The sequence below is a fragment of the Pagrus pagrus genome (genome assembly GCF_965226575.1).
Source record: "Pagrus pagrus genome assembly, chromosome: 20".
Classification (NCBI taxonomy): Eukaryota; Metazoa; Chordata; class Actinopteri; order Spariformes; family Sparidae; genus Pagrus; species Pagrus pagrus.
Window position 1 is genome coordinate 7,175,381 of NC_140207.1, and position 121,896 is coordinate 7,297,276.

The 121,896-nt window shown below is 42.2% G+C and overlaps 4 protein-coding genes across 8 annotated transcripts; 2 read left to right on the forward strand and 2 right to left on the reverse strand.

The window, feature by feature from the left end:
* Positions 1–68,219: 68,219 nt before the first annotated feature.
* cdk13 (cyclin dependent kinase 13) lies at positions 68,220–77,281 on the reverse strand. The gene is made up of 14 exons (XM_084340226.1): positions 75,150–77,281; positions 74,207–74,773; positions 73,937–74,095; positions 73,705–73,844; positions 73,412–73,582; positions 73,147–73,336; positions 73,003–73,059; positions 72,786–72,887; positions 72,619–72,696; positions 71,965–72,081; positions 71,643–71,774; positions 71,354–71,550; positions 69,960–70,463; positions 68,220–69,758 (listed from the first exon to the last, which is right to left on the reverse strand). The coding sequence occupies exons 1-14, from the start codon at positions 76,283–76,285 to the stop codon at positions 69,058–69,060; spliced, it is 4,251 nt and encodes a 1,416-aa protein (XP_084196352.1). The 5' UTR covers positions 76,286–77,281; the 3' UTR covers positions 68,220–69,057.
* A 1,806-nt stretch (positions 77,282–79,087) lies between these two features.
* ralaa (v-ral simian leukemia viral oncogene homolog Aa (ras related)) lies at positions 79,088–85,785 on the reverse strand. Of its 4 annotated transcripts, XM_084341179.1 has the most exons (6): positions 85,688–85,785; positions 83,443–83,687; positions 83,150–83,358; positions 82,855–83,029; positions 82,634–82,758; positions 79,088–82,528 (listed from the first exon to the last, which is right to left on the reverse strand). In XM_084341179.1, exons 2-5 carry the CDS (start codon positions 83,554–83,556, stop codon positions 82,636–82,638), a joined length of 621 nt encoding a protein of 206 aa, XP_084197305.1. In that variant the 5' UTR covers positions 83,557–83,687; positions 85,688–85,785; the 3' UTR covers positions 79,088–82,528; positions 82,634–82,635. The 4 variants fall into 4 exon arrangements, with proteins under 4 accessions (XP_084197305.1, XP_084197302.1, XP_084197303.1 ...); XM_084341176.1 differs by having other exon boundaries at positions 79,088–82,758; XM_084341177.1 differs by lacking the exon at positions 85,688–85,785 and adding an exon at positions 85,361–85,382 and having other exon boundaries at positions 79,088–82,758.
* A 52-nt stretch (positions 85,786–85,837) lies between these two features.
* On the forward strand, positions 85,838–91,408 carry med1l (mediator complex subunit 1-like). Of its 2 annotated transcripts, XM_084341174.1 has the most exons (18): positions 85,842–85,922; positions 86,082–86,143; positions 86,310–86,401; positions 87,342–87,417; positions 87,690–87,744; positions 87,882–88,008; positions 88,087–88,115; positions 88,258–88,329; positions 88,409–88,483; positions 88,889–88,965; positions 89,045–89,107; positions 89,240–89,345; positions 89,532–89,656; positions 89,751–89,869; positions 89,967–90,165; positions 90,258–90,356; positions 90,525–90,627; positions 90,722–91,408. In XM_084341174.1, the coding sequence occupies exons 3-18, from the start codon at positions 86,312–86,314 to the stop codon at positions 91,077–91,079; spliced, it is 1,773 nt and encodes a 590-aa protein (XP_084197300.1). In that variant the 5' UTR covers positions 85,842–85,922; positions 86,082–86,143; positions 86,310–86,311; the 3' UTR covers positions 91,080–91,408. The 2 variants fall into 2 exon arrangements, with proteins under 2 accessions (XP_084197301.1, XP_084197300.1); XM_084341175.1 differs by lacking the exon at positions 86,082–86,143 and having other exon boundaries at positions 85,838–85,922.
* A 1,054-nt stretch (positions 91,409–92,462) lies between these two features.
* LOC311249652 (F-box/LRR-repeat protein 7) lies at positions 92,463–121,450 on the forward strand. The gene is made up of 4 exons (XM_084340861.1): positions 92,463–93,423; positions 98,622–98,711; positions 117,817–118,434; positions 120,067–121,450. The coding sequence occupies exons 1-4, from the start codon at positions 93,387–93,389 to the stop codon at positions 120,801–120,803; spliced, it is 1,482 nt and encodes a 493-aa protein (XP_084196987.1). The 5' UTR covers positions 92,463–93,386; the 3' UTR covers positions 120,804–121,450.
* Positions 121,451–121,896: the final 446 nt, after the last annotated feature.

Here is a 121,896-nt window from a genome sequence, read left to right on the forward strand (position 1 = left end):
AAAACCCTCTGGTCAACTGAAGTACCCCTCTACTGTGACCTGAGGCAAAATTAACAGTTACATAACCCTTCACATTACAGTTGCCAACTTTTTTTTTTTTTCATTTAAGGCACAATGTGGCACACTATTCTCTCACTAAATTGTATAGAGCATCAGTGTTTATTTGAACCTATTTCATACGCACCAAGACATCAATGCAATGCAAGCAGCCCAGTCGCCAGTTTCTGCAAACTACTGACATTTTCATGTTTGTACCTGTACACCACATGTCAAGAAATTGACACATTTTCACCAAACAAGATACTAAATAGTAAAAGCTATCAAATCCAGCTCTCCTGGTGACAGCTTATACTACTAAACAGGCCAACGAAGGAAAACCCTTGTAGAAAAGAAAGAGATCTGCCTTTAATTAAAGAAAAGAGTTTTGAAAGTGTGGTGACGTAGAGAAGAGGGAGGGGATTGCGAACTGCAAAACAGACAGGAAGCTAGCTAAAATCACACTTACAGCAGCTTTAATATGCCAATTAATTGACTGTATAATGTTCTTTATAGTTTTTTTTAGATCAGTACATTTTTTGAAAATTTGAGGTGTGCGCTTCCAGCCTGTTCTCACTCCCACTGTGTCAAACGCAGCAGCGTACAGTCAGTGGCCCGACACATCAAGAGTACATCAACAAGTTTTCTGCTCTGTTACACCTCCAGCATCACTTCTTGATTCCCCTCCAGTGCAGTAGTTGTGAGTTGGGGGTGACTGGATGGGTCATAAATGGACTTTACCTCTGTAGACCAGGGTTCATGTCCATATTGTGACCAAGAGTCAAGAGTTTTTTTTAGTAAGTCGACATACTGAAACGACTTAACTTATGTGATGTGAGTCATGTCTCTTCTATCCATTATATTATGTAAGTTAGGTGATCTAATGATTATTTTAACCCAAAGTATGATCTTTTCCTGAACTTACCAAGTAGTTTTGGAGCCTAAGCGTAACCAAACAGTGATAGTTTGACACAGTTAATGACAGTCCAACAGTTATAATATGTCATAATATGTGAATTGTTTGTCAGCGAGCTTTATTTTGAAAGTCTAGTTGGGAGTTAGGAGTGAGACATGTTGGAACTTGGTGTTGTATTTCAGTCTAAAGCACACAGGAGCATTTTTGGTATAAAGTTTTTGTATGTGCAGGCCAAACAGCTGTTTTGGGACATAAGTTGTTGCCTGGGGACGGACCACTCATCTAAACCAGGAGACCACGAGCCAATGGGGAAATATTTGTCAGAATAACAACCCCAGGTTCCTGTCATGATAGACTTTTATTGAAAATCAATACAATAAACGGCACAGATATCTTCATCTCTTTCTGCCGGTACTGCTGAAAAACGGGCACACTTGGACCTGAGACGTCTCCGGCGTTATCAGGCCAGCTGGCAGCCGGTCCACACCGCTCACTCACCGCGTTGAAAGGTGTATGGCATTTTGATAAGAGTTTTGAGTTTACCTGCATTACCATGTTTCTTGCTGGGTGTTATGACGGCCTGTATTACTCTTTGGGGTGTTGTGTCTGCCCTGCAGGCGGTTTCGCTGTTATCTGGGCTCAGCCAGGCTTCGCGCAGGAGAGCTATAAATGAGCACTGAGAAATGTGATAGCTCATGTGTGGCCATACCCTACCTTTACTCTCATGAATAAAACATGAGGAGGTTTATGCACGAAATATGTGTGGGTCTATCCAATTACATGCGTTTTCTATGTGTGTCTGTGGTTATCACTGGCCCTGTTCCTGTTTCTCCTCCACACATGAAATTTCAAATTATTTTGCCATCGTTTTTGTAATATAATGGCACTCTCCGGCTCTCCAATCCTATCTTAATGAGAGGTTGGATTGTGGAGGAAAAAACCTCTTTTTATTTCTTCCATTCTCTCCGTGAGGCGTTCCTCCTCTGCCCCACGCTCTCCTTTCAAGAGATAAACAGCTTACCTTTGGCATGACCCATTCCACTTTAATAAGCACTAAGTACTCCACTGTCCCACTTTTCGAAGCCGTTAATTTGATAAGTGAGGGGATCTCTCACTTAGCAATCATATTCTGGACAATTAAACCCATATCTGAAGAACAGGGTCTGTCTGGAGGGCTTTTTAGTGCCAATTATGTGGATCCATTTGTCTCAATGTCTAATACTCTCTTGAATTGAGCCATTGTTGTCGGAGAGTCATTGACGATACATTGACATGGTATTTAATCTTCGGTTCATTTTTAATTCAAGCATTGACGACAGGCTGCCACTGATGTGAGTTTTTTCACATTATCTTAAAGGGAAATTGTTCCACAAGCTTTAGCAGTTCTTGCTTTTATTTCTATAAGTTATTTTCATGCTCTGCGCCAAACCTGCTGACTTATTTCATCCATTCATTTTCACCTTTTATTACGATCCCAGACCGCAATCGATACGCGGGGAAAGAGCAACAACACAAAGGACAATACAAAAGTTAAAGAGACATGATCAAGACCAGCAACCGGCAGTGCAAAGGGAAATACAAGGTTAAAATACAGTCAAACACATATCGCAGGAGGTCAAGTGCATTTTGTTCTCCATGATACAAACTCATTCAGTCACTATAAATAAGACGAAGAACTACCCTAACATAAGCACCAAATAAATCTGATGTTGTTAATTTTAACTGAGAGAAAGAAATCAAATAAATAAGAATTTTAAATGTATTAAAATCATCGTAATCATAATCATAACAAAAGGGAAATAAATAATACTATTAAAGGCAATATGACAAAAAGGGACCGTACGGTACGTTATCAAAATAGTTCCACTAACTCAGCTTAACAATAACACATATTTCCCAAAGGATCAGACGACAAAAACAGCAGAAATGAAAAGCAAAACAACTGCAAGCACAGAATCAATACATGAGCCTTACTTGAAATTTTATTTTAGTTCATGTTTGTGGTGTTCAGTCCATTTTGTCCATCTTTTATCGGCTGTGTCTATGATTTCTGATCAAATACATCATCTTTCTACTTCTATAAGGTATGATAAATGTTTACTTACCATGGGATCTCTGAATGTATTGTAATTGGTACAAACGACTCAACAGGGCAAAAAAAGAAATGGTCTATTTCTGTGTTGGTAACCAAAAAGCACACCAGCACACTTCTTCACCATTAGTTTGGGCTGTCACACACAAAAGATGACAATCGTAAAAAAGAAACATCGTAAAATCTGTGGTTGTCAGTCAAAAACAGAAGTCCAACAGTCAATATCTCAGTGTAACTGCTGCTACAAGCCCTGTTGATACAACCTTGATATTAAAAAATGAAATAGTGATATATTTTATTGATATTGACTTATTTTGTAAGCTTTTTACAGTTACGGTCACAGACCTTTTTCCACCTTCTTATATTTGTATTTTGCGTATGACTTATTTGCCAAAACGAGACAAAACAGACACAGTTAATGATTAATTTGCCCGATAAAAATTTTTTGTGAAGTGAATATGATGCTGTGACCAACAATAATACAACATGAAATGCTAGCATCACAATTGTGTAACCCTGCAACACTAACACATCCACTTAAATTACACAGCTTGAATATACACAGTACTTTGACATGTACTGTACGTAGCATCTATAATTGTCAATTATAAATCCTGAACGCTGTACACACATGCTGTACAGCAATATTTAGCTGTCTGTTTAAACCACAGATGTAATATAAGATCTAGATACCAGACCCAAAGATGACACCTTTTCAGTCCAGTGAGAATTGCTCGGCTGGCACATATGCCAAAAAAAGTTTCGAGCCTCAAGGTTTACTTCATGATTATGCGGCCCATTGAATATGAACATTCGAGTTTCTCCCACTGGCCCGGCCCGCTCGGCCCGTAGACTTTTCACCGTTATGATGTCACTTTTCTTAGCTCGAGGAAAGTTTTCCAAATATCAGACCCCGGTGGATAAGTGTATAATTTACTCAAGGCTGAGCAGCAGCGCCTCATCCAGCTCGTTATGCAGCCATGGTCTGAATTATCTTTCTGAAAGTTGTTTTTGAAACTAACATTGAGAACCACTTCAAACCAAAGTTTGGTCTTGGCAAATAATTATGATTTTAAGGTTTGCAAATGCATGAAATAACCAGCCAAATATTGTTGCTGAGGTGCATAAATTCATATTTTTTTTAAAAAAGGTAGAAAATTGGTAAAAGAACCGAGGACAGTCGGACACGATCAGAATAAAGCTGAAGATAATCAAAGCTGATTCAAACCCAAACGGACCCTGATATAAAGAGACCTCCAGCACTGGTCACAGAATCATTGGACATTCATTACTGTGACAAAACATTCACAGTTGGAAACAGTGGCTGTAAATGTTCCTGCGCTTCACACTTCACACCTTCCATCTCACCTCAAAAAACACATCTTTCTGCCGCGATGATTATAACTCAACACATGACCAGAGCTGATAGCCCGCTTGGATCCCCTCGGGCAGACCTGAAACCTGCAGCAATGCCACATTCTGTAACCCAATCCGACCCGATTAGACTGAAAGTACTGACCCTCGATTTCCTCTAGACCTCTATTCCCTGCCCTGTCGGACTCAAACACAGCAAGATGACAACGTTATCATGACACAATGGGATGACGGGCAGAAATACGTTACCACACAGCTTGTAAAACCAGAAAACAACAAAAGAATTCTCCGTGAACTTTCCTGGATTTGGTCAGGCGGCAGGTAGGCTCGCGGGTGCATCGACCTGACTGACCTGAGGTCAAACCCACCACCGACATCCCCCGTCCTCCCCCACGTCCCAACATGACAAATGAAGAACAATGGGGCTCTGGAACCGCTGGATAAACACAAGCAGCAGAGCCAACAGTGGGCAGAGATCAGTCAAACGTCATCGCCTCCTGACAGCCGGGTCAGCCGGGTCTCATGTAATAGTGATGAATGTTTCCCCTGCGTTGATGCGAAGCTTCAAGTCCACGAACAATCGAAACCCTGCAAAATGTTGTTTATCGCCATATGTGGACTCTCGGATATGCTCCAAATGGCTCTCAGTGGTTTCATTTCTTTCACATTTGAGGAGTGTTTTTAATGGCGGCGAGTGAGTCATTTGTGTGATCACAGCTCAGTTGGGGAAAATACTCTCCGGGCATGTCACTGACCGATTTGATTACACATTCATGATGCAAGCTTTAGTCACTGGGTGAATCAGATTGCTATTCAAAAACTGAACAGCACGTTGTGATTACAACCAGCTCCGAGAAGAGGGACATTTTATTAATGACTTTTATTTGAAGGTTTGTGTCTCATAAATGTGGAGCAAAGAAATACTATTCATCACCAGCCCAGTCGACAGAGTGAGATGTTGGCATTGTACTTCTGCAAACCACAGATGTGTTATATGTCTACGATACGTGGAATGTAACTAAGTACATTTTCTCAAGTACTGTACATATTTACAATTTTGAGATACTACTAGTATCACATATATCCAAAACGTTCTCACTCTTAACTCATCAAACATGGCAGCTTGGTTAGTGGCCTTCAGGTTCAAACTATGAAGCTCTACTTACCCCTATAGTGGCTGGTTCACACGTTTTGGTTAGATTTTCAAAATAAAGCTTACTCACAAATAGTGTACTTATGAATACATGCGATGACGAATGTGAAAAAAGTCACGTTGCATTACGTTACGTTACGTTGTTGGTTAGTTTAAGGCTCCAAAAGGACTTTGTGATGTTTAAAGGGGTACTGTGTAGTTTTGGAGAAGAAATTCAAACTCAGAATTTTAATATTTACAATATTTTTGAGGTAATTCAGTAACCCGATTATCTTCAGGTTTATTCTGATCATGTCTGACTGTCCCAGGTTATGTAAGAGACGTGAGACATCAGTTAACTTCACACAAATCAATCCTCACTCTTGGTCACTCTAGGGACATTAGGATATTAAGTAGCCGTCTTTCTGGTGATAAAACCATGTCTGGGCCCAGTCACACCAAACCGACATCAAAGAAATAGCAGTGACGAAGGCTGACTGTTGTGTTGTCTGAGGTCGGCTGTGTCTCGACCAAAAAGCTGCACTTGAACTGTTGACATGCTCAAGCAGCGTTTTTTGACACCACTCTCGCTAATATAGCCACTTCTGAACAAAAACTGTGTCTGGGGAAAAGTTGCAGTTGGTAGTGGAGAAGAGGTGGAGAAAAGAAATTAAGAGAAACTTCACTAAATGTGTGGTATCGTGGATATTACAGGTACAGGCTCAAAGGTCTTTCTCTTTCTTTTTCCATCAAAGGTTTCTACACGCTCAGTCAGCCAAACATCCCATCAGCTAGGGCCACAGAAGCTCTCCGACACCCCCGACACTGACCGACAGACAACTGTGCTGCGTACGTGACGATCAAAGCAGGTATTTTAGTCCAAAACATGATCTTTTCCTGACCCAAACTTTTTCGTGCCCAAACCTAACCGGACTTTAACCACAGCGTCTTCACAGCTTTAAATGAAAATACAGAGATTCAGTATATCTGTGCTCTGTAGAGACAGCCATTTATTCTGACTGGGTAGAGGCATATTCACACATTACATATCCGAAGACAGAAAAAGAAAAGCCAGACAGGCTCGGGTAATTTAAAAACATTACATGTAACTCCTTACAAACTGGTTTCCTGTGATACCTTAAAAAAGTGCTTCGTAATAGCAGCAGAAATGGGTTGCCACACTTTATGGTTTGTTCCTGTCTTGATGTTTTATCCGTGAGACAAGCCACCTTGTTTTGGTAGACGAGATTAGATCATGATTCACTTCATGGAATCAATTTCACAGTGTATTACAGCAGCATCCCCCTGCAAGATCAGTCTGAATGTCATTTTGGGGGGATGATTTGTCTCGCTCTCCGAGTGCACAAGCATTTCCTCCCGTACTGTACCTACACTCCTCAGTTTATCACATTTGCCCTCGGAAAATCTTTATTAGCGTGAAAGGCTTGCACTGGGTCTCATGGGAGAGCAGGCTGGCATTCATGCAGATGACAGCAGCAGTCTCTTTCACACTCGGTGGTGTTGACAGACGTGGAAATAGTAAGGATCTGTCAGGAAGCACTGCAGAACTCACTGCTCGAGCTGCACCGGCTATAAATATTTCAGGAAATAACAATCACGGCTGTTTATTCCTTCCGCAAGTTACCCGTAAGTATGAGTGACTTGTTTTGAAGAGGGTTGTTGTTTTGACAGATCTCAGAGCTGACAGTGACTGCTCCCTGTCTGCGAGCCGCTCGCACGTGGACGTTGCGTCTGCCAACAAAGCCGAGATGAAGACAACAGGCTGCAACCGCGCACGGCAGGAGCAATAGTGACGTTATGATACGTGTCTTTGCTTGGCTTTCTCTGAAATGTGAACACTTTTGACGCCCTTGTTTTTATCAGAGATGGATAAATATAGTCGACAAATGCTTTAATTGCATGTTGTTATTTTGTTAGTTGAAATTGCGAATATATAGAGACGCTGCGACCAGCGACGACACGGACTTCTTGTTGTCCTTGGTATTGTTCGGTGAGTTTGGCAGCCTTGGAAAGTCGGCCTTCAACTTTGGTCCAGACTGAAATATCTCAGCTAGAAGATGAAATTTGAACAGATGTTCCCTCGAGGATGAAGTCTACTGAGTCTGATGATCCCCTGACTTTTCCTCCAGTACCACCCTCAGGATGAAGTTTCCCTTTTCAAATGATTACGCTACACTCGTTAAACCTCTAGTGATCCCCTGACGGCTCATCTCGCATCATCATTAGCTCCAATTTTAAATACACACTTAATACAGTAGGCCGCTAAGGGCAGTAATAGTGTTATTATTATTATACGTAGCCCTATTCACATGGGACTAATATTACCAGGGGATCTCAGGTAATTTAGAAATTACCTCCCCATATCTGTGTGCTGCTTTCAAACAGAATAAGCAGTCTGTACTTGATTCAATTAACTGACATTATCCAACAGCTATGTCAAGGCTCGGTTCAACATTAGCAAGCATTTCAGGACTGTCTATTCTTCAGGAGCCACATGGAGTTCAGAGCCGTTTTGTGCAGGCACTACGTGGATAAATAGCCTAAATGTTTAAAACAGTTAGGCGAGGCCTATTAGATAAACTGTTGAAATAGTTAGCTTATCTGAAAGTAGCCTATTAGATCGACAGACCCTCTTAAGTCAGACCTTTACAGAAAATCTAATTAAATTCAAACACTGGACAACTTTTATTGACAAACTCACAATGATTTTCAACAAAACAACCTCAGCATGACAACCATTTAAAACATTTTTGAAAGAGCTGATCACTTCCTGCACTGAATGTTCAGCAGCTTTTGTATGGAGCAATTATTCTCACAAACAGATCAGTTGTTGTGAGTTAAAATTAGCGTCAAACCACTGATTATTCCACTGTCGTGACCAGCGACGCTGAATTAGCAACAGCCTTTAACTTCACTGCTGGTGTTCTGCCTCAGAAGATGTTTTTTTAAATGGGTGATAAAAATATACTTTGGCAGAACATTTGATTGATGAAACGACTCTGCAAGAATAGTTTTTATTAAACTGAACAGATATTCTCATGATCTATCCTCTAATAGTCTATACATTAAACTGTCTTCTTGATGTGGGCTGAAATATCTGAAGAACATTTCACTATATTTCTTTCCTGACATGCAATGAAGACATTTTCTTTCCAAGGTACGGTCTGTAAAATTAATATTCAGGAAAATCTCCGGGGCCGTTATTTATAGCCGCTTTCTTGCGGATAAGCCAATAAGCTGTCTTGAAAAAGTGCTGTCATTACTAATTTTTGTCGTCATTATTGACGCAAATGCCCGTTTTATGTGTTTTTGCTGCTTGAACAGCAAGCAGTTTTGTATTCATTCTAACAATACTCTTTAATGAATAACAAAATCTGCAATGACACTGATGAATCACCTCAACGATGTCAAGACAAAAAGATCTTGTGCAAAAAAAAAGGAATGTTTTTGTAATCCAGGAAATGGCTTCTGCCATGTAGGACAAATCAAAAGAAAAATGCCTAAAAATAAACCAACGAAATTGATCCATGATACTCGAGAGCACATCTGACGCGGCTAAATGTAATGTTTAGCAAATCAGGGTGGGAAGGAAAACAAACAATGTGAAAATGAGGCAGAGGAGAGGTGTGAGGCCTTCCTGAGCAGGTGGCAGAGACGTCCAGATGCTGCAGAGAAGCAGCGAAGCGGATAATGTCCTGCCTCGATTACCTCCGGGGCCTGATTACAGTGGACCGTCCTCATCTCGGTCAGCTCAGAGCTGGTTCTGTAGGGATCAGCTGTTCCCGCTGTCGTCCTGATGGTTTGAGGTCTCATCTGACCCCCAAAACAGAGGTTGGGAAATATATTTGTGTGTGGTAAAATTAAATGTTAATGTCCATTTAGAGTAATGGTTATACCTGCGATATAAAGTACCCACCCTGTTGCATCATTGATATCTCAATGGGTAACATGGGTCACAACATTACATGACCAAACCTTCTAAAAACCGAGGATGGAGTAAGTGTTACTGGCTGGTGATTGGGTGGAAACATCATATTCTGACTCATGCAGCGAGGCCTCTGTCTTTTCATCAGCTGCCACTGTCTAACGCCGTTAACTTAATATACATGACTGCCTGCACACTGTGGGACAGATGGTTATTTCTTTTGGTGGTCATTTTGCAAATTGATCTAACTTCCGAAATTATAAAGCCCAGAGGCTTAAAGGCCTGATAATGAACAATAACCAATATAGATTAGATACTCAATCTTCAGACTCATCTTCATAAGTGCATAAGTGTTTTTTTTTCCTTAAATACAACAGTGGCATCACACCAACATCAGCAGCCAGGGCTTGTATTGATTTATTTGTTTTAACGTGTTGTATTACATTCATCGGCATTGGAGAAGAAAGTGCAGGTTTTCAATTAAGAGTAGTAGACTTTGAAGCGACCACTGCCCACGGCATCTTTTGAACATCCAACCTGACTGACCAGCCCGCCGCCGAGAGGGGAGAGATCCAAGATGGCAGCCATGTTAATTCAGCTTGGTATTTAAGGCTGCGACTGGATAATATCTGGTTGGATGCAGTAAAAATTACATGGAATAAGTGGGACTCAACCAGGAACCAGAGACTGTTGTGCCCACATCTTTAGAGAGACCTGTATCCATCACAACATGATGGATCAAACTACAGCAGGACGAGTAGAGTTGGACTCTGTGTTTACTTCAGTGATGCTTGGTGCTCACACACAGTTAATGTGGATAGAAAGTGTTTAACTTGTGTAGCATGAAATAGTTTACAAACTGTCACTCTGTTTTGCAGCCTTGTGTTGTATAATGACTAATAAATCACCCTGAACCTTAACAGTTGGAGTACTTAACAACTGTACTTAAAAACTTAATGTGGGCTTCATGAGGCTTTTGTTACGAAAGAGAAATATTATCCTCCGAGCACATTTTATTTCACATTAGGTCATGCAGTACTTTTACTTGCCTGCAGCTCACCTGCATTGTCATCCCAGTAAATCCCAGTCTGATATCTGCTGCCATACTTCATGATGTCTACATGTTTATAAATGTCTGGCATTTACTGAAGGACAGAATTGGTTTTATGGCGTTTCATCCGTCTGTTTGTGAATGCAGGACCTTTCCTTTCATCTGGTTTTTCATTCCGACTGATTCTCCTCTGCTGACATCTTGCAGCGAACCACAGTCCACATGTTGACACGTAAATACTATTTCATTTTCTTTATCGTTTTATATTCTACGTTTGAACGCTGGAAAGGTGTGTGCGGGCAAGGAGTGTGACTTGGGAGACAAAGAATCAGCTGAGAGACACTTGGCACCGCCATCGTCAGAGAGTGCAAACATAATTAACTAATCATGCTGGCTGACACGTTACAAATACAGATGTAATTGACTGCCAGTGTGAGTTTGAAATATTCATACAGCCGAGTCGCAACAGTTAGACAGTGATACTGTAACAAACACAATCCCAAAACTAATTGGGTCAGCCACAGCTCAAAGAGGCAATTTGGAAAGCAATTACAGCCTCTAGTTTGCTTGTGAGCTACTGATAACCGCGTAGAAATGTCTGAATCCTCTGATGAATCTTTTGAAACATGACTTCACAACACCAAATCAATTCCAGCATCATAGGTAAGCGATGAATCCACAGATATTATAGCTCCCGATCCTTGAATGAACTGCATTCTGCAGGAATGTGACCAATCCCATGATCCAATCCTATTATCACCAAAGTAACGGCCCCTGGCTGCATATGATCAAACACTGGATTTGTGCCTCTGAAGTTCCTCCGACTGAAACCAAATCCAAAGGAGTTGAAAATGAAGCGATTGATGTTGAAGGTGAATGAAATTGCTCACACATTCACTCCTTTATAAAAGGGGTGGCATATAGCGAGGCAATCAATACAGAGTGGCCGGGTGATACAACATGTCATCCCTCAATTACTCAGTAATGAGTAAAATAATTGATGTCAAGTTAATGCTGAGTTCAAAATTAAAAGGTCAACACGAGTTGTTTATGACTTTTTGTTGACTTCTATATTGGGGTGATCTTAAGGGGTCAGTTCACCGTTGTTATAAAATTTTAAGTTTTCTTCACACTTACATAACACCTATCTGGTAATACCCATAGTTTGTTTTTAGTTATGGGTTTCAGATTTCTGCCTCTGAGAGTGTGTAAATTTTTCATGCAATGCTCAACTCAATGCTCAAAAGCACTGACTCCAGAAACAATGTCCAGCAGAAAAGATCTTAGTGCTTTCTATAATTTAAAAGTTTTTTTTTGTGAGAAATGTTTTTGAATTTCCACCCCATCAAAATTCAGTTAAAGTGTGCTCAGTGGAAAAAAAGGGCAAATAACTTTGAAATTACTTTTCTGAGAGTCTACAGCTCTGCTAGCAGTTCTGTGAGTCATTTGAAAAGAAACCATCAGATCTAAATATCAATTTATTCAATACCCCAAAGTCTGGGGATCACTGATAGTGACTAAAGTCCGTGAATGTCTGCACTACATTGTGTGGTAATAAAATGTTGAGATATTTTTGTTAAGTAAGCACATGTGAACTGCTGGTAGTGCCAGAGGAAATGTGAGAGGATCTGCAAAGTGATTGCGAATCATCCTCTGGGAACCGTGAATGTGCAATGAGCCCAATTTCATTGCATCCACTGAGCTGTTAAAAACATTTAATTAAAAATCGAAAATGTCATCCTCATGGTGATGCTAGAGGGAAAGTGAATATATTATCAAAATGAATCAGGTTTATCCTCTGGGGACCCTGACTAAATGTAACAAAATGAATGGCAATCCATTGAAAAGTCTAGATAGAAGCAGCAGAGATTAAAAAAGGTATATGATAAACATATTTAAATAGATAGAGGAGGAGGCAAAAGGACAGGTAGCCAGACAGAACACTGGCAGGGTCTTTTTACGCGTTGCATGCTTGCATCTTCAGGGTCATGCTTGCATCTTCCTCTGGTTTGGGTTGCGAGGCACCACGACGCACATCCTGCTTAGAAATCGGGAGATTAATGGGAGAAATGACCTATCGGGAGTACAGCAGGAGAAGGAGTTGAAAATAGAGGGACTACTGTAAAAATTGGGAGTGTTTGAAGGTATGCATTGGTATTCACAACTAATTTCATGGAAATCTGGCCATTAAAAGTTCAATTTATAAGAAAGTTCATTGTTGAGTCCCATGTCCAAGTCCAGACAATGACCAGGATTCATCCTCTGAGGATCGTGAAAGCTGTTACTAAACTCCTCAGCTTGTTAAGGAGCCTTAATAAAACCACACATCCCAAAATACTGATGCTTTGCTATGTATAAGTCTAAGTGAAAATGAAATATTAAACATTACATTTAATGTCTACAACGATCATGGATAAATTTAGAACCTTGCATTGCCGTAGCGGTACACTGACGTCTCTGACAACACTGCTGCTTCGCTTTGCGAGCAAATAATGACTCACAGCTCTTTCAATTAGCTCTGAAGTCCTAATATAGTAACCAGGGAACAGCACATTGCCTCAGTCATAAATCAAATGGAATTACAAACGAGAAGACATGCCAAGACTAAACATGGAAATGCATCCCACTTCTAAATAAGCATCTACATTTTCCATCCATTCATTCATATACCACCACTTCCACATCCATCAGTGCATAGCTTGATAAAAATTAGTCACAATGAGTGCCTTGAGTCAGCTAATGCTCGGCTAAATCATTAATTTGCTCCAATTAAAAGAGGCGAAAACCTATTTCAGGCTCGCACACTCAGTCTTTGAAACAGCTGCGTTATTAGTTGTTGATTAAGTTTGTTTGTGAGCCTCTGTTCATTTGCATTTTTGAAGCGCCTTACAATTTTCTGCCTCCAAAATGCATCCAAAGGCAGTCGGCAGATGGCTGCTATTCAGTGTTTATCAGGCAACACTAACTTTTTATGTCGTTCACTTTGGTCTCCAGAGGCTCATTATCAATGCTAGTTAGACGCTTTAGTAAGAGGCAGTTCAGAGGTTGAACACCTGGCAGGAGAGATGAGTTATATTACAAATCCCACTACACTTCCAGATGAATTAAGGAAAATAAGAAATGTAGAAAATAGAGGATGAAAGAGACCACACTGTAGGTTTAATCTTAATATGGGGAACCCCCATGATCCTGTGCAAATAGACCATCCTCAAATTGTATTTGTACATCCATCAGTTAAGCTTATTTTCTTTCATAGCCAGGCTTTATCAGTGAGGGGTGTCAGGGCCCGAGGCGCAAACCTACTGAAAACCATCAGAATAATTCAATCAGATTGCCCAGAGATCTCATTACAGGTCTGGAGCGGGACGCTAAGCATTAGACTTTCAGTGTTGCCAGCCGAGGCTCTCTGAAGGCGGTGGGCCGGCTGATTGACAGACCGAAGGTTCTTTCAGGGTGAGTTCATAGTTAAATTGCATTCTGCTTCCCATTCTCTCTATCGGCGCTCTGTCTCTCAACTCTCACATTTTGTGATACCCACTTTGAAGTCCTTCATGTCAAAAAGGTATAGCAGACCGCCGCCAGCGCACATAGAGTGTATTTGAATTCATTAATTTAGTTTTCTTGGTTTTAGATCGGCTGTGAGATACTTAAAACCATCTCTGGTATCATCAGTGTGCTTCAATTATTAAACTCACGGATGGACTGGCGGCACGATCAAGGGGTGGCAATTCTGGTCTTCAATCGGTCACTATAGGTCCAACACTTTGGTCCTGACTGAAATATCTCAGCAGTTATTGGATGGATTGCTATGAATGTTGGTACAGACATTTATGGTCCCCAAAGGATGAATCCCAATGACTTTGGGAAACCCCCTCACTCTTCCTCCAGTGTGGTTGCTTTAAAAACGCCTTGGAAAAGCCTGTTTTGGACAAAGCAGCGTGGTGTGCCTGTAGAGGAGGAGAGGAGCGCCTGTACCATAAAAAAAGCATGATTTTGCTGGCGATGGGCCTCTAAGGTTAACATTTGTGGTTTTGAGTGAACTGTGTCACCAACAACTAGATGGATCGCGTTCACGCCAAAGGTTAGGGTGTCCAGGTTCCTGTTGGGATGGGAGCATAGGGGGGAGTTTTAGGGCTACATGACCCTCCAAACAGAGGTTTTTTAGAGGCAGGGAAATTGGATTGGGCCTTACTCCTGTTTAATGCAATACACGTGTAATCATACTGGCTTTATAGCAAAAGAAAGACAGCAAGAAACGATATGCTTTCTAGGAAAGTTTGTGTCCTTAAAATTTCCTCAGGAACATCTCCAACAAATATTCATGTTATCTGCTCGACTCATGGGACCACAAACATCTTCCCTGTTACCATAAAGCGCCGTGTATAATCCTACCTGGAACCATGTTTACTCTAAAGAAAGAAAATATCTTGACATCATTGGATCTGTTTTCTCTCGTGCAGCGTTCCTGTGGCGCCGGAGTAGAAGTGATTTTTCAAATAGTCTCAAGGGCAAGGTGTGAATTGTACATTGTCGGATAAAAAAGCCGCTCAGCTGCTACACGCAGCATCTAACTAATGAAATACAAATCACAGTTTGAAGCTGTGCTATGAAATTCGGCGTGGAGATTTCCTTTATGTGAGCCTGAACTAAAGCATCTGGAGAGAAGGCCCTGTGCACATTTTCTCAAGCTATAATCTCTGCTGGGATCTGCAAGGTTTAATGACTGCTGGTTGTTTTGCAAAAAGCTTTTACTTTGTCCTCTTCTGTATGATACAGGGTAAATCAGTAATATAGCAACGAAACAACCTACATTTCATCAATCTGGCTTGTAAATATTTCACATTCTACTTGTAGCCCTTCACTTTTTTGTCATTTAAAGACTGAACATTCAATTTATTCATCATCATGCAACTCGAGACTATATAGCAGAAAGATAAGTGCACTCCCTTAAGGCCTACTTATTATTTCTGTCACTTCACCTGTTTCATGAAGGCTGTCTCTCCAACAGCAGCTTTACTTGACTTCACTAACCTGTCTCTCCCCCCTTTTTTCCATCTCCCACAGACTTGCTCCACTTATTCTCCAATTATATTCCATTACTGGGCCAATACTGGAGGCTGGACCATTTAGCTTTCTGACCCCTCTTTCTCTCTGTGTGTCTTTCTCTCTTAGTCGAGAGTGTCGACGAGTCGATGTGACTCAGATTTAGACACTGAAGAAATCAGCAAATCCACCGAATGAGAGAGAAAAGAAGTAGAATAACTCAGCTCTGAACAATGAATACCTTCCTCTGAAATGTTATGTGTGAATTTCAAAGATTATCCAACCTCACGTCTTCTTTATTTTTTATAATCGTCTCTTCTTTCCAACCGATTTGCTGCAAAAATGAAGACTATCACATGGTATTCCCCCAATAAACAGTCCTCTAAAGCCTTTCCGAAAGCTGTGATTGTCCAATCATAGCTTAAGATTTCTCCACATGTAGCAGGGAGGGCAATTTCAGTCTTTCTAACACCAAATACAAAAGAAAAGGAAAAGAAAAGAAAGGGAATTAATTTAAAAGTGTGTCGCTTGTCTGCTCAGACGTAGACTAAAGGAAGCACATCCAGAAAACTAGCTCACTGGCGACGCTTCAAGTGGCACATCATTATCTAGCTACATTAGATTGTTACAGATGACATTTAAAACAAAGCCCCATTCATGACGAGCACATCCGTTGTGTCACTATCATGGATTCGACTACATCAGAGTTTTAGTTTTGCCTTGCTCTTTATTCGATTTGGGAAAGTTTAAACTCATTATTACTTTTGCCAGACCCATCAGTTAGTCGTCATCTTTAAAGCCTTTAAATGTCACACGTGAAACATACTTTTTGAAAATTTGAAGACGTGAGCAGTCTACGAGAGTATGTTTGGACGCTGTTTTATCATTTTTCCTTATTGTGCTTAAGACACTAGGATTAATACTCTACACTGCAATAGACTGAATCAGGTAGATGACTAGAGGAGGATTTTTCATTAATTTTTCATTTGTTGTGGCAAATGTGTTCATTTCTCTCCTTATTTTTAGCCGTAAACACTGTGGTTGGACCGATCTGACCATTCTCCTGTACTTATTTTATGTGGTGCTTCAATAGCACCACAATAGCATTTAGCATTAGCTGTCATTTCTTTGAGCCAAAAGGAAAATTAGGTCTCCATGCTAACATTAGCGAAAGAGTTGTTATTTCTAGTTACCTTACATGAGAGCCAATTGCAGGGTCCTTTTCATACGAGTCAAGTGGACCAGTAAAAAGACAGCGTTTTCAGCCAACTCCTGGAGCTATCATTAGCTTAATTTGCTATCTAGCTACAGCTAAAATCTGCTAGCGACAATGAAGCCAGACAAAATCATGCTAACCTAGCTGGCTAAAAATAAGAAGTCTGCTTTTGTCCACCTCTGTCTAAACTCAAGGACCTGTTGTTTAGAAAATTGATTTAGCACAGCTGCTCTGTTATTGTTGGCGGTGTTGGGTCAGACATGTGTGAACTGACCAATCAGAGGAGACTGGGTAATTTTGGAGGGGGGGGCCTTAAAGAGACAGGAGCTTAAACAGAGCGTGTCAGACAGAGGGGGAATACAGTGCTGCAGCACCAGACAGTCTGAGAAATCTGATGTGATTTTTGAGCATGTAAACCTATTCTAGAAGTGACCCAAATGAAATTATGAACATAATAATCAGCATTTTGTCTCCTTAAACATCACGGTTTGGTTGCGAGAAAGGGCAGAAACTGATTAGCTTGACAGGCATAGAAAACATTACTAACGGGTGTGATACTTGTTATTTTTGCCAAGTTTTTCTGAAGCAAATTAGAAGAGCAATTTGTAAGAAAGTTGATTTTTGAGTCTCATTCCCAACTTGAATGGCAGCCGACCAGATCTGCAATCCCAAAGAGTCAGTATTTTGTTGGAAATGAGACTCAAAAATCAGCTTTCTTACAAATTGGACCTTTTAAGGACAAACTTCAAGGCGAATGCAACCTGCAGATGAAGAACACGTGCTATCACTGAACGTGCCAGTTGTTTTCTCAACATCAAAAATATGAGGAATGTGAAGAAGTAAACCTGGGTAGGTACAGGAATGTGGATGATAGCAACGAAGCAAAGATTTTCAGCACAATTTACACATTTTTGTCGTGATATTCTTCTTCTGGTTGGATTTTAGTTACATGTCAAGGTCTTTTTTGACAAATCCAATATAATACATGTGCAGTTTCCAGTTTTGTTTTCAAGTATTATTAAAGAATTAAGTTTACACTGCAGTATATTCTCCCTGGGCAGCTTTCCTTCAGCTAATCCTGAATTCTCCTCATATGACAGATGAATGTTTGTAATGGGGCCACATCTTGCATATATTACATTAAAATAGCAGTGGAGACGAAGAAAAGCAAAGTGTGAATTCCTGCCGTGTCTCTTTTGCCCTCTGGCTGCGCTTGTTAGACTTTAATGAGCATTTGATCATATGTGATGTCTTTTTGGTCAGCTAAGGATAACGTGGTGAGGAGTGGGAGGAGGTGTACAGAGCTTTTCCTAATAATAACTTCGCTTTCAGTACTTTTGTTGAAAGAAAAAAATGCTGCAGATTAAGGACGACTGTAGCCTCAAGAGATGTGGGCTTGTGAATGTAAGGTCAAGAGGTCAAATCCTACCGGTCTGCTGACCATTTTGGAGTATCTGGTCGGCAAGGTTGAGTTAGTTACAGCCAAAATGCCCCTCAGGCAAGACACCTGGCCTTGAGCTGCTCTGGTGGGCAGTAAGCAGAAGACGGCGGTTGTACTGGACGGCTCCCAAGTGTTGATATGTGTAACCTTATCAGGGAGAAACCATAGCCATGCTGTGAACAAGCTTGTGTGCTCAGCAAAGCTTTCTCTGCGCAATTAACACTTAGACAAATGAACTTCGGTGAATTTAGGGTGAGGTCAGCCATGCTGTTACCATCTGTGCAGCAGGAGAAGGACTATCTGTAGTATTTTGCACTGAAAAATTGTGAATTAAATCCACAGCACCATATCCCGAGGACCCTCTGAAGTATTCAGAGGCACAGCTGATCTCTAAATTCACACGCATAAAATGTGTTTTCAAATATTTATATGGTTTGGCGCTCTGTTTTGAGGTAAATATGTAAGTATGATGCAGCCCCTGGACACATCTGCCAGGGTGTATGTATAGTATAGATAATGCTCAATCCTTTTATTGCAGAGCTCCCTTCATGAATCTGTTATTATCCTTTAAGGATGCACACAAAAGGCACTTATTTATCTTGGACTTTAAAATTGGCTTTAAAACAAATAAAAAATGTATTGCAGCTTTGCAATACCTCAGCCCTTGTATATGAATTGTGCAAATAGTGCCATATCCTGTGTATACTACAATATATTCTTATGCATATTGTATTTATACCCAAAGCTATGTACACATACTTGTATTATGTATTATTCCTTGTTATCAACTTTTATTCTTTATCTTTTATCACTTTAACTGTTCATTTTATTGCAGTGAGTGTGCATTAGTCTCTAAACCTGTTTTTGCTATATAAATAAAGTTTGATTCATTCATTCATTATGTAAAGTAAATGGCTTTATACATAGTATGTACAGTTTGTGTGATATTCAAGTGCTTCATAACGATAATCAAAAGCCATATTAGCAGCTCTGTGAGGCTGTGTTTAGGCACAGCGGTGCTTTGAGCTAAATGCTGATATCAACATTCAAACAGGTTTAATGTTTACCATATTCACAACCTTAGTTTTGCATGCTAACATTTACTAATTAGTACTTAACGCAGCATCGCTGATGGTAATGTCATAAGTGTTGCAGGTATTTGGTTATAAGTCAAAGTATCGGTCAAATAAAGACTGTTTTCTATTAAAATAGAAAAATCTAACAATAATGAGTTAAAGCAGGAACAGACTATATAAACCTTTCAACCTTCCCCCTCCTAGCATTTCCCTGTGGTATTACTGTTTGCGCTGCTGTCTTAAATACAGCGTTAGCAACATGGCTAGCAGCATGGTAAGAATCCCAAATTGACCTAAAATCCTCGATCTCACTGCTATAAAAAGACTAAAACACCTGGTTGTATTAAAAACTAGTTGTGTTTTACTGATCCATTAGAAAGAATGGCGGCTTTGAACCATCTCAACTCGACACATATTTTTGGGGGAACAAACTTTGACACAACACCGGCGCTCTCGATTGAGTGAATGCTGCTCCGTTCACTCTTGTTCTTCACCTTCTTTGCCTTTTGTTGTCGCCGCGGTAATTTTTCTTTTGCAGTGTACAGTTTCCACAGTGAATCCAGTTGTTCCACTGTCACCTTGGGATAGTGACCGGGGAAAACAAATCCTCTTCCTGTTTTGGTCGCGCTTCAGATTTCAGATAAAATCAAACCCTATATAAAGGGAACCATCTCTATTTGTATGGTGTCCTTTTTCTACAGCCATTACACCATGCAGGTTACTTCAGAGTGTAAGTGTAAGGAAAAAAGTCTATTGCCAATTTAATTTGTGGTATTTTATAGTGATAAAAGTAATATAATGGGCGGTCAAGTGGTATTTGTGACATTTGTGAGAAAAGTTGAGTGTTAAAACACTGCAGGGCTTGTTCTATCATTTAGTTTTTCCTTCTGGATTCTTTTTAAGGTTGATGCTTAGCAAGACATTGATGTGAAGGAGTGAAAGCAAACCCATCTACAAAGGCAGCAAATGGTGTATGAATGTAAATTAACCACACTGTAAGCCACTCTGCTGTGATACAGTACATAAAAGCATCTGGTCCTGAATGCGTCATTGTGTTTGCGTCTTTCCCCATTCACATGGACCGTAACTAAATGAAACAATTTTGTTCAGTCAGCAGCCAGGCTTAGCCACTGTCTGCTGCTTCGCTGGCTCCACCGCTCACTCACTTCAATCTGTGCCAGCAGCTTTGTCCATCCAGATTCATATTCACTGCCGTGTACTGAGCCCATCAAGAGAAGCGCTTTACTGTAAACAGAGAAAGCCGAAGTCCATGATGAGATTTTGAGTGTAGTGGGACATAGCGGGAAAAATCAACGGGCTTCACCCCGGATAACATGATGTGGCCTGCAGCCAAATGGAAGAGACGGGTGAAGCATTTACATTTTAAATTTCCTCCACAAAGTGTCCTTGAGCAAGGCTCTTAAAACGACTCCTTCATTTTAAGGTGCACGCTATTAGGCCATCAGTAAAAGTAGTAAAATCCTAATCTAATTATTGGTTTATGGGGGAGCCTTTAGATCATTTTAATGTGAATGGAGTCATCATAAATTATTGTCCAGATTCAAGTAATTGCTATTTAATAATGCGACTACCCTCAAACTAGTCATACATTTTATTCATGACCTGTAATTCATTTATTATGGTTACTGTGAGTAGAGTCTGTCCACATCTGCGCCTCAGTTTCTGGCCTGTTAGCTTAGTCAGCATTTATCACTGAACTCCCATCTGTTGAGGTTTGTGAGAGTGGAGGATTTCTGTTAGGCACTTATTTTAAAGGAGCACTGCGTAGTTTTAGAGAAGAATTGTAATATTTACAATATTAAAGAGGTAATAATACAAACAAACAAAAAAACAAGCTGCTCTCAGAGGAAAATAAGGTCCCCAGAACACTGTTTGAAGGTAGAAAGGTGGCAGGGTCCGCCACATATAAACAAAAGTAAAACAGTATGAAATTGTATTGTCATTCAAGGTCAGTTTGTTTATTCACTCATGAAAACAAAGAGTTTGTTTAGGCATAAATAGTACACAACCTCTGAGCCTGTTGTTCAGACGCTAGCTAACTCAGTAGCACAAAGCACACAGCCCCTGAGCCAAGGAACGAGTGAGCGGCAGTAAAAGCCTTATTAAGTGGCTAACGTTAGCACAAAACACACAGCCACTGAGCCAAGCTAACCCAGCTAGCACAAAGCACACACCTACAGCAATTAGGAGTAACTGTAGCGCCAGGTAACCTTTTCAGACTGAGGTGGGTTTGTGACGGCTATTTTGCTTGTATTTATATGATTATAGCGTTTAACAGAGTTGTTTATTTATGTATTTATTAGTATAAAAAAGCTACAAGAGCGTGTTACACATAGCAAATTAGTCGCTAACACATCGCCCCGCCAGCCAGCGAGAGCTACAGGGCAGTCGGTGTTGGTGCAGTCAGGCAGTGCACATTCAAGTGTTTCGGAGGAGTTGCTCTGGAGGATGGGAGTGGGATTTTTTGCGGTTGGATACTTTTAAAATTTAACTTTCTTTCTTAAAAACTTCATGTTTTTGTGTAATCCTGCTGACAAACCAACCAACCAACGCACACGGCCAAAAACATTACCCCCTCCGCAGGGGTAATTTCAACCACATACTTTACTTAAATAGACCGAAAACATTTGATGGACTCGGCGGCAAGAGCGGCACAAAGAAATGAGAGATGTTTTAAAATAAATCAAAACAGATAGAAAAAGATTGTGAACCTTGTGTTCCAATTTTCATTTTTGTTCAGTGATTTCACAAATAAATTCAGTTTCCTTGACAAGTCAACGCAGGGCAGATAAAAATAAAATAAAAGTTGTATTGTAGCTTTAATTGCTGAAATAAAACTTTCAACACCTCACTTACATTTATGCACAAAGTAACTGTCTTACACTCCCTCGCTCTCCGGCATCATCTCCCATCTACACATTTGTAATCAAACAACTCTACAGTAATTATTACATTGCATTTGCTGTGTAATTAATGACATAATCCTTTTGTTCGGCAGTTTACAGTGTTAATCTCATTGTACAATAATCCTGATGTTATTTAAATCTAACAAACAAATGAGTCGTAACATTTGTCTGCTGTTTAGCAGTGCTGATTAGTCCAACGCTGCCAGACTTCACTTCTACACACCAGCCGTTGTAACATACATACTCGTTCTTGAAGGCATTCGTCGTTAAGTTCAGTTGCAGGCTATTTTTTAATAGTTCTTCTCCTCATCCAAATTAACAAGAAAAGGAAATGAAGCCTTCAGCCAGATTGCCTGTACAAACCTATTAGATATCTGACCTATCGAAAACGTAATCTCTGGTAACTGGGAAATGAAAATATACGTGATTTTCTATGCATATTAATCAGGAAAACAGATATATTGCTATTACTCTGAGATTAGTTGCCTGTGGCGTTTTCTTGAGGAAGCATTCGGAGAGAAAATTGATGTGAAAATCGCATCTTAATTGAGTTTCCAGCTCAAGGAAGGATCCATAATGGAAACGGAACCAAAATATTAGTTGCTTTATGCTTCAAATGTTAAAGGGAATCACACAACTCGAGGGAACTTTATTAGAAACATTTAAGGAATATTAAGTACGTGTTCTGTTTTTATTCGGTTTATTAAAACAAGTCCCAATTATCATTCCTCCCACTGTGTCACTAATTAATGAAATATTTCTATGAACTCTGGTTAATAAAGTAAAAATCTTGTATGAAAACTAATCCAATAATGCTTGTGTTAGACATTTTGAAGGAAAATTAATAAAGATGTTGTGTTTCCAGAGATTTTTAAGGCAGGAAATTAGGAAGAAGGTACTTTGTTAATCATTTCGTGGCCCCTGGCTGTTCACAAAACAACAAAATCCTTCCTAAATACTTTTAAAAATCACTCTCCGAACCAAGAGGTTTTTCCCCTGTCGCTGCAAAGAGTCAACATGTGTTTCTGCAGTCAGAAAATCCCTTCCCCAGGAGCCCACTAACACCTTCTATCACACACCATCAGCAGGATGTTTATTTTCCAACACCCTGCTGCTGATTGTGCCGTGGGTGATTTAATAAGCAGAGAGAAATTGACTTTGCAGGGTTTGATGCTTCGCCCCGGTGAGGTTAGCAACACGCATTATTGGAGCAGGAGTGAGCGTTCGCTTTTCACTGGGCCGGCTGATGCATAGACCAAAATGGTTACCTGCCTGGTGGCTCAGCTGCAGCGAGTCTCCTCAAGATGTTTGATTGCTGCAATCTCCCGTGTGTGCTGGTAATCACACATCAAGCTGTGTGCTCGCTCCAATTTGTGTACGACTGAGCGCACAGCGGGACGTATAGGACAGCTCTGGAGAGAATTGTGAGAATTAGAGTATCAAACATCGAGTGGAAAAAATAAAGTAAAAGACATTGTTGGAGACAATTATAAATGACGATAAACCTTTAAACCCCCCACGGATCCGACTCGTAAACGTGGAGATGAATGAGATGAAAACAACGCGGACTGCAGCACTTATCACCAGGTGGAGTTTATTTTCCTACAAACATAAAGATGCATGCCATCAGAATGATTTCAAATGTTATAACGACATAAAGAGACTTTAAAAGACACAAAAAGTGTTCACTTTACTTTTTTGGAAAACAGGCTAATGTACGACTTGACTCATTACAGTACCATTTGGTGAAAAGAGATACGACACATACAGAACCAGGACTTGTTAAAGAAGTTTTTAACACTCCGGTCTGTATTCTGCTTTTGCGTTTTAAACCCTGACGAACTTAAAGGAAAAGAAAAACAGGACAAAGTCATTTGAGGTCAGTAGGAAGCTCTTAAATATTTTCCATCAGAGATTTGTGGCTTGTTTTATGCTGCTGTATATTTATTTGGACAGTGGAGGGTTCTTGACAACGTTCGGAGCGGGAGTTTTATTTAAAAAAGGTTGGTTTTATAACGGGTTTGGCTGCCAATTCATTAGAAAACATTTGGATGAGAGTTCTAACTACTTTAAATTCAAGGTCACTTCCTGTTTGTTTTGTTTACAAGGCTAAGAAGTGTGAAGCATGACTGGTTATAGATGCAGATGCTCCAACAAATGTAGAAGGTCAAATAGAGGCTGAGGCCTGAGGCTTCAGGCAGGCTCGGTAACAATTAATTATTAAATGATACATTTGTATTTAATTAAACTTTGATTAATAGTTGTATCCCTGTTAACCAACAAGGTTTATAAACATTATAATGACTGTCCAAATAATGTTTATAGATAAACTACACCGTATTTATTAACACAATAATTTATTTATTACATTATTATTACAATTTACAATTTACTGCAGAGTCCTGACCTACACTAATGTTCCCTTGGATTGTGCTTTGTTTGTGTGTAAGCAGCTGTAGTGGCCGTCATTCATTTGAATCAGCAGGGGCGCAGGACTGTAGGGGAAAGGGGACTTTCAAAATAAAAGCATCAAAACGACTTGGTTAGGTTTGGGGAAAAGATCATGGTTTCGCTTAAAATAAGTACTTCCTGAAAACATATCCTGCATATCCACAAGGCTGGTTTAAGAAAGGAGGGAACCACATCAAGCAGCAGAGGTGGAGATGTCAGGATCCCACATTTCCCATAATGCAACCATACTGTACGTATGCATTATGCACAGGTGTTTCTATTATCTCGTCCGCCTTATTTATATCAAAGAGGAAGTAGGCTAAATAATAGAAAGACTTCTCTTTTTAATGCAAAACAGTTGAACAGCACCAGAAACCAGGTCCTCCACAATGATTCAATCAATTCATCCACAGCTGAACATCATAACCTTCGTCTTTTTTACTTTAGATAGGACAATAATATACAAAATGAACATCACGCTGTGTCGAATTAGACTGACACCATAAGCTCATCAGGAAACTGTTTACTGAGGAAATAAATCAAGTGAGAAGTAGGGTCATTTTCTCATAAGCTTCCATACAATCAGACTTCTTTTTGAAACCAGTGGAGTCGCCCCCTTTGCTGGGCATTAGGAAGATTGCAGGATTAAAGCACCTCCACACAGGCTTCGCTTGTCAGACCTGGAGGCTCCATTCATATTTTATACAGTCAATACTCAGCAGTAGCTTTAGCCGAGTACGCCTTATAATATTACCCCCGACCAGCCTTGGCAGCGGTATGTGCTCGAAGAATGCACTCTAGTGTTTCTTAAAATTTAAATTCAGAAAACTATGAGCCAAGTTCTGTATGGATTTTACAACTCTTACGGGAACTCCTGAAATCCTTGAAAGAAATACAGATCACACCGCTGCTGGACCATCGACGCCTGAGCCCATGCAGGGTTTTTTTAGCTTAATTAATATTCACCTATGGGTAACTTACAGCATCGGTAATATGAGGCTGGTACATAAATGCATAGAGCAGCGCGCGTGTACTCTCATGTTTAACAAGCAGACTGATTACTGGCCTGTCCTTCACATACTCAGCAATGTATCCAGTTAAGGCCACGGCTCAATAAGTATTGATAAATCAGGCTTATTCACTCACAGCACCATATCTTCTGAATCAGCAGATCGTCAGAGCAGCCAGTGAGCATAAGTGTGTGTCTGTGTGTTTGTTACTGCAATATTCTGAAGCCATATAATTAACATTTCCACCGGGATGTTTAGTGACCGTCTAATAGAGACGAAATGAATCCCGACCAGCTCTGCAAGTCCTCAGAGAACCATCATTTCAACTTCATTAGAATGCTTTCACCTTAAATTAAAGAGGAGAAAAGGTTTATGTTGCCGTCAGGAATCATAAGCAGCTACTAATGTGGGCTTCTGAGTTATTTAAATGCAGCAAGACGGATTTTTTCGAGATGAAATGACGTTCACGGAGTCACGCAGGGACTCGGGCCTTGAAGAAAACTTTGCTTTCATCGCACCACTCTATTCATTAATGCAGGTTTGGACATGCTACCTTTTAAGGGAAGGACACGGCCATTTCAAGGTTGCGTCTTATTTTATTGAGAAAGCCTGGGAATCGCTTCTGCAAATGGTGTGTTGTACTTCTCCCAGCACTTGTTACTCAAAGGGAGGTCACTGGTTTGCATAAAAGAGAACGTTTTTTTCTCCAAAAACTAAAGTACGTCGGCATGCATGCTAATATAAAAGCTGACGTTTCAGATCTACTGATCAGAAGATAGCTTATGTCAGAAAAGGAATTAGGTTGCATCATATCTTATTGAGAAAGATTGGGAATCATGTCTGCATACGGTGTGTTGTACTCCCAAAAGTTAGCTGTGTCGACATGCAAGCTAATGTAAAAGCGTGAAATTTGTTTAGGCGCCCCGGTAGCGCGGCTGGTGGCGTGTGTGCCCCGTGTCCAGAGGCTGTGTCCCAGGGTTCGAGTCCAACCTGAGGCCCTCTGCTGCACGTCATTACCCCTCTCTTTCACATCCAGAAAAAAACGTGAAAGGGCACAAAACAAAAAGTTAGCTGCTGTCGAAAGATGAAGCCTAAGGAAAGCAATGTATTTCATGAGTTATTTTATTGAGAAAGACTGGGAATCACTTCTGCATACTGCATTCTGACATTTGATATTGACTGATCAGAAGTTAGCTTACTCGTGCAGTGGCCGTCCTCGCTGCAGCAGCCCAGGGTTGACCTGAGTCTGACCTGATGCCCTTTCCTGTAAGTCATTCCTTATCTCTCTCACACATCCTGTTTCCGGTCACTCAAAGCTAACATGAAAGCTGACTTTTAAGATCGACTGATCAAAAGTTGGCACGCCGAGGGTTCAACCTGTGGCTCCTTTGCTGCGTGTTCGTCCCCCATCTCCTTCACATCCTGTCTCCTGTCACTGGGAATCACTTCTGAATATGGCGTGTTACACTCCTTCTGGCCCGTGTTACTCAAAAGGAGGTCACTGGTTAACATAAAAGTGGAAGTTTTTACCCCTAAAAGTTAGTTGCGTCAGCACGCCTGCTAAAATAAAAGCTGACATTTGAGATCGAATGATCAAAAGTTAACTTCCATCAAAAGAAATAGCCCTCGGGAAAGTAATGCAGTTCATAAATTATTGAAATTAGGCAATCCAGCATTTACAGCTGAATTGAAAATAGCTTTGATGCACATAGGAGGAAGTGTAAAGACGCAATCCATTTGTTTGGACTTCACAAAACTTTTTAATTAAGCCCGAATCACTATAAAGGCGAACATCTTCAATCTCATGCCCCTTCATCTTCTGCCTAATACGCACAAGTATCCGTTCATAAATAAGCTTAGGCGTGGGTCATTAATAACAGGAGAAAGTCATTACATTTCTTCCGCATGCTGAATAATTGAGCTGCTGGTTGCCTTGTGCGCTCACTGTAAATATGCTCATAAGCTCAATTTTGGCTGGCCGTGCGTGGACCGAGGACACATCAGTCTAATCAGGCTCCCGCTCCTCCTCCCGCTGCGGCAGAGCGACGGCACAACCTGTTTTTGGCTCGGGCGCATCACGACCTGAACAAACACGCTTAATTGGATTAGTCTTGCCTGATGCTGTGTTCTCACAATGTCCTCGCAGAGACAGGAGTCGCGCACCTTTGATCTCTGAAGAGCCGAACGCAGCCTGTTAACACGGCCGAACAAATCGGAGGGCAGACGGCTACAAGAACAGGCGACCTTTGCCATTTTTTCCGCCGCCACGTCTGCACCTTGACAAACCTCTTTCTTCGTTTTTCTCAACGTGAGGTTCTTCGAGGTCGTGTCAAGAGCCTCTTTAAAAGATGTCTAATTGCCATTCATAAGGGAAAACGCTGCGCAGACAAAGGCACATAGTTTTTTCTCATGACATCAAATGCATTTAAAGTTGCCGGAGAGCTGCGTGTAATGTACTTGCCCTGTTTGTTAATGCGATCTCAATATATCAGATCAATGGGCTGTAGAGCAGTGCATCAAAATGTGACACAATTAAAAACATTCTGCATTCGCTCAGTCGTTGAATTAAACGCCTTTTCGTGCCCGGGGAATAAAACGCTGCTGTAAAAACATTCACCGCTGTCCGTACTGTAATGTATCACAGCTGGCTGAAGGACACAACTGTCTATAAGCGTCTGAGAGCGCTAAGAGCATGCAGGCTGAGAGGGAAAATAAAACTCAGTAATGACTGAGTGTTCAGAGACGGAAGAGCAGTGACGGTAGATAGATGTCCTCGTGGTCTGTTTCGTTCTCCATTATCATGCAGCATGTGTACACAAATGCAGAATAAACAACCGTAAAGATGGCGAGTTAAATTAGACACCAATCAGCTCTGCAGTCTTGTGTTTTATAAGTTAATTTATGTATGAAATTCAAAGGTTTTTTCTCCAGTTAGCATTGACTTCATGCTCCGCCATCTGCGCTAATGTACAAACAAAATTACTTTCTGGGGTCTTGTTGCCGTGATCTTTTTGCAGTTCTGAGTCTCAGATTTCTTCTGCCACCGCAGTAAAATTATGGTGAATTAAACTGTGGCGTTCACAGCATCGAAAAATGGCATCTCAAGAATTCAACAGCGGCATCTCCCAGGAAAAATGCCGAAGTAGTCCACAGACTGTAAACTCCCTCACCAGAAACGCAGCAGAATTTGTAGCTTAGAAACCCCAACAGTCAAAAACTGTCCCATTGCTCCAGTGTGAGGTTGTGTGAGGTACTTAACCCTAATCCGTGTGTTACCTGCAGTTGATGATCGTCAGCTCTCCCTGTGTGTGGAGAAGCAGCACGTATCACCGACAGGGAAGCAGAGCAATGTACTGCTAAACGGCACCAACAGCAAGACGGCAGATAGCCCTTTCCTTTGGCACAACAGTCCCTCAACCGACTTGTGTTATGCGGCTGTCTGGAACACGCAAACATTAGTAAGTCACATTAGCTATCTCTCTTATTGATGTAACAGTAAGTTTATGTAACCGTTTTGCGTCTTTCTAACGTTTTATCTATTTGCTTTTAACAAGGTATGTAATATTGTTGTATAACTGTACTCGTATCTGCAGAATATAACTTGCCTCCTGTAACTGCTGCACATATTGTTATTAACAGGACCCTTATTGTTTGTTCTGTATATTAGCATGTACCTCACTGCACTTTTTTGCTTTTTGCACCTTTGGTTTGATGCTAAACTGCATTTTGCTGCATCAGTAGCTACTTGTACTAATTCAAATCTAATTAGTTATATGACAGAAAGCAAATCCAACTGGTAAATAGTTTCTAAAGGTTTTTTGTTGCAATTTAGCTGGCTTTTTATTGAACTTTTGAATTGACTGCTAGCTGCTGCTAGCTGCTGCTAACTGTAGCTGCCGTTAGCTAATCTGCCCTGGTAACAGTTGCAGCTGGCGGTCGTATTAGCTGACTTTGGCCAAACCGGGAGCTGGTGTTGTTTACTATCAGACTATCAACTCTTGAGGTACAAACTGGCTAAGGGGCTAGCTGGTTCGCATGCTAACTTCAAGTGACATCTCAAGTAGATGTCCTTGACATAACGACTGTCAAAACTGTCATTTTGTCACATTCTGCTGATAATTTAAGTTAATTTATGAATGTTTTAAACCACAATTCTTACATATTGCACCTTTTAGAGCCCAAAGGATACTAAAACACAACACCCATCCCAGCCACAGTCTGTTCACCATGCTGCCATCTGGCAACAGATACAGAAGTATCTGCTGCCGTACCACCAGACTACAGATCAGCTTCACTCCCCTCAAGTCATCATCAAGCCTCCATTGTCTAAAATAGATGTAGCAGGACACCAAAGGACCCAAAAAAATGACATTAAACGTACCTATTAATCAATGCTCGGAGTATCTCTGCCGTATCATGACGAAGGCAGACATTTCAGACGTGTATTATATTTTAAATCCTGTATCAATTAAACCAGAACCATCTGCAGCGCAAGATATCACAAGAATATGTTGTTTGTAATTTGGGAGAGCCTAAAACAGCAAACACAAGGGGGGGAATACAGATGCAGACAGCATGTGACAGTAGTCCCAGGCTAGATTCAAGCCACACACATCGCACCTAACATTGTACAGTATGTGGCTCATGCAGCTGGGACACACACACACAGTCTTTCAGCTATCATTAAAGAATATGTGTTTTTCCTCGGGCTTTACTCGCACACTTTACTGAAGCCCTTTGCTCCGTGTTGCACATCAAATCCATGCTTTCCTCCTCATGCTAACAAGTTTACTGCTTTATTTTCTCAAGTTCAAGCAAAAAAAAACAAAAAAATATTGTCAGGAGGGATAACTTAAAAGAAGAGGAAAGAATGAGGGCACTGTTTATACTTAATCCCTGTCAAAACTGTCCAGGGAGCCACATTTCCTGATTTTATTATTTTTTTGTTTTTGTTTTAGGCACTGACAAGCATGATTATGGGTGCTTAGGTGTGATTGTTAACATTGACAGCAACCACAGTGTAGGAAGGAGTGTGAGCAAGAGGGGAGAGCACACGTGTTGAAATAATGCCTTTGTTGTCCGGCTGCTCTTAACAAACACAATTACTCGAGTGGAAACAGCGTAGTGATTACAGTGTCGGGCATTTTTGTCTCAATATTTAAAAAAAATAATAAAAATCCACCCACTGAAGCAAACTCGTGTGTGATTGTATCATCGGTGTTTCTTGTGGGTAGCAGAGTTAATTAAACTGTCATTGTTTCAGAGGTAATCTTGATGCGATCTCCGTCCCACAGAGCGCTTTTAAAGACTTTAATGTTAAATCAAAAAACGCCGATGAAAGAATTCCTAAAAGTAATGTTTCATTCCTATGCACATTATGAAAATAGTGAAGGACAAAATAAGGATGACACCTTTAGGTAAAAGTTTGCGAGCTGTGGTACCTGATTCCCTTTTGATTTAGCATCTTTCTGGATAATGTCTTGTGAATATATAAGCGTAAAATAGCAACTTACTCCCCGCACAGTGAAATGTTTGCGTCAGTTAGTGCAGAGCTGAGGAGTGTTTGTCGACATTGCATCATTCCAGTTTGTTGTAAAAATTCAGAATACATGTCTGTCATCGGATGTTGTTGTTATATAATCAGCGAGGATCCATTTTGAGGCACAACCTCTTTATGTTGATGCCAAAACTGCAAGGAAAACTTAATTTAAGAAAGAGTGGTGATTTTTTAATGTCATATTTTTTCAATCAACCTGGGCGTTAAAGGATAAGTTCTCCCAGAAAATGAAAATTCAGTCGTTATCCACTCTGATGCCTGATGCTGATGGACAGTCAGGTGAAGTTTCGTCATACACAAAACATTTCCGGAGCTTCACGGCAAAACAGCTTCGCAGCGTTATTGTAAACAGCTGAAGTAGATGGGGACTAAAAAAAACAACATAAAATGGCTTCATGCAGCTCCTCCGGCATAATCCAAGTCTACGGAAGCCCTGAGATCCAAACTGATTTCATAAAAACATTATTTGAACACTCAACACGCCGTCAAGTTCATGCAAACACTTCAGACGGGGTGTGCGCTAATGCTTTTAGCTTAGCATCTACAGGGAAGATTCCAGCTGTAAAAGAGGTTGTAAATAACGTCTTTTCACATCTATGTGGGATCTTGGATCTTCCAGAGACTTGGATTATACCTGATGATACCTTGTGTTTTAAAGTCCCCATCTACTTCAGATGTTAAGGAGAATGCTGCGATGTTGTCTTCCAGTGAAGCTCCAGAAACATTTTGTCTTTCCATCGTCATGGCGGTGAGTAGATAATGACTGAAATTTCATTTTTTGGATGAACTCACCCTTTAAGTCATTTTCATTGTTGTGTTTCCTCTCAAAGGATTAAACCGTCTTTTATGGGTTTAGAAATGTCGCTGTTCTCCAACACACAAAGTCGGGACAGGTGGCCGGATGCAGAGGCTGTAAACAACCTAACGTGCTCCCACAAATTACAAAAGATTGCAGTCTTTTCTGTAATCTCTTTTTTTTTCTCTGGGCATAGAAAAAATTTGCCGGTTACATCTATTTCCTGCTGTTATCACTTGCCTCTGATTCACCTCTTCTATACCTTCCTATCGCCATGGCAGCGGAAATAGAAAGGAGCTTGATAACTCTGTTTCTTTATCAGAAAGGAAAAAAAAAGAAAAACTAGCTGCCATTTGGACTTAGTCGGCTGATACAGCAATGTAGCTGACATTCATTTCACCTCTTTCAACCCACATCTTCATCTCCTGTATGTATTTTCATGCAGTAGATGAGCAATCAGAGTGAGGACTGAATCAACTACTGTACATTTTGATGCCACCACCAGTTAAATAACATGTAAGGGTCACTTGGAAAGGACAGTTGAGTGTCTTCCTAGTGCTGTTAAAAAATAAAAATATAAAGGCCAAAATTGTAGCCAGTTAATCCAAGCCCTGCTCGTTCTTTGGTTAAATAGACCTTTCCACGGTAGACATTTTTGACTAGTCGTGGCAGGAAAAGCACAGCTGGAACTGATTATCTTAGCAATGGCTGAGCCCTTGAACTGGCTCATGTAAGTGGAACCAGCCATCGTTAATTTTATCAAATTCACCTGCGCTTCTTTCTATGAGGCAAAAATACCTGCCAAGGACAGCTCTGTCCAAAATCTCATTACAGGGATGCTGCTGTTGTAGTGAACAGTCGTACCTACCTACCTTGTTCTGGGGGAATATTCGCAGGTAGGGAGGAGAATCCTGGCATTAACCCAGGTAAATCCCTGCAAAACAAAAGGTACAGGTAACAGCTGCTAGCTTGTCACATTCGTACGATTTGGTTTAGGGTAACTTGCTACTTTTAGCTTGTAGGTATCGTGTGAGAACATAGTTGATGCAACATTCACATGAAGATCTGTGTTTCTTCCCTGCTGGGCTGTAAACAGAAACGGTGTCTACCTGTGGCCACATCATCTGTTTTAATCTGTATAAGAGGAACACACACACAACTTTGTCTGTCTCTTTGCAAACAAACTCATTCGAGCTTACAAGCTGCGGTCTATGACATATTCTCCGTAACATATTTATTGGCGTCACAAACAGGATGTGTCTTGGGCTCTGGGCATCACAAAGGTGAGAGACTTCTTACCATTATTATTCACATGCAGTCAGTGCAGTGAGCAACGTCTAATAATTCAAAATTACAATGGTAAATTGATAAGAGACAGAGGCAGCTTGTGGGTTTGGATAAAAGAGAAGTAAAGAGTGTAAAGAAAGTCTAATGAACCACATCATCTGTTTTATTCTGTTTAAGAGCAACGCACACACGACTTTGTCTCATTTTCTTTGCAAATAAACTCACTTGAAATAACAAGCTGCAGAAGAGGTTGTTGTTTCCCATAGAGACGGCGATTTTGGAAAACAATTAAGCAGAGACAGTCGAAGGGGAATTACATGAAACATGTTATTGTGGCAGCTAGGTTAGAACTGTGAGAGTTGAAAAAATAATATTTCAGACAGGCCTTCAGGAAGGTCTCTCGTAGCCAAAGAGGGGTCAGATTTTTCACTTTGTGAATGCAAGAACAGGCAGGTCATTGATCTGTGTGTTTTTTTGTAACTTTATGTAAGGGGCTGCTGCCTCGAGGGTTTGGCCGAGATTCAACGTTTCTGCATCAGAAAAGATCAAAACTGACCAAGTTTCTCAGCTCATAATATAAAAAACATTTCTTTTCATGGTAGAAAATCTCACTTTATTTGGTGGCCGACTCAAAAGTTACTACATCTATTAAACAAAGGTCAAAGAGATGGCACCTGCTGTCTGGATCGGATTTTGTTTCCCTGGTTTGCCTATAGGGTTAGTGCCACAGCGGATGATGAGGTGGTAATTGAAACTTCAGAGCTGAGCCATTGTTAATATTATTAGTGCCACCTGTGCTTTTACTGCAATGACAGCTCAAAATGTCTGCTTGAAAAAAAAAAAAGTATCAAGAACCAGAAATCAACCTAAATGCAAGAAAAAAATCCAACCATGTATCCGTTATCTCCTTTCTTAAAAAACATTGGGGACCTTATCTTTAGCTTTTGAATGTAATAGATGGAGTTTGACGCCTGAGGAGGACCACACTAATTTATGTTCAATTAAATTAGTCATGTTGAACGTGATAATTACTCATGTTAAGCGAAGTCATCATCCGACACTAGACGCTGATACAATGTGCCATGACTGTAGCTTGTGGGCATTTGATTTTCTTAACAGTGGGGATGGACCGACTCTAATTTAAAAGCTCTGCAGACTTGCAGCCGGAGAATATTCCATCTTAGACTGTGTGTGGGTGCCTGTCTGTGTTTGGGCGGTAGAGTGAGATGTACATGTATTGCTCTCATGCTTCTGTATTATTACTAATGACAGTGAAAACCAATGATACCTTTGAAAATATGAGTTTAATGCTTGATGCGTGATTAAAAAAAATCAGAAAAGCCTTGATAAAAAATGCTGTAGAGGGATAAAATGTGTTTGGTTGTGTCAGGGTAGAGGCTCTGGGTCCTGCCCCTGCGATAGGAGTGGTAGTTCTGGTAATTGAGGCTCATCATTGATGATTTGGTGCACCTGCTGTTTGGCCTATTTAAACATCTCTCAGCCCTCCTTCACCATTCGCCTCCCAGAAGGCACGACCTCCATGCAGAGCCCCTGTTGGGCTGTTGGGTACATTATCTACACTGTGTCCCACTTCCGAGCACCATACTTATTCTCAAAAAGGACAAAAATTAAGTGTAGTCACAGATTGCATGCAGAATTTGCTTGGTTGATGAGTGAGCTGTTGACGGGCACCGTCTCTCCCACAATGTTATGGTCAAAGGAACTGCAACGGCTCACAGCTGCAAAGAAAAAGAAAAGAAAGTGAAATGAATTTTACACGGCAGTGAGATGAACTGAGGAAGGTCATTAAAATGAAAGAAATGAAATGATATTTTAATGCGAGCCAAATTGGCAATATCTTTCTAAAGTTTTGGTTTTATTTCTTATGAATGTTTTATGTTAGGGAACAGGCTAGATGTCCTTGGGTATAAGTCAGTGGGGACAGAGTACTGGAAATCTGGTTACATTTCTGAAATATTACTCAGTTACAAGTAAGATTACTGGTATTAAAACAATACTCGAGTATTCTTCTCAAACCCGGGCCTGCTGCAGAGTATTGTGGGTTTCCATTGGTCTGTTTGTGATCAGATAACCTTATTGACTACAAAAAAAAAGCAGGCTTAGTGGCTTGCTACTGGTCAATGGCGCAAATTTGCAAGTCACAGTTACCGTGAGAAAGAGTCGGTCTGACCAGGCTTTTAGTGCGTACAGTGGAGTCACAACTTCAGTTTAAACCCTCAGTTTCTGTTAGCGAGTTTTAACCCAGTGGTCGTGCCAAGTGGCTTTATGTTACATTCAATGACTGCGTTAAATTGAGGTTCAATAAAACCTCCAGTTAAGCGTCTTCTTGATGGACCATTTCTGTGCCTCTGTATGTGTCTGCAGCTGGATCCTAGCCTCTGGTCCTGCTATCGAGAAGGCCATTTTGCACAAATGGATTTTGAGAGGTGATTTAAAGGATGGTCAACATTTAGCCAGCTGGAGCTCCAAAAAAGCCGAGTCATGTATTTTTGTCTTTGGCCTTGATACAACTCCAGAAGTTTAATTATATATATATATATTTAAGGGGATTTAGTCGGCTTTATTAGATAGCTGAGAGGGAGAGAGAGAGAGAGAGAGGATATCTGTCCCATCTTGTAGTATGCACAGTGTTTGAATCCATATTTTTTTATAGCAAGAAGATGTCCTTAACCTTCACCAAGTACTTTAGTTGCCTCGAACTGTTCATGGTTTATTTTTGAGAAGCACAAACAAGTGACGTATCCTGTTGCTCACGAGTGATTACTCGTCTCTATAATCAGCCACATTTCCAAGAACTTGTGCCACCGAAGCCCAATGTGTCAGCCCCTGAGCCAGCAGTGTTTTGAGCCGTGGAGAGCCCACCAGCTAGATGAACCCTCTCCCCTCACTGGTGTCCCCCGCTGGAGCGCCAGCCTCAAATTGTTTGCTGTGGCAGCAGCTTGGCTGCTGAATCTGTTGACGCTCATGCCAGCAGTCCACACTGTGCTGCTGCTCCGGGGTGAAGGTCAGATTTTACAGTATCTGCATGTAGAAGGCCTTCTGCTACCACTCCTTTTTTATCTTTTTGCCATGGCCCATTACTGTTATCCATGGTAATCGCTGGCTCAGTAGTTAGAAATTAAAACTCTTGGCAGTCTATTCAGAGAGGCAAGAAAGCCCCTGTTGGTTTACCTATTACCACACAGAAAAAACTCCCAGCTGCCCTCGTCTCACGTCTTACAAAACCTCAGCCAGGCATCTTGAATTCCCATTTGTGAGTGTTAATGTCGGTGAAGTTCAGCTGAACATGGAGGCATTTTATCTGAAAGTAATCTCCCGATAATGTGTACAAAACTCAACTTTTAACAGCCTAAACTAAATTCCCAATCGCCGAGCTGTTTCCGTAGCAGAGTTCATTCTGACTTGTATCCTTCAACATCTTTTCAGCATCTGTGAAATTTGTTGACATCTGTTCACATCTTCAGCATTGTTTCTGACCTTGCAGTTGTTTGCAAAGTCTTTTTTGCTGCCCGATCCCAATTACCCATGCATTATACGATCTGCAGTAGCGACTGTGGTCACTAGGCTCAGGGCCCGTGTCCACGCAGCGTCCTTTCTCGGGCAGAAAAGCGCTGGCTGTGCGCTCAGGAAACATGAGGAGACAAAACATTTTCGACATTTTAAACCGACTGATGTCTTTGCCTGATGTCATAGATTTGTATTGTACTACAGCTCACCTTACACAGGCGATGCATCAGTGGAAATCCTGGAATAATATGCTCGACAAAGCACCAGCGACTGTTCAGGGAGCTCAAGAGAGCCATATTATGCCTTCACTGAGCTGTGCCTCGCTGCATACAAAACCTCATAAACATTTTTATGCTGTTAGTCCTGTAAGGCCGCCGCGCTGATCACAGCTCTGAGGATTTGGTGTGCGGTCGCTAAATAAACAGCTAATCCTGGATGCTTCATTATAAATAAGGGGGGAATTTGGTTTAAAGGCACTAAAAAATGGACGGTGCACGAAAAACTTTGCATGACAGGGTCGCTTATTATCCCAGCCTTTGTTAGCCATCTGTTAGAATCATCGTCATACTAGCGTTCAACTCTTTATGAATTATTTAGCGCCCTGCTGATGTGGACAGTATACTTTCTGCTGCAAGATTCATACATTCGGAGACAGCTATCAAATATTGAAAGCCATTGTGTATACAGTATCCTCTGTGCTGAGACCATACGGCAAAGAATATGTCACACATATGGGATGCTTCTGTTTTGAAAAACCATGTTTTCTTTGGAGGTTTGGTTTGTTGTGCGTTAATTGTTTGGCGCGAATGTGTTTTTCTTTTTTGTCCTGCACAACAATCGCAGAGCAGCGGGGGTACAAATGGAGTGATTGCAGGGAGGCAGCAGGGACACACTGATCTCAGCAGCGATATTCACAAGGATGCTCGTGTGAATCAAATGTGCAAAGATTCCCTTTAATGCCAGGTTCCAACCTGTGATTGCACATTAGCTTGAGAGACTGGTGCTCTCCAGCACTGTAATTACCAACAGTAAGTGTCTTCAGCCAAGAGAATGGCAGCTCGCACAGGCAGGGGGTGGACTTTGTCTCAATTAGTCTACCCCGTTTCATCTCTTTTTTCTCTCCGGAGACATGAGGAGCGTGGAGATTGCCGTTTGTCCTGCGTACAGCTGGTGGGGCCCGTCCCTCTCCTTGACAAGACGGAGAAATGTCACCGAATGCAACAGGAAGCGCTTCGAAAGCTTTCTTTTGAAGTGAAAGTGTTCGTTTGGCTCTACAGTCGAATTCGGCTCGGCAAAACAAATTGCATCCTTTCAGATGAAGGGACTCGGCAGTAACATCTGCTGCCTTCTGCGGGAGCAGCCTGTGATAGAGGTTTGATAGCTGACAGCTTTTGATAAGTCACTTATGACAATTGCTTTTTCCCCCGTTAATGCTCGGTCTGCGGTAGGTCGCACATCTACACCTAGCTCTGTTGTCTTCATCGTAATAGGACAAATAAAACTTTCTCGACCCAAAAAATGGAAGTTAAGCCACTAAAAAGCCGTTATTATAGTCTAGTACTTGAGAATCATACACTTTAAAAAGTGCTATCATGAAGTCAAAGCTTTGCCTGACCTCTCCAGAGCGCTTCATACTCATGCACAAGTGTTAAATCAGAGTCTGAACCACCGGCAGCTCTTTGTTCTTTGTGCGTCCATTTCATCATGTTCTAACCCAACGTGAGTTATATATACGGTTACAAAAGCACCGAAAGGGCAAAAAGCATTTCTGTCATCGTGACAGGGCATCGAGGTGCCAAAGGAGGGGGGGGCTGCACCACAGGCAAGGTCTGCCAGTGCTATATGAGGACTTAGGCGACGGTCAGAACAGGACAAGGCTACAAATGTCTCACCAGCCCTTAATGCAAAAAACGCCAGAGAGCAGAGAGGCAATGTGCGGCAGGCAATCTGCATTGCTACATATTACATTCATTCTCTTTTGTCACCCACGGTGGTGCGCCTTCTGTTCTCAGGTCACGTAGCGTTGAGGTGTTTTTACATGCTGCAGGGAAAAAAGGCAAAGGTTCATTGTTCAGAAACTTTCTAGATGGCAAACTCTTTCCTGATGTCCCCCTGTTTGGAGTGTTTCTATAAAAAACCTAGAATGTAATTCAGTAGAGCGCATACCTCCGCCAAGACCCAACTGTTCCCTTCATCCGTGTCAAATTGCACTAAAAAATACTAAATACGGCTGATTTTTTCCGAGATCCATGCATTATTTCATGAGAAATTAACAAAAATCTTGAAAAATGCCCGATCTCAGTGTTTAAAGGTGCAATATGTAGTTTTATTTTTTGTTTAAAACATTCAAAACTGAACTAAATGCATCAACAGAATATGAAGAAATAGGAGCGTTGCCATTATGTCAGAGACGTCTTTGTACTGTGTTGCAGAGATATCTGTTGACGTAGCACGCTAGCCAGCTATCCACTTTGTACATCAAGAGGTGACTGTCGAAATCCAAAACCCCAAGCTACTACTGCTGCTGCCACTAGCTAACAGCAGGTACCGTTAGCAGCAGTTAGTGATTTCTTTGGCGATATGCTGCCCCCCTATTTGTTTGGAGCATGAATTCAACAGGTGGCCACTTCTTGTGAGATTGAATTTCTGGATCCGTCCCTTTATCCGGAGCCACAGCAAAATGTAACGGGGTCTATTCTGACCCGAGAACCAAACTCTATACAGGTTTTGTGGAAATTCACTCAGTAGTTTTTGTGTAATCCTGCTGACAAACCAACCAACCAACAGACGGACACGGGTGAAAACATAACTTCCTTGGTGGAAGTAAAAAGCAATCTGATATTTTCTAAAAATACTGATGCAATCTAGCGAGTCCATTTCTCTTTTTATGTGAAATTCACAAATGTTTTTCAAAACTCTGATGCAAAGCCCTGTCAGTTTTTTAATTATTAAGTTTTGTAAGCATATTGTCTGTCAATATAAAAATGCCAAGGCTACATTTTGGTTCATTTGGCAATTTTGGCAGTGATAATTATGGATTTGAAAACTAAATGACTTCACAGTAAGGTTGAGTTTTCCCAGCATTTATATCTGCAAGATGTTGGACTGAAATCAGCTCAGTCTCAGTTGAATCACTGCAATTAGTGTATCAGTCCAAAATAAAGGGAGCTGTCTTACTATGAAATAGGCAGCTACAGCAGTGTAATATAGCCTGTCGGCAGCCATATAAAAAATTTATTTCGGTAAGATATGACTCCCTCAAATTAAATTACCGGCAACCTGATGTAGTTTATTACCTTACTCACCCAAATGATGTGGTCACAACTCTCACAGGTGAAGATTTATGCTGTAATAAACACAAATACACACTCTGCGCCTTGAATGACCAAGAATAGTTGTTTTTCATTGAGCCTCCAAACTGTAAAGTGGTCGTCATCCCCGTCTTTTTTACCCATTTTAAAGTCATCTCAGCAGGTACTGTCTGACTTCACCGCCCACGCTGTTTTCGGGCATTGTGAGCGCTGACACCATCTGGCATTAAGTGAAGCACTCTGCTGCATTGATGTCTGACCGCCCAGGGCAAGTCGGGCAAGCGCTCCGTAGTAGAAGATATGTTTACAGTGTCTAATAGATCAGCGCGGGGCCAGGAATCTGACCGTCCACCTGAGGCCATGGACGAGGGTCGAGCAAGTCAACAGAGTGAAATGTTGAGGTTTAATCAGCAGGTGGTGAAGTGTTGAAGGCTGGACAGAAAATTGAAGCTATGATGGGGAAAGTATTCAGAGCCACGTTTGTGATTTTATCCTTTTTTACTACACTTCCCTGTCTAACACAACCGCCAAGGCGTTTCTTTGTTGATGGTTCACTTTAATGTCAAAACTCCTCGTCTGCAGGCTTGAAAAATTTGCATGCCAGGTATCATCTATTCCCCCAAGTCACAATCCCCATAAAACTCATTGCTTTCCCTCCCCTTGCCCCCTGTGCAGGTGACAAGCTAAAATGAGAGATAGCTCCATTTGCTTCCTATAGCTAATTGGATTAGCGCTTAAGGCACTACAATAACGGCTGAATTTAGAGAGGCAGGCGGAGAGAATGGGGGAGTGGGGAGCTGAGTGGTAGAGCCAATTTTCCAGTGAAATGAGCTTTGCTCCAGGTGAAGAGAAAACTCCTGCAGAGAAATAGAGAAGCTCTGTGTTGGGAGATTTTACGCTACCAGATGCAGTAATGTGTCACAGTGTTTACAGTCATCGCGTTCCAAGAGGAGGCACACAGTTGTAAGTGACATGTTTATACCAGCGTCGCAATGCTGCAAATTAATTACATGTCACGATGGGAGACGATTGTGTCCCTTTTTTATATAACGGCCATGGAGAGGAGTTGATTAGCTGGAGGGTGTGCGTCAGTTTTAGATAACAGTGCAGCTCTGATGTCGAATCCTTATCATCGTCAGAAATTAATATTCAAAGGTGTTTTTTAGGGTACCATGAGGGATTTCTGTAAACAAACCAATTTTGTTGAGAAACTTTCACTGTTTTCTTACTTTAGATTATTTTTCCCTGCCTTTTGCTTGTGCATTGCTACAGTATGTCTCTTGGTGTGTTCCTACTGCCAAACATCGATCAGTACAATATCCTGAAAACTGCCAGCAGGAAACTGTTGCATTGTGCATGTGCATCCTTGTGTGTCTGCACAAGATGAAGACAAATCATGGATCTGCTTGGAAAAACACTGCTCTACAGTATGGTATTTCTAGTTTGCTAGTCTGCTGTTGTGCATAAACTGCACAGCTTAATTGTGTAACAGTTATAATATTGAAGTGATTTGATCATGTTAAAGGTCCCATATTATGTTCATTTTCATGTTCATACTCGCCTCTATTTGCCCTCTGTCCAACACATCCTCATGCACACTGAATAGACTGATTGCCTGTGACACCAAAAACAACACACCACCTTTCCCAAAACAACATGACCACTGCAGTGTACCAGCAAAACGTGTCCCGGAACCAGTACGATCGCAGTATGGTTGGGTTTAGGCAAGAAAACTACTTGGTTTCAGTTTAGGAAAACATCTGGGTTCAAATAACTACATTACTTATGTAACTTTAGTTACAAACTTACCCACATTGGTTAAACATGGGACACAAACAGCGGTCTCCTTGGTGAAAGTCCTGTGCTTGTTTGACCCAACCATCCATCCCCACCCTCCTCTCTAAGCGGACTTTATTGCTCTTTACACTGCTATGCCTCACTTCCTCTTTTTCTGCCATAATTGATAACTACGGCCACTAGAGGTCGCCCCTTAACAGAAGTTATCAATTTGGGTCACGTACCAGCAACAGGTGTACTGGACCTTTATCACCCTATAACTAGACACTGTACCATTCAAGTTATTTTGAAGCTGTTATTTTGAGGTAAAACAGTTACATAATCTTGCTCAACATATTTATTAGGCCTCGAGGAGACACTGAATACGTCAAACCCTTTGCCTTCCTTGTCCCTGTTATGTGAAGCATCACCGGTTAATTAGCAAACCCGGGTAAATGCAGTGTGAGCTTCCAGCAGGTTACATGATTTCTGTATATTCACATTTTGTAAACATCTTACCTCCTGCTACCATCTGGAGCTGCCAGTGTTCAAAGCTGCTCCATACAGAATTAATAGTTAGTCATGTGCGATGAACAGTGAACTGTCAACAAAATTATCTGAAAAGGTGGCTGCAGGTGAACTGAACAAAGTGATTTTTTTTTTTTTATGATTGGGGAGATTTCATGCCAAGATTTGTTTTTAAAAATTCATACTTTTATTTAGGGGTCCTAGTAGAAAAGGTTTACATACTTTAATTTTCGCACATTATTTTTCTCATATGGTGCATGCTGCAGCACCCCTCTACACACTGTATCTTGAACGCTCCGTTTAAGCTACAGAGTGAGACATCTCACCTCTGTTCAATCTTTGATGAGAGTTGCACATGCGCATTACTTAACGGGCAGGATGCAGCCAATCAGAGGCAGAGTACGGTGGGTCATGCTGGGTAAGGTAGTGTGATCTAAAATAACACCGTTACAGCTGGTAACCACGGCTGCGGTACACATCCACAGCCATGTTTGTTTTAAGCCGGATATGATCTTTTCCTAACTCTAACCAAGTGTTTTTGTGCCTAAACTTAACCAGACAACAAGCACATTGTTATCACAACTTAAAATTGCACCTAAATCGAAGAATAAATAAATATAGTAGTCACTGACAGGAAGCAGGGGGAAGGAAATCAGTTCGAGGCACAGTATTAAAACATGACGTGATGTAGAAGTGCTGAGATGCATGGAGAAGACATGGACTTGTGGCCATTCTACAGCGCTGATTTATCTGACGAAAGAGGCAATTTAACACTTCTGCGCTGATTTGTGGATGTTCTTCATGCCCCGTCCACCCGGATCAATATGGGTGTCAGTGCTATGGCCTTAAATTACTGTTAGATGCTCATTACGAAGCAAAGCTCGATAGAATTGGTGGTGTTGGTATGGTTTGTGTAGGTGTGTGTGTGTGTTTGTGTGTAGTGCACCTACGAGTGCATCTTTCTGAAGTGCCTGCCAATAAACACCAAGGCCACGAGGTGGTTTGAGTTGCGGAGGTTTAATCAACCAGAGGCATGATCTCTCCCTCTCTCGCACACACACACAGGAAAAGTACAAACCAGAGGGGAAAAGACCAAACTCTCCTTGAAGTTACCTTCTGAAACTGCAGGTCTCTTGGTACACAATATAATATATAGCAAATAATGTTGCAGTGCAGATAAAACATGAAATAGTATGTCCACAATGGGATGATCAAAGGGCAGAAAAAGCAATAAAAGAAGTGTGTCTATCCATCAACGGGCTGCTGAACACCAAGAATGATCTCAGTCTCAGGTGGACTGGATGCCTGACAGACTCTCCTCTTTAAATCACATGGCTGCTCTCTTATTTCCTGGATGACTGGACAGTTTCTCCCCTCAGCCATGTACAAAACAAGCAACTTCAGAGAGGGAAACTTCTCCAGTCAGTCAACGGTGAGTCACATTTATGTATTATTGATTTTCTTTTTTTTTTTTTTTTTTGGTTCCTGCTCACTGCCACATCAGTGCATCTTAGGAGGCTTTCAGAATTAATAGAAGTTTGCACACACTTTGTAAACAGAAAAACATTTCTTTGCTGTCTCACTTTCTGCTTTGAAATGGACCGTTTTTATGGGTTTACCAGATCGTTTCCTTAATGTAGTTTTTCCATGAACATCGAGTGACCACACGTGCATGTTGTTGTCATAGCAGCCCATTCAGAAGTACTCAGATCCTTTGCGTAAGTAATAGTACCAACGCAACAATGGAAAGAAAATGCATTGTAAAAATACATCATAAATACACTGTTTAAAGGATTCCTTGAGTTTCTGCAGCTTCGTTTTTGGTTCTGTAAAGGCTAATGAACAAAAGAAGGCCACCCTAGAAACGCTTCAAATTCATATTTCAGCCTCTTCACAGACCAGTGGCTGATATCCGAGACGCTACACCCTTACTGACGGTCCACAAAGCAAACATGAAAAACCAACACGGGAGAGCACAACACGTCTTGTAGCCAATGCTCGGCTTACTGTTGGATAACGTGTCCGACACCAGCCTTCCGTTCTTGGAGAAAAATGCCTCGACAGTATCAGAAGGTATCAGGTTACCTTGCTCCCAGGCCTGCCAATGGCTGATGTGCTTGGCTGCCTGGCTGTCTGGGGGACACGAGTGAGACCATCCTAATGAGAGATAAGGAAAGAGAGGACGAGGCATGTCTGTGCGCTGCAGCATGTGTTGGTGTTGAGAACACCTGGAAACAGAGAGCCCACACTGAGAGGTATAGAGCGGCCAGATAATACTTATTATGTATTCACAATAGGTGCTCTGAAGTTGCATTATGCTTAAACCACTTAATCAGTGTATGTAAACAGGGTTTGTTTATATTCAGAGTTACTCAGTGAAACAAAGAGTGTGCATCCAGCCTGCTTTTCTTACCTTATAAAACATTTCCAAAGGCTCTCCTTCCTGTTTATGTACATGTGCAGAGTGCCTCCTTTAAATCAGCTTGCAGTCTTCCTCGCCTCTTTATATTAGCACAAACAGCACACCACCGGCCTGGTTGTTCTGCAGAAATGTGTATAATGTTACATCCCGACCTGCACATCAGATATTGCTCTATGCTAGTGCTTAAAACTCCACAGGGTGTACTTTGTGTATAGGAAGTTACTTTGTAAATAAATGAGCGAGTGAATAAAGGCGGGTCAAGTGCAGTTAAGATATAATATGCAAGAATTATGTATTAAAATGTGTAAAACTGACTTAACATTTGATACAAGTTTTGTTGAGTCGTGTACTCCAACAATGTTCAAACCCAGAAATATCTATATTTTTAGTAATGGTGCATTTCATTTGGTCGCTTGTTGCAACTTCCAGAATAGTGAAGTTGGCGAACAAGATAAAAATATTGTGAATAAAACTTTTAAATATTACCTCTACCTCCTTTTGTGAAGTAAAGTTGCTCCAGTTGGAAGTCAACATTACAGTATATAAACACCCGATCACCTTCGCGGATAGCTGCTGCAGTCAGGTTGATAAATAGGAATGAAGAATCATTGCAGAACCAGATGCGACTCTGGGCGTTTATTCCTCCACAAGGTCTGGCTCTGCACCTGACCCAGTGGCCCTCCCCACACAACACTCTGCAAAAATGACATATTGTGCATTTCAGTTAAGTTAATATAAGTTATTTTAACGTAGAGTACAATAAGCTTATTATGACTATTATTATTACTAATGTCACTATATATTGCACTATACTATGCTCGTACTTATATCTTATTCTTAAATACATTGCTACACTGTTTATAATGTTATATGATATCACTTACATTGTACTTCTATGTTATACAGCATAGAAACTTGTGTTAAGTTAACATGTATGTCTTTATAACATATGATACTCTGGTGTGCAGCCAGTAGCTTTTTTTTTTTTACACATTTAATAATTTATGCTCTCTAAGTTTCTCTTTTTATCTGGACTTAGTTTGTCCTTGTGCTGCTGTAACACCCAGATTTCCTCTCTGGGGGATCTGTAAAGGATTATGTCGTCTGAAAGCATTACTACAAAGTCCAAAAATAAAGAAACGAAACGATTAAGAAAACATTAACAATTAGTTTTTCAGACCTTGTGTCCACATACTGTGTAATCCTGATAAATACTATTTGAACTATCTCAAAAGCCTGGAAAAAGGAGTCAAGATGGACAAATACTTAAACACATGAATATTAAACACCCATTTCATTGTGTAAACCAGGATATTTTAGGGTCTTACCCTGTTTATACTTGTAGAATTGGATGTGCGCTTGTGCCCCTATACATTAACTGTGTTACTATTACAGTCCTACACATTTTCACTCCCTGTATTAAATATTTAAGCTGGTGAAGCTTCAAACAGTTGAACAGTTCACTGGGCAATTAAAGGCCTGAATTTGCAATACCCACATCCTCCCTGACTGTGTGGCACTTCCAGGATCCAAAGACAAACCTCTGTCAAACATTTCCATGTGGGTTTTACGGTTTATACATTAGCATGCTGTATTTATTTAACTATGAGCATAGCAAACGGAAACTCAAATTTAAAAAAATAGGCCGAAGTTTGTGCAAAGTTTGTAAGCTGGGCCATTTTCAAACTTTTTAATGAAAAGCTAAAAAGTTTCATGTTAAAAGAACGGATCGGCTAAGATTCGTATCTCTTTTCACAACACTTCACTGGGCCCAGTTGGTCATGTAGGAACATTTCGGACACACCACGTTGGTAGGAGAGCACAGTGCATTCGGCGTAATTAGGATTTTGTTTGGCAGTGTCTCCGAAGCTTGTTGCCTCTGTAGATAATCCTAAAAGGCTACACAATGTGTTTGTCTGAGCTGTGGGAGAACTGTGAACTCAAGCCTGAGCCTGTAAGCTGCCACAGAAGAAAATGAATGAACACCCACATTCACAACAAAGCAGACTGTAAGAGAAAGAGAGAGGCAGGGAGAGAAAAACTGAGGCAGGAAGGTGGTTGTTCAAGTGATGACACATAGCGTTGCTCCAATTCTCCAGCTGAGAAATTACCTTGGAGACTGTTTGTGTGAAAAACGTATGTGTGTCTAGTCAGGCCTGTATTCGACCAACTGTTGTACTTTTAGAAAAGTTCTATCATTTTTGTGCTTTTGTCATATCTGCAGATCATTTTCAAATAAATTGCATCTATTATCCCTCCAGCTCCCCCTGTTCCTGCTATGCTAAATTAAGCTAATGGTCTCCTGGCTCTAGCTTAATCCCCCTGTTCCCACTTTGCCAAATTAAGATAACAGAGTCCTGGCTAGCTTTGTTTTTTTTTTTTGTTTTTTTTTGCTTTTTTCTACTATGCTAAATTATGCTAACAGTCTCCTGGCTAACTTTATTCCCCTGTTCCTACTATGCTAAATTAAGCTAACAGTCTCCTGGCTTACTTCGTCCCCCGTTCCTACTGTGCTAAATTAAGCTAATGGTTGCCTGGCTAGCTTCATTCCCCCTGTTCCTACTATGCAAAGTTAAGCTAACGGTGTCCTGGCTGGCTTTGTTCCCCTTTTCCTATTATGGCATGGTTAGCAAACAGTCTTGTGGCCAGCTTTGTATTTAACGGCCACATATGACAGTGGTTTTGATCTTCTCATCAGCCACTCATCAAGAAAGTGGATAATCATTTGGAGGAAAAAAGACATAAAATTGTTTTTAACAGTTTGAGTTCATATATTGAGCTTTTCACTTGGTCGCCTGTCGCTATAGCTTCCTGTAAGGCTAACCACCAGATGCTACATCGGAGAGTGAGGAAAGAAGTCTGGAAACATGACTAAATATAACACAAAACTTGAACCTTCGTCACATCAGACACATTTTTATCAGCAATGGTGGTTGTTTATGAATGAAAACAACAACTCCCATGATCCCATGCTGCATCATTATTATTAAACTAGTCTTTTTTTTCATTGTTTTGATTGAGAGAACCCTAGTGGCAAAAAAAATTCATACTGCGTATTTTAAATATCACTCATAAAACATCTCACCCATGAAATGTGTTAGTATTCATTCTCCATGTAGCAACTTTAAGCCGGCAACACTGTAGTAGGTGACTAGACTTTAATATAAACCCATTGATTTTCATGTAATTGTTGATGACTGTGTGAGTCCGCGCCTCATTAAAAACAACAGCGCAATGCAGATGCACAGCTTAACGCAGTCGAACTCGCATCCGTGACCTCCGAGGACCACAGCATTTAACTGTGAACTGCCTCTCATTACTTATCCTTTATCTGCTGTCTCATTATACCCTTGTTCTGTTTTCTGATTTTTTTCTATTACAGTCTTTGCAATGCAAATCTTCTGCTTAAATCAGCAGCTCTGTGTATACAAAGGCAAGGGAGAGAAAAACGACTCATCCTATTAGTGTTGAGAAATCTGGGTTCTCGGGGAAGAAGTCAGGGTTTTAAAAAGGGAAAAAGGCTCAGAAGAATTTTCCCGTCATCCTAAACGCTGCTTTTTTCCCCCAATAAAGTATGATTCATACGAGAGAGAAAGACTTCCTATAATCTTCGCGGCGCAGCATCAGGTCTGCAGTAAACTAATGTGTATGTGCCGATATGCGTTCCTGGATGGTGGATGATAGCTCATGTGTCATGACTGCAGGCCTATCACTCGCTGCGTTCCCCCCGCAGTGTGAGCCAATATGTTCAGTAGACATAGATGTGGGCATTGCCTAATGGAATCCAGTCAGCATGGCTGATACCATCACCAAGTCACACTGCCAAGCCTCGATAACACCAGGCTCTCTCCTTCTTTGGAGCTATGGCAAGTGTCCTGGAGAGCCCTGCAGGATGTTACATATTAATACTTCTCGACATTTGCTGGCTGATAAGCAGCCTGGGTATAAATATTTCTCTTTATGAAACCACTATGGCACAGCTTCCACATGGAAGACAATCTGCGGCTGTCGTCTCCTTCGTGGAAGCGTATCTAAAAAACAAATGCTCTGTCCTCGGTAACCTATACTTCTTAAAGACGCAACGCAACACCGAGCGGTACAGTAATGCCACATCATACATTATTTATCACTAGGCGTGATGTGGCATTAAAGGAATTTAAGATTTTGGGATATTTATCAAAAGTTCAATGGGAAGATTGATACCAGTCTCATGTGTGCAGGGTAAATATGAAGATACAGCCAAGAGACAGTCAGTTTAGCTTAGCATAAAGACTGGGAACAGGGAGAACATCGTGTAGAGCTCATTAATCAACTGGTTATAATCTGTAGAAAAAGAAGGACTGGACTATTTCTTGGCCAAACTTCTAGCTAGCACAGTCTCCAGGAAGTAACTGGTCCCAATTATTTACTGTACTATATATGCACAGAGTTTCCAGGTCTGAAAAGTAAAGCCAACGCAGAAGTGCCTAAAAACTACATTCACCCTAATGACCTGCAGGGTGCGACGCCACTGGTTTCAAAAAGAAATCCCAATTGTGTGTAAGCTTATGAGAAAATTACCTTAGTTTTCACCTGATTTATTACCTCAGTAAAACTTTCCTAATGAGTTCATGGTCTCAATCTCTAGTTTCAAGTCTCCTTTAATACAGCATGATGTTCATTTTGTAAATTATGGTCTCATTTAGAGGAAAATAGCCAATAAAGCGGGGTATGTGTTAGGGCGTGGCTACCTTTTATAAGAAGTCGCTGCCACGGCATGTCCAAAATTGTAGTTTTCACGCCACAGTTTTTGTATGAATTAAACAAACAACATATAATATGTTAGGCTAAATAGTGAGCTTTAGAGGTGCTGGTGGGCGGAAAAAGAGCCAGGCTAGATTTTTCCCCGTTTCCAGTCTTTATGCTAAGCTAAGCTAACTAGCTACTGTTGCCAACCGCTTGGGGCTCGTGGATCTTCTGTGTTGTCATGGAAGCCTGTTGTTGGTTTGTGTTGGCGGACTCCATTTCAATCATCCACAGGCTTGCATAGTCAACCGCTCACATCGGGCCAATAAAAAAGTGATTAATACATGTGAATTGCACCACATTGTTAGATACAGGCCCTTAAACTCCTGGAAAGAAAGCAAATAAACACATTTCCCCCAAAATTATTCCCCAAAGTATCCTTCAAATGGAGAGAAAATCTGAGCAGCACAGACACCAGCTATGTCAGTGTGTGTTTGTGTGTTTGTGTGCATGTACCTGTGTGTCGGCACGCTACAGAGCCTTGAAATCCAAATGTGAAATGCAGAGTGAAACGAATACAAACCACACGGATCCTCCTCTCTCCCCCCCTCGTCTCTCTCGTCGAGTGAAAAATTCATGTTCTATTACCCCATCAAATATGAATTGCAGTTTATAAGATCACATTTGAAATTCCAGGTCGCAGCTCATGCATCCCCAAACACTTTTGGTAACATCGTCTGGGTTTATTTCTGACGCCGTCGGATAGAAGTAGTTTACAAATGCGTTGTTTTTCTTTTTTACTTTCAGACTGAGACATGTAAAAGCTCACAGTTTTTTAAATGCTGAAATAATGAAGCTACTGTATATGGTGATATATTTAAATGTGTGCATCAGCCACCGCAGCGCTGCATGAGTTATGAGATTGCCTGATCACTTGTCATGCGCCGGCATAAGGGAATGAGGCATGTGTCATATCTTGTTTAAGCAGCCTGATGCAGCGTGTTTCGGTGGATGGTTCACAGCTACTCCTCAGCCTCTCGCTGCGGCTCGTGTTGTTGAACGGTTCCTCCCCTCCGGCTGTTAACTGACGAGGGGAACTTTTCCCGCCCCGATGCCATGACGGCGGCTGGCGTCCGCGCTCTTGCACCGCAGCGAACGGAGGTCATCCAAAGAGACGGCGACCTTACCTCTTACCTCCGCCGCCACTGCTGCCATGGCTACGCGAGCAGGCAGGCATCTCTCAGCCCATCAGCCGAACCCAGCATGCAGTTCACCTCTCAGCAGGCTGGAGCGACGCATCCGTTCCAACGTACATATGCTCATGTAGAGGATTTCAGGTGCCAAGAGACCGGCGCAGCATGTGCTCGCATCTCTTACGCATCCAAGTCCTTGGGGCTCCGCGTATCCACGTCCCTTCCAGCTCGTTGCAGAAAATCCACCAGAAAAAAAGAAGAAAAAGCTGCCGCAATGAAAGAGCTCAGCTCTCCCCTCTTGGCGGGTCGCCCGCAGGATGAAATGATCAAAACACATTAATTATTCATCACAAAGTAAAGATTCCATATCTCTGATGTGTGCGCCTCGACAGGATATTTTTTCTTTGCCTGATCCCCTCAAAATCCACAAAGTTACGACTTAAGGATTTATCCGTTTGTTGTTTTTGTTGTTGAGTTTTTCATCCTTGGTATTTTTCCCAGGTTAAACATCGATCTTTCACTCTAACATTAAAGCCAAGATCACAAGGTGTGTGGTCTGAAACTGCACCTGTCTATTTTGCACTACATTGATCCAGGAACATTAGATATCTTCTCTTGCCAGTCTTTCCACCACGGACACACATTTTCATGAATGTAACTTATTTAACTTATTTGCGAGCGCAACTAATAAGGCCTCACGATGCTCCTACATTAATAATCTTCTCTTCAGTTTCCGACGGTGCTTGACTCAGCCGCTGTGCGTCACGATGTGGCTCTGTGTCTGGTGCTGGGGCCAGACGATGATCGGAGGGGCTGTGATGGGAAAAAACATAATAATACAGCACTTTCACACAGCTTTCTTTACTGAGGACAGGTTCAGAGGAGGATGAGCCTGCAGTTGATAAACAGCATATAATAAGTACAAGGAAATATCAGGCTGTTCAGGGCCCCCACAGGATTTAGTTAAATCAGGCTGATTTCAGCTCCAGTGTTTGAGTTAGAGTTAACAGTATTTGCACACGTACCGGTTTACTTACACAAAAAACAACAACAGCAACTTTCAATTACAATACCCTGTAAAAGTCTTGTTTCTTAATCTTTCTTCTGGTAAATATTTGCTAATTAGCACTTAATACAGTTTCATTAGTTTTGCAAGTGTTTAGTGATACAAGTTTTGGTGAGACGTAAAATTTGCCCTGATGGTGCTCCAAGGTGTAAAGTCAAAGGCCCAATTTAATTTTTACCCACTACTCCTCGTCTTCAGGTGCCCACTTGCCCCTCAGAGTTACAAGGGTAAGTGGAAGTGAAATATCCCCCTATGGAACGGGACAACCCTCCAAGACCCTTGTACATCATCAGTTGTCACACTATCAATCAGGTTATCAAATAAATAAGAGCACTGCTTCATTACCTGGCCACTAGCGGTGCTTTATAGGCTAACATTAGCAACCTGTGCTCCTACCCTGCCAGTCTGCACTGATGTTAGAGGAGCGGTACAAAAATACACATTTAAATTTTGCCGTCAAATTTAAAGCTGGGATGCAACAGAAATATGTCAAAATGCAGGACTGTCATGCACAAATCAGCAATAACAATGTAACGTTAGCTAGCCAGCTAATTAGTTACCAAGGCATCAGTAAACTAGTAGGGTCAGGGCTTATTAGTGCATTGGGATTGGGCCAAAGACTAATAGCTGTTGAGTCAACTTCATGGTTGAATAAAAATCAGGGGATCACCAAATTTATCAGGATTCATCCTCTGGGGATCATGAATGTCTGTACAGAATTGATCCATCCATTAGTTTTGGAGATATTTCCGTCTTGACCAAAGGGGCGGAGTGGCTGGTACGTCTGCTAACAACTTATGAGGGGCCCCAAAAAGACAATGTTTTCTCAGGATTCATACGGCGAAAAGGTTGGGAACTTTTCCAATATTCAGCAATGCGGTGCCGAGAGCTCTGATTTAAATGTAGTGAACTAAAAGAGTGTAATTTTTCCCATTTAAATGTGGTGGAATAGGTCAAGAGAAGCTTATAATGGATGTACTTAAGTAAAGTTTTGAGGTACCTATCTTTTACTTGCCGTCAAAAAGAAGCCTAAAAAAGTTTCTTCCTCTCGATATCAAATTCTAGAAAAAACAAAACAAAGCGTAAATTATAAAGCTGAATAATTGTCCGCACCATTTAGAAGAAAAGCCAGTCCTTCAGTATCAGTCAGCTAATGACAGTGGCGACAGCACAAGATGAATTGACAGTGACGCTGCAGCCAAATGACATTGCAAAGAATTGAGAGCAAGAATAACAAACTGAATCAAATATTAAATTCGTTCAAGAGGGGATAACAGTGGCGATGACAGCGTAATCAATCCACATTTTGGCCTGATCTATTATGTACCAGCTCAGACAGAAGAACACAAATGAAGAAAGAAGTCGATTTCTCCTCCTCTATCTTCATTCGGCTCTAACTTCCTTGTCCCTTCCCTCGTGTTCTCTTCCTTTATCGGCTCTTCTTCCTCCAGATCACTTCAAGTCCATTTTCCTCGTGCAATATCAGTATATTACAGTTTTGTGTGATAGCATGTGGTACTAGTTTCACATCTCAGAGTTATTTGCGGTGGTTTATATGTGCTACCGCCGCAGCGGAGCGACCTCCTGTTCAATTTCTTTCCTTGTGACAGATTTCATCCTCTACGTATCCATCTTTCTTACCAGCTTGGGCCACACTGCTTCTGAAATAGGAAGAAAAGGTCACGGCGTTAATGCACAAAGTGACAGCAGATACATCACCTAAATCTATGGTGACTTTTGGCAATACATCCCACACACGGACACTCAATTTTCATTGTGCGCTTCCAGTTTCCGAATCTTTCTCATCACTCCTGTTTTCTCCCGCAGTCTCTTGTTGGCTCGAAAGGGTTTTGATTGGACATTTTTTAAATTGTTTTTAATGAGGAAATAATCAGAGTGACGGGGAGTTATTCTTTCTAATATAACTAATAAAACCAAAGTAAAGAACCAATCTGTTTGTCATTCAATTGGTCTTAATTTGGCTGATTTAGAAACCACCAAGAAACTTTATAATGGGAACGAATTTAAAGATTATGAATTTTAACCATTAAAAACTCATTTTCAGCTTTTACCATATTTCCATGTCAGGATGAAATCAGCCTTTCAGCATGATTGGAGGGTTTTCGTGCACTTGGTGCCCTCTGACATTGATTTGCTTTTGACTGTTTTCCTGCACTTTTATCACATCACATTTTCCAGCACCTAAATCTTACTTTTGAGTAAATATTTTGAAGACTTCCCTCACAGTCGGTAAGAGGCCACCAATTTTGAGTCGATTTTATGCCATCATGCTTTATTTTACATTTATCCTGCAGATTACAGCTAATGGAAGCATCTTGCTTTTGATTTGCCGGTTGGCTTCACTGGGTTGTGACAGACAGCTGAATATTTATCTTGGAGCCACAAAAAAAAAAAAAGGAAAAAATTGGGGGGAAGCAGGGAGGCAGAAACTGGAAGTAAGATGCCTCTGGCTCTCGCTGTGCTCCCAAATGTGCACATTAATTTGAAACAGAGTTTCTTTTTTTGAAAATGTTCAAATGTCTTGCCTGATATTGGCTTTTCTAAATGCAGCTCTGCAAAATGTGATTGATGGCAGTTGTTGTTGTTTACTGTGGCATGTTGGAGTCATTGAGAGTGAGTGAAGCCTGAAAAGCAGTGCTGACTGTTGACTTGAAAATACTGCAGAGGTGGAATTTAAATATCAGCAAAGTTACATATTAAGTGATTGTGGGGTTTTTTTAAATTGTGTAAGGGTATGTAAACAAGATTGTAAAGATAATATGGTCTCACATTAAAAAGTTGACATCAGGAAAACACTGTCCATCATCATCCTTGACCGAGCATCAATGACGTAAACACAAAGTCCACCTCTCTTCGTCCTGAACTTCATCGGCTTGGGATACGGTCCGTCCGTCGGGTGCAACAGATTAATCTGGGATGTTGTGGTGGAGACAGGTCTCACAACAGTCTGTGATTTACCGTTGTTTGGCCAGCTCAAGTCCCATTTTGTGAAGAAGAATAAGGTCAGATAAAATAAGTAACAGAAATGTCGTCCTCCCAAAGGAAATGTGCATGCACAAGACTAGTATACAGTAAACAGTATACACTGAAAAATATATAAAAAGATTAAAGCTGCATGAATCTATATTTTTAGCATTGGAAACAACGGAAACAATTTGAGCATTTACCAACAAAAGTAGGTGATATTTTTCTTGAGAGTTGGTGGAGACCAAAAACGGAGCTAAAAGGAAAATGAATGCTTGACTTTATCAAGTATTTCTCAGGTGGCCAGAAATATTATTCTATATTATTGTAATGATTTGTAAAATGTGAACAAAGGTGCATCTGTGTTATTATTTTACCAATAAATAAATAAAAACAGACACATAATCTCAAATCAAGGTCAACTTTTGATTTTCTTGAGGCATCACTACCTTAGTTATTGGTCTGCCTTGAGAGATTGACACAAACAAGTTAGTGGACCTTTAGTTACCTTCTTTTTTCTTTTGTGGGGGGGTGGGGGGGTTCACACTCAAAAAAACAGGTTTCAGGCAGGTTTTATTTCACGGTAAGTAAACAAAGAAATAATAATGAGCATGTTTCGTGTAAATGAGCTGTTAGATATGACCTGTAGCAGAGAGGGTCAAGACATTATCTCATAATGATTTCACACACCACAGTATTGCTTCTTATGGCAGAGAAATAGACTGAATCCAGATTTTTGAGTTTATGTTATGAGAATGTTATTTTTATGATCATTAGGGTGGATTTTTTCCTTTTACAGATTGAGTTAAATTTCCTGCAGATTACAGGCTGTTTGGTCCATTAGTAAGGAGGCCTCTCTCTCCCTCTATCACTCTTTGTCCTTGTGGGTGATTAGAATGCACCCTGGTTGTCTGTCTGCTTGCTCATTAATCACACAGCGAGAGACTGGGCCGAACACTAAATATACAGTTTGTCCTCATCTCAGCACTCCACACAAAGTGCTATTACAGCAGAAAACCACACAGGGTCATAAATGACTCATAAGCAGGGCTAGGAGTTGGCGAGGGCTCGTTATTGTTACCCCACCAATATTTAAGGAACACAACAAACTCCCAGCCAGTTATTTAAATCTTACTGTCATTAAAAACAAGATCGTGGATAACAACAGCACTCAGGTGGGTCTGCACAGCTGTTATATTATAATATTTTCAAGGATGTTTTTTTTCACAGGCCAGAAATACGTTTTTATCTAGATTGGCTAACAAACTCCTAAACTTTAAATGTACGTAATATAGGCAATAACGAAAGTTGTTCCTCGTCTCGAAGAGGTATGTTTCTGGATCAGTCTTCAGCTCTGCCTGAAGAAGAAGCCAATGAATCTACAGCGACAGACAGCAAATCTCCAGGCAGCGTGAACAAGAGTCAAGAGAGTATTTCAGCTGATGCCCAGTCACACCTGAAAAGCCTCACCATCAATACACGACAACTTCATAGGTAGCTACATGTAAGTAGTGCCACAGAGAAAAAAATCATTAAAAAGGTCATAAACTTTGCAAAATTATGGATCTGAGCAACTACAAGAATCAGCTTAATTTTCCTGAAAAACAATGCATAGACTCATGCATATCATCACCTCTGACCCACTAAAATATCCAAGTCTCAGATTGCAACCAACTGAACACCCCTCGTCTCACCCTGCCCTGTTGTGGCAGCTAAAAAAGCTATTGTAGAAACATGGCGGACTGGAGGAGGACCTGCTCCCTCTGTAGATACAAAAAGCTCAATCTAAGGCAACGATAGCAAAACAAATCTTAGTTTCAAGTGATAATACTTTAGTGAGAACATAATTATGATTACTATATTCCATTTCTGCCAGTAGATCCTCCTTAATTGTTTTAATCTAGTTCTATGTTATCAGGTCTGGTTCGGGAGACCTGATTCGGTTATGGCTGCAAGTACACGCCGCCATGAACGGCTCAAACGTACCAAGTTTCATTCTTTTATGAAAAGTGAACATATCACCTCACATTCGGCTCATATCACCTGGACTAGAATGCAAACTGTGCCAGTATCAACACAAAGTTAAACCTCGAGCACTTAAGTGTACTTTTTTAGACCCACGGGTGACAGAGGATGCAAATGAGGACTTTTATTTTTTTGCATGAGAAAAAAAACAGCTCCAGTAATAAAGGCAGACAGCGTTCACCCTTCCAGCCTCGCTGCTACCAATGATTTTCGACAGTTTTAACGACGGAGGAGGATAGTTGTGATTCAGAAGGGAGCGTTCATCAGTTCGACAGACTGCCAGCCCGCACCGCAACTTCAGATAAATTGGCAATATGCCTGATGTCGTTAACCGCTCAAAAGCCGAGTCAAATCTGGTCTCCTGGGAGGAAAACAAACAAACTTTACCAAGAAACACGTTAATATCCCATGAATTAATAAAACAAGGACACTGTGAGAGTGTTTATTCTGCCTCAGATGGGCCTCCATGTTCAAAATCCAACCTAGGGGCCATCATTTACCTGCAACCTAAACTTACAAGCCATTATTGCAGCATGATTCACAAGTAAACACAATGAGGTCGGAGCTGTCGCTTCACTAATGGAATCCAAACCCTCATTTTTAGACATTGTTCTCTGTGAAGGTGGATTTGTTTTGCATTTTCAGCATCAAATGTCTGGCCTTTGACGAGACTAAAGAAAATGCAAAATGTCTACCCGCCAATTAACTCTTGGAAAATAAAGATATCCACTACCGACGACTGCAGGTGTGAGCACAAATTGGATAACAAATCTGTCTTTCGGATTCATCCTCGTCTCTCAGGAGCAGGGATGAGCGCAGGACTCATTATTTCCACTGGGAAATCTGGGAATTGTGCCCCTCGGAGGAGCTCACGTCAGAGTAGATTTACTAGTCACGGGGAATACTGCACAGTGTGTTAAAACAGTTGTATAATATCCTCTGTCTGTTTATTGAGTCTCACTCGAATAGATGCGAGAAATCCCGGGCTACAGCTCAGGCTGAGGAGGAAAGATGGAAAAAAACGTGGGTGCAGGCAGCGGGTTGCATTATGGGATTTGTAGGATCTATGGCTTGTGGAGCATAACAAAGCCTTCAGCCTAGAAGTCCAGATATATATCTGCCTTTGCTGCTGTGGTTTTGACCATAAAAATAATAGTGCAGTACTATCATTTGAGTTTTTCTTTATTGTGTGAATGTGTAAAGCATAAAAAAGGTAAAGAAAAAGGCTTGAACCACCTTCTTCTTCTCTCTTTATTAAAAAATCCTGCAAGTGGAAAACCAGGCAAAGTGTTACGCATAAGCGTCGTCGTAACAAAGTCCCGGCCTTAATACCTTGAAGAAAATTGCTCAAACACACACAAAGAAGACATAACAGAAAGGCCACTATTATATTCAAGATGAAAATTTACTTTTTTCATCAAACAATTCATCCGTGGTAGAGCTCAACCAAAGAAAGCTTCATACTGAAAGCTATTCAGATTTATTTGCTTTGTCACATGAATCATCCTGCTGTTAAGCGGATTTACTGACACTAAAATCACTTCATGTCTCTACGAGTATAAACACAAATGTTGCTGCAAAGTTACATCACTTCTTTTTTTATTTTCTGTGTCACCTGTTGGATGTGAGGTGGAAAAATACTGCACATGTGACGTTCTTTACGTGACCTTGAATGCTATTTGGGACACATAACCGTAGTTCCTACATGGACAGGGGTACGGAGTTATTCCTGAACAAAGTTGTTTTTGTGTTTCTCATGTCGCCAACCCCCTTCGTCTTATTCGTGACGTATGAACTACAGGTGTGGGTGTAAGTTTAGGTTGTGTGCATGTATATAACTAAACCACAAGAAGATGTTTCAAGCCTTCACACAGAATTTCATGCTGATGGTCGAGGCGTCCTCTTGCAAGTGTTTGAATAAAGAAACGACTGCTCTCTCCCGTGTTCGGTCCTTTGTTCTCCAGAAATTACCACGACAGATGAATGTATAAAAAAACAGCCAATATGTATTTAAATTCCTGGAAGACGCTGCAGACGTGAGGTGGTATGTTTTTTCTCTCTGACAGGCTGTTTGCTCAGGAAGATGTCTGCGGTTCATCTGCAGCATATTTATTTTGAAACAACACTTAAAGCTCGACATGGGAACGGTATGTTTTCCGCACGTGGCGGTGGTGAGACGAGCTGCAGAACAAGATGCGCTGCACACTCCTCTATAAATATCTGCTCTGTCTCGGTGTCAAGGTTTTACAGTACGGCAAACAGAAGTGCTGAGCGCAGACTGTGCAGTATTTTGACAAGGCTTAATCTACAGTGCAAGCAATGAATCATAAACAAGATGTCTTATTGACTTATCGACCTTTTACGCACGTCAAAGCGGTTGCCTGTTTTGTATCCATCCCCCCCTCCCGCACGCCATTTCAATTTGAGCCACAATAATTCTCTGGATTGCGACTCTCACATTTCACACTTGATTTCACATTTCTCTCCACGTTTATGGAAAAGCAGTTGTGTTTGCTTACGCAATTTGCGTTAATGGTCTCTGGAGATTGTTTTTGCCACGGCTCGGACAGCCAGAACGTGCGGGGAAGTTGCTTTATAAAAACAGTTGTACCCTTTGTCACACATCGTCTGGCTTCGTTCCACCTGGGAGATGCGAGATCTCACGTGACATAAAGCAGAGGATTTACTGACCGTCCACTCTGCGAACATTATCTACCATAGTCCTTTTAAAAAAACACGTCATTACAAGGTGAATACACAGACTTACATCTGCTGCTGTTACTGTAGCTTCATTTCATACAGCCGAACAGTAACTGCTGCAGTCAGAGCCAAAGCTCAGGGACAAGCCTCCTCAACAAGAATATAAGTTTGTTCAGAAGTGTAGAAGTGGAGAGAAATAAAAACCCCATGCAGACAAACAGGCAAAAGAATTACAAAAGCTGCTTAATGATTAAACTTGTCAAGGAAAAGTCGTGACAAATCAATGGACAAAAGAGTTCTGCTCTTTCAGTGAGCTGACAAAGAGCACGGCTATCCTTTTTGTGTTCGAAATTAGAGCAAACACAGAATAAATTAAAGCTACAGTGTGTTTTTATTGGAAGAATAAAGAGCAAAGTTGTTATTTTATGAATGAAGAGTTAAATACACAAGCACTAACATGCAGCTTTGCTCAGTTCTTTATGCTTAGCAGTTTTGCCAATGCCAATGCTGCCAATTGCGGCTAATGTCAGTGAGTGTTAGCTTACTTTGGATGTCGTACAAATTATATTAATAAAACAGTTTGCTAACTTTATGACCACTCTAACATTGTGCTAAAGTTGAGTTCATTCAGTCAAGAGCTGCCAGAGATCACATATTTTTGTAGGCTAACCCAGAAATTAGCATCGCCCAGGTTCCCTCGACAAAAAGCCTACGGGATTGGATTTTGGACGGCAGAAAATAAACTCTTTGGTGAGAGTTTATGATACTTACATGTTTTGTTCAGCAAGATAATCCTACAAATAAACACCACTTTTATGTTTTTTGACTAGTGAGTAGAAAAGTCTCCTTTACGTGCAACGTAATGACAACAACCTCTGTTTTGTTATTAACGTGAAAGACATGTAAACACTTTAACATTCACATGCGGGGTATTCACTGACTTATTTTATGTCGTAGAGCAAATGTAAACAAACCTCTTGAGCTTGTGTCAAACACAGACCTATTTTTCGGGCACCTAACCAAAAACCCATTCAAAAAGAACCCATTGACTTTTGAGAAGAGGAACCCAAAAGTGCAAAAATGCTAACTTTCCGTGTTATTTTACTCTAAATGGGACCATGATGTACAAAATGAACATCATGCTGTGTTGAAGTAGACTTGAAACTAGCGATTGAGACCATGAACTCATCAGGAAACTGTTTGCTGAGGTGATGAATCAAGTGAGAAGTAGGGTCGTTTTCTCATAAGCTTACATACAATCAGAAATTAGTTTGAAACCAGTGGAGTCTCCCCCTGCTGGCCACTAGAAAGACTGCAGGTTTAGGGCACTTAAACTTCGACAGCTTCTGCAAGCAGTTAACACAGGGTGTCTGTGTGTATATACTGTAAATATACAAACACCATCTTAAAGCTCAACGAGAGCATCGTCCTCATTCATTGATAATCTTTACACTTGTAAAGCGCAATAAGCTCTCGGAGCAAACACACAGCTGCCGAGCTGCAGAGATGTTTGTGTGTTTAAGCTTCATGCAGTCAAACTTTCTGAATGAATGCTCTCTAACAACTTTCGGCGCCGATGTGCCCTTCCACAAGAAGTCTGGGGGTCGAGGCGTTCGCCGCAGATTGGCAGGGCCAAGATTCGCTTCCTTAATGACTCACCGGAGCCTGACCTTACATGTCAAAGGTAAGGTGTGAAGTGAAGCCGAGCGTGACATTTATGGGTCATATCTGCTGTAAATGATTGGAGCGCCCTTTGTCTTCATGGGTGGAGTTAATGGGGATGTCAGGGGAGAAGGTGAGGCCACGTCTGACACTGGAAGAGAAGGAACACAGAGATGAACACGAGCTTACGGTAAGTAATACATCTGAGTGTGTGATGTCGCTGATTCTCCTCGTTAAGACATTTCAGGTAGGCAACGTACAGTTTGACAGAAAGTGTGACTACTGACATCTGTTAAAAGTACTAATACCACATAATAAATAAAAACCCCATGTTGAAATGGCTTTCATTTTTACCAAAGTAAAATTTAAACATGATTTCTTTACTTTTACTGGGTAATGACTTTTGGGTACGTTTTACAACAAAGCTAACTAGCACCTGAAGCTATCAAATGATGTAAAGCGCAAAAAATCCCTCTGAAATGTCGCAGAGCAGAAGCATAAAGTAAACACTCAAAGTACAAGTACCTCGAATCTGTACTTGAGGAAATATACTTAAATAACCCTCCACCACTGGCTATCCGTATCAGCTGAGGAGATCGTGATGTAATGTGATTTCCTCTAACCAGAGGCCGTCTTCGCCACCATGTGTGACCATAAAGGTCAGCGCAGCGTAACCCGTTCTGCAGAGTGTCACTTCGCTGCTGAACACACGGACCTGACACACAGCAGCAGGGTGGAGGAGCTGCCCTTTACCACTCCATCATGATTGATCGTCTCTGAAGGCTTAACTCTCTCTCTCTCTCTTATTCTGTGAATATTAGGTAAATCGCTATCTCTGAAAATTACACAGTGGCTTTAAAAAAGGAAACCGCTCATTAAGAGAGATTAACACCCTGTAATATAGTGAAGGCTAATGGTTGCTATTCTACCTAAGCTTAAGTAATGTGCAGCCGGCGTAATTACTGACACCACGATGAAAGTTTCTGCTGTGCATGCATGTGGAAGAGTGCACGACTATTGTTTCTCTGCCACTACTTTTAGATTTCACATTTTAATTAACGACTTTGAACGCAGCCCCCGGGAGGAAATCACTCAGGAAGAAAAACTGAAAAAAATGTAAACAAAACATTATCTAAAAATGTCAGCTGTGTGTTTTCTCCCTTTCCACACACACACACAAAGAAAACAAAGGTCTGACCGGTGGCCATTAAACAGCAGTTAGTTCGGCTGACTCACCTCTTCAAGCGAGCGGTATGGCCCGGGGCGCGGTGATGCACTGCGGGTCACATCATGGTTCAGTTACGGCAAAATCTCAAAGGTTAATTCAAAGTCAGCGTGTTAATTCAACAATAAATCACCCTCAATTATTTCCCCTCCACATTCGCACAGGTTAGTGTCTCTTCCTGTCCTCAAGCCACCTTGGTAACAGTAATGAGTTAACAAGCTGGAGTCCAGCTAAATCTCTGATTATCCAAATGTGATAAGCTCGTGGATCGTAATGAAGTTGGCTGTATTCCACTTTAACCAGCCGCCAGCAGCTAAAGAAGTTAAAGCCTCCCTCATCCGCTGAAGGCATCATGCAAGAATGAATTCACTCTTGTCAGCTCCGCTTGTCAGACATCACTATTAATGGGCGTGTCGCCTTATTTATAGGCGTTGGTTCAAGGATGAGAGGTGTTTCTTGGTCGTAATTCTCTGTTTTTCTGCTAGTTTTATGAAATCCAGTTGATGGATTGAGATGCTTCTCATTTCCGTCCACTTCTCTCCAGACCTTTAGCACCACACTGTGCCTCGGCAGGGAAGTACACTTGTGAAAATGTGTGTGTGAACGCCTGCCATGTGTGTTAAAATGAGGTGTTTGTGGAGTTTTGCTGATCCTCATGTTTTTTTGTTTACTTAAGGACTTAAAGGGGCAGTATGTAGTTTTGGAGAATACATTTATTTTGCATATACTTCATAATACAAACTCAGAAATATTTATCTTTTCCATAACTGAATAAACAAGCTGGTCTCAGAGGAAAATAAGTTCCCAGAACACTGTTTGAAGCTAGAAAGGTGGCAGGGTCCACCACATGTAAACAAAGTAAAACAGTAGGAAATTGTGTTTTCTTTTAGGGTCAGTTTGTTTATTCAGTTTATTCAGTCATGAAAACAAAGAGAGTTTGTTTATTTAGGTTGTTTATGAATAAAAAATATCAGTCAATGAAGATCTTTCTCTTTTTCTTCCCCAAAAACTACATACTGCACCTTTTAAAGGTTTAGTTAGTTAGTGAGTGAAATTAGAGACAATTTCAGGCCTTCACAAATATAGTGTGTGAGAGCGAGAACAAAAAAGAGGGACCATGCTGTGACCAATTATGCAATGAGAAGGCTTGTGTTTCGCTTTTGTTTGTTCCCTTCATGCCAATTTTCCTGTCAGTGTGGTTGTTGTGCGCCCCTCTTTGCAACCACATGCACCATGAAAATATTAATCCCATCTGCGTTTGTTTTTCTTTTTGTCTGACATTTCAAGTTTACAAGTAACAGAAGCAGAAAACATTCCTACTGACCTTGTCCTCATCCCAGGTGTGGTTTCCTACTCTTAAAGGTCTTAAGTCCTGCCAGGTGTAGCCAAATATCACTCAAAAGTTTATTTTAAAAAGTGTTGTTTGGGGGATTTTGCTTATTTTATTTATTATTATTTTAATTTCCCGTCGTTTGAATGATGCAGCTATAAATATGGCTTCAATTAAAGGAATAGTTTGGGGAAATATCCTTACACAGTTGCTGAGAGTTAGAAGATTACCACTCTCATGCTTGTGGGGTAAATTTGAAGCTAGCACCAGCAGGTTAGCTTAGCTTGGTACAAAAACCGAACATGGAGAACCAGCCTGGCTTTGTAAGTTTTACACAAAAAAGATGTGTGTAAATTTCTGAATTTTAAAGTCGTTAAGGCAAATTTTGTCAGCCTTAACCTGAAAGTGATCTACAGGTAATGTTAGCTAGGAATGGTTGAATGCTAATATCAGCTATAAGTTATCAGATATGTTGGTTTACCTTGAAATATGGCCGAATGTACCTCAACATTTTTATTATCCATAATTTTTTAAGTTGCTGATCAATTGAGAATCTGCAAAATGACAACAATTTGTCAGATTACTTACATCTACACGACTGTAAACTGCAAACGAGCACTGAAGTTTCCCACCCTGAGCGTGACATTGGAGGAAACTGGCCACCATGTGAATAAGGGCTATTAGCTGACTCTGCCCACACTGGGACCTTGGGGCTCCAAGGGGACTGCTGGTGTTATTTACAATCAGACTATCACCTCTTGAGGTGCAAAGTGGCTCGGGGCTTGCAGGTTAGCATGCTAACTTCAGTAGATATTTGTGCAACACAACATCAAAACTGTTATTTATTTACATTTTGTTGCTAATTTTAGTTCATTTTGAAGGTTTCAAAAAAAAAATCTTAGTTTCTTATTCTTAGTTTCAGATTATAGACTAAGGAAGACATGATTGTTATAATTAAATTAGATTTTGGGAGGTTTGTTTTTCCTCATTGTGTCAAAATGTTATTAAAAGCTCAATTAAATCCACATTTGCCAAAACATGAAAAGTGGTGCTGTGGTTAAAAAGCCATTGTCTACCCAACCTTCCCTGTCTCCTTCTTTCTCATCTTCTCTTTAAATTTGCTCTCGCTGTTGTTTCAAAAAAAAGAAATATGATGTCGCCGGTCTCGCTGAAGCTACCGTAAATTTTCAGCAATCCATCATCCACGCCATATTAATCACAGACTAGCTGCCATCCGCGTTCTGAATTAGCTTTGCAGAACGGAACCCCTCTGAGATAATCACTTTTTCATCACCAGCAATGTGACGCGGGGCAAATTCAGATGTGGATATGACGGGCAAAACAAAGGACAGATGTGTGTCTCTTTGTTCATGCGTGCAGAATATCAATCAATGGACGATGCTGCCTCCATTAGTGGCTCCAGGATGGTTTGTCCGTCATGGGGTGTAGTACAGCAGGGCAGTTTGGCAGCCTTAAATGTCTATTTAAATGTGAATTCCCAATATCAGAATATTTTCTAGTCACAGAATTTCTTTACTAAATGTAGCGTATTGAAATGTCATGATGTTACGTTGCTAATAATCTGTAATAACCAGATAAATTACAAAACAGGCAGTGTAGTCTCAGAGTTTTGCGGTGTTCACTGTTTATACAAAATTGATTCATATTGAAAGTGTGGAATGTAGAAATTGCACTAAATTCAACACTGCACTTCCTTGGGTACTCAGCAACAACCCTGCCAAGTGTGACGCAGATTGGATAAGCGGTTCTTGAGATATGCGAACCACAGACAGACAGACGGAGATTCCTTTCCTGTAGTTCGATACGGCCATGATGTGACATCAACAACAGTGTTGATTGTATGTCAAATATATCTATGTACTTTGTTGCAGAGATGTCTACTAAAATTAGCATGCTAACCAGCTAGCCCCTGCACATTCTGTCTTCTAATACCACTTTTGTACCACGTGTCCATATTGTACCAAATTTGGCACTGCACTTCCCTGGGTCCTCAGTGGCAAACCTGCCGAGTATGAAGTAGATCTGATGAACAGTTGTCGAGATATGCAATTTACAGACAGACAGACGGACAGATTCTTTGCTTTATAGTTAGATTTTCTCTGTAGCTCAGCAGCATTGGAAAAATCCTTCCATTTCCATGCCTTTATCTGAGAGCAACATTTCATTTGATATAGGTGAAAGCAGCAAAAGGTCCACTGACATCCGGAAACACTCATATCAAAGTTGGCATTAAGAGGGAGCATTGAAGGCGACTGGTATGTGATCTCTGAGAAACTGTTTTCCATTAGCTTCAAAGCACGAGTTCAAGTGCTTGAAGACTGAGTCCTCTGGGAGCTGTCAGCTAGTGGAACATTTTCTTTCTTCCTGACAGTCGCGCTGCTCTGTATCGGCGTTCGAGGTTGCGTATTAGTTGTCTGAAACTTGATGGGTGCTGCTATCTCCTGCGCCAGGTTAGCACTGCTGGGACTCTTTATCAGGGGGGACCTGGCAGAGTCTTTTTATAAATATATAAATATATATAAAAAGGAACAGGTTTTCATGCTACGAACACAGCCAACACATATCCATTTGCATTCTTCTGACTTACTCAAGGAGCTTGTCATCTTCTGAATGGTGTAAACGCTCAGAGTGTCAAGATTTAGCAGCGGTGAAATCGTGGCTGCTAAGGTCTGCTGGTTTTCAGTCAGACTTTAAAGCGAGTACATCTGCCTCTAGTTGCAGCACTGAATGTCAATCTACATCAGAGACCCTATTCATCTGCTGCAGTAGGTAAGTGAGAGTGTGTTCATGTGTGACATGACACTGCCATCCAGTGGTGTGATCTATGAAGTGAGGTCGTCACCATGCCAGAATTTTAAAGGTGCACTTTGTGGTTTTTAATCAGAAGAGAAGATCTTCATTGACTGGTTTGTTATTATTATGGCTAAACAAACTAAATAAACAAACTCTCTTTGTTTTCATGACTGAATAAACTGAATAAACAAATTGAGCTTACACAGGACAACACAATTTCATAGTGTTTTACTTTGTTTATATGTGGCGGACCCTGCCACATGTCTAGCCTCAAACAGTGTTCTGGGGACCTTATTTTCCTCTGAGAACAGCTTGTCTATTCAGTTATGGAAAAAATATTGTTGATATATAATTAATATTGTAAAGAGAGTTTGAATTTCTTCTCCAAAACTACATTGTGCCCCTTTTTACTCAGATACTATACTAGTATTTAAAAAAAAATGATACTCAGTATCTCTTTTGATAACAAAGAAGTCCCAAGAGCACAAAATAATTATATTTTCTTTAAAATGATCAAACCTGCACACAATGATGGTACAGAAATAGTCCCTTAACACAAACCAAGACATTGTAATAATGTTAATATCTTTGCCACCTTGGGTTGAAAATGTTATTGGAGATCTGTTTATTTATTTATTTTTTTTTATAGTGTTTGATACCATTGAATGTTTTAAATTCAAGGTATCAAAAAAAGAAGTATTGAAACTTTTGACAACCTCACCTCATCTATATTAGGATATACCAAGGCTACACAGAAGAAAGAAGAAGAAAAAACAAAGCAACATTTTGTTTAAATAATATATAATACGTAGGACGCCAAATTATTGTTTATTTTCCATAATCTGAGCACAGGCAACTGAAAAAAGACAATTCAGGAGTTTCAAAAAAATCATCCTGGCATCCTTTTGTTTTTATAAACAGAAGATATAAAATAATTCAGATCATTTCTGCCTCTCAGGTCTTCTGTGTAGAAACATTTTGCATCTTAAAAATATAATACAGTGGGTGTTTGCTTTTGGCCAGTGGTCACTTCATCAAATAATCCAATGCAATCCAGTACAACAGCTCTGCTATGAATTATACTTATTCTTTTGATAAACAAATTCACATTATCGTGAAATCTACACAAGATTTGGAAACAAATAATGCTGTCGCTCAAATTCATCTGTCACTTTGTTAACAGTGTTTTTCTTTTAGCAAATCAGTTACACAAAATACAAAGGTGGAAAGAGAGTCTAACATAAATATTAAATGTATACCTCCGACAGTGTCAATCAAAACTGAGCACTGTCTTCTTAAAGGTAGGACTCATGGCAGAGCTGAGAGTGTGTAAAAATGTGGGAACAATCTGGGGCTGCAACTAACAATTATTTTCTTTGATTAATCATTAGCTGTTTAGATCAGTGTTTCCCAAAACCCGAGATGACGTCCTCAAATATCTTGTTTTGTCCACAACCCAAACATATTCAGTTTACTGTCATAGACGACTAAAGAAATACAGAAAATATTCACATTTCAGAAGCTGGAATGAGAAACAAAAGAAGATTAATCCTCGTAGTAATGAAGCAGACACTGACGTGTTGTTGGCATTTCTTTAATAAACATTTGCCAAAGGAGGAGGGAGGGGGACAAAATCATTTTAGTACAAAAAAAAAAAAAAGACATTGTTTCCTTTTTGAACTCGGGTTATGTGTGTTTTTGTTTCGCTCGTGATTTTACAACACCTATTGTCAAAAAGGCATGTGGAATTTAAAGTGAAAACAGCCTTTCTGCATGAAGTCCGATCAGATTCGCTGCAGTCATCCAAGTGCTACCAGTCTCTCCAGAACTAACAGTCCTTTTTTCCTCAAATAGCTCCCTGTGTGCTGATACCTAAGCCATCAACCCATTCAACTGAGCCACCGTTGTCTCAACATAATCATGGGCCATAAAAAAAAGAGGATACTACATTACTGGTCATATTCCTAATTGTGCAGATAGAGCACATGATCCATTTCCTTTCGTAGCTAAAATAGTTTCCGCCTACTTTCAGTCAGTAGTGCAAAACATTAATACTAGTTTGCCCTTGGAGCAATTACAGAAAGGCTAAGGTAGAGGTTTAAAATTTACCCGGGCCTGATAAATGTACACTCAAAAAAGGTAAAAGTTTAATTTAAAAGACAGCAAAATAGATTACAAAAAAATATGAAAATGGTATGAGCAAGAAAAGCTCCTCCGGTGTTATTCAGCTGTCCTTCTGCGACATACTCCACATTCCAGACTGAGGAGGGATACAATGCCTGACACAGATTTAAGTTATTACAAACTGAGTGTGCATCTCCAGGTCTGTCTGGTCTGGCCTGAGAGGCTCCAGGCTCAACACCGAGTCCACGAGCCTTTTTTGTCACAAACTGTTCAATTTCATATTTCCAGTCTCTCAGAAAGGCAGCCCTCGTCCTCTGATTGTTGCTGTCGAGTTCACGTGTGGGACAAAGCCGAGGGGTAGTGGTGGAGCCCCGACTTGAGAAGGGGAGCCCCAGGGTTGTCCTGGTGCCGGGATGGGTGGGGGAGGAGGTACACCATCCTTTCTAGCCATGGCGTGGTTGTACAGGTGGATAGCACTGGGGTTAGGCTGTCCCTCCACAGGTAAAGGGCTGTGATTGTACTTAAAACGGTGGTCCTTGTCCCCGGTGAACACCATGCTGCTGGAACCGGTGGCCCCGGCGCCTGGAGGGAAGGGGTCAGGGTGGGCCGGGGCCAGAACACCCGCGGCAGACGAGGAGCCGGCCGCCTGGCCTGGTCCGCTGAACACTTCTCTCAGAGCGTGAGGAGGCAGGCCTCCGCCTAACATGTGGCCCATGTAGCCGTCCCCGAACCCTGCAGGGGTGAAGGGTGGAGGGGGTGGGTGGCTGTAGTCTCCCCCGTATCCAGGCCCCTCTGCGGTAGGGAGAGGTGGGTAGTCTGGCTCTGGCGGTCTCCCTCCATCGCCTCCACCTGCAGATGCAATCGGGGGAGCGTGGCCGGTCTTGGGCTCAGGTGGAGGCTGGCGGTAGTCCAAGTCAGCATGAGGAGGCGGCTCTGGAGGCTCAGGTGGTCTCTGGTCTGGGGGCAGGATCGACACTCCACCTACTTCAGACACTGAAAGACAGAAATTGTACCTTTATATTCAGCTCTTACTGATTTATTTATTAATTTTTCATTATTTTCTTTGTTTTAAAACTAATTCGACCGTTTCTTGTACTTCTTAACAAACAATGCTCTCATTGACATTTGGTTAAATACTTTTTAAAACAAAATTAAGCAGGGAAAAACAAAAAAAAAATGAGGGTGAGGGTTTACCTGGAGAGACTGGGCTGGGCTCTGGAGGCTGTTTGACCTCTGGAGCTAGCAGCTGCCCCCCTGGTGCTCCTCCTGCAGGGTTAGTACTCTCCGCTCCTTCTCCAGCTTCACTCGGTTCCTGCCTCTGACCCTGCTGAGCCTGGAGGAGCTGAGCCAGCAGCATTGTCATGGCTGTCTGCGTCGCAGCTGCCGCCTCTCCTTCTGGAATAACCGAAGGCGCAGACATGGGGGGTGAGGGAGGCTTGGGCATCGGGGGTGTGCGGGGCACTCCTGCGGGAGCGGCGGGCTGGGGAGGCTTGGCGGGTGTTGGCTGAGGAGGAGGAGGCTCAGCTGGGTCGGTGGGAGCGAGGGCTTTGGAGAGCTGCTGTAACGTTTCCTGATTGACCTTTGTGCTCATGGACTGGACAAACTGGGCCGTGTTGACCGCGCCCGTGGGCTGACCGAGGAAGTTTAGGAGGACCGCCAGCTGCTCCTGGGTTAACTGAGAGTTCGGACCCTTTGGGTCTGTAAGAAGACAGAAAACTATACTGAGCGTGGAGGTTCAATCTTAACCTGGGGAACACATTATGTCACTTTTTCCCTTAAAATATCAGCTTCAAAATCATTTTAATGGTACAGTGTCTTGTGATAGGATGAATGGTGTCTCTGTCTCAGCCACTCCACCCCCCTATCACTTGACTTAACTATAAGTTCAGTCCCGTTTAAATTATTTTGTCACAGAAAAATGTTACAACACTCTGAAAGACCTTTTAATTAAAATGACAAGCACTCCCACAAGATTAATGTGTACATGAAAACAAGCTGGACAAGTTAGACCACAGGTCCAGCTGACCAAACTGATACATCACTAAAACAAGGACCAACAGAGTAAGGTGTGGTTCAGCGTGCTGTCTAAGCACTAGAGGTGGTCCCTCCGGCCCTAAAACAATATCATAAGTATTTCACAATAGCTGTTGAGCTCTCTGCGTACTAGGGCTGCACAATATATCATTTCAGCATCTCAATGTGTGCACATACAGTCACGTCCCAGGATGTGCAACGTCAAGAAAAAGGGAATTAACTTAAACACACCATGAAAAAAAAACTATTTACAAGAGAAGTCTGTCTAACATTACTTCAGACTTATGAATTTTCAGAAGACATGGAAAAGTCAGATTAACTGAGTAAATGAAAGGATGAGCTCCAGAATGAGTCCAAACAAATTTCAGTATTTTGCATCCATGTTTTCAGCAACAACACGCACGGAGCTACTTGTTTACCAAGTGGACCAGTTGTACTTGTTTTGGCTGCTCTGCATGACACCCAAATCATAGTGAGTGGCACCTTTCATTCAGGTAAGTGCAATTCAAGCTAATAAACAACACCGAATGAAAACAAACAGCAGTTAAACTCACCCAGCAGCGCAGAAGCAGCTGCGTTTTGAGCTTTGAGACCTCCAGGAGCGGGGAAGCCCTGGGGAGTGTTGCTGCGGCTGTCGTCAAGGCCCAGCTCTTTACGCGGCGCCTTTGGGGCCGCCAGCTCCTCCGGTATCTGCTTCTGTCGCCGTCGTTTCTTACTCCACAGCTCGTGACAGTCCTGCCACAGTGGAAGACTGCAGGGATGGAAACGACACGGTGAGAAAAACATGAAGAATGTTGTAATACTGACAGTAAATACGTTGACGCAACAGGAAGCAGAACATACTCTGGTGGGGGCATCTTGTCTGGGTCCACGTCCTTGAGGAACTCGCTGCTTAAAGCTTGCTCAGCTGTACAGCGTTTGCTGGGATCCAGGTTTAACATGTGGTCAAACAGATCCAGGGCAGACGGAGGGATGCTGGACGACAGAAGCACAAGAATTATGTTTATTAAGGGTACAACCATCCATCATGTCTGTATTCCCTCTTGAGCTGCTGCTACAAGTGAATTGTCCGGCACAGGATCAATAAAGTTGTATCCATCTGATGGTATAATGCACTGCTAGAGGGCCCAACCCTTGAATATTCAATCAGACGGCATATACTCACAAAGCAAACTCCTCTCGTAAGCGTCTCCTGTACTGTTTCTTTGGTTTCATGGTGTTGAAGAAGGGGAGTTTTATGACGTCTGGCCACACAGCGGGACAGGGGCTGCCACATATTCGGCTGAAAGACGTTAAATGATTTGTTTAAGCAGAACGCAACAAATGTGTGAACACAATAAGCAGCACTGATTTCTTACATAATAACCACACTCACTTCTGACAACACCCAGAGAACTGGCTCGGCGTGTTTAAGTTTATCACATTAGCTTTTACTGAAGAGTATTTTCTCACCTCCTTCACCTACACTAATATAAAGTACAAGTAGACAGTTGTTTCTTTTTTCCACTTCATGCCACGAACGGCTCGCAGCGAAGAACGATCTGCCTCCGCACAATTAATCACCACCTTCACACTTCCTCTAACAAAAGGCAGTCATGACAAAACAAGTGAGGCCTGTTACTCAAAACACATCTTATGGCTGCGAGGCATTACGGTCGACCGAGCCGATCGGTGGGAAAAATGAGTAATGCTTTCTCTTGTCGTTTTAAAATGGGGAAGCTACTTCTCGTCCTGTGTCTCTGGGTCGGACTGGGGCACCAGGACTAGTCAGGAGTTCAGACCTAAATATACATTTTAGACATTTTTAGCGTAATCTTACCTGATGAGCTCCAACTGGGCGAGCTCCTGATTAGCTTGAAAAATTGGTTTCTTTGTGAACAGTTCTCCGAGAATGCATCTGCGACAGAAAACAAGATAGAAATCAGTATTATTCTCCAACAGAACATGAAGTAAGTAAACTGAAGTGGATATTAGTCGAGCTCTTACCCGCAGCTCCACACGTCAATAGCCGGCGTGTACCTCTCTTCTCCCAGAAGTAACTCTGGGGGACGGTACCACAGTGTGATCACTTTATTGGTGTATGGACGACTGAACGCGAGAACAAAAAGACAAGTTTGTTTGTTAGTATTATCACACACGCACACAACAGTGAAATGATTGTAAAGATTAACAGGTGTGTGTGCAGAAAACGTAGAAGGTTCACCTCTCTTCAGAGTTATACAGCCGAGCGAGACCAAAGTCTGCGAGCTTTATTTGACCTCTGATCAGGAGGGAAAAACACACATTAAATGACGTCGCAGGAACATGTATGACTATTTAATAAAACATAAAAATACTGATGACTGACTTGTTATTGAGCAGAATATTAGAGCACTTGATGTCTCGATGCAGAAAGTTCTTCTTGTGGCAGTAATCCAGCCCCTCCAGCAGCTGTCGCATGAACGACTTGATGTGGCTCTCGTTGAAATGGACCAAGCCGGACTCGAGCAAACCCATCAGGTCGTGGTCCATGTACTCAAATACGAGATAGAAAGCACCTGAGACGAGAGGAACAAAGATTTAATCGTCGTGAAAGTTCACTTTTCTCGACTACGAGTAAAAACACGACGTACCTTTATCATTCTTGAAATCTAGAGCGTCTTCCTTGTCGGTCACGATCTCCTTCATGTTTATGATGCTCTTGTGGTTGAGCTGTCGCAGAATCTTAATCTCTCTAATAGCGGTGATGGGGAAGCCCTCCTTTTCATTGTCCAGCCGAACCTTTTTCAGTGCCACCATTTCAGCTGAGAAAAAGAAGAACAATTTCCATCAGAATTAAGAGAAGTCATCACCACCGACCTGTGTTTTTCCTCTAAAGAACAATGCTGAGGAGTTATGAACAGAGGTCCATCTTCAAAACACTCACCGGTGTCTTTGTCTTTAGCTTTGTACACCTGGCCGTAGGTGCCTTCTCCTGTGATCCCAATGATCTCAAACTTGTCCACACATCGTTTGCCCCAATCTATCTCAGTTTCCTTAATCTCACCGTATCTCGGGCCACAAATTCTGGGAATTAAATGAAAATATTTCAGTGAAGAATAAAGAATAAACCACAGCAGAAGACAATAAAATATATTTCTAGTTGTGCGGTGGCATACTTGGGTCTTCTGCGAAGTGTCTGGGACTTTTTGTCCTCTGGTGGGCTGTGCGGGGAAGACGTGCCACCGGGAAGTTCAGGGGGCAGAGGCAGGTCGGTGAGAAGCTGTCGAGCCTTTCTATCTGACTTTTTCTTCCCTGAGTGCGAGCTGTCCTTCAAGCTGATTGGAGACGGAGCAGCAAAAACAGACACAGAACGTGAGTAAGTCGTTAAATCAAGTATAAACTTGCATATAAATTCTCAGTCAATTAGCACAAGAACACACTCATACCTTTCTCCTTTGTCCATGTGCTCGAGTACTGTCTGGGGCAATGGGAGGGATGATAGAGTTGAGATGAGCGGACCAGTGGCGCGCTCCCTGTCTTTGCTCGGTCCAGATGCTGGTGCTTTCCTTTTATCCCGATGTACAGCGTCGTCCTTCCCCTTTGCGTCTCTGTCCCTGCTGGTCTGGTGGTCGGTGGTCCTCCTGGACGACTTGTCGGAGGGGGACTGAGGCTGGCTCGACGTGGGAGTTCTGGGACCTTTCTCCGGTTGAGGTGGCGAGGGAGGGCGGCCCTTTCTGGTTGAGTGATTGGACTTGGGGCTGGGTTGGTGGGTGGATGAGGAACCCTTGGTTGGAGTAGACGTGTTGCTGGAGTTCTTGGCCTTGGCAGCTGCCTCCGCAGCTTTAGCCTTTTTCTGCTTGCTAAGTTCAGCAGCAAGACTGGTTTTGAAGGTGAGTGTGCTCGGTGAGAGGCTGGAGGGGCGGCTGCGGGAGCGGGAGTGACGGTGACGGCTGCGGGAACGCGAATGCCTCGTGGATGAATATGGACTTCTGCTGCGCGACCGAGCAGATCGCCTGGAGAGAAAAAGACACGGACACATTTTTAGATTTCAAAGTTCCTGTGGGGTTTTAGTTACTTGCTTGTATATCTAACTTTGGTCCTGAATAGAAAATTAAAAAGGCAAGTAGCTACACGCATCCCACAAGTTGCACAATTTCACCTGCAGGTCTTTTCATTTTCTCGTTTAACAGTCTGGACAAAGGCTCTGGATGACGCCTGATTGAATTTGATAGCAAGGTTTGTGTGCATAAATATTTCATCACGATCACACACCATCAAATCTGAAGTAGAGTCTCCTTCCTCCAAACCACCATAAAAACACAACACAATCACACCACGGCTGACAAATTAAACCCACATCATCCTTTTAGCTGCTCGATAAGGACTCACCTGACATCTGGACTTGGGCTCAAGGACTTTCTGTACGGACTCCGTGATCTCCTGCGGTTTCCATACGGACTTGACCCAAACTCTCCTTGTTCGTAGGGGCTGTGTCGGCCATAACTCGGGGACCTGCGCCAGTTGGCTGGGCTCGTGGGGGATCGCTTTCTTTTGTTGCTCGAATACGAACTGGGTGACTTCGGCATACCGTACGCCCCGTACACATCTGTATCCCGACTGTAATACGTGGAACTGGGAGAGAGTCTTTTGCTCCCATAAGTTGGACTTCTTCTAGATATAAGCTGGTTGTAACCACCAGGGGACTGGTAGCTGTACGTCCCATAGGGACTTTCTGATTTGAAACCAGGACTTCTCCTGTATGCCCTGAGGTCTTCGCGGTCATCTCTGTAAGATTGTGGAGCATCTCTGTATGCAGACGGGGGCTCTTTGTCAGATCTTGTTTTACTCCTGTGCCCTTTGGGATCCCTTTTATCTGCAGACTGTGAGGACTGAGACGTAGATGTCCTTTTGCCATTCCTGTCACTGCTCCTTGTAGTGTCTCTGTGGTTCTTGGAGCCACCCAGGCTGCCTCCACTCCTCGCCTTTGAGGAGTCCCTCTCGCGGCTCTGGCGCTCCTTTTTCCTGCCCACCTCCTTCTCCTGCTGCTTGCTCCTCTCAGATGGTCCTCTGATTTGTTCGTCCTTGCCACCGCTCGCCGTCTCTCTCGGGTGGCTCCTGTCCGGGGATGCTGGTCCATTGAATTCACCAAAGTCTGCATCGCTGAGTCGGTCCACAGACAGCCGGTCAGCATTGGGGTCATGTTTGGGAGAGGGGCTCCCAGAAAACCGCTCTGACTGGGAGCTCACGTCATCGTACTCTACCAATGTCCGAAGTTCAGCCTCTTTTTCAAAAGTGCTCTTTCGGTCATTGTCAGGGTCCCCTGTTGTACCGCTCTGCCACAAGTTTCTGTCCTTGGCCTGCCTGCGTCTCTTCCTCCTGGAAGCCGATGAGCGCCTCTTCTCACGGTGCCTGTCTCGCTGAGCAGCACCGCTCCCTGGCTTACTGCGCCTGTCCTGCCTGTTAGCATTCCTCTGTGCAGAGGGGCTCCGTCCCCGACCTTCGCGAAGCACCTCCGAATTAGGCATTTATCTACAAATTAAATGCTATAGCCACTTTGAGAAATATTTATATTATATACTTTGCCTAAGCTGTGTTCCTTGCCGTGTCGTGGAACAAAACATTGGGCTAGCTGTGTAACAGGCTAGTTAGCTAAACGTATATTCACAATTAAAAAGACAGCCAGCCAGCCAGCTAGCTAGCTAAATCACAAGCTTAACGTTAGCATTACAAAGCTAGCTCGCTTGAGGGTCCAGAAAAAGTGAGTTACCCCAGACGGTAGTTCATGACACTTGGTGCCTGCAGATTCCGTTACACAAAATCCACAATATGCTGTTCGGTTATAGACCCAGTCGGTACTTCAACCATTGTACTCCAGGACGGACATCTCCCAGATTTGCTAGCTAATGGTAGTCGGGTTAGCCAGCTAGCCTCCGATAGCTAACTGTCCGGCTAGACATTCCATTTCATGGTCAAAGCACAGGCCCAAAGCGCCTCTAAATGTAAAATCCAGTTCTTCCGAGACGTTGCAGTTTGTGCGAGCGTGTACATCCATTAATCGGATAGTGTTAAAGTTGAAGTAATAAACTCCGTCTCCCTCTCACAAACTTCTTCTCGCCCTCCATCACACTCCGGTGTGCAACAAGGAAGTGAATAGCACGCGAGTTTGGGGCTGGATAGCCGCCGCTTAGCTTCGCTTCTAGCTAGGTAGCTAGCTCGCCGCTAGCACCGTTAGCCAGCTAGCTTTCTTTTCTCCTTGCGTGGAGTTCAATGCAACTCAGTCCAAGATGCAATAAAACAATGCTACTCCAAAAAAAAAAAAGCGCGTCCGCCTCCGCGTATCCTGCCGGGTCGCCGCTCCCTCTCACCGCCGCATGGTCCCCCGGTGTAGCGCACGTCTTCCCCGGGTGAGACGGCTCAGTAATTCCTCGGGTTTATTTCAATATATTGTAACTTTGTTCGCAATGTGGCTACTCGCCTGGGCCCAGACAGCTTTCAAACTACAGGCCTGGTGCGTCGGTGTGAACCAATGATACCCGTATGCGTAATCCAGCTCAGCGGTTACGTCACCGCCAAGGGAAACCCCTACCTTCAAAATATACCAGAGTGAACATCTGCACATTAAAGAGGGTTTTAACTCAGTGTGGTCTTCTTTTTTAATAAACAACATTATATATTTATTTAAAAAATGGCTTTAAAAGACATTCATGTAGGAATTATTTGGACCAAGTTGCTAAAAATATGTCAAATCAGTGATGGGATGTGCACAGATGAGACTGAAATAATTGTTTTTGGAGCTTAGGGAGAAAGTTTTCTGTAATCTTTAAATCTACAAACCGAGCCAGAAACCTCGGCGTAATCATGGACCTGAATTTCAGCAGCCGCACTAAGACAGTTACGGCCTCCCATCACCTTCAGAGTATATCGAGGATTAAAGGACTTATGTCTCGGCAGGATTTGGAAAAAACTCGTCCGTGCATTTATCTTCAGCAGACTCGACTCCTGTAACGGTGTCGAGATCACATCACCCCAGTTCACAGAGCTTCACACTGGCTTTCCTGAACCATCCGGACCTCTGAGGTCGTCAGGTACAGGGCTGCATCCAGAACTGAACATGGAGAAGCAGCGTTCAGTTGTTAGGAGCCACAAATCTGGAACAAACTCCCAGAAAACTGCCTTTAAATCAGGCTGAAGACAGTTTGTTTACCACTGCTGTCTTCCTACTTGTTTTTAATGTATTTAATGTCCCTGTAAAGCACCGAGTCGCCTCGTGTCTGAATTGTGCTGTACAGATAAACTTGCCTGACACAATGTGCTGCTTTGTCTAGTCGTGTCATTCAAATGTAATTATTAATCATATTATACAATTAGTACACATTTTCTATAATAAGTGGATTCCCCCTCCTCTGCTCCTCAGCGTTAACGTTGTTAAACCTGTTTATCGGACCAGAACCGCTCGTTTTGTCAGACCCTCGACATTCTGGAGGAAAATATTTTACTTTATACTCAATTACATTTGAGTCACGAGTGACTAGTTTGCAGATTGTACGCTGCATTAGAGCAAACAGACAATTAATTGTATTTATTTATTTATCTGCAATCGGATAAAACAAACAGATTCCACTAAACGACTGACCCATAGTGTACAAATACATGTAAATATATGAATAAGTTACTTTTACTTTTGATATTTTTAGTACATTTATAGCCAGAAAAGTACATTAATATTAAATACTTTAATACTTTTACTCAAATATATCAAGTATTTTAACACAATATCTTTACTTTTGCACAAGTATGACTTTTGGGTGTTTTAAAAACACATGCTTATATAAAAGCTGTGTGCACGTTGCCAGCTATATAAACATTACCCTCTAATCAACAGTAGTTCCCAGAAGTCAAAACTTAAATGTGTTTTTTTTACATTCAAGTTTGGCCGTTACGAAACAGCAGCTACGACACGTCCATGTCTGTACTATGGTAAATCAATACTTCCCCTCACCCTCCTCCATGTCATCGGCGTAAAGCATGCATTAGGAGGACGTATATGAGCACAAAGAAACAGTGTGATTGTGTAACGCAGAGATAAGCCGTCTGTGTTTGCACACACACTATAGTGCAACAACAGTCAGATCCCACCTTAGAAAATGACCTAAACATGACAAATGTGAGGTTAAGTCGCAATAAAGTTAAATAATAATGTAAAAACTGCTTGGAAAGAGTAACTAAAATCATAATCAGGCTACAAAACATCGCAAAGTCGCAAAGGAAGCCCTCCTTTAGCCGATCAAAGTCATCTTCACACAATAAACATGGATACAAATGGAGCATGTTATTAGTAATATCCACTTTATTTGCCATTTCCAAATAACTCACAAAAAAAATGAATTGAAATGTAAGCTTCACCTCTTGCATTCACAAACAGATAGGCTACATTAGTGGTTATGTTCAAAAGTAAGTAAACGAGAAGGAAACGTTTAATCGATGGCATACGTACAACCATCCGATCCAAAGACATAGATATCTATACTCTTTTATTCCAAGGGTATTTATATAAAAAGGCAAAACAAGTTATCTGAATACCCAGTAGGACAGTTTGCTCATAGCGTTCACACAAACATCTGTTTTTTATTTTTTAGCATCAGCCCCCCTTTAAATCCTGCTGAAAATATTTGGGCCATCAAGTCTCTTAAATTAAAACGTGACGAAGACAAAAGAAAAAACATTTATTATGAATACGCTTCTGGGAAAAAAGCAAGACTCAGACTGTGTTAAGCCGGTGTTAAGAGTAAGCAAGCACTGCGGTGGTCGCTTTGAGTACAGTAAGCTTCTGCGAATCCTCGACGACGGAGACGCGCGGCGGGTTAATGCGATGGCTGTAAGCGAAGGAAGGTGACGTGATTCTTACGCCGTATGTCAGTTTTTTCTGCGCCCGTCTCGTTAACTGTCGCGGCGCGCCGTACTGGAGGTTAGCCCTTAGAACGTAAATAACCCAAAAAACTACTTCTCCGGTGCCGTGGCGTCCTAACATTTTGGGTTCAGGTTCGCGTCATACATCCCGTCTCGCCCTCCCGTCTGTGTGCTTTTCAGTTAACGAGAAATACCACGGGAACTCCTTTATTTCTGTACAATGAACCCATGGACCTATATGACAAACGAAGCCTGTAAATCAACGCCAGGGGTTCTTTAGTGTTTGTGTATTAATTCAGGGAATCAATGAGGAAGTGTTCACAATCTTTACATGATGTTTAGCTTAAATGCTTCTACTGCACTCAGTACTCTGAAGACGCCGACGAGAGTCGTCTCCAGGTTTCATATTCTCGTCCTCTTTTGCAATTACAATGATCATTTTTGCATAGACTCCAGCGTTGGGCTTCTTATCGGTCGAGGAAGTCCTTGAGTGTGAACGGTGAGCGGCTGCCGTACACATTTACTCTTCTGTTAGAGGATGAGTTCACCCCAAAAAACATGGAAATGTAGTCGTTGTCTAGCCATCGTCATGCCGAGGGAAAGTCAGGGAAGTTTGTTAGTTCATAAAACGTTGGAGGCTTCGCAGCAAAACAGCGGTGCAGCTTTCTTCTACACGACTAAAGCAGACGGGGACTTGTTGTAATACTTTTAAAAATAACTGGAAAAAACATGAAATGGCTCCGTAGAACTAGTCCAAGTAATCCAAAGACATTATTTACACCCTCTGTTGAGCTGCAATCTTCACTGTAGCTGCTACACTAAAAGCGTTAGCTCGCACCCCATCTGAAGTGGGTGCATGAGCTCGACGACACCTCGAGGGTGCGAATAACATCTTTTCAGGTCAATTTTGGACCTCGGGGGGTTCTGGAGACTTGGATTACATCAGACGAGCCGTACTGAGCCAGTGTGGTTTTTATTTTTTGGATGTTTTGCTGTTTAACTCCAGAAATGTTTTGTTGATGACCAAACTTCACTTGACTTTCCATCAACATGGGGGTGAAGTAGTTAACGACTACATTTTCATTGTGGGGGGGGAACTCATCCCGACTTAAACTGGATCCCAGTGAAATGTGGCAACACCCTCTGAGTGGTGGTCAGACTTTAAACTTTCATAAAATAAAAAAAAAAACATAAGTTATTTTAAATAAGTTAGAAGTTTTGTAGTTAAAAACTTAAAGCATGGCTCAGTCAGAAAAGGGAGACTAAGAGAGAAGAGGGGCAGGTTTCACAGTGTGTTTTGGTCGGTTATCAGGTTCTCGTTTTGCCAATTTCTTTTGTTTTACACTGCTTCAAGATCAAATAAACACACCAGGGACTCCAGTGAGATGTTACTACAGCTTTAAAAACACCGGGTAGCCTTGCACAAAAGGTAAACAAAGCAGACGGTCACTGACCTCTAAGCTCTGCACATCGTCGGCAGCCTAAGATTACAGGCGAACAGGATGGGCTTGGAAGGATTATTCACATTCACAATGGACAGAGAGGCAACAGTGATGCACTGTACATGAATTAGTAAATCCCTCGGAAAAAACCTTGCGTTTCCTTCTCAGGCCGTTCGCAGTGAAGTTCCCTTCGACATTTTGCCACCGTCGGTTCGCCGTGCTGACTTTTCATGCTCGCTAAAGCAAGTTGTCACTTCCATTAATAAGTGGGCACTTGTTTGTACTAGCTAGCATTTTTCTTTGGTGACTGAGAGCAACCTTTTTTTTTTGGGACAGGTACCATCTCACTTCTACCAAGCCTGCATTCATTTGTTTTTTTGCTTTAAAATTCATCCATCCTTTAATCAAATTTCCATTTAAATCCCTATTCAGAAACACATGTAGGTTAAAAAACACAATGTTGGTGATTAAAAGTCTGAGCCAGGGGAAAAAAAAGCAAAAAAAATTGGCAAAAGAAGTCTTTACACGACTGGAAGCTGTTTCGTTCGTCAACGTTAGGACGCGCTGACGACAGCACGTAAAGGATGTAGTGTTACAGAATCGCCTTTTATCAGAGCACCAGGGATTCCTTAGTCGCAAAATAAAGAAAGGCAATGAATGAGGGTCATTAGCCGAGTGAGGTAAAAACTTCTGAAATGTTAAGATTTGAAAAAAGTTCAAGTGTTGCAAAAAATCCCTCACAGGTTTCAGGGTAAATGATCGATGTGGTTTTTGTGCAGTTTTGAGAAGAAGACTCAACAAAGTGACGCGAAAAGGGGGGAAAGAAAACAGAAACGTTAGTGCGCTCGTCTTACACTGGTTGATATGGTAGGAGGAGGAAGAAAAAGTTTGACTTCACAGATAAAAAATAAGTGTTCATAACCTTATCACGTAAAACAACAAACAGGAATGGCATCAAATTTCTGCTCTGGCTTAATTAACGCAACAATCTTTCTCGATTCGATTCACCAGTGCGGTCGCACATTTCCTCGGTGGCACTTGATGAACTCTGGGTTGACACGACACTTAAAACTTCTCACCGGCGACTCCAGTTACATCTCCCCCCGCTTCATTCAAACCTTGGCTCTGACACCTTTGTCTTTTTTTCTCTTGAACTGCACAGTTGTCTGAATATATTATACACATCAAACTTTACAATGAAAAGGTTTTTGGAACATTTCAGGGCTCAGCCTCTTTGTCAAGCTTAGGCCTAAATTAAAAACACCATCCATGTATTACACTCTGTAATGTGGTCAGAGTAAGAGAGAGAGAGAGAGAGAGTACATAAATTATTTGGAGTGTCAGCACATAAAAAGTTAGAGCTATAAATGGTGTATGGAGTGCCACCTTACTACTCCCTGACGCTGACGGTCAGATGTCCTGTTAGCCAGGAACAGAAAGTCATGGTCAGGTATGGGCACAAAATAAATGCAAAAGTCTGAGAAATGTATATGTACACAAGCAGCGTATCCTGCTCTCTCTTACCACTATAAAATACAGCATCTCTCTCTAATTCTCTTGGCCAAACTTTTGCTTTTCTTCTTCCCGTTCTTCTCTTTGCTGTCCTCCATTTTCCTCGCCCGGATCTCTCTCATCAGGTCGAAGAATACCTGGTTAAAAAAAAACAAGAACAAACAAAGTGAGGAGATTTGTTTCTCTCTGCTCGATATCAAAACATGAATCTGATCTTATCTCGTCCAGCGTACCTTGTCGACGTTGGCACGGGTTTTGGCAGAAGTCTCCACGTAGCACACGCCCCACTGCTCGGCACGCGCCTTCGCCTCGTCCGCGCTTACCTGCCGTCGGTCGTCCAAGTCTGATTTGTTGCCGACCAGGAGGAAGGGCACGTTCTCGTCCTCCTTCACTCGCAGGATCTGCTCTCTGCGAAACAGGAAATGTCCTTCAGCCATGAATTATTAACAGACTGAGAGTGACTGGAGGTAAAACCGTAGAAAACACATTCCTATGAGGATGCTCCGAAATGTTTACGCACTGCTGTACCTGAAGTCTACCGTCGCTGCAAAAGATTCCAGCTCTGTGATGGAAAACACGCAGAGGAAACCCTCGCCGCTGCGGAAGTAGTTATCCCGTATGGCTGCGTAGTCCTCCTGTCCAGCCGTGTCGAGGATGTCGATCTGGACCTCCTCTCCATCCAGCACCACCTTCTTCCTGTAGCTGTCTGCTTTGGTCGGCTCGTAGTCTTCAACGAACTACAAGGGACAAGAAGAGATAAGGTCACGTGAACAGCTCTCGTTATGAATCCCGCTCTGTCGTCCGCGACGTGAGACACTCACCTCGTCGTACATGAACTGGAGAGTGAGGGCCGACTTCCCCACGCCTCCGCTGCCCACCATGATCACTTTGTGGAGGGCTAGAGAGTTCTGCCCTTTTGGCTTAGCAGCTGCCATGGCTCTGTGCACCGGGAGATCCGAGCGTAAGACGGAGGAAGTTCAGAGGTGGAGGGGGATGATTGTGAAATGGAGACCGTAAAAATCAGTCTGAGGATTTCCAGCTGCGGCAGAGGGCAGAACGGTAATTCCTGGGGAGAAAAAAAAAAAAAATCATCCTTCATCATCATTTCCGAGACTCTAGATCCCTTTTCCATGTTAGATTGCATAGCCAAGACTGTGCCTCATGGCAATAAAATGAAGCCAGGAGAAACTGCAGAGGATCACTCTGTACCTTGTTAAGACTACAGCAACATAAAATGTCCTAATGACCTCTGGAAACTGCAATAATCAGTATTTTTCATGATCACTCCTCCCTGCAGCTGCGTGACCACAGAAAGATTACATTTCCCTTAACAAAGCATTGTTCCTTTGTTTCTTCTCTCCTCGGCAATGTCACATTTGTTTTGTACATTTTCAGCTACTACTTCTTCCTTTAAGACATCTGCGTGAATAGAAGAGCTTGAAGAGGGAAAAAGTGAGTGAGAAAAGTGAAGGGTAGACCCATTATTGGCCCTGACGATGGGTATCAGTGATTTTTCTGTGAGATGTGCCAATAAGATAAACTAATGTAAACTAAAATGTGCTACTTTGGCTTTGAGTCAGCATCCTCTCACACCGTTTCCTGCCCACGACACTATCTGATTGGCAACACGTCACAATTAATAGCCTATAAACGCTGAAAAATCTCAATCTGCAGAGTAACTTGTAGCTATATGTATTAAATAAATGTAGTGGAGAGGAAGTATTAAGTTGCAAATGAATATATCAGTCCCACATATTGATTTTCAGTCCAATAATCTAATAAATTGTGTTTTCACTTTCGATCTTCAGAGCAAACTGCCAAATCAAAATCTACCACGAGTGAGTCATTCCCATCTTTCACATTCAGTCAACAACACACAGATAAACAAGCTCAACTCCTGAACATCACGACACTCACTCACTCACTCACTCACTCACTCACTCAGAGCAACCTGTGGAAACCATTTACCAAACTTTTTAAAAGCTTCTGGGTAACATCTGGCCGTATTTTTACAAACTTTGACAGCGGTGGATAAAATGTGACACATGCCGAAGCGATTTAGTGGTCAGTTTCCCATCCTGGGGAAGACTATGGGAATACCATGATGTGTTTCCAATCGCAGACCTCTGGGGATCAGGGGTAAAGATGGGAACGCAGCCAATAGGTCATTACACAAATTAAAGGAAGAGATCCATGTAGAGAAATCCAATAATACGATTTATTACTGAAGGGAATGTCCTTTTACTTTAACCATTTAGACTCATACAGTGGGAAAATATCTACTAATAGATAGTTTAAGTAGATTTTATATTCATATCTATCCATGTGTGACATTTAAGGTAATATTAGACATGTTTAAGTCTTTAATGTGGCAGGAAAATGAACAAAAGGCACCAACAACAGGTGTAACGGTTAAAATGGTGACCTCAGAAACAGGTGTAACCGTAATTAGATGCGTCATCACACTCGCTTAACAAGTACCTCTGCTAATCATTACATTAGCCACTCAATAACGTTAATAACACTGACACGTCAATAATATAATAACACGGTATTCACTGTTAGCCCAGCAGGTCACTATTTCACCTAGTCATTATGAAAACAGACGGTTTAAATCACGAACAGCGACGCGCAACACACTAATAATCACGGTAACTTAATAGCAAGTTAGCTGGAGACATGTCACCTGCAGGTAGACTAAGCTAGCAGGTTGGCGATGTGGCTAACAAGCTAACTAACCCTAGCAAGCAGGCTGGCCTTTTAATTAATACTTGAGGTTTTTAAAAAAATGAAGGTAGGTGTTTAAAAGATGACAAATCCTCAAATGCAGACACCCAGCAACAGATGTTCAGTCGATCCTTTCAAACTCAGCAGCTTCCTCCTCCTCTTCCTCCTCCTCGCTAGCCAGCAGCAGCAGCAGCAGCAGCTAGGGTGGCCACAACAGGGCGAAAAGGGGGCTAGCAAAGCGATAACAAGCAGCTAATCACAACTAAATGATGCAGCGTAAAAAGAGAGCAAACGGAGGCAGCTAAAAACGCCAGCGTGCGTTTGAATATCATCACCTACCGGTATATTAACGAGTGTTCGCCTTGGCTCGACGTTTGGCGGCGGTTGAATGAGGGGTGGCGAAATGGGAAAAAGACTCAGCTAGCTTGCTTGTTAGCTCATGGCTAGCTACGCGAGCTAACTCCAGAGACTCCTGTTAGCAGCAGACTGACTGCACGTCCTGTGGGCTTGGCTCCGTCTGACAACGCCCGCCCGCCTGGGAGAACCAGACAGCACACAGTTTCACTTTTTCTGTGTCAGTATTACAAACACTAACAGCTCACTTTTAAAACCCACACAGCTATAAATGATGATAAAATTCCTTTGTTATTTGCTTGGTAAAATAAGGATTAGGGCAGTGGGGCTGAACATGCAGATAATTGATTAATTGGCTAATCCACATAAATGTTGCCAGGTTTGTTCAGGAAGAGGCTCTTTGTCAAGGCGGCAGGAGGGAAATAGACTTTCAGACGCCAGGTTATGTTGATTTAAGACATTACATTTATGATAAGACCCCAAACAAGTGACTGTATTTAACTCCAATTAAATTAAATGCTTGTCTACAGCCAACATATGCTCTAAAATTGAAGAAAATGCAATTATATTGAAGATTTATTGATGCCTGTCCTTCTCTATGCTTTAGGGATGAAGGCACAGTCCATAATCTCTGACCTGCACCTGAAATTTGCAGAGAAAACCTGGAATGAGACGTTTAAACTCGTCCGAAGATGCATGGTAAGACAAATTTTCCTTTTTCCTGTTTCTATAAGGCTACTACAGCACAAATCATGGCAACGACACAAAATCCCCAATGCTTTTTGTTAGTTTAATGCAGAAAAAAGTCGAATTAAAGTTATCATTCTCGTCACTGGGTGGTTTCTCTAACAAGATGATGTGTTACAAATCAGGAACTGGCGTGGTGATGCACTGAAAATGAGCTCATCCCTCCTGCAACACACCAGCCTTTGTTGTCGGATCAGCAGTCTGTGCATTGATGGTGACTTGGATTCACTTCACTTCAGGATTTGTTGTTGCATTTATGGCCTTGGCTTCGTTTCCAGTGTGTTTAGCGGCCTCCTGTTTTGGCCTCAGTCTCTTACTGGTGCGATATCTGACCTCGTTGACCTTTTGGCGAGTCCAAACACGCAGAGCCTTATAGACACAGATGCCTTTCAGACTCGACAAGAAGGCTGCGAAGTGTACGTGGCACTGCTATACTAACTTGTATGGCGAGTCTGCGAGAGGGCGTGTTAGTTTTCTTTAGATTCGACACGGGTGGAGCCGCAGAATAGATAATACTCGTGGATTATTACAAAGTGGAGCTTGGCAGCGGTCGGTCTCTGGGGTCAGATGAACTCGATTTACTTTGGTGGTCTGAAGTGATGTGTGGTCCAAAGGGATCAGGCAGCTGGGGCTGTAGTCGGGGCAGTTTCCTGCCAGCTGTGGCGTTGAAGAGGAGTTTAGTAGGTCCAGGTCAACTCAAGTGTTTTCCAACACTCAGGTGAAACAATCTGCCGGCATCCCCGTGTGACCCTCATCCAAATCAACCCCCCTCTTTGCAGTGGCGTCATGCAGTTTGTGTCTTGCAGGATGGGCCCAGAGGAGGGACTGTTGACACAAGGATGACACTGTCTTACAACCGCTCCATTGTTTTCTCCCCTTTGTCCCCCAATAGGACAGATCCAGAGATGAATCCAGACCCTGTGAGCCGCTGGTTAGATGTCTGGAAAGGCTCCAGCAAGTGTTTAATGGTGAACAAACAATATAGTTACGATTCTAGTTAGTAACGATATAGTGTTTTTAATAGATTTGTTTGTAGAGTTGTGTTGTAAAAGTATCCAAAAGTCATACTTGAGTAAAGGCAAAGATCAACATTGGGTACAAAAGTAATTATTTGGCAGTAAAAGTACTTAAGTAACTGAAGTAAAAGTCTAAAAATGTTTACATGTGCTGCAAAGTAACTAAAGTACGTGCAGTATTTGAGTGTATTTAAATGTATTTAGCTCCGTCTTTCTTTCCTCAGTGACTTCTATGAACACCATGAAGTCTCGTCTAGAGATGATCGCCAAACAACAAAGGTAGAGTCCTTCTGTCGCTGCCACGTCGGCCATCGCAGCTCTATCAAAGGTTTTAAATCAACAGGTTCCTCATTAAAGAGGCTAATTTCCTTTTTATAGTATAAGCAGAGGCTCACATCGTCTTCTTTCCTCCCTAGACTGGGCTTCCACACCGCCGAGGCCACATGTTACCTGACAGCAGACCTGTTCTACCTGGAGGTGGTGTTGTTGCCGTGTGGCGGGGTGGAGGAGGTGAAGGTGGCCCCGCATGGAGGATCCCCTGCTGTGAGTGGACCACGCCTTGTTCACATTACTCCTCTTTTTACTCTGCATGATGGTTATAAAATAAAAACTGTCTTGCAGCCCAGCGAGTCCCTTCTTCAGCTGCTGAGGTAAGACGTGGTAAATTTTAAATGCTGACATTTTGCTTCCATCCAGCAGCGCTTTTACCCCCTAACTATAAATATAAAGATGATGGTGCTGTTAAAGTTATGACCTGAAGATTAATGCTAATTTTCCTTTTTCTTGCCACAGGTTAAAAGATTTTGCTGAGTTCTCCGTGAAGTTGGCCGGCCTCTTCACGCAGTACAACATCCCCGGAGACAAGTACCTAAATGATCCTCTAACTTTAAGAAATGCGGGGCGTCCTGCAGTCATTCAGCAATTTTTTTGTTTTTTGTTTCAGTGAAGTCAAATTAAAGCTGTTTGCGTCTCTGCAATGCCTCGGGAAAGACCTGCAGCAAATATCACGACTGTCGAGGTAAGTGAGGTGAAGTCAGGAAGGCCTCAAAACTGTGATGATTGCTTTAATTCATTGGCTTGTTCATAAAAACCAATAGATGGCATCCGTTTTGATAGCCGTCAGGCAAAAATGTCAAATAATTTCTGGCTTCAGCTTCTCAAAAGTCAGGACTTGCTGCTTATTTAACATCAGAAATGAAATATTTTAGATTTTGACTGCTGTTTGGAAACAAATGGAAAGTTATGGACGTCACTTTGAGCTCCAGGATGTTGTGATGGCCATTTTTCAGTTACGGCAGTCTATTAAAGTCCTACAATCATACAGAAAATTGAGAAATCCAGAAAATAAACATCAGATTAATGAAAACACTTGTTCGTTGCAGCTCTGATACAAAAACAATCAGCCCAGATTTTCTGCTTTCAGGGTGCAGAAGGACTCTGACCCTCAGGTAGACACGATCAACAACGGCAGGATTGGGTGTCTGATGGCTGGAAAAGAAGGTACTCGACACAGAAAAGCCAAAACATAAGTTAAGCGTACATCTTTTCTCCATTTTGATGATTTAACTTATCATCCCAGATCGCCCTCTGACCATCCAGTTCTACATCAGCCCGACTGATGGACTCAAGACCTCAGATCTACGTGAGACGTCAAAGCCCTTTTGAAACGGCTTAAATCACAGACTAATAGACCTTTTTTTTAGATGCATGATTCATATTCCCGTAAAGTCTTTAACAACTTCCTGAAAGCTCTTGTTGTTTGAATAAATGACAGACACAGTCGTCCAGGAAGCCCAGGTGACTGTAGGTGTCAGTGACGTGACTCGCAAGCTTCAGACAGGATCTGTGCTCCCGCAGCCCGCACAGCTGGATCCCCGGGGGTAACATGATCCTGTTTAATCTCACTCAACGGGATAATGATCGTTTAACATCCCACAGTGAATGTCAGCGCCACTTAGAGCTGCAACGATTAGCCGATTGAAAGAAATTAATTGCTTTCAACCATCTATTTTGACGATAGTTTCAGTCCTAGTGCCAGCGTTGTTGAATCTAGTGTCCTGTGGCAGCTGTCCCGTGTTCCTGCCACTGAGTGAGGCGCCGCACGAGACGCTGCCGGCCTGCTTCCTCCTCAAACTGCATCCGGCCATCACAGTGATGGAGTCTTTTGTAAACAAGCTCAGCCAGATTACAGGTCAGGCAACTTTTCAACATAGAAACTGTATGAAAAGTGTTCAAAACCGTCACACTATCACATGCTCGCTTGCTCTCCCTCTGAGATTTCCTAGATGTGACCATACCAGATGTTGACCTGCAGTGGGCACCCTTACCCCAGCTTCTGATGAGGCGTTCAAGTGCAAACAGCCAAAAGGAGACGATGGATGAGCGGGATGCTGTTTTTAAAGTGGTACGTGTGTTTAACACTTGTTTTGAGCTCAACTTACTATCAGACAAACCTTTATTTATGCTGTGACGTTAAAGGAATCAGCGCTTTTTCTGTCCAGCCTCTTCCTGGCGGCGTCATGCACAGTTGCATGCTCTCTGGATTTGCATGGGAGGTGTCCGGCCACAGAGCGACTGTAGTGGACAGCGTTCCCTTCACCCACCCCGCTCACGTCCCGGCCCTGCTGGAGCTGCTCCGACATCAGTGCGCCATCAACACCCTGCTGAGGAGCTGCGTCACTTCTCAGGGTGCTGCAACAGGTGGGAGAGTTTTTAACATCAGGAAATCTGTGAAAAACGGACGAGCTCAGGCGGGAAAAATGAAAACGTGTCGGTAATCATTCTGCTCTCAGGTTCTCAAGTTTGTGACCTGCACTACGAAGTCCTTCCAGAGTCTGAGACCAGCTTTTCTGTGACCTTCAAACGACCTGACACCGACTCCCTCGCTGTTTGTGAGCATCTACTACAGAATACCTAACGAGGCTCAAGTGTGACTAATCATACACATCCCTATTTTCAGTATCAACAGTGGCCTTTATTAATCCGATTGGACTTTTTTTGAACATAGGGTGTTTAATTTTAAGATGATGATACTGAAACTTGGTGTCTTTTTGCCACAGTGCTGGTGAACGTATCCGAGTCTCGTCAGATCAGCTGCACTTTGTTCGGGGCAGGAATAAAGGATCCCTCTCTGGATGAATACCTCTCCACTGTCATGACAAGGTTTGGATCATGACTCGTATCTACCACTTCTGCCCACAGTTAAAGTGGGTAATATAGAGTTAAAAGATGTAAATGTCTTCTGACTGTGTCTCAGGTGCATGTCCATCCCTCTGACCCTGACGACATTACACAACAAGCTGGAGGAGATAACCTCTGCTCCACTTTCCCCCCTCCGCCCGGCCACCACAGAGGCCCAAAATGACCACTCGGCTCCCTCGATTACCACTGTGAACGACACCAGCGGCGCCTCGGCCACGTTGCCCCAGAGCGCGTCCGTGCCAGAGGACGGCTTCAGTGTCTCTGCTTCCTCCTGCTACGCCATGTCTGTAGCCAAATCTGAGCTGCTTCCTGAAATAAATACGAGTCCTGCCATCAACCTTTACCCGTTCGCTCCTGTGGGTGTGTTTCCACACTGGATGACCAGTAACGGCCAAGTGTCAGAGCTGATCTGAGACTGTGAGCTATAAACGTGTTGGCCTGTTTGAAAAATGTGTCGGTTTTTAGAGTAAAATAAATGTTTTGGTTTTATTCACACATAAAATCAGGATTTCCGTGAAAGAAGTGGTGTGTAGCTTGTAATTTGCTCATTTTTCTGAGTTTATTTCTGAGTTTATATCGCATTCATCTCCTGCAGAAAGTGTTTCTCACTTTGCATTCCAGTGTGGCAGAGACTGCCGGCTGTAAAGGTTTTGAGGTTTGGCATTTGACCTCTCGCAGACAGCCAAGAAGCCCGGTTGATTGGTACCATGTGAGCCAATCAAACATTGTTTAAGTACGCGATGCATTCTTGATGGCTTGTTCGAGTCGAGCGGAGATCGACACGGTCCTACACGTTGAAATTTAAGATTAGCTCTGCTGGATACAGACATAATGTGAGGGTTAGGGCTTTATCTGTGTGCATTTAGAAAGGAATTTCAGCCTGTATTCAGATTATTAAGTCACCTGTCAGCAGCAGACAACTGGGTTTGTCCCGAGCCTTTACTGGTCAGATATCCAATGACCTGTACGACTGCTATTCATAGAAACGTTCCGACATGTGCCGTTAAACCGCTCTCTCCTTTCAGTCCGTCTATATCCTCTGAATATTCGGGAGATTATGTGTCCTCGGCGTCTGATTGGCTCGGTACGAATCTATAAAACTCACACCTGTGATGACGTCATACTTACATATTAATGAGATGTATGATGGAAAAATGACTTAATATGGTTGTGACTCACCCTAGAGCAATGTAGAAGAAGCAGTCGGATCGTTTACTGAAGGGAAAGCTGCAATAATAAGTAAAAGTCCAAACATAAAGGTTGTGTTGCATTGTGGGTAATGTAGTTTAGATCTAGCATTGTGCGCTCATTATGGACGGGTTAGAAACAAATGATCACGACTGATACAGCAGCGGAGATATCACCATTTTTATTCCACACATCCTTCTTCCTTTCCAAAACATGTCACCTACATTACCCACAATGCAACATCACCACTGAGTGACATCACTGGAGGCAGTTTATCAGCTTAAATGCAGACCAAGCTATTAGTGGAGATGATAATCAGCTGGTGAATCCATGATGGAAGTAATTATTAGTTGCATTTTAATTAGAAATGGTTAAAGCTTCCATAATTTATACATCGCTTTGTATGTAATCTGAATCTGTAACACTTTAAATACATAATAACCATAATTAATAGATGGTAGGCCTGAATTTAGAGTTAATTATAGCATAATGAAACCTTTGTTAAGCAATATAGAGGTTTATAAACATCAGTTGCAGCTTTATAAAGGCCATCCAGATGGGGGTGTCATGATATACCCATGATATTATATAATATCGATTTGAATAATCCAGCACAGATGTTGGACCTTGTGTATACGTTGATTATCAGTTCATCTGGTTGCCTTTTCACCATTTATTTTTACAGTTATGGTCACAGACTCTCTTCCTATCTCCTTACACTTGTAGTTTGAGTGTAATTTATTTGCCATTTATTTGAGATAAAGATAAATTTGACTAATGGCATTTTAAAAAATACATTTCTATTGATATTGTGATGTTTGACCCCGATAATCATGTAGTGAAAAACTACTTTTATTAACCATTTATTAAGTATTATGAAGATCAGTTACAACTTTACAATAAACAAATGACTCAGGTTTCATTACCTATACATTTAACATGTATTAATGATGCTTATTATAAAGTGCTACCTTTTGAAGTGACTAATAGGTCATCCTCAGAGGAGACTACTATTGTTTTATTGTGTGTGTGAGTGTGTGAGTCACAGTCTCGGCCTGCAGTCTCTTCGCCTTATCTTTTTTTAAACCTCCACATCTCCTCTCTGGTCTGCGGTCTCTTTAAATCCAGCTCCAGCTCCGGAGGACTGAGAGCTGCGCGTCCTCGCTCCAGTCGTCTGGCCGCACTCAGCCTGATAAACAGCTGCTCACCATCCAGAGGCCACTTCTCCAAACTTTTTCTCTCCACAAACGAATCGGGATTTTTGTTTGTTTGTTTGTTTGTTGTTTGTTTGTGTGTTCAACGCTGTGGATGTTCACATATAGAAAGTCTGCACCGCTGGAAGTCCGGATTCTAGGTTTTTTTTTTTCCTCTGTTCAACATCTGGATTAACTATTTGGAGTCGGAGCTAACGGCCCTGCACAAAACTCCTGACTGTCCAGCTTTTTTCTTCATGGAAAGACTGGACTTCTCTCTGGGATTTTAACTGTGTTTGATAAACCCGAGCTTTGCGCATAGATTATGTATTCTTTAAGATGGGTGCGAACAATGGAAAACAGTATGGAAGCGAGGGTGAGTGCTGCAATTACGACCTTAAATACACGTTTTATGTGAATTCCGCCTGGAAGTCGTTTTCTCTCATCAGACTGTGGCTCTGTTGGGCTAATTGTTTCTCAATGGTGTCCAACTAAACCAACGTGAAACAATGCAGCAGTTTCTTAAGCTTCTTAAGTGTGTCTGAGCTAGCTTAAAACTAGCATAAGTCCCTTTATATCTTTAATTTTACTACTTTTAAGTAGTCTCTCTGAGTCCAGTTGAACCTACACCAGACTCCATTTAAAAATCTCTTATTTTAAGGATGTGTGGACGACGTGGAGCTGATAGCAACGTTTGACTCTAAATTTCTTACTTTTCATTACTTTTTAAAGTGTGACACGTTTACTGTATATTTTTCATGTAACACAGAGTGACATTTAACAAACTGTGTCACTGTTAAGTTGATTGTTTCTCATCCATGTCCAACTAAACTAACATGAAACAATGCAGCAGTTTCTTAAGCTTCTTTGAGTTTGTCTGAGCTAGCTTAAAACTAGCACTATTACTTATATATGTCTAATATTCCTACTTTTAGTGTTGTCCCTCTTTGTGTAGACTTGAGCTTATACCAAACTCCATTCAAAAAACTACGAATTTTGAGGATGTGTGGATGATGTGGAGCTGATAGCAACGTTTGACTCTGAAGTTCCTACTTTTCATTACTTTTTAAAGGTGTGACGCGTTCATATAAATCATATAAAACAGAGTGACATTTACCAAACTGTGTCACTGTTAAGTTGATTGTTTCTCAATGGTGTCCAACTAAACTAACATAAAACAATGCAGCAGTTTCTTGAAGCTTCTTTCAGTTTGACTGAGCTAGCTTAAAACTAGCACTATTCCTTCTATATCTTTAATTTTCCTACTTTAAGTGTTGTCTCTCTTTGTGTAGAGTTGAACTTACACCAGACTCCATTCAAAAAACTTCGAATTTTGGGGATGTGTGGATGATGTGGAGCTGATAGCTACGTTTGACTCTGAAGTTCCTACTTTTCATTACTTTTTAAAGGTGTGACACGTTCATATAAATCATATAACACAGAGTGACATTTACCAAACGGTGTCACAGTTGATTGTTTCTCATTGGTGTCCAACTAAACTAACATAAAACAATGCAGCAGTTTCTTGAAGCTTCTTTGAGTTTGTCTGAGCTAGCTTAAAACTAGCATTATCTCCTCTATACCTTTAATTTTGTTACTGTAAAGGTTGTCCCCTGTGTAGAGTTGAACTTACACCAGACTCCATTCAAAAATCCTCTCATTTTAAGGACGTGTGGATGATGTTTTTCTGAAATCCAAGCATCAGCCTCTTCAGTTTAAGTTAGTAGCAGAGCTGATGTTTAAGACCTGTCATGCAGTCCATTTAAATCAGATACCACCTCACACAATTAGTCAAAAGGAGCTGACTTGGCAGGGCAGGGAGTTCATCAGACAACACCAAGTAGCCTAACTCATGGCAGGTTGTGCGTGGGGTGTATTGCTGCAGGGTTAGTGGAGGTGGGTCAAAGGACATCAGTGTTTGGGCACGTGTAATCAGTCTTATCTCTAAAGGAGCCAATTCCTGAGATTTTTGTCCACTTTTTGTTGTTAGGTTGTCTGGCAGCCATTTTGTGCACATTGGTCAACGCCATATCATCCTCATGTAAACAAAGACACAAAATAGCTTTATTAGTGAAAAGGAAACAGCTCCTCTTTGGATCTTTGGGCAGAGCCGAAGAATCAGAGCTACTTGGTGAAGTTCACAGCAAACGTGAGAATCCAGATTTCCTCTCTTATTTATAAGGAGAAAGTAACTAAAGATGAGGAATAGTTTTGAAAAATTACCTCAATATTAATAACGGGACAGCAACAAGGCTACCAGATGTATTCAAGTGTTTCCCTCCACTGGAATGTGGCTTAAATCCAGAGGATAAACAGCATTTTTGTGATATTATTATAACCAAAATCCATTTTTGAAGAATCACATACCATAATTCTGATACAATCTCCAACCATGACAAACTCCCCTTCATTGCTATAGGCATGGATCAACTTCAGTACCAAGAATATTAGCCTTCATATTACCCCCCAACCTCCTCTGTGTTTTTCATCTAACTTCTAATCTTCAACATTACTTATTCAGAGGAAAAAAACTGGTCCGACTCTACCTAACGCATTACTTCTGTCTCCAGAGCAGAAATGTTTGTATAAATAACATTCCAGTGTGCTCTCTTCCTAAGTCAATAACTGCAGAGAAAAGATTGGAGCTCATGATGTTAAAAATAACAAGTGGACCTGCTCCACCTAGGAATCCAGCCTGTTGAGGTACATGAGCAGATCCTATCACAAGATATGAGCTCTTCTTGAGCTGAATTCTCAAACAACGTTTTACTCATATCTCAGGTTAACAGACATTAGTCAGGTGGGAAAAATATGACGTGTGGAGATTGTAATTCTCCAAACTCAGTGCAAACTTTGATTTCTTACTTTCCCAATTAAAACCATGAAAACATCCCTTTAATGACCATCAGCAATGATGCAGCTTAAGTTATAAGTGCACGGATACATACAAACATTTTGGAGTAAGCCTCTAGCAACAAAAGTGCTTTGACATTTTCTTACGAATCACTTTGCAGATGGAAGTGAAACTTAAGATGTAAGCGCTATTGATTACCAGCTGAAGGATTTTTCGGGATTTCCTAGTGGTGGATACACATTTTTGAGACTGTTTACTATCGTAACACTCAAAGATGTTCGCCAGTTTTTCCTTCTATTGGAAAAAGAAAGTAATGCACCAAACAAAGTCCTCAAGATTCAGTCCTGGTTGAGTCAACAGTGTTACTAGAAGCTGTTTGAGCAACTGTTTGCATTGCAACAAACATAATTAGTTTTTTATTTTATTTTCTACATATGACTATAACTATATGTAATTATTTCCGTGATTGATTATCCAGCTAATTAACTGATTAACCATTACCACCAGAAAATAGTGAGAAACGCCCAACACAACTCAAGTTAATGTCTTCGAAGGTCTTTTGTGCTCTAAAAACCTAAAAATATTCAGCTTAAAGGTTCAGTGTGTAAAGTATAGTGCCATCTAGTGGTGTGGTTGAAGGTTGCAACCAACTTAATACCCACTCTCATGGCATCCAAATGCCAAAGTGTTTGGTTTATTGGTTCTGGTAAATCTCCCTAAATCCTACACACCGCACCTTTAAAGTGCTGAAGACTAAAGAAACCAATAAATGCTGACATCTAAGATGAAGCATGTAGAGAATATTTGTATTTTTCTCCTTAAAAAATGTAATTTTTGATATTTTCCAACCTCAATCTGATGTCATCCTGCACACAAGTGGTTTTTGCTGAATCCCATACACATAGGTAGGCAGTAAGGAATGGCGGACCCCACCACTAACAATGAAAACTACTATAAAGTGAGGTAATTACAGAATTTTAGTACATTGAATTGCTGTTGGTGAGAAAGTGTTGGCGATCAAATCTGCGGTCGACTTCTGAAAAATCTTAAAGTAACTTTAATATTTGCATTATTTTACGTTTATTCAGTTCTGAAAGTGTTTAAACGCCATTATCTTAGTTACAAGTGCGGATTTCTGTAATTTCATTCTGTCCACATCTGTTTTCAAGTGTGACTCCACAATTAATTACACACTGGTCACAGCTATGCAGCAACTCTCCACACCAACACATTATATAAGCACAAGACAGGAAGCAGCAGCTTTTGTGAAGGTTGTTTCTCTAGAAAGACAGAAAAACAATCGGCTTTTGGCAGCTCCACATGCGTCGAGCACACGGCCCTGCGAAGGAATGCTGTAACCAGTTTAACATTGAAATATATTTACTTGTGTTTGTGCTGTCTGCTCTGCTTAGATATTAGAAAAATGGTCTTAGGTTGACATCTGCAAGCTCTTCATGGATTTCTGAGTCATTTCTGTGGACTGAAGGAGCCTTAGCAGATGTGCCGGCTCAGTGATGTCACCACAGCATGTCATTCATACTCAAACCATATGAGCTGCATCAGTTTAAAATGATCTCTCTATCCGTGTAAGCCTGGGAAATATATTGATATATATTATTTAATGTCCTAGAGTATTGTCATATTTGATTTTGTCCTCCAGTCCCAGCATTTTGAGGATATTTTTAAAATATGAAGATATAGATCATGTATCGCGATACAGCCTACAACTATCACGATATTCATTTTCAGTCCACATCGCCCAGCCCTATCTGCGCAATCATTTGTCTTTTGTGCGTCTGTGTTTGGCGTCACCGTCTGCATTTTCCCCTCCCGACAACAGCCTTTATATTTACGACTTATTTCGGGAACTGTCGGTTCTGTTTAGGTGGCCGCGCTTGATGTGCATGTGGCTGCGACTGTTCGAGAGTACCTCTTCGGCCTTGTCGTGCTGGGTGAAAGGCGCACACTTAGTCTCAGGAAAGCCACAAAGCTGCATTTATGATCTGACTGAGGAACGAAATGCCATAAACAACTACTCCGCAGGCAGCCTGCAGTCACCATGGCAGTCGGGCCCTGTCGTGCTCTGGCAGCGGAGGCACACATTCAGAGGATATCTCTTTGAAATGCAGCTCTCCTGTTTGCCTGCGTAGGAATCCAAATCCTCAATCTAATAATACAAGGTTGTAAGGAGCCGTAAATTCACGTAAACGTAATAAAAAAGCACTTTCATGTGGCAGTTGTACGAACTGCACGACCTTAGAAGAATGAAACATTTAATTGCAAATCATTCATTAAAGACAGACTGCTTGTATCTAGCGCAGGAGGGTTTTCTGCACTGAAAGAGGATTTTCGGGAGACTTTATTCTTCTTCCAAATATCAAAAAGATGGACACTAACTTAAACAAACCAGCAAGGACTTTGTGCGTGTGCCAAGGCTAACCGTCCCTACAAAACTGAGGAACATAAAAGTCATGAAAGCAGAGACGGATGGGCTTTATATATCTTTACCCTTCATACCTGCTTACTGTATTAAAGACATCATCAAAGATGATGAGATTCCAGCTTATCTCTGCTAGACGCTCTTCAGGATTTAAGGATAAAAGGCGTTGTCGCCTAAATGAAAAGGGTAAAACCGGTAAATCACGCCGTGCAGTTTGTCATCTTAAAGTTTCTATACTGTGTCTCAGCAGTTTTGTTTTTCTTCCCCTTTCCCCCTGCAGGTAAAGGGAGCTCAAGCATCTCTTCTGACATAAGTTCGAGCACAGATCATACACCAACTAAAGCTCCAAAGAATGTGGCTACCACCGAAGGTAAGGCATCTGGTGCTCATTAACCAAACTCCCCTCCCTTCTTCTTCTCTCCCTCCTCTCGTCTTCTTCTTCTTCTTCTCCCCCCGCCATCCACTTTTCTGTGCTGCCTATTTTTGGAGAGAAACCTGTGTGTTCCCGGGATAACCCGAGATTGAAAACAAACTCACAGCTCCTCATCAGAACCCAGAAACCAAAGGCATTTCTTCGGGGCTTTGTTTGAGAAGAAAAAGAAAGAAAAAAAACACACACTTCTGGCTTCTCATTGTGGAAGAATGCTTATCTAAACTGTGGTCGTATCAGGCTCAAAGCGTTGCCAGAGAGGGGAGGTACATGTGCTCGAGAGGGATTTTTAGCTGGAGAAGGTGTGGGGAGTGAAAATGGGGAAAGAGAGCTTCGCCTACTGCTGTTGTTACTCCTCTCCATGCAGCTCTCTGGCTCCCTCTCGCCTCCCCAGCCTCCTTTTTTCTGCCCAGGCGATCGTTCAAAAACCTGGCAGGCTGACTTTGCTCGTCTTTGTCAGGAGCGTGTGTGTGTGTGTGTGTTACGAGTGTAAACTGGATGCTCGCTGTAATGGTTCAAAAATACTTTGCAGCTGACGGATGCCTTTTAAAGCCTCCTGTCAGCAGTCGTCATGATGCGGATCTGTCTGATACACTTTTAACAATCCTGTCAAAGCGGAAGTTTATTTTATTTTTTTTAAAAGGACGGAGCAAAATCTCTGAAATTCATGGCTTGAAAGTACGGCGATGACAGGTGCTTGTGCTCTCTAGGAAATCAAAGTTTGCTTTATGGATTCATAAAAAAAAAAAAACGACACGGTGTCAACGTGGCTGTTTTATGATTCACAATTATTTTTATAATAAACTTGTTTACAGAGGAAATTCTTGAACTGAATCTACAAGCTTAACCATGATCATTATCCAGTAACCTCTGGGTTTAACTAACTAACTAACTAACTAACTAACCCCACCAGTTGTTACACATTAAAGTGTGTTTACAGGTCTTGGAGAGCACTACTGCACATGTGAAAAAGTAGTATAAACCCTCGTGTGGCTCCAGAGGAAGCTGCGTGTAATCTGATAAACTGCCTCCAGTGATAGTTGCATTGTGGGTAATGTAGTTGTAATCTGGAGTTACCCTTTAAGCATTTCAGCACGGCAGGCTATGTTTCATTAGCTTTATAGCACCTTTTTAAATGTGTTTCTGCTTATCTGTAATAGATATAAAGCATCCTACAGCTCATTTATCTCACAGCGCTTTACAGGCTTTGAGTATTTTTGGGTTGACATGTTTAAAGAATATGAGTAAGACAGCGATGATGAAATCCAAGAACCACGTGAAGCGACCACTGACTGACTGATTTTGATCAAAATGTTATCGAAACGCCCCGCAGATACATCATGGGTCACTCTGTTTGTGTTGCGGTCTCTCCGTCCTTCTCCGAGTTGACCAGTGACTCACCGGCTGCTCTGCACGCTCACACACATATATACACTCGCCCCGCTCCCTCTCCTTGCATTGTCATCACCAATCTTAAATTTGCTCTGGCGTGATGAATGTAGTATTCTTGTGGTTTTGGAGCTGCCCACAAGAAAAACAAATAGCAGGCCCAGCCTGTGTTTATGGCTGTCAGTCAGCTGAAGATTTCAAGGTGTTTTCTCAGAGAGAGGAGGAGAACGAGCTCCTCACGAGACGTCAGATGTGCTCTCGGTTTCACGCAAGACGCGTGTCAATTAGTTTGTTTGAGTGAGGTTAATTCACTGATTAACCTCACTAAATATAGATTGAGACGTACCGCGCTTCTGCGAGGCAGATTACCGTCACTCATTTGACTCGGCTGGAAATGCTGACGCACTTGGATGTGTGCATTTAGTGAGAGTATTTTTAGGGAAATTGATAATTGTTCTGAATGTGTCTGCTCAGAAGAACCTGCGCAGATAGAAATATATAGTATAGACCGTGGCCAGTGGCTTCCCAACCATAATTTGCCTCCTGTGTTATGACTGAAATTGTTATTTTTTTCTCCATGCTAAGTGGGAGTAATTACATGGTCTGGAACCGCCACGGCCACAGGCAAATCCCCCCTCCTTAAAAAGACACACACGCGCACACATACACAAATGCACACTCGTGCACCCCCGGTTCACGTGCTCGCACACCAGTGGCAGATCACACAGTTGTTGCCCACCTCATCCTGTGGTCCACTAAACTAATCAGGAAGCAGTCTGGGCTGTTTCCCCCACCACACACTGGGAGCATTCATATTAGGGTCTTACACAGTGTCCTCATGCATGCAGGCGTGTCACTGCTGCATTTATACAGTCAGCTCAGTTAGTTTTTAACAACACATTTTCTGGCAACACACACAACAGTCATTATGTCATATGTATTTACATCTACAGTCTTTGAGACACCTTTTTATGAAACATTTCAAAGAAGTTGATGAGCAGATAGCAGGAGAAAGAACATAAATGCTACATGCTGAAGGTTTATCCTGATAAAAGACTTGTTTTTCCTCGCCTCACAGGCTTTGTTCAAGTAACTGGCTCATGTGAATGCCTGTTTTTATCTTACAAGACAACACTGTGTGGCTCCAAAACAAATTTTCTACATTACTGAGATAAAACATTGTTGAATTTAAGAATTTTAGCTGAGAGTAATCAAAAAATTCACTAAAATTATCAACAGAATGTGAAGAAATAACATTTTTTTTGCTCCCTGTGATTGTTTTCTGTTGGGTCCCACTGTCTGGGTTCAGAAAACCTCCTCGTCCCAACAACACTTTAAGTGCTCCAGGCTCCCGTTCCGGTTCACTAGCTGTACGGCTAACTGAGCTACCAAGCTAATGGCAGTCACTGTTAGCAGCAGAAAGCAGTTGATATGCCGCCCCCCCTATATGTTTGGAGTATGAATTCAACAGGTGGCCAATTCTTACATATATTGCACCTTTAAGTGCATTGCTCTATCAGATATGGCGGGCAAAATGGTAGAAACCAATATCACAATTTTAAAAAAGACTTTCTGAAAGTTTCTCAATAGTGTCGCACTTCAGGGTGCTGAAAATGAATGCAAAATCACATTTGAAGCAGCCAAACTGGTGTTCAATGCAATGAACAGAGCTTCACTTTTATGCAGTACATCAGATTTCAGTCAGGAGAGACTTTTTACTGCCATGTGCACTTGAGATGTGAAATATACTGTATGTCCTTGGTGATTGGGCCCCATCGTGACATCCATTATATTTCAAGAGGGAAGGTGAAGCTGCGAGCGGTCTTGGAAACCCCCTGAGGTGGACTTTGATTAGCTCGACCTGGTCATTGGCAAGGATGAACTGGAGGTGAATGGGGTGGAGGAGGGTCGGAACGATTTTGTGCTGAAACGACAGCTGACAGGAGCAGAAATGAGAACAGATTTAATGTTTATAGGCAACGACATGATTGGTTGATTCAATCAGCCCATGTTTCCATCGGTTTTTAATGCACAACAACCTGCAGAGTACGACCCACTTTTCGTTCCAGCTGGGAACCAATTTATATTTGGCTGCAATGCTCCAAACGACCCAAAGTTAGGCGCATAAAGCGGAACAGAAAGCTGCCAGGTTGATGAAATAGGGGTTGTAGTAGTTGTAGTAGTAGTATCGAGTCAGTGAACTTCCTCAGTAATGTCAGCTACACAGGAAATAACTACCTAAAGTCAATTAACGTTAGCTAACATCATCCACCATAAGCTGCTGGTCATACCAGACCAAGTAAGGTTGTATCTGCAAAACCCTTAAGTGTTTTGAATGGAGAAAGATTTTTGCTTTAATGCTGCAGGATTCAACTTTTCATTTGTAAGAGAAACATTGTTAATTCCTCTTTCAAAAAGGATACACGATCTCTCTTTCAAAGCTCTGTGTGTGAGATCCAAACCAGAGCCAGTGAGAATGAATGGCTGGAGACGGCACCGACTCTAACCAGAATTGTTTCATTTTTCGTCAACTCAAAATTTATGCCACCAGAAGAATCCAAAAGATGCTATAATCACCTCAAAACTCTTCACAATGTGGCTGTAAAGTCAATAAATCATGATATTGAATTATTATCCAGCTCTAATATCAGCGCACAGATGGAAAAGTAGGCCATTCCCTGTCTTCCAGCATGTATTCCAACAAAATCAACATGAGGAAGTTACACTCATTCTCCTCCTGAAAACAAACCGAGTCGGGCAGTCATCTGGCAACTTTTTCAACGTGTCTCTGTTTTCATTTATTATTTAGACGGGCTTGTGGTGGCCTGACCCAGTTGAGTTGCTTATTAGCTGCAGACTGAAAGGCACAGTCCTGGACAGTAAATCCTTCCTGTGGGATGAAACTGAGTATCTCCCAGCAGGGGTTACACCGTGACCCTGTCTGGGCCTCAAGGGTTTGCTTTGGCACAGCCCAACTCAGGGTACCGTAGGAATGTGGCTCAGACATGGCAGGAGCTCAACTGACAACACCCTGAGATGTTGGGCCTGCGTGTCGTAGCTCTTAAAACACCGGTTTTGATCCTCCTATATCAGCTGGAGCCCGTGCCAGGCTTTAGCCACTGATGTAACGCAGACTCACAGGGGCGTTGATCGTGTCAAAGCAGCCATGCTTCGGGGTCAGCTCCTTCACCCATTTATAATGGCACCAGGAAGGTAGCTGGGAAACAGGGAATGGTGGGAACAATGAACATGCTGACTTCCTTTCTGTCTGCCAAGGACCAAAGAAACAGTGATAACAGTGAGGGGGGAAAATCTTAGTCTAGTCTTTCCACGCTAGAAAGCACTGTAGTAAAAGATTACACAGTAAACACGTCATGATTTATATGCATTTTTACTTCTTCTCTGATATAAAGATGAGCATGTTAGAATGTAAACATGGCAATAAGATCTTGCCTTTTCAAACCTGCATGTCAAAAAGGTTGCATTTAAACTCGAGCTACGATGTTTCATAACCTTAACAAAGTATTTACTTCAACCCAAAACCATGATTGTTCCCTAAACCCAGAACTAAAGAGCATTGTCACATCATCAAGCTCATTTATTTTGTAGCCAAATATTTGTAACACAGACAATAGATGGATTTTGTAATTTAATGTGGAGGACTTGTCGGGTTTTTATATGGTTTGTTGAGCTAAAAGAGTAACTTAAAGGGACAGCTCAACCCAAAATCATAAACACATAAACATAAGCGTCAATCTACTCATAGACGAGAGGCTAGCTAATGTAACAGCTCAGCCGAGGAGCTGCAGCAGTAATCATGTCTAACAGCAAAGTGGCGCCAATAAGCGTGTAGCTTGCCAAAAACCAAATGAAGAAGTCTGCATGTAGTGTCATTGTTTATCATAGTTCGCCACAGATCTTTAAATTTCACAAACTCTTATAAACTACTGCTGATTCAGACGATTCAGCCCTTCATCCCTCCACCAGCAGCAGGATGCCTGCAGGTAGTGAATCACCTCAGGAGGAGGGAGGAGGACAGAGAACAGGAGGAATGACTGACGGCTCCGACATACTTACACCGACTAATGTCCGCGCTCCTCACTCACTCTGTATTGCGATGCCAGTACAAATATTTATTTTACTGACATTAGCTTTGTTGCCAGCGAGTAATTATTGAGTGTATATAGTGACTTTGCCCTGTAAACATTACCGTCGTACTCCAGGAATAACATTCAGCGATGTTTAAAATGTAAATAAACTCAAATCATGTAAAAAGAAGAAGATATTTTTAATGAATTAATGACCTTTCTGTACTTAAGTGCAATTTTGAGGTACTTGTACTTGTATTTCCATGCTTTGCAACTTCATACATCAACTCCACTACTTACTTTACTTTTTACTGCACTACATTCATTCGACAGCGGAGATAGTCTTTGCAAATTAAATGTTCTGCGCACCCACGTGGGTGTTTCCAATTACTCTGGCTGATAAAAACCTAATGTTTGGAAAGACAGACCTCGGTATAATTATATTACAGCAACACGCCCTCTTCAAACCGATCAGTCATAGTACAGCACTCCCACTTAGCTGTTGCGGAGGCGGCGCGAGGGTCAGCCGTGCAGTCTAAACAGCCTGCAGAAAAGTCTCCAACATGTTCATATTTTTGCCCTCCCAAAGGCAACAAATCCCTCACACTCCGTCTGTAAACTAACCTCACGCGCTGATGACCCATTTACTTGTGTTTACCTTAGCGGATATATAGTGTTTCACTGTTGATTCTCGCCGTGCCAAAATACGAAAGAGGCTGCTGCGAGGGGTGTTTGCGTGTGTCGCTGCAGAGAGAAGATTTAAGTTGTTGTCACGTAATTTTTTATCATTCGTCAGTGACATTACAGCGGTATATCTTTTAAGCCAAGTACAACTCTGGGCAAAACCACGAGGGCGGTGTAACCAATTTATCTTTTTTGAAGATTTGGTGAAACTCGATGCTGCATTTGTTCTGCTGAGGTTCTCACACAGGCGGAGACGTCTGTTTAGATGAAGGAGCATCTGCTTTTGGAGGGAAATACTTGGCAGGTGATCAACTATCTTATGGAGGATTAGAGGATACAGTTTACAGATTGTTCTGATTTGTATGCACAGAAGTCAACAGCTCAACTCGAGAAGTTGGGAAAAAGCAGTCCCCTTTCTCCATTTTAAGTTAAAGCAGCTGCCTGCAGTTATTTTAAGACTTTTTTTCAACAAGCCTTGAGAAATTGCAATGAGAAATATCAGTGCCTTACTTCGAGACCTCATTGGAAATTGTCTACGTAAAGAGAGAACACAGAGGCAAAGAATGCCAAAGCTATTTTCCCCAGATTTTCTCCATCAGCTGTCCTCGCTCCTCCCCTTTCCTCTCCACCGCTCCCAGGGCCAGGAAATCTGAGCGAAAAAGCACAGAACACGGCGGCGAAAAGAAAAAGAAAAACAAGTGAAAGCAGTTAAGGCGAAGGAGGAGGGGAAGCGAAGTGAAGGCAGTTCAGCGAGCTCCATCTCATAACTCTTCTCTGATTACTGCTCCGTCTTCTCGTTCTCTGTCTCAGGGAGGAAGAACCGGCCCTGTTGTTTTGAATGCGTTTGCCATTTTTCTTCAACAGGGTCACATTTTTTCAGCCGTGCTACAGGAGCACGTTTGACAGGAGTTGGGAAAGACGCCACCTGGCCGAAACGCACGCTTGCTTCCTTTAAGATTGTTGGCTGGCGAGTGATGTTTTTACTGTGATACACCTGGGCCTTTGGACTTTTATGTGGCAATTTGACTACAGTTGTGAACCAGCTGAACTGACACATCGGACTTCCCCTCCCCTTCTTTTTCATCCTGTGGTTTGTTTCATTACGTAAGCCGGGAAGTGTCAGTTGTGGCTGAAGCTGCAATGGCACGAAATTGAAGGGGAAAAAGTAGACAGTGTTCTTGAAAGGGTCTCCACGTTTTTTAAACAACCAGCATGAGTTTGAATGTTTGGCTCTTTCATACGAAGAAGAAAAGATCGCTCTCAAAAGTCATTTATTTTGGTTGTCAAACCTTCGGCCTTCGCCACGGTGCAGAGTTTAACCTCGGCCTCGTCCAGGAACACCACACGTGTCCCGTCCTAGATAGCCAACGTGGATCCTGGATGTTTTAGCGGTTAGCTTACAGGGTGAATACTGAAAATACAGAATCACTGAATGGTGTCCATTCTCATGTTCGCACAGTAAACATAAAGGTAGCCCACAGCTAGCAGTCCGTTACGTTAGCTTAGTCTGACATGCTAGGTTGGAAAAACCCAACTACCAGCACCAGTATACCTCAACCAAACTGGAGACGATATAAGAGAGGAGAAAAACCATTAACAGGAAAATCTGTTGAGCCAGAGATGGCGGATGAAGACGTTGTTGTTGCGGTATCATGTGCCCGCATAATAGAAGTATAACCTGTTGGGAAAACCATTTTAAACCTCCAGATTTGACTGGTTATTCTGTTTTTAAAACCATTGGAAGTGAAGTTTCCAAGACCAGGGGCCTGGTCTTGTGCCCGTGGACGTTTCCAAGATGGCTCCTGAGTGGGAAGACTGGCCAAAAAGGACTTTGGCCATAAAATGTCAAATGGTTGGTTTTACGTGGCGCTTTTTAAACTTTGGACAGAGCCGTGCTGTTTTGGCTTCTTCCAGTTTTATGCTAACGTAAGCTAATCCCCTTCTGGTTGTAGCTTCGCATTTAGCATAAAGGCATGAAAGTGGCATCAGACTCCTCATCCCACTCCTGCTGATTAAGTGTATTTCCTCAGATTTCAAACTACTCCTTTCAAGTCATTACAAACCACATAAAATAAAATAATACTTCATCAGCATTTTGTCATGTTTTTGTACCTTCTTCTTACAAATGATCTTTTTGAAGACTGTTTCAGCACTTCTACCACTTGAGACAAAACAACCTCTTTCTGAAGTTAAAGTGAACCCTTTTTTTTTTTTTTTTTGGTCAGAAGTTTAAAACCGCAGAAGTTCCAGCACTTCCCTTGTTCTGGTGCTTCAACCACATGAGATCACTACATTTGCTCCTCATCACGACCAAATCAACCGTTTAGGCCAGAGCTCGCTTTTCCATTCCTGTCTGATGTGCAGCTCTTCTCCGTGCTGCGCGCAGCCAACGTTACCCTCAATCATTTAACACGACTGTCACTCCGCGCCCCAGCCCTCCTCTTACGCTTCTGCCAAAAAAGGATAAAGTGTACAGAAAGACATTTCATGCACGTGATTCTCGTACCGTGTCGCCCCATCTTTGACATCGTGCTTTAACAACCTGTAAAAAGTGACATCAGTTTTGAATTTTTCTACACGATGCCAAATTGCGTTTGGATCTGAACTGTCATCTCTGTCCTGGAAAAATCTGCGCCGTGATGAATAGTCGCACTGAAACGTTCGTTTTTTGAAGGACTGCCTTTCAGTAGATCACGCCTGTGAATCTTGGCTTTAAGATATCTGAGTGTCTGCTGTCCTCCTCAGCTGAGGATTTATAAAGTGACGAGGGCAGAGCGCGGAGACGTTTGTGTCTTTTGAGCTGACAGAAGGGCTTAAAAAGAGGCAGAAAACTCCCTTGAGGAAACCGTTCGTGTCGCGAAGAGTGACTCTTGATGACTCTTCGAGACTGAGTGAGTGTGAGAATAGCTGCAGTCGAGAAGTAGTGGAGTTTTTGGGGGTTGTGTGGAGCTAAGGAGTCTGTTTCCTGTCCAAGTGTGCACATTGTAAAGGAACCAGCGGGGCCCTATTGTCTTTCAGGTTGTCCAGTGACGTAAGACCTTCCTGTAGTGAAGGCTTTGCTGATAGCCCAGCCGCCACACTGTACCGTAATATCAACTTCCATGTATTCAATAAAACCCAAGACAGACAGATGTTTTCTATCCCAGGAGTTCTCTCTCTCAGTCGGATGTTTCCCTTCAAATAACTGGAGCACGTAACCGTTTAGCGCCGATAAATCAATCGTGCTTTTTATTCTCCTTCAGTCAAATCCCTGCTGCCTGGTTGTTTTTCATTAGCTGATACTTCTTCAACTTTTTTTTTTTTTTTTTTACACTTCGCCCCTCTTGTATTGATGTGGATTTGATTTCCTGACTAGGAAATGAGCATCTCTGATTCCCTCGCATGCACAACGCCGCCCCTGTCACGGTCTTGGCAGGGAGGAAGCACGGCGAAGCTCGCAGAGCGGAGCAGGAACATGTCACAGGGCTAATGGCATTGAGGTAATGGATTGGTCTGTTCTGCCAGATGCAGCAGTAATAATCCTGCGAGCTCCAGACGTGGGTCTTAGCAGAGCTTCACAGCACTGCAAGATCCTGAAAAGAATCCCTATAGCTTTAGTTTATGACCAGGCTGCGTCAAAGTCTGGATTGACCCTGCCTGTGCACTTGTCTCTGTCTCTGGTAAAGTCTGCAAGCTCCTTTGCCAATTTATCTTCCCTCTTTCTTTTCCTCTTGCCCGTATTTTCTTTAAAGAGGCCCTCAAATGACTCCCCGAAAATCTGTTTTTGTGCGCTACTTTTTTTCCAAAAAGTTCATCAGGTTTTTGTCATTAGGGCGACATCGCTCCGAACATCCAGCTGCGCCGCCTCATCACGCGAGGCATCTTGTCTTTGCAGTGATCACTTCAATTGATTTACATTGAACTGCTGGTTTCAAAGCGCGTTCCAGATGTGCCTCAGAAGGAAGGCTAAGTTGATGTTAATGGGATCCTGCTGCGGCACTGCCGCGGATCAGCGTAGATTTGGGTATTAGTGGCAAATGATTTCAGCCAAGTATGCCTCGCTGTGGCTATATGCGCATTCAAAATGCATGAGTTTCTCTTTCATTTCACCACTGCTCCGTTGTTCTTTGTCCAGGGTACAGACCAGATGTTCCACTGTTTCTCCTTTGATTTCCTTAACCAAACTGAATCTTCCACCATCTGCACTCACGCTGCCTTCAAGAGCAGTATAACAGCTGCATGGTATTTGTTCTGTTAATGATAGGTTTGTAGCGATGCAGAGATATAAAACATGACACCACTGGTTGACTTATACAGAATTTAGCCATAACCGAGAGATACGAGGGGGTTTATTGCTCCGCGCTGCACGCTCCGAACTCAAGGTGCACTTATTAGCGTCTTCTGGAGCTTTTACTCGTATCAGATGGTCCTCATTAGCAGATAGAGTCATGGAGATAGATCTGTTGACATGCAAGCTCAGTAGCTCTTATGATTGTGGTCTTCTCATGTGTGTTGGCTTGTAAGTTAAGCATGAAGTTCATTCTTGACCTTTGGAAATGAGGCTGGCCTGAATGCTTTTACTGTTGCCATGATAACTGACGTCCAAATGAGTATGCAGAGGAAGGAGACGCTGCGTCAGCTGCACCGAAAGACGTGCTGATAAACAGCAAGAAATGAACACATCAACATAAAAATAACACCGTGACAGAAAGTGGCTGATGTCTCCTGTCGCGTCCTCGTCTCTCAATAGACACGTGACGGCCATTTTCCTCTGACATCACACTCTGTGATTGTTATCAATCAGTGCCTCCTGATTGATTAAAGACTGAAATGACAATGATTGTGAAAATCCATCATCTTTTCAGTTGTTGATCAATCAAAAAAAATTATAATTTGTCAGATTCAACAGGTTTATATGACTTACAACCTAAAAAAACAGCAACATAACATCATCAGCTTCCGACGCTGAGCGTGACGTCAAAGGAAAATGGCCTCCATGTTGACTCGTAGTGACAACAACAGCAAAGTTGAGGCTCTGGAGCTTTAGAAATGTTATTTGGGACAGCTCTAGAAATTGGAGTAGACTAAACAATCATAACTCAAGGGACACTTGCATGGTGATACAGATGAAAGCTCAGTTACAGTAACAATAGGCTTGTTTTTAAGGTCAAGAGTGAACTTTTCTGCTTAACGCTGACGTTGATAAATGAGAATGTTTCAAGTTTTTGTTGAGAAAAACTAGTTTTACTTTTTAAGTTATGCACAGTGCAACTATATATGGGAGTTATACCAGAAGTATTAGTGTTTCATTCAAGTGAAATTTAGTAGGGGAGGATGCACTTCAGTGTAAAATGTGCTTCCAGATTTGAGGATTTCAACCTTCTCAGGAGTGATTATAAACTATCTGCACCTGATGAATTCTGTTTATTCCTCATGAGGGTACAGTAGTAACTTCATCTGGCAAACATTTCGCATTCGTACTTTTTCTGTCTTAACTCCACAGCTCTCTATTTAGACTGTGTCTGCATGGTTGGCCTTTAAACAGTGTGTTAGACTGCATGTCCTTGTCTGTTTGTTTGAGAAAATGAGAAAATGTGGATTGCAAATGCATCAGACAGAAAGCTTCACACACTGAAAACCTGGTCGAGGTTCTTCGGATGCCAAGTGGAAAAGTTATTTCAATCTGGAGGGGATGAAGTGTGAAAATCTGAACGAAAAGTGAATATTTTGGTCATAAAATCATTGTCTGGAAGTCCGACAGTTCTTATTGTGTGTACAGCATCGATACTCAGCGATGATTGCATAAACAGATGCTCGACAACATAGACGGATAACACTTACACGTCCTTAAAGAGATCCAGGTGCTGTGTATCCAAAACCCACTGAGAAACCTGAAAGCTGTCTTCATTTAACTTCTCCCACCAGCTGTGTGGAAGTGAGAGGAGGGACGGGGGTTGGTTGTAGTTTAATTAGTAGCACTGTGTTTCTCCGGGCTTGGAGCGCTCTTCTGATCAGTGACACATGTAATTACGACATTTGGAAGTTGCTCCTGAGCCGGTGGCAGATGAGTTTGTCTTCTGAATGCATTAGTTTGGACTTGGACATTAAAGGAACGCCTCCCTCATCCATTAAAACTAATGACTCAAGAAATGTGTCTGCACATGGCCCTGTGGAAAATCTGATCTTCTGCTGGATGTGGGGATTTTTGCATGACAAAGACTCGTTTTCTAGTGATGTCAGAGGTGGGGTTGGGTACCGAACTCGAATTACATACAACTGAGTACAGATTTATTTTTAATCAGTGCTAATATCGGCACCTGAGAGCGCATTTTAGCGTGACGATAATGTTACAGAGAGTCAGGGCAACACTCCCTGCAATATTTGTAATGCAAAAAATACAAAGACACCTCTGGACTGAGGAAACACCTGGTCACATAAATAATATCTTAGTTATAGCCAAAAAAGTGTACCATGTTTAATCGCCTGCAAGCCAGTTACTCTTCAGCAGAGGCAGCTGACGTTAATAAGCCTGCAGCCAGCTTGTTCTTGTAGAGTTGAACCCTCCTACATCAACTTCATTGACATCTTTGTGTTATTAATTAGCTTGTTGGAGAAGTTGTTGTTGGAGATAACTGAGCTTTTTCCACTGTTTTGGTTGGCATTATGTTAGCATTTTTACTAGTGTAAGCCAAAACTCAGCTACTGGCTGAGTCCAAAATCCCTACTATTGTTTGCTTGTTGGTTTGTCGGCAGGATAACGTAAAATCTATAGAACGGATTTCTATGAAACTTGGATGGAGGATGGGTCTCGGCTCAGAATAGATCCAATTAACTGTTGGTGTGGATCCGGATTAAGGGACGGATCCAGAAATGTTTTCTTACTTTAACATTGCGTGATAGGTTATTTTCAACATTTTCTTTAATTTCTCAGGGAATAATGCAGGATCTTGATGAAAAAAGGGAGCTGTTAGGCCTTGAAGAAGGTGTGCGCTCTACTTCTAGTTAGTATACTAATTATTTATTGAAAATATTGAATAGAACCAGCAAAAATCAACTTATTTCCACTTGTTTGTATAGCTCTGTGTTGCGTAGTGTGTGGCTCCCGGCATGATAAATCCACAATCACTTGGTATTAACTCAGGAATCTCGCAATATTTGCAGTGTACTTGAATAAACAGAAAAAGCCCCGCACCGCTATTGTCACGACATATTTGGACAGGTGTGTGAAATTCGAAATAGATGAGGTGTTTATAATGACTTCAGACCATTAAATCCTTTGTACGAAGCTGAAGAACACAGGCCAAAATAAGCTCGATGACCTCAAGGAAATAATCCTACACATTTAAAGGTTAACTAATCAGAGGCAGACCACCCAGGAGACGTGATGCACTAAACCCAAACTGAGGTCAACTGTATCCCGCAAGAATGATTAAACCCCAGCGTCCTCTGTAAGCTCAGTGAAATGAGTTTGATTAACACGCAGAGCTTCGTGCTCAGCAGCACGCTTTGTTTTGCTCGAGTTTGGATGCGAGCGAGACTTTTTAAGGCACACGAGAGGGCGTTTTTTTTCAGGTAGCGGTGAATCTGTGGACATGATCCCGAGAGGACGAGTCTGTGGATGTCATCAGAGGCGGAACCGAGCCGGGGTCTGGAATACAGATCCAGCAGGACAGTCGTAAGGATGCTGTCACTGCCCAGCTGTCAGTCCCTGCACACAAATCCACATGACATGACAGGATGCTGTCCATTTGTCATGTTGATGCTGACATACAGTGTGTAGAAGCAGCTGACTGTCGGTCCTGAAGCATCCATTAACCAACATGGTTCAATCATGGTTCTGTCTGCATGACAGGGAGTAGAAATGTGGGTTAAAACAGAGTTATATCAGTGTAAGTCTGTGGGAAGCACGAGAATAGTAGGTAGGTAGAAAAACTAAACATAACCACAGAGTTGACCCAACACTTTCTGTCTGTTTCAACAACAAGCTTAGTATATCTTAACAAAATATAGAAGATCTGCTGAGTGACTTTTTCCATTGTTTTGCTTTAGCTATCCTCACTAACCTTCCTCCATTGTCTCTTCATCTCACTGCTGGGAAATGAGCTTCATTCAGCCCAGTCATCGGGATAAAATGTTGGCAATGTTCCTGCAAACCACTGATATGTTCACATTTGTACATGTCATGCATGCAATATTGACATTTCTACAGTGCGCGTAATATAACGTTCATGCTACATGTTTATGACCTGGCTCGCACATCGAGAGGTGGAGGGGATAGTGTTGCCAAGCCAGTGACCACAGTTCAAGACTGGGTTTTCTACATTTGTATGCGCGACATCATTGGATATTATTAAAAAGACCTCGGGACAATTTCCAGGGCTGTTTGTGGCAAACAAGACCGGTATTTTAAGCCAAAACATGATCTTTCCAAACACTAAGCCAAGTGGTTTTGTGCTTAAACCTAACCAGAGCATGAGCACAGCATTGTGACAACAGAAAATTGGGTTGCTTTGTTCAAACCTCAATAACATTACCAGGTATTCACACCCAGAGTCCTGACATTGATGCTAGTGACTACTGCCTGTCTGAAATACCTTCAGTCGCTGAAAACTTGTGTTCAACCAGTCAGCCAATGTCCAACACTGTTAATTCAACCTCCATCAATCAAGTACTTAAGCACTTTAAGACTATTTTAGGGCTACGAACCACAAACTAGCAACCACTGAAAAAGGGAGTTTGGTCTATTGTGTCTAAGACAGTTTAATAGTAAGAGCTGAAGTTTTTTTGGAACAAAAGGATTCACACATTTCACAATGATTCATTGTCATCACATAACTATTAGTGTCTCAAATATTCAGTCTTTATATTAGTTTAGAATACAACTGTTGATCCCAGAGACAACGAGAGCTTACGTCAAGATGAATCAATTATATATGGTTGCAGCTTCTGCTTTACAAGTCAGCAATGTTCGGCAATATCTACTCAACCTCAGTAGGTCCTGGGCCTAACACTGATAGCAACAATCAAGGCCTTCTTTAAGTCTGAATGAACTCTACACGTGAGGCTTTTGTTTAATAGAAGGTCAGGAAATTTTAGGAATTAAAAACTGGAAGAAGATTTGAGCCGTCCAAAGGTGGATGAAGTTGTTGAGTTCCTAAAATGGTTCCTTAAAAAGGTCTTGTCGTGGAAAAGGGTCAGTTGGTGTTTTGTTGTACTTAAATATTTTGATCAAATTTCAATTTAATATTGAATGCTTAAGAAAACAGTCTTTGATAAAAACTGATATATCTATTATTGCTTTTGGAATAATTGTCTCGAGAATAGTTTTGACTCATATTATTATATTTTCTTTGAAGGCAAGTCCCTGGAGAAATTAGAAAACAGAGATTCATTCTCGACTTTCCCTCATCATCACCTGACTATTAGTCTCAAACAAACAGAATTATCTTGATTTTAAAAGATCATATTTTGCCCGGACTCACAGTTGGACATCTGTAAGTGACATCATTCTCGTGACTACTTGAAATGCTTTTAGTGATGACTATCAATCCAACTGAGCTCCTCGAGAGCGGACAAGACGAGCTGGAGGGGTGACGAGGAGGCGCAGATAGCATCAGAGAAGAGCACTCAGTGTCCCAGTGTGATGGCTCGACCCCGGGAATCAGATCCGACGCCCCGGCTTACGAGGCGGAGGGCTCCGCCGTCTCACGCCACGGTGATGGGATCCAGCCAGCGCTCCTCACAGCTGCGTCTTCAGACGCGGCGGCAATCAGCGCACATCTGTCAGGAGGGCCTCAGTGTTTACACAGGGATAACGCAACATTGTCAGCCCACAGCACCAAAATCCTCAGCTGGTCTCTTTGAAGATACAGAGTTCATCTGATGAGGAGGCCCTGTGACTGCTGCCCGAAAAGAAGATAAATGTGACACATTTTTTCCCCCCAACATCCGAAAAACATGATAACGGGATCCATGGAAACTCTGTATTGATGATAAAAGCTGGTGTGGCTTTGGCACCATCACGATGAACCCTGCTCTTGGCTTTTTTCTTATCCTCACAAATAACTGGATAATGTAATGTGACAGTATGTCATATCCAACATAAATATGGGGGAGATTAATGGAATAAATGAGTGTCAGGGATCAAAAACAGCAACGGTAAATATGTAGCAACACGTCACTGAAGAGTCGTACAGAAATAAATTAATCATAGTCGAGAAAGGGAGAGTCCAGCGTCCACAATGCAGCCACGACACGTGTTGTGTTTTTAAGGGGCATTCCACCAATTTAACCCAGCCCCCATGAAGAGCGCCAGGATTTGAAGCCAACTTTCACAGCGGCCAAACGGTGTAATTTCATCGTCACATGACGCACTGGGGCCCAAAAATACTTTTTTTCCCGTAAGCTTACATTGTGAAAGAAGCGGCTGTAAAACGAGCCTCACAAGCCCCACAAAATGACTCGTTTCACTGTCATTATATGATCAATTCGGTTCGATAAAATTTGGAGAGAGTAGAAGAGCCACAAGATAAAATCATTTATCTCAATCCAAGTTAGCCAGCTCGGTCCGTGGAAGTCTCTATGGACCCACAATGCAGAAGTTTTTCCATACCCGGGAACTCAAGCTTCTCTGGCCTCATGCACCACCGAGCAGCTCTCACAGCAATGAACAGAGCCATCTCGTCCATGACTCCAACACATCAACATCAGTTTACTGGTTAAAGGGGAACTTTTTTGCATGCAGGAGTCCTATGTTGCATGCACTTGACGGCATTCATTCCCATTTAGTTCTGTAGAGGTCGGGCAGGATAAAGAGTGAGAACGTCCAAGTACGGTGAAGGTTGGCGGTCATAGATTGACTTTAACCCAGGAGGCCGTCGTTCATGTCCCGTGTGAAACTACAAGTCGATGTTGACCTGTTTTAACTTTTATCCGTAAATAAACAGACATACCATGTTTAACTTGCGTCATGCATGTAATGGCATGTCTTCCTAAACCTAACCAAGATCTTTTGTTGCCTGAACCTGACCAAACTGCGACCGTTATGTGTTTATTTCGATAATCATTACAGCACCAGATCTGCTCTTCACAAAAGTTTGCTGGCATGTCACATGCACGCAAAACTGGAGTTTGGAGTATGCATTGCACGCAATTTGAAAGTGTGAAGTTGTGTTATTTGTACGCAGATTGTTGAGAGCAAAGGTCACTGAAATCAGCTGGTTGTGTGTCTCAAGACTTACAAGTCTAAAAATGAAAACAATCCAGGGATTGGAGTTTGGAAGAAGTGAGCGTACCACACCTCTGTAGCCTGCTTCTCATCTTTACTTGAGGCCAGAAGGTCAAGACTACAGTATCCAGTACTCGCATAACACACTTAAATCTCACTGAACCACATTTCATTGTGGGTGGTGTAGACTCCAGGTTTTATGTGAAATAAAAGAGACATACCTCTCGTTCTGCTGCATCTGTGCTCTGCTCAATCAGTGGAGAAGTCTTTCAAGGGGAGTTCCAGTCAGCCTGTGAAAACAGCTGTGTGATGTCTTCTGTGGCTCTGAAGGGAGCTTTGACGAGTCTTGAGAAAATAACCCGAGGGTTATCTCAGCTTGGGCTCGGAGACTTGAGTTTTTTTTCACAGAAAGCCTGCATTAGGAACTGAGGGCAAGGAGTTCGAAAGATATTGGCATTTACCAGGCAGGGTGTGTCGAATGAAACGATGCTGTAGGTTGCATTATGGGAAGTGGAGGATCCTGTGTTATTGTAACGTGACCCTAGTTTGGCCTCTGGAACATTAAAGGTGCAATATGTACGAATTTACATATAATAAACTAATATTATCAACACAATGTGAATAAATTACAGTTATGACATTATGAGATAACTTCTGAAGTTAACATGCTAACCAGCTAGCCCGCGCTGGTCCAAAGTTCCTGTGCTGGTGATGTGAACACCAACACTTCCCGAGCTCCAAGTCCAGAACGCTAGCTAACTGAGCTAACTAGCTAACAGCAGCTACAGTTAGCAGCAGTTAGCGGTTACTCTAGCGATATACTGCCCCCTATTTGTAAAAGTAAAGTATGTTGCACCTTTAAGTTTCCCTTTAATGAAATATGTTTTGGCTAAACGTTTTTTATATTTCAGCCACTCTGCTCCAGTTTTTGACCATTATTTCTTCAGTCCGTCTCAAGTCTCACGGAAACTCTTCGTTTATGGTAACTTACCAACTGGATCAACATGAACTGCTCTCTCCACAGATCACAGTACAGTCATTGAGGGCAGAAGTCATTCAGGGTAATGTAGGAAATTAAAAGTGCATGAGTCACATGAAGGAGAGAAAACAGTATTCATTGCAAATTTATTCCTGGGAAGCTTTGATGATGTGCTCGAAATATTTCTACAGTCTAAGACAAAAAGTTAAGGTCCGATTTTCAATTTCTGCGCTACTTACTGCTGTGAAAAAGTATGAGACTTCAAAGTAAAAGACTTCACGCTTGACATTAACGTTCAGATTTATGAAACCTTATTTTTTCAAATGGACGCAAATGAAAAAAGAACAATTTTACAATCTTGACTCCTACAGAAGAAAAAGGGTGATTTCACAGATTTTTCTCCAACCAGACGACATTGAACCAGTTCATGTTAAAAAACTGTAGGCATGTCAAATCGTTTAAGGCATGCGTGAGAAGAGTTTTTAGGGTCAGAACCTCCCAAAAGATAAATCTGATGGGTCGCAAGATGATGAAAATAAGAAGAAAACAGTTGAAGAAGCCACACCTACATAGTTTTACCTCTACATTTCTTAGTTTTAAAGGGTCATAAGCCAAAAAAATGTGAATTACTGAACTTTTTTTTGGTCTTCAGACACTAATTCTCTCCTTCTCTTTTCTCTTTTCTTTCCTTTTCTTCAGGTTTGGACTCCAGCACACGGACTCTGAGCACTCCCAGCCCCGGTCTCATCCTCCCCTCCAAGTCCTCCTCCCTCTCCTCACCCGCCCTCTCCAGCAACGGCCATGAAACCAACTCCTCTTCCTCCTCCTCCGCCCCCGCCGAGACCGTCGCTGTGGTCCACCCTCAACCCGGCACCCACACTCGCTCCCGCCAGTCGAAAAGCCACCACCACGCCCCCATCGACCTCCTCCCCGACCACACTCTCCTGCAGATCTTCTCCCACCTCTCCACCAATCAGCTGTGCCGCTGCGCACGGGTGTGTCGGCGGTGGTACAACCTGGCGTGGGACCCGAGGCTGTGGAGCACCGTGCGCCTGACGGGGGAGCTGCTTCACGTCGACCGAGCCATCAGGGTGCTGACCCACCGGCTGTGCCAGGACACCCCGAACGTGTGCCTGACCCTGGAGACGGTGATGGTGAACGGCTGCAAGAGGCTCACCGACCGCGGGCTGCACGTGGTGGCTCAGTGCTGCCCGGAGCTACGCCGCCTGGAGGTCGCTGGCTGTTACAACATCTCCAACGATGCTGTGTTTGAGGTGGTCTCCCGCTGCCCCAGCCTGGAACACCTGAACCTCTCAGGTACTTTTCATAATCCATATCGAAGCCATCTTACCTTGATGTCATGGCAGGCTGACTCACTTTTATTAAGGCACATGTGTGGCTTTACCTCAAAGAATTCCTCATCTCAGTCTCTCTCAGCCAAAGCTGGTAAAATCATTAGAGGAGGAGGAGAGGCTCTGCCAACCTTGAGCTCCCATGTGGGAGAAGAAAGGCTTTCTTTAGCCGAGAGCAGAACTTACCTCAACGTGAGTAAGGCGAGCGGTCTGCTGCTTTCATTAAGGAAGTGACACAAATAACATTGACTTGGACAGGAGTCTGGTGGCAGGGCAGCGTCTGCACCATTAGCACCAGGAAGAAAAGCCTTTGTTGTAAAAATAGCCTTTTTAAAAACCTTTTGGCTTTTATTTAAAAGGCACAAAATAATGAAATCAAAGTCATATTTTGCTAACTGCTAAGGACATCAGCCTTTGATTTCTTTCCATGACCACAATTTTGGTTTTTCATGGAGTTGTTTGCACTCAAACAATTGCATGCATGGGGTCAAATAGAGCAGGTTTTACTCTGGCGCCCTCAAGTGGCTACTAATAATGGAGCTGAGCCTTCAAAAATAAAATCAACCTGAGTAAGTTGTAGCATAAAGGGACCAAAACGCAGACTCCAGGTAGGCAAAAGGTGGCACAACAAGCGAGCTTTAATGAAAAGAAATCAGGCAGAAGGAAGAACCAAGAACCAAGGAAATACAAAACATTAAAAAAAAAAAAATTAAACCAAGTGCAAACAGAGAAAAGCTCAGACAGAAAGAACGCAGGACATCAGGACAATCACAAGGGAGGGACAGAAAGAGAAGACAGGAAGGAACACAACGTGACACACAAAGATTAACCTTACAAAATAAAACAGGAAACAATACAACCAAACTGTTCATATTTGCCACAAAGACTCTGAACAGGAACACTCACGGTCTGTCCCTCATGAAAATGTTTTTTATCTGAAGCTAATATCAGGCTTTAGTAGTCTGAATTCATCTAATCAAGGTCGTACAGTCTGTTCAGTTAGAAATCAGCTTCGGATTTGGAGAGTTAGAAAAACTTACGGGCAGATCCTCAAAAGTATTAACATTAGGCTCGGCCAAAAATCACTGTACTCAACCAGTAATTCAAACGGGGAATTATATCATTGCTAAATCATATTATATTTGTTAAAAAGGACATTACTTTGGAAAAGTCTCTCTTGATTTATCTGAGGCTGTATCCAAATGTCTGGATGACTACCCGACTCTCACAGACCTGCAGACTTTGCGGATGCATCTGTGGGAAGCCTGCGAGTGCTGAGTTCAGTCCAAACCCACAGTTCATCCAGTCCAAGAGGGCCCTCAAGCAGACTTTCTGCACAGAGATCCAGAGAGTTCGTCTGGGGTGCATACTTTAATGGACTTCAAAGATTTGACTACCCACAATTCATTGCAATATGGACGTGACTGAAAAGAACTTATTATGAATATGTAAAACAGTAATTATATCAAAATGTTACAGATTTCTTCCCCCATCCCTGAAACAAGAAGAATTATTACAACAAGCAAAAAATCTGTGTCATTGTCCTTTAAATGAAAACACTCTCCTGGATGATGATCTGTGCTTCCTCTTCCTCCAGGCTGCTCCAAGGTGACCTGCATCAGCCTCACCCAGGAGGCCTCCCTCCAGCTGTCCCCTCTGCACGGCCAGCAGATCTCCATCCACTTCCTGGACATGACTGATTGTTTTTCCCTCGAGGACGAGGGCTTGCGAACTATCGCCTCCCACTGCCCGCGCCTGACACACCTGTATCTGCGCCGCTGCACCAGACTGACAGACGAGGCCTTGCGCCACCTGTCTCTCCACTGCCCCTCGATCAGGGAGCTTAGTCTCAGCGACTGCCGCCTGGTGGGGGACTTCGGCCTGCGCGAGGTCGCCCGCCTGGAGGGCTGCCTGCGCTACCTGAGCGTGGCCCACTGCACCCGCATCACTGACGTGGGCATGCGCTACGTGGCCCGCTACTGCCCGAGACTGCGCTACTTGAACGCGAGGGGTTGCGAGGGGCTGACAGACCACGGCCTGAGCCACTTGGCGAGGAGCTGCCCCAAACTCAAGTCTCTGGATGTGGGGAAGTGCCCGCTGGTGTCAGACAGCGGGCTGGAGCAGCTGGCCATGTACTGCCAAGGCCTGAGGCGAGTGAGCCTCAGAGCGTGCGAGAGCGTCACGGGCAGAGGACTCAAAGCCCTGGCAGCCAACTGCTGCGAGCTGCAGCTGCTAAACGTGCAGGACTGCGAGGTGTCGCCAGAGGCTCTGCGGTTCGTTCGACGCCACTGCCGGCGCTGCGTCATCGAGCACACAAACCCCGCTTTCTACTGAGGCGTGGGGGGAAGCTGTTGGACCGGTCCTCTGACAAGTGGATGTTCTAATATTCCTGCTATGGAGCTGGCAGAGTCGAGCGGCTGATGTGTCAGAACGAGTCGAGCGCCGGTGTGCAATACTGGCCAGAATTTGTCTCTTTAAATCCGCTTGGTGGCTGTTAATGCTGTCCTTTGAAAAATACTTCCACAGAATGTATTTAACATATTTATCTGTACAAAGGCAGAGACGTGCAGTATTTCAGTATCTTACCTTTCCTTCAACATCACAATGTAACAACATGAGCACTGGGTACAGCTGTGTTACCATTTAAAAGCATTGTAATATATTTTATTTTCACCTCCTTAAGGCCCTGAAAACATAACCATTATCATACATTACTGCATCTATTTATAAACAGCAAGTATCTTCAGACTAAACCACTAGGAATGTAGCTCCAACGCAGCAACTCAAGCAGTTTCTCAGTCTCACTTTTTCTTCATGTTGTGTGCATGTGCACTTTATGCAATTGTGCTGACAATCACTTCAACTGAGCTCAAAGTGTCATCATTAGACAGAAGATTTGTTTCTTTTTTTACTGCCAAACTGTTACGGGATCAAAATTAGACAAGAACACATTGCTGCTATAACTGTGCCAATAAATTTCTTCAAAAAAATCCGCCTCCGCAACTGACTGTTTCACTGAAACCCTCACTTCACCACAGTCTTCGCAGGCTCCTTTGTGAGACATCGCAGTATAACTGAGGAACATCAAGGGATGATTTGTAAAGGGTTTTATTCACCTTTAAGGACTGAAATTTGTGGGTTTGTGAGTTGCGAAGGTGCTTCCTCAGTCAGCTGAATAAAAATCTGCACCTGTCTGTCAGCTTTGCACTTTGGTTATAAGATCGTGTAGATTAAAGACAGTTTACAGTGATTAATCCTGCAGTTATATTTCCTGTTTCTGTACCAGGAACCTAAAAAAGAAGGAAGGATCAATGCGTCAACGAGTCACGCTCTGCGGTTCCGGTTGTATTGAAGTCAACGGGAGACGCATTGAGAAACACACTAAAACCCAACGTATCTATGTCGTATGACCTTTCTGACGAGGAAC

Excerpts from the sequence above, each read along its gene's own strand:
- LOC311249652 (XM_084340861.1), top strand. The coding sequence starts at position 93,387 with ATGGGTGCGAACAATGGAAAACAGTATGGAAGCGAGG. Across the intron at positions 98,712-117,816 it reads GAATGTGGCTACCACCGAAG|GTTTGGACTCCAGCACACGG; the intron begins GTAAGGCATCTG and ends CCTTTTCTTCAG. Across the intron at positions 118,435-120,066 it reads GGAACACCTGAACCTCTCAG|GCTGCTCCAAGGTGACCTGC; the intron begins GTACTTTTCATA and ends CTCTTCCTCCAG.
- ralaa (XM_084341179.1), bottom strand. The coding sequence starts at position 83,556 with ATGGCAGCTGCTAAGCCAAAAGGGCAGAACTCTCTAGCCCTCCACAAA. Across the intron at positions 83,030-83,149 it reads GCAGCGACGGTAGACTTCAG|AGAGCAGATCCTGCGAGTGA; the intron begins GTACAGCAGTGC and ends CCTGTTTCGCAG. Across the intron at positions 82,759-82,854 it reads CCCGTGCCAACGTCGACAAG|GTATTCTTCGACCTGATGAG; the intron begins GTACGCTGGACG and ends TTTTTTAACCAG.
- med1l (XM_084341175.1), top strand. The coding sequence starts at position 86,312 with ATGAAGGCACAGTCCATAATCTCTGACCTGCACCTGAAATTTGCAGAG. Across the intron at positions 86,402-87,341 it reads AACTCGTCCGAAGATGCATG|GACAGATCCAGAGATGAATC; the intron begins GTAAGACAAATT and ends GTCCCCCAATAG. Across the intron at positions 89,870-89,966 it reads GGGATGCTGTTTTTAAAGTG|CCTCTTCCTGGCGGCGTCAT; the intron begins GTACGTGTGTTT and ends TTTTCTGTCCAG.
- cdk13 (XM_084340226.1), bottom strand. The coding sequence starts at position 76,285 with ATGCCTAATTCGGAGGTGCTTCGCGAAGGTCGGGGACGGAGCCCCTCT. Across the intron at positions 73,060-73,146 it reads AATATTCTGCTCAATAACAA|AGGTCAAATAAAGCTCGCAG; the intron begins GTCAGTCATCAG and ends CCTCCTGATCAG. Across the intron at positions 72,888-73,002 it reads CTGTATAACTCTGAAGAGAG|TCGTCCATACACCAATAAAG; the intron begins GTGAACCTTCTA and ends TCTCGCGTTCAG.